Source organism: Mustela nigripes, chromosome 11, assembly GCF_022355385.1.
Source record: "Mustela nigripes isolate SB6536 chromosome 11, MUSNIG.SB6536, whole genome shotgun sequence".
Classification (NCBI taxonomy): domain Eukaryota; kingdom Metazoa; phylum Chordata; class Mammalia; order Carnivora; family Mustelidae; genus Mustela; species Mustela nigripes.
Window position 1 is genome coordinate 6,119,316 of NC_081567.1, and position 136,738 is coordinate 6,256,053.

The window sequence follows — 136,738 nt, forward strand, 5'->3', positions numbered from 1 at the left end:
AGTACTCATTAAATACCTGATGACTTGGGGCACCTTGGTGGCTCAGTGGGTTAAGCCGCTGCTTTCGGCTCAGGTCATGATCTCAGGGTCCTGGGATTGAGTCCCGCATCGGGCTCTCTGCTCAGCAGGGAGCCTGCTTCCCTCTCTCTCTCTCTCTGCCTGCCTCTCCATCTACTTGTGATTTTTCTCTGTCAAAAAAAAACAAAAACAAAAACAAAAAAACCTGATGACTTGAAGTTTGACCAAATTCCAATTCAACCCTGTTCCTATTCCACTGAATCAATAAGGCAAACAAAATCATTTCATGACTGTATACAACCCTTCACTTCCTCCCATATCCCATTTCTAAGTACCACCTTCCCTGGAACTAATTTTTTTTAAAAGAGAATCCTCATTTGAGATACCAGAGGAGTGTCATTAGGCATGTAAAAAAAAACCCAAACACTAAAAATAACTCACCCTCCTTGTAACTCCAGTGGCTCTTATAACCAGGGCATGAGGTAATGGAAATGCTCTGGACCATGTATCAGGAGGCCAGTCCTGGCACCAACTTGTAGCAACACCTTCATCAAGGTCTATAGATCTGTGTGTTATTCTCATCTACCCTAATTATAAACTCCTTCAAAAAAGGAACTGTCTTTTGTGAAGAACTGGGATCTAAATAAAATCGTTGGTATTTTGACTCCAGATAACCAACTCTACATACTTCTGGATTAGTTCATGTAACCTGCAGACACGTGAGGAATCTCTGTTGTGCTGTCCTTCCTGAGCCAAGATACGGTCCCTGGGAGGGAGGTAATTAATTTAAAATGGTCTTTCTGCTCTCTCGATCTGTTCTCCACCTCCCTAGGTCCAAAGACTTGGTGGCCGTGGGACAAAATAAAACCAAGTTTACTTCCAGAGCATTCGTGTTCCTTGGGCAGCTGGGTTAACTAACCCTACAGAACAGAGTGTGGCTCTGAAATGAGGAATGTGACTTCACTTTTGTGATCATCACCTCCTGAGCAAGCACTGGGGTCAAGCTTGAAAGCCACCAGAGCCACTCTGTTGGTGACCTGCAGTGGCCTCAAACGAAAGGCGTGCTGCTCCGGGATTTCTGTGGGTTCAGGGGCGCCAAGTCCAGCAGGAAGCGGGGTTCAGAAGCCTCAACTGTACAGCAAGCACTGTCTCCACGGGTCTGTGGGGCTGGGAGGGGGGGGATGAATTCCCCCAACTCCTTTGCCCTATGGCGCCATTTTGGGAGCAGGGAACAGGCGATTCCGACCGAAGAGAAGTCGAGAAGGTTCCTCGGGGAGGATCTCAGAGGCTTTCCACAGAAGGAAACTGGCTTTGAAGAGGGAAACTTCTCCCTGAAGGGAGAAAAATGTAGTCGTTCGTCGGGTCCCTGTGGCTCGAAAAGGCCTTAGTTCTAATTCGTTTCCTGACAAAAAGCACTTGTGGAAAGCGCCAAGACTCCACACCTCGGTCCGCCAGGCTGAGAAAACTTTCTGAGGAAAAGAAAAAGCCACCCACGCTGCTTCGCCACCACCTTCGAGCCGGTGTGCGACACCCCTTTGCAAGGGGGCGCTCAGAACGTCGGACCCACCCCTCACCGCACCCGTGCGGGACTCCGGCCGCGCGCCCAAGCTAAGCGCGTGCGCAGAGAGCCGCGCGGCCGCTCCGCGCAGGCGCCGTGGCCATTTCCGGGCTCTGTTAGCCGCTCCCTCTGGGCCTCGGTCCTCCGCCCGCGCCCGCCGGAGCCTGTTCGCGTCGACTGACCAGAGTCCGCGAATTCTCCGCTCCGAGCAGGTCCGCACTGCCCCGATCCCAGGTAAGGGACAGCAGGGCGAGCTCCTGGCCCTGTCGGCCGCCACTGGCCCGGCCTCGCAGCGGAGTTGAACCCGCGGGGGCGGTGAGGCGGGGGCTTAGGCCGCTGGGCTCAGGGGCGGGCCGGGTCTCCTGGCCCGGCCTCCGGTGGGGGCGGGGGATCCCCATTCTCCGTGGGGCCAGCTGAGCCCCTGGGGTTCCCACACACACAGATCGCTTCTCTCCAGATTTTCCAGCTCCGAGCCTGCTTCGGTGCCAGAATTAGCGGCTCCTTCACCTGCGCTTCTTAGCCCTCTTTGCTGCTCTATGATGGGCGTTTATCACAATCTGTAAAATTGTAGTAAATGAGATGACCTTCCCCCTCGTCGAGCGTCGCGACGAATGTTCCTTTCTTTAGCATGTAGAGTAGGAACTGCGCGGTGGGCGACCCTGGACGGTCCCGGTCCTGTCTAGGGGAGCCCTCAGTCTTTGAGCTCTTGCTGGGAGCGGGGGCTGGGGCGCGCTCCTGAATTCGAAAGACCCTCCCCAGAGTTCTTTAAGCTTCCTCCGCTCGAGTGCCGCCTTCTCTTAAGTCAGTATCGCACAAACCCGCCCCTGCTCGCTCCGTGGGGCCTTTTATGTACCCCCTTTCACGTTCCAGCCCCTCCAGTAGGACAGCCCCGATTCCAGTCCCGGCACCACCACTTCTTTGGGAATATTGCTTCTTTGAGTCCCTGTTTCCTAGTCTGCAGTAGGAAGATTCTTAGGGCTTTTTTTTTTTTTTTTTTTTTTTAAATCAAGTGAGCTTATTTGCATTAATTGCCTAGAATAGTACCTGGCCCAGAGTAGGTGCTTAATAAATACTAACTATTCCTACTGTTCTGAGGATTCTCTGCATATGTATCTTCTCTTCCTTTCCTAACCTCCCCCCCACCCCACCTCCGCCCAGACAGGAGGACCAGGAAAGTGTCAGATGTATTTATGTGTCTGGCCCTACCCCTTGTACTTAACTACACTGCTGGGAACATGGTAGACACTTAATAAATTGTAGCTTAGAATCTTTGATTAGAAAGCCATCTGTTCTCATACGGCAGCTTTGGAACTTGAAGGAAATGTTAACCTACTTTTATCTACTTCAACTCATTGGCTGAATTACTGAAGTTAAACTAGTTCAGCTCTTTCCGTTTTTAAATCAATTTTTTAAAAGATTTTATTTATTTAATAGAGAGAGATCACAGGTAGGCAGAGAGAGAGAGGGGGAAGCAAGCTCCCTGCTGAACAGAGAGCCCGATGTGGGCCTCAATCCCAGGACTCTGGGATCATGACCTGAGCCACCCAGGCGCCCCTAAATCAATTTTATCTCACCTTTTGGTTTCAGGTAGGTCCTGGGTTTTTCAGGTATCTAAGGAAAAAGGAGAGGGTATCGGTCTGGAGGGTGTTTTTACCCTGTTAGGGAGTGGGTGTAACTGGCTGCTTCCTACCATAGGATTCGGAAACCTTCCAAGGTTAATGCATCTACTTATCACAGTTAAAGGAGGGGATTATCTTGGAAAAATAAAGCACTTGCTTGGAAGAAGAGTGCTGTATTTTGATCTAGTTAACTAATCCTGTGCTGAAACAAATTCTGCGTAAAGAAGTTTAAAGTGATCTGCCAGTGAGGCTGGTGCCTGGCATCGAAACCTTGTCTCAGAATGCTGTGGAGGGTGTGGTGACCTTGTTGGAGTACCTGGGATTGCTGGGTTGGGTAATGAGAGCAATTAGAAACTGGATGAATCACAGTGTTGGAAACTGATCCTAAACAAGGAACTTAAATCTTCACTGTATAAATACTTTCAGGCTTCAGGGCCAAGAATTCAAAATGTATGCATACATTTCCAGGTTCAGAAAATAATAACCAGTGTGTACTTCTAGAGTTGGGTTTAAAAGCCTTGGGTCAAAGGACGAAAGGGAACTAACTCAGCATCACTTCTGAGCTACGCTTTGTACTACACATTTTCACGTGTTATCTCATTTAATCCTCATACCTACAGCCTTGGGATGTCAGTGACATGTCCACTTTGCATATTTTTTTAAAAAATTAGATTCAGAGATGTTGAGTGACCTGCGCTGGGTTTCATAGCCAGTGTGTGATCAATCCAAGATTCAAACTCAGTTCCCCTTAGCTCCAGAGTCCATGGCAACCAAACATCAGAATGACTGTACTCAAAGTGATAGATCAAAAAAGGAGTTGGGTTGTACGGCGAGTGCCTGGAATCATACTATAAATCATTGTAAGTCGTTTTTTCTCTCAGTGCTCTACAGTAAGACCTTAACAATAGAAGCTGGTCAAATTTCATGTCACTGCCTTTATTGTCCCTTTCTCTCTTACCTGCTCTCATTAAGACAGAAGTTTTCAGGTGTCACTTAAATATTAGAGTTTGGAATTAGAATTATCATGCTATAACAGAAAGCATCTTTTTCTTGGGACAGAATTCATGCTATTACTCTCCTGCACTCACTGAGTTTGAGGAATACAGACTCTGTTTACTGGGTGCCTTATTAATTTGACAAACGAGCATTGTCGTACTCTACAGACTTTAAATATCTACATGATTATAAATGAAGTACAGGTCTGAGTGTGTCTGCACATATGGAACTTGAATGATAGAATAAACTTAGAAATGCAATTTTAGAAAGTAATTATGCCATTATGAAAATGTTTATCTCTTTTGAAAGCTTTGCTACTTTGCTTAAACTGAGTTGAGGGATGCTTGGCCGGCTCAGCCAGTGGAGCATGCAATTCTTGATCTCAAGATTGTAAATTCAAGCTTCACTATGGGTGGAGAGATTACTTAAAAATAAGTCTTTAAAGAAAAGCTGGTTAAAGAATGAGAACGTCTTTGCAACTGTTCCTTTTTTAACTATACATGAAATAACGTGCTTTTATTGCGTGTAGTCGCATTGAATTATTTGTAGGTCAGTTTTGTTTTAATTAACAAATGGGCCTTTAAAATACAGCTTTTGAACTAAATTGCTTTTAATTAAGAAGATATTTGTGACATGGTACGTTATTTTGAGTAACTGTGAGTAAAACCTGTTGTGAAGGGTGAGTATCTGATATCAGCTGTAAAGAGAGAATCATGCAGTGAGCATCTGGAAGTTTGTTTTTAAGTAAAAACACGTTAAGCAGCCTCGTTTGAATTTGTTTAAAACTTTTTTTTTTTTTTTTTTTTTTTAATTTCCAGTTAGAGGCTGGTTTTCTTTACTTGTGGGTTGCAGTTTGCTTTCTAGAACATGTAAGAGTAAAAAACCAGTGACCTAAATATCTTCACTTTAGAGTAGACTATGAAACACTGACATTTCTCTGCTAGTTCAAGATATCATATGTTTTATTTAAGGGTGCACTTTATTTCTTTTTGACCTTTGGATTCCTTTACAACAATTAACAGAGACATTTCTTCTGTCTTCCACTAAGATTGATTTCTGTTTTGTCTGCTGAACTTTGTTCACTTCATAACCTTCTGCTGTCCTTTCCATTCATTTCCTATTTACATCCAAATTCCTGTCTTACATTTCACTATCCACTCTAGGTTAAAGACTTATACTGAAATGTATTGAAACTTCAGAGTGTTGTGTATTTAAAGTTGTATTTAAAATATTGTATTTAAAGTATTCTTTTTTTTTTAATATTTTATTTATTTATCAGAAAGAAAGAGAGAAAGCATGCAAGCAGGCAGAGACGGAGAGAGAGGCAGGCTCCCTGCTGAGCAAGGAGCCGGATGTGGGACTCGATCCCAGGACTCTGGGATCATGACCTGAGCTGAAGGCTGCAGCTTCACCCACTGAGCCACCCAGGCGTCCCTGTATTTAAAGTATTCTAAGAGGGGCGCGTGGTTGGCTCAGTAGGTTAAAGCCTCTGCCTTCGGCTCAGGTCATGATCCCAGGGTCCTGGGATCGAGTTAAGACATTGGAAATAACTCCATATTGTTATGTAATATGTAGTACAAATTCATATTTTCCTTATTGTACCAAATATGTCTTCTATGGCTGTTGTTAAAATAGATTACAATCAAGTATCATTTTTCGAATTTGATTTTCATAGCTCTTTTAATCTAGAACAGTCTGTTTCACACCCATTGCCTTTTATGAATAATAGTTCAGGCCAGTTGTTTTCTAGGATAGCATATATATATTCTGGTTTGAACTTTTTACTCCCCCATTGTGTTATTTGACTTGTTCCACTCCCCTTTATTTCCTCAAAACTGGGAAGTAGGTCTGGTCTTGATTGGATTTAAATCAAATATGTGTGGCAGAAATACTTGGTAGGTAGGTTGGCGGTATTACCAGGTTTCTCCAGGATAGTCCTGTGATCTCTTGTCACAACATAATAATGCCCCTTTCTGCTTTCTTAAACATTTTCTGGTCTGGATGATAAATTAAGTAGTCACTCTTTTTAAGTGATGATGTGTGTACTTCGTGTTTCCTCCCATCGGGAAGCCCATCAGATTAGATTGTTCCGTTGGTAAGATGGTGACTGCCAGATTTTTTTGTTGTTGTTGTTAAGGCTCATTTTTCTCTCTTGGAAATTAGTAAATAATCTGTGGGGTGATAATTTGAGACTGTGTGACTTTCCTGTACCCCAGTAGACTTTAACTCATGGTTTTAGAGTCCCTTGATGACCCTTGACAGAATAAACTATATATTGGTACATTGGTGGTTACAGTGCTTGTTGTATTTAAATGATTTAGTATTGACATTGAGGTTGATATTTTTAATGGGACAGTAATGTTTTATTCATCCCCAAACATTGTGGGATCCCCAGATAACTTAAATATGTGTTGCCTGCCTTTTAAATGCTTTTTTCTGTTGCTTATTACAGCTTTCTATCCTTTGAAAACACTAAGAATAATGTCCCTACATCAGTTTTTACTAGAGCCAATCACCTGTCATGCCTGGAACAGGGATCGTACTCGTAAGTATGCTATTACTTTTACTCCTTTATTTTGGTGCCTTTGATATCTTTATGTGTGAGCACTTTTTTAGGGACCACATATTTGTGTCACATGTGAAAAGGGCATGGCCATAGATTCGGTAGGGAACTAGGTTCAGTTGTTTGGTTTATAGATAAGAGAAACCAAGGCCTAGAGTTTCCAGTGGAAAGACTTTCTAATGGTTAATGTCAGAGCCATTGCTAGCATCTAAGCCTTCTGGCTCCGTGTCCATATCTTTGTCTACAGCACAGGTTTATATCAGAGGCATCTTTCATTGGCATAAGAGCCCAGGGTCTGGGGCACCTGGGTGGCTCAGTAGGTTAAGCCTCTGCCTTTGGCTCAGATCATGATCTCAGGGTCCTTGGATTGAGCCCCGCATCGGGCTCTCTGGTCAGCAGGGAGCCTGCTTCCCCCCTTTCTCTCTGACTGCCTCTCTGCCTACTTGTGATCTCTGTCTATCAAATAAGTAAATAAAATCTTTGAAAAAAAGAAGAAAAAAAAAAAAAGAGCCCAGAGTCTGGAATGGTTGTGTAGTAATGTGACAGTCTTCCAGTATTTAGTCAGAATACTAAGACCTAGAACTAAGCCATTACAGAGATGTATAGTTTACCTCTGATGTGTTAAGAGCAGTATTAGCTAATATTTACTGTATTATTTGTAATAAGCTTGAGTTTCTAGTTTTCTAGATCCAACCAACTAGAAAAGAATGGAAAAGACTCTTAAAAGTAGACACAGGAGGTGCCTGGTTGGCTCAGTCATTAAGCAGCTGCCTTCGGCTCAGATCATGATCCCAGGGTCCTGGGATTGATCCCCTCATTGGGCTCCCTGCTCAGTGGGGTGCCTGCTTCTCTCTCTCCCTCTGCCTGCTGCTTCCCCTACTTGTGTGTGTGCACCCGCATGCTCTTTCTCTCGCTCTCTGTGTCAAATAAATGAAATCTTATAAAAAAGAAGTGAGCATAGTACAACAAGCAAAATTGCAGAATATGGAAGAAGGAGGCCAAAAGAAAACCCTTAAAACAGATGCAGAAGCATAGTAGCGTGCCCATGAGGTACTTTGAAAATTAAATTATAGGGGCGCCTGGGTGGCTCAGTGGGTTAAAGCCTCTGCCTTCAGCTCGGGTCATGATCCCAGGGTCCTGGGATCGAGCCCCATATCGGGCTCTCTGCTCAGCGGGGAGCCTGCTTCCTCCTCTCTCTGCCTGCCTCTCTGCCTGCTTGTGATCTCTGTCTGTCAAATAAGTAAATAAAATCTTTAAAAAAAATTTTTTTTAAATTATATTCTCTGTCTTCTTTAAAATAAAGCTTTATCAGGGTACCTGGGTGGCTCAGTCGGTTAAGCATCTACCTTTGGCTCCAGTTATGATCTCAGGGTCCTAGGGATGGAGCCCGGAATCGGTCTTCTAACTCAGCAGAGAGTCTGCTAATCCTTCTTCCTTTGCCACTCTCCCTCCACTTATGCTCTGTCCCTCACTTTTTCTCTCTCAAATAAATAAACTATTCTTGGAAAAAGAAAAATAAACTTTACTGAGATAAAATTCACATAAAATTCACCCTTTTAAAAGATATGTCAGCAGTTTTTAGTAGTATATTCACAGTTATGTAATAATACCACCATCTAGTTTCAGAATATTTTCTGTCACTCCAAAAAGAAACTCTGCACCCATTAGCAGTTATTCCCAGTTTTGCTCAAAACTTCCAGCCTTAAGCAGCTACTCATCCATTCTCTCTGCATTGATTTGCATATTCTGGACATTCTGTGCAGGTGGTGTCATATGATATGTGGCTTTTTGCATCTAACTTCTCTCACTGACCGTTCTGTTTTCAAGGTTTATCCATATTGTACAATGTGTACATTACCTTTTAGGGCTGAATAATACTCTATAGACATATCATATTTTCTTTTCTTTTCTTTTTTTAGATTTGTCTATTCTGGGGGTCCCTGGGTGACTTAGTGGATTAAAACCTTTGCCTTCGACTCAGGTCATGACCCCAGGGTCCTGGGATCGAACCCCATATCGGGCTCATTGCTCAGCAGGGAGTCTGCTTCCTCCTCTCTCTCTCTGCCTGCCTCTCTACCTACTTGTGATCTCTGTCTGTCAAATAAATAAATAAAATATTTTAAAAAATTGTCTATTCTGGAGAGAGCGCATGCACATATGCAAGTTGGGGGAAGCGCAGAGGGAGAGAATCTTCAACCCGACACCCTGCTGAGTTTGGAGCTCGATGCAGGGCTCGATCTCACAACCCCCGAGATCATGACCTGAGCTGAAATCAGGAGCTGGATGTTCAGTGTACTGAGCCACCCAGGCAGCCCCTAGATATACCGTAAGTTTATTCATCAGTTGGTGGATATTTGGGTTGTTACCACTTTTTGGCTATTATGAAGAATGCTGCTGTGAACATTCCATGTACCAGTTGGGTTTTTTGTTTTTTGTTTTAAGATTTTATTTATTCATTTGACAGAGAGATCACAAGTAGGCAGAGAAGCAGGCAGAGAGAGAAGATGAAGCAGGCTTCCCGCTGAGCAGAGAACCTGATGGGGGGCTTGATCCCAGGACCCTGAGATCACGACCAGAGCCGAAGGCAGAGGCTTTAACCCACTGAGCCACCCAGGCGCCCCTGTGTACCAGTTTTTATGTGAACTTATGTTTTCAATTTCCTGAGTTTATACCTAGGAGTTGAATTCCTTGGTCATATAGTAACTCTGGATCATTTTAGGGAGCTGCCAGTCTGCTTTCCCAAAATGGCTGTGCCATTTTACGTTATCAATAGTAGTATATGAAGGTTCCCATTTGTCTGTGTCCTTGTCAATACTTGTTATTGTTGGCCTTTTGTATTACAGCTATGTACCCACTATATTCTAGTGGATATAAAGTAGTATCTCAATGCAGTTTTGATTTGCATTTCCCTGTTGATGACTAATGATGTTGAGCATCTTTTCACATGTTTATTGGCTGTATATCTTCTTTGGAAAAATGTCTGTTTAGATCCTTTGCCTTTTTTAAAAATTGGGTTGTCTGTTCATTGTTGAGTGGTAAGAGTTCTTTTGTATACTTGATACAAGTCCCTTACACAATATATAATTTACAAATTTCCCATTCTGTGGGTTGTCTTTTCACCTTTTTGGGCGGGGGGGGGGGTGTGTTTTCACTTTCTTGATCATGTCCTGTGAAGCAGAAAAGTTTTTAGTTTTGAAAAAGCCCAGTTTATTTTTTCTTTTGTTGCTGTGCATTTGCTGTTGTATCTAAGAAACCATTTAATTCAAGGTCACAAAGATGTATACCTATGTTTTCTTTTAAGAGACTTACAGTTTTAGCCTTGTATATACATTTTGTATCCATTTTGAATTAATTTTTGTCTAAGGTGTGAGATAGGGGACCCAGCTTCATTCTTTTGCATGTGGCTCTCCAGTTGTTCTGACAGCGTTTGTTGAAGACTATTCTCTCCTTAGCGAACTGTCCTGGTACTCTTGTCAGTAATCAGTTGACTATAAATGTGAAGGCTTATTGGACTCTCAGCTCTGTTTCATTGATCTTTATGTCTGTCCTAATGTCAGGACCACACTGTCTTGGTTACTGTAGCTTTATGTAGTAAGTTTTGAAATTGAAAAGTGTGAGTTCCAACTTTGCACTTCTTTCCCAAGATTCTTCCGGCTCTTCTAGGTCCCTTCCATTTCTGTATGAATTTAAGGGTCATTTTACTAATTTCTGCAAGGGAGCCAGCTGAAATTTTGATAGAGATTGCTTTCAATCTAATCTGTAATGTGACAGGATGGTGACTCTAGAGCTTCTATATTGTGATCATCTCAGTTTCATAGCCGAGTTTCATGTGTCCTCTGTCTCTACTTTCCCATGTAAAAATGGGTTTTTGGAGTATTTCCAGTTTTTTTTTTTTTTAAGATTTTATTTATTTATTTGACAGACAGAGATCACAATTAGGCAGAGAGGCAGGCAGAGAGGAGGAAGCAGGCCCCCCGCAGAGCAGAGAGCCCGATGTGGGGCTCAATCCCAGGACCTGAGATCATGCCCTGAGCCGAAGGCAGCGGCTTAACCCACTGAGCCACCCAGGCGCCCCTATTTCCAGTTATTTTTAATAGAAAGTTATCATTGTTTTCATTTAGGCTACTTGATAAACTTAATATATTAAGGCCTATTTTTATTATTATAATTTGAAATTTATAGCATTTTTCAACTTTAGATTTGGATTTGGCTTTTGAAGCATCTTAGAATTTTAGAGAAATATATGTAACTGGTTTTGAGAAAGTACTTAAAGTCTTAGGATTTTAGAGCTCGATATTTATCTGGTTCCACAGTTTCATCGGTAAAACAGATGTAACTTTCCTAAGGGCGGAAAGGGAAAGTAAGATAATAGAAGGGGGAAACTAGTAAATGATCTAAAGTCTGAATCATAGATCCTAATTTTAATTTTAAGAAATCAGTATTTTGGGTGCCTGAGTGCTGAGATGGTTAAGCCTCTGCCTTCAGCTCAGGTCATGATCCCAGGGTCCTGGGATCGGGTCTAGCACAGGGCTCCTTTTTCAGCAGGGAGCCTGCTTCTCCCTCTGTCTGCCATTCCCCCTGCTTGTGTGCATGCTTGCTGGCTCGCTCTTTCTCTGACAAATAAATAAACTCCTTGGGCGCCTGGGTGGCTCAGTGGGGTAAGCCGCTGCCTTCAGCTCAGGTCATGATCTCAGGGTCCTGGGATCGAGTCCCGCATCGGGCTCTCTGCTCAGCAGGGAGCCTGCTTCCTCCTCTCTCTCTCTGCCTGCCTCTCTGCCTACTTGTGATCTCTCTCTGTCAAATAAATAAATAAAATCTTAAAAAAAAAAAAAAAAGAAATGCCTTTAAAAAAAAATAAATAAATAAATAAAAATAAATAAACTCCTTTAAAAAAAAAAAAAAAAGCCAACTGTAACATCTCTCTTTTTTGGTGACAATTTCAAGTTCACGTGATAACTGTTGACTTTTTTCCTCCAGAGATTGCTCTTAGCCCCAACAATCACGAAGTCCACATCTATAAGAAGAATGGGAGCCAGTGGGTGAAAGCTCATGAACTCAAGGAGCACAACGGACACATTACAGGTAAAGTAAGACCCCCGTGAGCTTAGCGTGATCCTGGCAGCTTGAACAGCCGTCCATTAAATAAAGAGCCTGACAAAGTAGGTCTGCCTTAATATTTAAAGTTGTGCATCATTTACTGAGTTTTCTTTGGAAAACTTGAGAAAATAAGCATCATAGTGATCTCAACTTTTAAGTGCTCTTTTCAGCCCCGCTGATCCACAGCACCCCACTAGTGTAGGGAAAACACAGATCCTGCTCTGAGGGGTGAAGAGCTTAGATGAGGTGACGAGATGAGAAAGTGAAAACTAGATATCTAGCGTGTCAGCTGTGGGGAAACATAACGCCAGATTGTGTTCCCAAGTGCTGAGGGGACACGGTGTCTTCCAAAAGCTTCCTGTATGTTGTTGGCGGGACGAGGAAGGCATTGCAAACTATCAAAAAGGACAAAGAGTATCGTAGCAAACACCCACATTGCCACCACCTGGAAGTAACAACTCTGTCAGAATACTGAGGAAACAGAGCTTTGATACATAAGGAGGAATATTCGAGATAACAGTACAGTCCCCTCCCGCCACCAGTCCTGTTCCCATTTCCCAGAAGCAGTCTGCAATTTGGTATGACATTGTCCCAGTTCGTTTTTATTATTTATTTATTTATTTATTTATTTTTAAAAGATTTTATTTATTCATTTGACAGAGAGATCACAAGTAGGCAAAGAGAAGGTGGGGGTGGAAGTAGGCTCCCTGCTGAGCAGAGAGCCTGATGCGGGGCTCGATCCCAGGACCCTGAGATCATGACCTGAGCTGAAGGCAGAGGCTTTAACCCACTGAGCCACCCAGGCGCCCCCAGTTCATTTTTAATACTTGTCCACACACACAGACAGATTCGTCAGCAGTCGTTAGTATTTGGGGCTGGTGTGTGGAAGTGCTACGGAAGTGGCATCGTCGTATGCAGCTCCAACTTGCTTTTACATTTCACATTGTTCCTGAGCCCTGTGTTGATCAAGTTCATTCCTTTTCACCCCTGTTTAACAATTCATACCACCTTTATTTACTCTTCTCTACTGTGGAGGATATTTAGGTCATTTGCAGTTTTTCCTGATAGTGAAGTGCTAAATTGAGCCCCTGTGCACGTCTCTCCTTATGTCCGTGACTTGTTGACGTCAGACTTGTTGTACCTCCGTGATGTGCGCATGTTCATTGCCAGACGTGGTCACACTGCCCTCATGCCGGCTCCCCAGGACAGGAGTGCTCATCCTCCCCCCCTCCCACACCTACTTGATAGATCAGAGGGTCAGGTGACTGAGGGGTTGTGTCTCCAGAAATTGCATTTTCCTGATTAATAAAAAGGTTGAGCATATCTTCTGATGTTTATTAGCCATTCTGGGTTTCTTTCTTGGATTTTTCTGTTCATTACCCCTGACCATTTTTCCATTGAGTTTTTATACTTCTCCTGTTGATTTATAGAAGACAGGATCTTAAAGCATTGACTCTGAAGCACTTTCCTGAGTGTACCTTAGCTTTCATCTTTGGCAGGAACTGTCAATGTATAGTTGGGTAAAGGTGGCGAGCAGACCAAGGCTGAGTTTCATTAAGCCGGTGTCAAATAAGGGAGGAGGAGTAAGATAAAAATGGAGGGGGCACCTGGGTGGCTCAGTGGGTTGAGGCCTCTGCCTTCAGCTCAGGTCATGGTCCCAGGGTCCTGGGATCGAGTCCTCCATCAGGCTCTGCTCAGTGGAGAGCCCGCTTTCCCCTCTCTCTCTCTGCCTGCCTCTGCCTACTTGTGATCTGTCAAATAAATAAATAAAATCTTAAAAACAAAAAGTTAAAAATGGAGAATTTTCCTAATGGTTTTCAGAATTCAGTGAACCAAACCCTGGTACCAAATTTTAACAGGAATGAATTGCTTTTTTGTGAAGTGATAATCTGGCTCTTTTTAAAACAACATACTCACTTACTGCTGTATTCAGGAAGAATTCTCTTTTTTTCTTAAGATTTTATTTACTGGGGCGCCTGGGTGGCTCAGTGGGTGAAGCCTCTGCCTTCGGCTCAGGTCACGATCTCAGGGCCCTGGGATTGAGTCCCGCATCGGGCTCTCTGCTCGGCAGGGAGCATGCTTCCTCCTCTCTCTCTCTGCCTGCCTCTCTGCCTACTTGTGATCTCTGTTGTCAAATAAATAAATAAAATCCTAAAAAAAAAAAAAAGAAAAGAAAAGATTTTATTTATTTATTTGACAGACAGAGATCACAAGTAGGCAGAGTGAAGAAGGGAAGCAGGTTCCCTGCCGAGCAGAGAGCCCGGTGCGGGGCTTGATCCCAGGATCCCGGGATCGTGACCTGAACCGAAGGCAGAGTCTTTAACCCACTGAGCCACCCAGGTGCCCCCAGAAAGAATTCTTGTTTCTTGATTATTACCACTATAATTTTTTCTTTACCCATTTTCTGGCAGAGTTGATTCAACCTCTTGCTTTGAATAGTTTGGTCAAGCGTGTCCGAACTTATTCTCCATCACTTTTCGATTACAAATTTCTCACTGCAGTCTTGCATTTGCCCTCTCTTCACGGTGACATTTGCTTATAAGTGGGCAGCAAAGTGACTGATAACGAATTTTTTTTTAAGATATTATTTATTTATTTGACAGAGATCACAAGTAGGCAGAGAGTCAGGCGGAGAGAGAGAGTCGAGGAAGCAGGCTCCCTGCTGAGCAGAGAGCGTGATGCAGGGCTTGATTCCAGGACCCTGGCATCATGACCCGAGCCGAAGGCAGAGGCTTTAACCCACTGAGCCACCCAGGTGCCCCACAAATTTTTTTTTTTTTAATGGTGACCCTGGAATTCTGCCTCTAGTCCTCCAATGTCCTGATTAGCTTAAAGTTATCCGTCCCCCCAGCCAGAGAAAAACAGCATGTTTTGACCTTCTGCACGCTTTCCATTGTATTCCCCAGCAAAAACTTTGAGCACGCCTTCTTGTTTGGGCCAGTGACTTGTATGTGATTCTCTTGAACACTGGGAGCCAACTGACTCTATTACTGAGCTAGCACGAAGGACAGAATTTATAATTTCTATTTTTGTTGCTATTGCTTTCCCTTAACCTTATTTCTATTAGGTTTGGCCTATTTTCTTTACATTCCTTTGCCAGTGGCCTTGTGTCCTAAAAATAAGAACATTCATACTTTAATTTGGCATTTTAGCATTAGGAAATACTTCTAAGTGAGAAAGGGCTAAGGTGAAAGAGCAAAGACAGCCAGAAAAGTGAAATACTTAGTTATGTTCTTTTTCTCTTCTGCTTCCCTTTTGGAATCCTTTGAACTTGGGCCTGTTTTCATCCAAATGTTCAAGTGACATTTTTTTTTTAGATCTGAAAAACTGTTGTTGGAAAAATCTAAATATAACTCTCTGGCAAGAGACCAAGGATCAAACATATTTCTCAGAAAGATAGTAACTACAGAAAAAAAAGAACCTTCTGAAGTTTTCTAGAAGAAAAGACCAGTCAGTATGACAGAGAAAAAGAGTATGGTTAACATCAAAGAGATATCAGAGTCCTGGTGATTGTTTCTTTGAGTTTCTGCTTTTGTGCTTAAAAGTGATCACTCTTTAAAAAACATTTTACTATGGCCAGTTTTAAACAGAAAACATTAAAAAGGCAGAATAATGTATTGAGCCCCCATATACCCATCATCACCCAGATGCAGCATTTCCCACCTCAAAGACAACCTTGTTCTCAACTCACTCTCCTCCTCCTCGTACAGTTTGGAAGTACATCCTGTGCACTGTATGATTTTGTATTTCATTTTGTATTTCAATTTGTGAAGAGAAGGATTCTTCAATAATAATTGATATGATAGTTTTAATGGGGACCTTATTTTTTTTTTAAGATTTTATTTATTTATTTGACAGGGAACACATGCCGGGGGGAATGAGAGAGGGAGAAGCAGGCCTCTCACAGAGCAGGGAACCCAACGCAGGGCTCGATCCCAGGACCTTGGGATCATGACCCGAGCTAAAAGAAGACATTAAACAACTGGGCCACCCAGGCGCCCCTAATTGGGACCTTAATAAGGCGCACACATGGTTGTGATGAGTTGATACATCTCTTAAGCCTTTTGTCTATAGGTCCCCTTTCTTCTCTTTAACCTTATAATTTATTTGTAAAGAATACTGAGAAATCAGGTTGTTTGTCCTGTAGTCTTTTCTAGAACTTGGATTTTACTGATTGCAAGCCCATGATGTTTTACATATTTTTCTGTCCTCCTATTTCCTGTAAATTGCTAGTTGAAGTTAGGGAGTTAGGAAGTTCTTTTGTCAAGGAGGCGCATGATGTCTGATCACTGTTCAATGAGGTTAGCAACTGTCAAAGATCGGTGACCATATGTATTCATTTAGTAGTGGCCACAGTGTGGTGGTATTCTAAATATGTGATTTCCTCTCTCTTAGCTGGTTACATTTATAAGAGACACTTCCCTTCATCTACTGTTTGGCTACCTGGAGGTGTAGTTAGTATGGAAAAAAAAAACCAGAATAGATGCTTGGTTCTCTTCCTTTGCCTTTAAAGCCTTCTGATGGAATTAAAATTTTAAAACATTTTTGGGGGTGCCTGGGTGGCTCAGTGGGTTAAGCCTCTCCTCTGCTTTCAGCTTAAGTCATGATCTCAGGGTCTCAGGATCGAGTCCCGCATTGGGCTCTCTGTTCAGCAGGGAGCCTGCTTCTCCCGCTCTCTCTGCCGGCCTCTCTATCTACCTGTGATCTCTGTCTGTCAAATAAATAAATAAAATCTTTAAAAATATATATATAAAATACTTTGAAGCTGTGACTGTTTTTATAGCTTCCATGCTTAAATGAAAGATGTAGATACAGGAGTAGACTAGAATGATAAAGCAGAAGATGGTCCCTTCTGTTTTTTTAGATCTGTTGACTTTTAAAAATGCCTCATGCTTAAGCACCTCAGGATTCTTATAAAACATTATGTGTTTAATCAGAATGGTGAGCATATGGAATAAGGGGTGAAATTTTAGATTATCAAAATCATCACAAAATCACTGAACTTTCTCATTCTGAGGCAATATTCTGGGTGTTCGGGGACACGCTTGTTTTCTTTTGCTGTGTAACAAATACTGCAAACTTAGCAGCTCAACCAAAGCACATTTATTATCTCACAGTTTTTGTGGGTCAAGAGTCCAGGCATGACTTATCTAGGATCTCTGCTTAGGGTCTTGAATGTTGTAATCAAGGTGTCAGCCGGGGATGAATTCTCATCAGAGGCTTGACCAGGGAAGGATCCACTTCCAAGCTCCTTCAGGTTGTTGGAAGTAGAATTTCCCAGCAACTGCTAAGATTTATGTAATCTAATCTTGTCCACTAATCATGGACATCTAATCACTTTTCATGCATCCCACTGGTGAGAAGCAAGTTGCAGGTCTTGTCCACACCTATAGGTAGGGGACTTCCCTAGGGTTTGCCCACCACAGTAGTTTCAAAGACTTGCTTCTTATTGTCAAGAAGCTTGTAATCAAGAAAACAAGACATTCATATAAATAACAATATTTTGCATCGCACTTTGGGGAATTTATCATCGAGATCATTTTAACCAGAACAAAAAGGTATGTTCCTGATTGTTTATTCCAGTGATATCTATTTTAATAAATGATTGGAGACTGATGAAACATTCAACAGTGGGATGTTTGGGGAAATTATTATGATAAGATCAATGCTAATTTATAAAAAGGAGAAGAAAATGTTTGCCATAGTATCAGTATCATTTGGGGGGAGAAATGTGTATGGACATAAGAATGGGGGCAGGACTTTATTTACTTCCTGCATGTCCCTTTGTGGCGTTTGTTTTTTGTGGGTTTTGCTTTTGTAGTTAAAAATGAAACCTAAAATCTAATAAAGAGGATTGCGAAAGTATCCTATAATGAGTCGACTTGCAGTCAAAGTACACATCACTCAGAATACACTCCCTGATACCTTTTTCCCCTCAGTGGTACAAATAATTGAGCAGACTATTCCTGTAGGTAAAGAATGAATGAACTCTTCGTACAACTGAAGTCGCTATGAGTTACGACCAGTGGAAACTTTGATTTATATTCCTGTTCTTTCCATATGTTAATAATGATGACTAATTTTTAGGAAGATACCTATAACAAGAATTTATTAGAATTTATTAGTTCGGGGACGCCTGGGTGGCTCAGTTGGTTAAGCAGCTGCCTTCGGCTCAGGTCATGATCCCAGCGTCCTGGGATCGAGTCCCACATCGGGCTCCTTGCTCCGCAGGGAGCCTGCTTCTCCCTCTGACTCTGCCTTCCACTCTGTCTGCCTGTGCTTGCTCTCACTCTCTCTCTCTTACAAATAAATAAATAAAATCTTTAAAAAAAAAAAAAAAAAAAAAAAAAGAATTTATTAGTTCGGACACGGGTGACTTAGTCACTTAAGTGTCCGATTCTTGATCTCAGCTTAGGTCTTGACGTCAGGGTTTGAGTTCAAGCGCCACATTGGGCTCCATGCTGGGCAAACTGATCTTGACTTCACAGAGCCATCAGATAAGTAAAAGTCTGGTCAAATATGAAAAATAACCCGTATAGGGGCACCTGGGTGGCTCAGTTCTTAAGTGTCTGCCTTTAGCTCAGGTCATGATCCTAGGTCCTGGCATCAAGTCCAGAGTCGGGCTCCCTGCTCAGCGGGAAGCCTGCTTCTCCCTCTCCCACTCCCCCGTTTGTGTTCCCTCTCTTTGCTATGTCTTTCTCTGCCAAATAAATAAAAATAAAATCTTAAAAAAAAAAAAAAGAAGAAGAAGAACCCATACATACTCAGATCTCTTCCTAGTGTAGATGCAGAGATACTCAAGGACTCTCTGTAGAACCTATAGCATATAGCAAAGGTATTTAGGTTAGTTTAAAGGACAGTGTGACCTTCAGAAGAATATATAGTGAGTCACAATTCATATTTTTGCCTCCGTTTACTAAAGATAATTTTAAATTACCCTTAGATGTTACGTAACAAATTTTCAGTTAATACCATGGAGGGAGGTCTGTTAATGAATGCATAAAGGTACTGTTAATCTCCCCAAAATCTAATTGAGATAAAAGAAAAAGGTCTTTATACCAGATAACTTTAGAAACCTGTGCATGGAGCTCCTGGGTGGCTCAGTGGGTTAAGCCTCTACCTTCGGCTCAGGTCATGATCTCAAGGTTCTGGGATGGAGCCCTGCATCGGGCTCTGCTCAGCAGGGAGCCAGCTTCCCCCTCTCTCTCTCTGCCTGCCTCTCTGCCTACTTGTGCCCTCTCTCTCTCTCTGTCAAATACATAAATAAAATCTTAAAAAAGAAAGAAACCTGTGAATGGGTAGTAGAATGCCCCCGTTTAGTTTTGTAACCTCCACGATCATAAAACAGCTCTGTTCTGCCTAGCCTCAAGGACGGTCCTGAGTTCCAGGACTTTGCAGAGAAACCTTGCGTTTGCGTGTGAGGAGAAGATCAGGACCAGAGATGGGGGAAGGATGGGGTTGGGAAGGAAGATACAAAGCACATCTAGCCCTGCCATGGTGGTGCCCACGTGGCTGTTCATGTCTCTGGTCAGTGGCCCGGCAAAGCAGATGATACCACATCTCACTTGCAGGTATCGACTGGGCTCCTAAGAGTGACCGCATCGTCACTTGTGGGGCAGACCGCAATGCCTACGTCTGGAGTCAGAAAGATGGTGTCTGGAAGCCAACCCTGGTGATCCTGAGAATTAATCGTGCAGCGACTTTTGTCAAGTGGTCCCCGCTAGAGAACAAATTTGCTGTGGGAAGTGGAGCACGACTCATTTCTGTTTGTTACTTTGAGTCTGAAAATGACTGGTGAGCAGTATCTGAGTATTTTTTATTTCTCTCTGTGGAATTATACATTTGACCACTGCGTTCTGATGACTTCTTGAAGCACTGGGTGAAGGTTTGACTGTAACTTCAATGTTTCCTCATCTGGGGATTCCCCCCACCCCTCCCCGAAGCTCTCTGTTCCCTCTGAGCAGTTTTCCTTCCTGTGTGCACGTTGAGTCAAATCTCACATTTCTCATGTCGATACAGACCTGTGGTCCTATGTCCTAATCTCCTAACTGGCAGGTTCAATAGGATGCTCCCACTCTTCCCATTCGATGTCCAAATTGTCTTCTTACTCCTACAGGTAAATCATAAACTTGAGAGATTCCCATGCATGACCTGAGGGATAATTTTTTTTCCCCACTGTCTCTGTCTACTTAAAATATCTGAGATTCCTGCAGATAACAAAGTGTTTCTTTAAAATTTATTGGCTAACCAAATCTCTGTCTTAGTGTAATATTTTATTCATTTACACTGTTGGAGTAAAAATTGACCAGAATCTTGGAACTACAGTCTGCCTGTTGTACTTTCTGGATAAATCACTTGTAGCCGAGCCACTCAAAATACAGAGACTGATTTGATCGCAAAGTGACTCATTTTACCTGATCCTTCTCATTTACTTTGATAAGAAAATGACTCCGCTCTGTGAGGCACACATTCACAAAGGATGGGAAATAGCCCGCATCTTGGAATCCTCATTCAGTGCGGATCTGGCAGTGTTTGTATTTGGACTAAAAATAGCAGAGCACACATTACTCTTTGTGTCAGTGGTACTGTTTGCTTTCAGCTGAAACAGTGAAAGGAACGGATTAGATTATGTTTTGTGAGATTTAGTGAAATCTCACAAATTTTGATTCTTTGGAAAGAAAGTCTGTGAATTTGCAGTAAGACTAAATTATGAATTTAAGAACTGTGTTTTTCTTTCAAGTGTGTGTAAAAATAAGCCTAACAAAGCACTGCCTGCCAAAAATCATTTTAGGAGAGGACTCACTGAAATGGATAGATAAAAACTTTCCTTCCTAGGTAATGTTCAACCTCAGAGTTTGCTCACATTTTTATTCATTGAAAAATAGTCTCAAATATAGAGAGATTGGGCTGTTCTGTAGTACAAGGTATTGTCACTTGAACAAGCTGTGTGTCCAGGGAAGTTTCTCAGCTGTAGAACAACATTTCACTGGAGTGATGTGAATAAAACAATCTCTAAAAGCCTTTAAAATAACCCCATTATAAGCAAGTCAGAATACTGTCTGTTTTTCAGAAGGAAATTTTTTAGATCGGTTCCTAAGAGATTCTGTGGAAGAGTAATTTGGCATTCAAGGATGGGCATTCAGCTTGATATTAAGTTTCTTGGCTCTTTTTTTTTCTTTTTTTTTTTTAAGATTTATTTATTTATTTGACAGAGATCACATGTAGGTAAAAAGGAAGGCAGAGAGAGAGAGGAGGAAGCAGGCTCTCCGCTGAGAAGAGAGCCTGAAGCGGGGCTCGATCCCAGGATCCTAGGATCATGACCTGAGCCAAAGGCAGAGGCTTTAACCCACTGAGCCACCCAGGCGCCCCAAAGTCTCTCGGTTCTTAAAAAGCACAGCATGATTGGTTTTTAAGCAGCAGTTTAGGGGCAGAAATTGAATTAGCGAAGCCAGAATAATGACTGATCTCAGACATAAATAAACTTTTCGAGCGGAGTTAGAGAATTAGAACCTCTAACAGGAGATTGTGAATTTCTTGGTTGTGATTTTTCTGGAAAAAAAATACATAAATACTAATACTAATAATAATTTGCTGCTTCATAGAGACGTAGAAAGGAAATTGAGCTATTTTGCCAGCCAAACTTAACCCAAGATGAAATAACAGGTCACTGAGTATTTGTAATAAAAATTTAAGTAATTTCAAACCCCAGATTTTATTTTAAAGATTAAAGTTAGGTGTAATCTGAAACTCTGTGGGCAGTATCCAGAGTTCATCCGTAAATATAGTTACTCATGGGGATCCCCTCATTGCCGGAAGGCTCAGAACTGACTACTGTGATAAGAGAACGTCGAGGCCTAAAAGAACAGAAAGGACTATTTATGGCTCTTCTTCCTCTCTTGGCAGAGGACCTGGTCTCCACATGTGTATCACCTGACACACCTTTGAGAGGCCCTGTGGGAACTATTGCTCGATGTGTGAATAAACTGAAATGGATTTTCTCCTTTTGTAGGTGGGTAAGCAAGCACATTAAAAAGCCGATTCGCTCCACGGTCCTCAGCTTGGATTGGCATCCCAACAATGTCTTGCTGGCAGCAGGATCCTGCGATTTCAAATGCAGGTGGGAACCCACGAGAACTGGTAGAATTGATCTGTTCCTTGTTCGTCTTTCAGATATTTTTCAGGTTCCTCTTCTTTGCAAGGTACTGTGCTAAGCACCAGGAGGGTACTGTGCTAAGCACCAGGAGGGACTCAGAGATGGAAGGAGCTTGTGATCTAGGAAAGCGAACACAGAAGTCTCAGGGGGTGGGGAGTGGACTTGGAGGTGCAGGAGGAGTGGGGCGCACAGGTGGGGCCGGGGAGGTTTTCCGTAGGCGGAACATCGTGTTTGGAGCAGAGGTGTAGTGGCCCTTGGACTCCGGTGTTATTTCTCATTTCATAACCCAGGCAGAGACTCATCAAATTCCAGGCTGAAGCTGAGATGAACAAGACAGCTGAAAGTGCTCTGCTGAGCTATTACTATGTTCTTCCTTTTGGGTTCAAGCTTCTTATTTGTTGTTAGCATGAGACTGGAAGAAACACAGCCGCTTTGCTAAGAGCTTTAAGGATCATACAGTGTAATTGCTTTTTACAGTTATTCTTTACCAAGAAGGCTTTTTTTCCCTTATCCAAAAGAAAAGCATATAAGTGTTACTTCACATTGACAGTATGGTGGGTTGGGAAATGGGTTGCATCTTTCTTTAGTAGGCTATTTGGAGAATTTCCAGAAAACCTGGCTAGTGATTTATATCCAAGAATATCCAAGGGTTTGGGTGGTTTTTTTTGTTTTTTTTGTTTTTATTTTTTTTTAAAGATGTGTGTGGGAATTTGCATGTGGAGTGGGGATACAGCAGCATCAAGGCACTCTTTGGGAAAAGATTGGTTCTTCTGCTTAAGAGCCAGTGTAGGGCGCCTGGGTGGCTCAGCAGGTTGAGCCTCTGCCTTTGGCTCAGGTCATGATCTCAGGGTCCTGGAATCGAGCCCCACATCGGGCTGTCTGCTCCATGAGGAGTCTGCTTCCCCCTTTTCTCCGCCTGCCTTTCTGCCTACTTGTGATCTCTGTCAAATAAATAAAAATTTTTAAAAATCTTAAAAAAAAAGAACCAGTGTAACAGCATAGACATTCTTTAGGAGAATTTAGGAGTTTCAGTTTCATTGTCTGATATGTCACCCAGAGTCCTTCTGATTCCCTTGAAGAATGGAACTTAATGATCCGTACCGCTTGAATTATTAGACTGTATCTACAAAATCTGGAAATAGGTTGCTAATTCTTTTGATAGTACTGATTTACAGAAATGAACTTCACTTTGACCTGTGGTCCTGTGTCCTGTTGAATTCACGCTCTTGAGTTCACGAATGAGAACCGCCCGTTCTGTCCCAGCGTCTGAGGACGAGAGCAGTGGCCGTTGTGATGCTGACTTAAGGCCCAGTGGTTCTGAGTCTCATAAACACAGAGGACAGACTGACGGGTGCCAGAGAGACGGAGGGTTAAGGGGATGGGCAAAATGGGTGAAGAGGAGTGGGAGGTACAGGCTTCCAGTGACAGAGTAAGTCACAAGGATGACATGGAACATAGGGACATGGCCAGAGCCTCGTACGATGACAGGTGGCAGCTACACTTGCAGCGAGTGTGGTGTACGGTGTAGAGAAGTTGAATCACTATGCTGTACACCTGAAACTCGGCTAATACTGTGTGTCAGCTGTGTTCAAATGCAAGAAAGTGAAGCCCAGAGATTCCAAGGTCATGTCCTCGAACAGATAACTCACTGTGCCCCTCCACTCCCCAGAGCTGCTGCTGTCATGGTCATTTCAGGGCAAATATCTCAGATCACTTTTAGGAGTCTTTAGGTCCAGAGGCTCTTGAGAGAAGCTCCAGGATGTAGAATTAGTGGTGCATTCCCAGCGGCTCTTTCTCCCTCCTTTTTCCGGATTCTGCATCCAGACCTCCTCATACACAGCTTCTTGGAATTCAGGAGGGAGAGACTACTGACAGCTGGCCGTAAAGGAGACCCTCCTTCACCCCAGACCGGTCACAGAGACTGGACAGTGAGCCCCAACAGCATGATGGCCTGAGTGAGAGCCTGCCCACTCTCACTGGCTTCCCTTGGCTTCCTCTTTGGATGTCCCTTTGTTTAAATGGGTTAATGCCATCGGTTTATTGCAGTGTGGCACATAGTTTCTTCTCCTGTTTGGCCTGTGGGCTTCCTGGAATACTGTGTTGAAAATGATAGTGAAGTAGACAGGAAAGAATGCTGTGCTCACTTAGCAAGGTCAGCCGCATGCAAGGGAGGGGCGGGACAGCAAGATCCTCCCCGAGAACGTGGGCTCAGGGAGAGGACTTTTGTCCTTCTTTTAGAACTTCTAGAACTGCACCCCTAGGGCACCATAGGTCTCCTCGTGTACCCTCCGATTGATTGCATTTGGCCAGACTCAGATGGGCCTGCAGGCGGCCCTTAGAACCAAGTCTTAGTGGAGCGCCTGAGTGGCTCAGTGGGTTAAGCCTCTGCCTTCAGCTCGGGCCATGGTCTCAGGGTCTTGGGATCGAGCCCCGCATCAGGTTCTCTGCTTGGCAGGAAGTCTGCTTCCCCCTCTCTCTCTGCCTGCCTCTCTGCCTACTTGTGATCTCTCTCTCTCTGTGTCAAATAAATAAAACCTTTTAAAAAAAAAAAAAAGAACCAAATCTTAAGAGTTTTGTGGATGTGACTTTGTCATGTTTTACTTTTTAAGGCTCAATCTCTGCATTCTGAGACACCTTAGAGCAGCTGCCCGTGGCCTGTTTCTGTATACATAAATTTTCATTGACCTTTTTCCTTCTTTCCTGCCCCTAAACTGTAGAGTGTTTTCTGCCTACATTAAAGAAGTGGACGAAAAGCCAGCCAGTACGCCCTGGGGCAGCAAGATGCCTTTTGGTCAGCTGATGTCAGAGTTCGGGGGCAGCGGCACCGGCGGCTGGGTGCATGGGGTCAGCTTCTCTGCCAGCGGGAGCCGCCTGGCCTGGGTCAGCCATGACAGCACCGTGTCCGTTGCTGACGCCTCAAAAAGCGTGCAGTGAGTATTTGCCTTTCGCTTGGAGTTAGGGAGTGGTTTGGGGTCTCTCACCAGCTGGGCTAAGGCCGTCCTTCCCTGGAGGTAAACGCAGGATGTGAGCTTAAAAATGTGGCCCAGAACTGCAGGGCCGCCTTGAAAGTCACCGATACACATTCAGATTGTCCGTTTGGGGAAACTTTTTAAAGAGTTAGAGCTCAGGGGCGCCTGGGTGGCTCAGTGGGTTAAAGCCTCTGCCTTTGGCTCAGGTCATGATTCCGGGGGTCCTGGGATCGAGTGCTGCATTGGGCTCTCTGCTCAGCAGGGAGCCTGCTTCCCCCCTCCCTCTGCCTGCCTCTCTGCCTACTTGTGATCTCTGTCTGTCAAACAAATAAATAAATCTTTAAAAAAAAAAAAAAAAGAGTTAGAGCTCACTTCCAGAAACACTTCTTCATGGAGGTGGTGCGGTGTGGTGGTTTCTTTGAGGGACGCTCCTGGTTTGCCGCTAATGAGAGTTCCTTCGGAATGTCACTTTGGTCTGTTAGTGTGACTCCCTCACAGCAGGTCCCTGTCATCCAGCAGTCAAGTAGGAGATAAAGTCCTTACTGTGTGTAGTCCGTGAGCAGTGACTCCATTAATTTGGAATTCCATTCAGTAATACATAAAACCCTGATACCAGTTCCTCTGGAGTGTGCCAGAAGAACTTGAATTGCAATGACTCATTTGTGAGGGAGGCACCCGGATAGCGTTCAAAGAGCACGAGGCATCTTGTCACACGTCAGAATTTTTTTTTTTTAAACACATCAGAATTTATATCTGCTCATCATATGCTGGAGGAAGAGAGACAATGAATGAAATTCTTTCCCTTTAATAGGAATCTTTGTTCTCTCCTGGTGAATCCTTTTCCATTGGCAGCGAAAGGTTATGCACCTTAAAAGGTTCCTAACTTGTCAACCTGTGTGCTGAGAACTGGTCACATCAGGTGTCTCTGCCTCCCTCTGCCTCACAGTGACTACAAAGTGACATGTCAGAGATGATATTTTCCTGATAACTGGATTGAGTTGGGTTTATTTTATTTACTTTTTTTTAACATCATAATAAATGGTGTAATCTTCCAGATTTCTGTACAAGTATAGGCACTTAACATATCTTTTCATTTTGAACACAAATGGGATTATGCTGTACATTTTGTACAGTAATTTTTCTGTCATTCAGTTTTGATGTCATGGTTATTTGATTTGGATATAATTTATTATAATGCATAATAATCTCTTAGCACATGCTTCTTACAGCCCCCGTCTGCCCTCATATTGATTTATGATTTGGCTTTTCTGGTCCTGCAAGTCAGGTCATATCCTCTACGCTTCCCCTTCTCAAGCATAAATATTACGTGTGAAAGGAGCCAAGGCCTTAAAATGAGGTGCTAGGCCTTTAATTAAGTTCCAGTGGTATTGGGGTATGGGTGGGTGGGGGTGGGCTCCCCTGAGATATAGTTTTCAAAACGCATCATCTTCTACATGAAGTTCCGCGATCCTAAGTCATCGACCACTATGTTTGCCTGCCGTGTGTGTGTGGCCTCTTGGCCAGGTGCTGGCAGATAACGTACTAAGTATATGGGTACACACACACCTTCCCCAGCTCTTCTGTCTGGGAGCTCCTGGCCAGCCAAGATGCGTATTCACTGGTGGCCCCAGCTCCTCCCCCAGAGCCCGGCAGAGAAGAGAAGGGAGTCTCCTAGATGTTTGTGCCCAACCTCTGGAGCCCACAGTGAGCACAGGCAAGGCGAGGAAGGGGGGACAAGGCATTCAGTCATGAGTGACCGTGACACCCAGAGTGCTAGGTGGTCGGAGGAGAAGCCACTTCAGGCTGAAGAGGTCCAGGAAAGCTTCATGGAGATGATCAGATGAGCTGAGCGTCAGAGACCGGGGTGGATTTTGGTGGACAGGCAAAAGACAGCATGTTTGTAAAGGGTGTGGGAGCAAAAGCAGAGCCAGGAAAGAAGGAGGACTCCCTGGGGACCAGTTTGTCATGGGGTGAGGGGGCGGGACTCAGAGCAGGGCGTGGGCCAGAGAGGGCCAGAGCACTCTTTCTACAGTGACCCCAGGGCCGTGTCATGCTTGGGATTCCCCAAAGTCCAGGTCATGGGGCTCCTGGTAGGCATACGTGTTCATTTGCACCGCACGAGCCCTTGTGAAAATGGGTCCTTTTCATCTGCTGTGTCTATAAAGAAGCTGCGTGGTCAGTTCCCATCTCAGTTTAACAATTGTTCTTGTGTTCAGGGTCTCAACTCTGAAAACGGAGTTCCTGCCCCTCCTGAGTGTGTCATTCGTCTCCGAGAATAGCGTTGTAGCCGCGGTAAGTAATTCTCCATTCTCCCTTGTAGTACACTGTGTTTAGTTCTCCAGAACAGGAACGGGGCGTGCTCTGTGACTTGGCGCACTGGCGTGAACCAGAACAGCCTTGTAGATGAGCCAGCCTTGCAGAGTGGGAGATGCCCCTGGCGTGCACGTTCTGCCCAGGGGTCGGTGGGTGGGCATCGTACTCCCCGACTCCTGACTGAGACCTCGTTTCAGGGCCATGACTGCTGCCCAATGCTCTTTAACTACGATGACCGTGGCTGCTTGACCTTCGTCTCCAAACTAGACATTCCAAAACAGAGCATTCAGCGCAACATGTCTGCCATGGAACGCTTCCGCAACATGGACAAGAGGGCCACGACCGAGGACCGCAACACAGCCTTGGAGACGCTGCACCAGAATAGCATCACGTACGTGCCGCCCCGCTGCCTGGGGCCCCTGGGAGCCACCTTTAGCCAGGGCCCTGACCACAGGGAGAAGTGTTTGGTGACAAAGATGCCCGTCTTCCTCTGCTTGTTTCCTGACTGGGTCCCTAGGCAAGTTGTGCGTGCTGTGTGCCCACACATTGCTTCGGGAGCAGGAGCAGAGGGAAGTCTGTAGCTCCCCGACTGCGGGCTCTTACTCTCAGCTTGGGACAGAGTGAGCCGCCCCCTCCTAGGCATTCTGTCCTTTGAGGTGCGGCTGGTACTTGGCATCCCCTGTGAGCAGCGCTGAGCCTCCCCGGCGACAGTAAGCTGGCGAGTCTTTCGGTGGAGCCTCGCCTAGGGCTCGCTTTCTCCAACCCTGATTGAGAACAAAACGAAACCTTCCTGAATGTTATGGTCCCCTGGCGGTGAACGGATGACGGAAGGCTCGTTATACACTGCTTAGAAAGCTAATTCCAGCTGTCGTTTCAACCATGGATTTCAGGTGATATATACCAGTAAGAAGATCATTTAATTAAATGGAATTCTTTGATATCATGTGGCCAAACCAAGGAGTTTCTTGACTTCAGTTTTTCATCAGGTGCCTATGAACTGTTTGTCATTCCCCCCCTCCCCAACCCAGGAAGCTTGTTTTTTTCCTAAATCTAGAGGAGAGAGGTAGTCTGTTCTCGATATTTTCACTGACAGTGGTCAGAGTTTAGGTCCCATAAGATTTTCTCTTTTTTAATAGACCTTTTGTCTTGAGAGACTTTCATTGTGGTGATGATGGCGGGAACAAGAATGGAAACCTCTAGACTTTGCCTTTGAGAGAATTTTTGAACGTAGGTCACGCTTGTCATGTTCAGTGGAGTGGGCCACTGGATTTAAAATGGGCCGAAATGTCTGTGCTCTACTGGAAAGTAATAACTTGAAGGCATAGGAAGTCTTTTCATGCTTCAAGTTTCTTTGTCTTGAATGACTTTCAAAGTTATTTATTGTGAATTTCTCTGAAGCTTCTCTGTAGACTGCGTATCAGGAAGGAAGCAGCTCTCATTCCGTCTTCCAGGGTTCCTGGTTAAAAATAAGAAGGCTTGCAGATAGATCGGCAGATTTGCCTTTATTTGCAGTTATTAAGTTCTCTTTGTCCTTAAGCAAAGGGTCAGCAAACTTTTCCTATAAGGAACCAGAGAGTAAATATTTTTGGCTCTGAGCCAGCCTCTGTCACAACTACTGACATCCGTGATGGCGTGTAAGCCCTTGGCAATACGTATGTAAATGCACGTGGGTGTCTCAGTAAAAGCTTACAGACACTGAAATTTGAATTTCCAAATAATTTTCATGTAACCAAATAATAGTCTTAATTTTTTGTGTGACCATCTAAAATCATTAAAGCTGTTCTTAGGTCACAGGCTGTATAGAAACAGGCTACGTGTGCCATAGTTTTGCCATCTCCTTCCCCAGAGGGAATGTTCTAGACATTTCACGGGAGAAAGGAAAATTACTCTCTGAGCTATGGAATTTTCTCGAAAGTTTTTCAGATACTTAGGCTGAGACAACTTGTTTCATTCATCTGTTCCTCTGCGCTTCCTGCTTGGAATCTTCTGGTGCCTGCGTGTTGCTCACATTTACAATGGTTCATTTCAAATGCGGGGTGAGAGCTTGACTTAAAGGCCCTGCTTGTCTCAGAGGGCGATTTGGGGGTTTTTGTTCGGAGCCAGCTGGGTTTCAGTCATGCTTCACCCCGCCTCTGGTTTGTTGTTGTTTTGAATTGTTTCCATTCTCGTCATTGCTGTGGTCCTGCCTACGCTCTGCTCCCAGACGGTATGCGTGCTGCGTGACCTGGCTTGTCCTGCCTCTCCGCGTCCCAACACTCAGTCCACCTTCCTACCTTTTCAGTCTTGGCTTTTCTGGACATCCGGGAGTGAGATGCATTTCAGTATTTTCTGCTTCTGATTGCTGTAGCTAATATCGATGGACAACTTAACACTGAGGAATTGGGGAATTCGTTGCCTTAAAACGCCCATAGGCCATTTAGTCAGGGAGATTGGGGCCTGCTCCCCCCACATACCTGACGGTTTCTCTTTTTGCTTTCTTTCAGTCAAGTGTCTATTTATGAAGTGGACAAGCAAGATTGTCGCAAATTTTGCACTACTGGCATCGATGGAGCCATGACAATTTGGGATTTCAAGGTATTTTCTGCTTTTCAGAAGAAACCATGTTTGCGTTAAAACTTCCTGTGACAAGAATGTTTCTCATTTCTTGGGACAAAATGTCACATCCAGGGCACATCAGAAACAGAGAACATTGGATTGTAGTTGTCTTTAAAACCTGAGAGTCTGGGCGTGTAGCTGGCTGAGTCAGCAGAGCGACTGTTGATCTCGGGGTCATGAGTTCAAGCCCCACATTGGGCGTCCGGCTTCCTTAAAAAAAAGAAACTTAAAACCTGAAAGCCATGAGGAGAAAAGCAGACTTTCCCAGTGAGGTGGGATACATCGTTCTAGATGTCCATTTTGTCCATGGAGGAAAACTCGAGTGTTTTCTCTAGTAGGCCCTGCGTCGAGCCCCCAGTCTGTTATGTTAAGCCACGTAGATATATTTTCACGGTTTACACTAATCAGTCTAACAAACGTTCATGAAATATTTGTTGGGTGCCAGGCCTGTTACTAGTATCACCGAGGATATTAGGGTGAAAGAGCCCTCAGAGGGCTTGTCTGGTGGAAGGGGCAGTGTTCTCTGGAGCTCCGGAAGGGAAGCCAGTGCCTGTTTCTACACTGAGAAGGCGGGGAGGGTGCGTGAGTGCCAGCCCTGCGGAGGAGATGGGCCTGAGCTGCATCTCCGGATGCGCTGGGAGTTCGGGGCCCGCGAGGGTGGGGCCGAGCCGCCCGAGCTGCGAGAGCAGCAGGTGCAGACCAGCTGAGCTCGGAGCACGCGCCGGGTGTGAGGCTGCGCCAGTGCTTTGGGCTGTGGTGTGGGTCCCCCGGAAGCTCAAGCTGGAACTAGGAAACGGGCCATGGCGTGGTCGGAGAGGGGCGGCTGGGCTTTGCCTGCAGACAGCTAGGAGCTGGTCCAGAGCCGCCGAGCGCGCGAGACTGTGAGGTGTGGGTGGTCCCGGCAGCCGTGGGCTCCGGGCAGAGGCCGTCGCGTCCTGCGAGCAGGTGAGGAGGATGTGGCCTCCAGCGGTGGCCCGGGTGTGGCCCCGAGCTTCCGGACGGGAGAGAGAGTTAGGAGGCCAGATGGAAGGGCGTGGTGAGGAGCACATGCGGGGTCTCTGCCCCTCTCGCTTGGGGCCGGGGCGGTGGTGGGTGCGATGCGGAACCGGAGGGGAGCGGCAGGGGGGAGAGAGGAGGGCTGCCGGGCGCGGCGCGGGGAGCTTCGCTTCTGGACGTTAACCTCCGCAACAGGTCCGTGTTTACAGAATGCTGCTCCTGCCTGGGCGTTTCCATGATGTTTGATCCCACCCCGTGGGGTGAAAGACAGAATCCGGAAGAAAGTCTCTGAAATACTTACGAGAGAGAAACTCTCTTCCTCGAGAAGTTCCCCGACTGCCCACGATTTTTACCTTCCCCTCTTTCCGTCCTGGGCACTGCGGCCCCCGGGGAATGCGCTCCCGGGGCAGTCGCACTCTGCACTTGGTTCGGGTGTTCACTACGAGGTCCCGGGCCAGGGTCCGCTAGTCCGGCCACCTTTGAGCATCCGCTGCCGTGTGGCCTGTGCAGACAGCGCAGTGCCCGGCGCGAGGGCGTCTGGGGTGTGGTGAGAGGCACGGAGCAGGCCGCCGGCGCCCTCACCAGCCAGCACCGATGCCCCGAGAGGAAGCGGGCCCTGCGCAGGCGGGAGCACGTCCAGATGCTGTGGCTCGGGGCCAGCACGGGAGCGAAGGGCGTGGAGGGCTGGCAGGGGCCCCGGCCTGGGAGAGGGGCCTCAGAGCTGGGCTCGGCCAGATTTGGGGGTGCGGGGCCTGCACAACAGTCGGGGGAGGAGGGCAGCCGTGTGGTGCACGGGGGCTGGGGGAAGACCCCGAGACGGACCAGCCTCCGTAACCCTGTGTTCTCCCGCCCTTTCCAGACCTTAGAGTCTTCCATCCAGGGCCTCCGGATAATGTGAAGCTGAGTGAGCCTCCCAGATCCAGCATGACAAACTGACAGACTGACAAACTGACACATGCGCTGACACAGCCCCGCCGTGTGCATGGTGGTGAGGAGAGCCAGCCGCAAGGAAACACTGAAGACACGTTCGCGCAAATACCGTGTGTGTGTTTTTGTTTGACTATAATCGGTGACAGTGTTGGTTTTTTAAAAGCAGCAGTGATACGGGGTTATTTTGTTTTTGTTTTTGCTATTTCATTCCATTCTTGACCAAAGCTTCTCTTTAAGTAGTTTATTATGGAAAATTGTCACACTAACTTAAAGGAGAGGGTGGGAGATACGTCAATTGTCGCCTCAACAGTTAAATAAAAGTACTGAATGTGGTTTTCGTTTTGTTTCCTTCCGCTACTTCTGCTAGAAAGATAGGGACTAAAAAAAATTTCTGTTAGCAAAATAGGTTTTAGGGTAAACTCTGGGATTCTGGGTTTCTGAAACCCAGGCACCCTGTACCACCTCTGAGAAAACAGCCTTTCCTGAATGCTGCCTTCCAGCCTCGCAGCGCGGCCTCTGCGCCGGGGTGTGCTCGAGGCAGCAGGAAGGGCCACCCCGGTGCCCGGAGAGGGACGTGTTAGCTTACCGTTTCCGTTAGACATTACTGGGCCCAAACTAAGTTGTTCTCACCAAAGTTTGATGTTCCGAGGCTGAGAATCTTGAGAGGTACAAATGTAAATAATTAGCAAAGGAAATAAACACAGAGTAGCCTTGAGCACAGCCATATTCCTGATCTCTCTGGCCCAGGAGAAGGGGAGCGGTCGAGGCCCACCACCAAGAGTTCTTGCCTTTGCGTGAGAAAGAATTCAAGAAACAAGCCATTTAGAGACCAGATGAAGTGTACGACTAGAAGAGTGCACAGTTAAGTTGACAGAGTAGCAGTCGCTCTTCCCAGACGGAGTGGCCCTGACCCCCGTCCACCACCGCCGTTTTACCTCTAACAAGGGGTTTGATAAGTTTTTAAAAATTAGCTGCTTGTACAGGGAGGGGCTCACTCTTTAACTTTGGATTTATCATTTCCATCGGGCGGTTTTCCCGTTGCCTAGGGTTACAGAATTACCCACAGGGGGCAGTGGTGAGAGGGTCCAAACTCTGTGGCTCTTACTGCTAGAGGGACAGGGATCTTGTGGCTTTTTATGCCCTGCTGACTTTAGGTTAAGACCTAAACCCAAAATGACTTGACTTTAATCAACTTGCCTCCCGAGCCTCCCCTGCCTCCTGCCTCACTGTGATTCGAAGACAGCCCCGGTTTTAGGACACCGGTAACCGTGCTTCTCAGAGCACATCATGATGTATTCTCGAGTGATTTTATCCTTCTGGTGTCTCACGGGGAGCGTTACTTTCCTCCAGGAGAGAATCTCAGCAGCCTGGTGGGCCTGCCTCCCGTTTGCTGGAGCCTCTTCTCGGGATCCCAATGACAGGAACTCCTTTGTGTGTGTGTGTGTTTGCCCCCCGGGCATCTGCGAGGCTGTTCTCACCTAAACAGGATTTAGCTCAAAATTTCTTTTTTGTTTCATTAAGTCACATGGTTTGGCCAGGAAGCCCAGAGGTTTTTAGAGAGAGGCTGTATTCCATGAAAGCAACAATGGCAACAAAGAAAAGTTTCCAACTTTGCCTCCAAGGACTTAGCCAGAATTTTTTTGTGTTTTTTTTTTTTTTTAACTTGGGTCATTTCTCACCCATCCACCTGGAAACCCACCGTGCTTCTGGGCCCGGGTCCACAATAACTATCAATCTGGGGGGGCCTCTGGGTGACTGCCAAAGCCCTTTGATTCAAGGCTTTGGGCTTTGACGTCAGGTTATAGTTCTGCCAAGCTGTATGACCTTGGGCGATCTAGGTAACGGCTGAGCCTCCATATCGTCAGCTGTAAAATGGCAGTAGAGATGGGATCAGTAGAGGCATCTGGGTGGCTCAGTGGGTTAAGCGCCTGCCTTCAGCTCAGGTCATGATCCCAGGGTCCTGGGATTGAGCGGAATTGGGCTCCCTAAAAGGGAGTCTGCTTCTCCCTCTCCCCTACCCCGTCCCTCCCCTCACAGCTTGTGCTTTCTCTCTCTCTCTCTTGCCTTCTCTTTCTCAAATAAAATCTTAAAAAAAACAAACAGGATTAGTAATTTCAGCTAATCAGTAAAGCCGAAATTCACTTTCAGGCTTGGCACTGGCCCTTTTATAGGCCCCGGAGACCCTTAATAACAGTGTGAAGCAGTGTCTAAAGGATCTTGCTAACCGCCCCCCCCCAAAAAAAAAAAACTCCAGTAGTTCTTTCCAGAATATTCTGAGAGAGAAAGGCTGAGTTCAGCTTCTGAATCCAGATTGATTGCTTCGACGACTCTTCAGTTTGGCTCAATGGCCATCAGTCGAGTGGTTTACAGCTCCCACGTGTGCCCTAACTCCGGAGGCAGTGGTGTAGAGGACCAGGGTTTCCCTCGGTGCCTGCAGTGTGCCCAAGCCGTGAGCTACCCCGTGTGGACTCAGGTCCCATGTAGATCAGTTACCTGAATTATAAGGTTATTTCTTTATACATGTATAATTTAAACACTGGGTGCAGTAGGTAGAGTAATGTCCCCCCAAAGATGACCATGTCCTAATCCCAGAACTGTGAACTTGGCCGATGTAATTAAGTTAAAGTTATCCAGGTGGGCCCGATGTGGTCCCAGGGATCTTTATGAGGGAGACAGGCAGGTGAGTCAGATGCGGCCATGGGACCAAAAAAGGCTGGCGGCCTCTGGCCACCGAGAAAGACAAGGAAACAAGCTCTCCCCTGGAGCCTCCGGCAGGAACGCCACACTGCCCACCGAGGCCAGAGACTTTGACCTCCAGAAACGTAAGCGAATACCTTTGTGTTGCTTGCAGCTGTCCTGTTTGTGGCAAGTTGCTAAAGCAGCAATAGGAAGCTAATACCTACACGATCGATTCAGGAAAAGGAAGGAAACACGTTCTAGAACATTTTTCAAGTTGAGGGTCAGAGCCCATTCGTGGTTGCAAAAATCCATTTCGTATGTCATGACTGGCATTCGAAAAACAAAAGAACATTTGGCGTGGCAGTGAACGCGCCACAATACCTCGGTTTCAGATACACGTGGGGGTGTGTCTGGGTTCACGATATCCGGCACTGTGGGTCGTGATCAGAGAAAGTTGGAAAGGGGCGCCTGGGTGGCTCAGTCGGTTAAGTGTCTGCCTTCGGCTCAGGTCATGATCCCAGGGACCTGGGGTCAAGTCCCGCATCAGGAGGAGGTGGGGGGGGATTCAGGTTCTCTCTCTCCCTCCCGCTCCCCCTGCTTGTGCTCTCTCTCACTCTGAAAAAAAAAAAAAAAAAAGAAAAAAGTGGGATAGCCACCACCTTTCCGTCATTCACCGGGGGGCGGGGTGGGAGGGTTGCCCGGGTGCCCAGAAGGGTGCTGTAGCCACACCTTTGATGCACCACCTGAGTATAGCTCCTTGACCAGGCACCGAGGTACACAACTGATAGGTGTCAACTACTCCCAACAACCCTACAGGGTTGTTTGGAACTGTCACTGCCACATTTTAAAGATGACAAAACAAGTCCGTGGGGGGGAGGTGGAAGGGGGGTGCTGGCTGGCTGAGTCAGTGGAGTAAGTGACTTGATCTTGGGATTGCGGAGTTCGAGCCCCACCCAAGGTGGAGAGGGCCCCAGTAGTAACCGCTAAGCACGCCCCCTGCTGGGCGAGGGCGGGGAGTGGAGACCCCTGGTGAGCAAGCCCAGGCGAGTCCTGTGGGGACACTTCCAACTATACCTTGGGGGGTTTGGTTGTAGTGTCCGATCAGACTGGCACAAAACCCTGTGGCTTGGAAGGGGGTGTGCAACAGGGGCACCAGGATAGGAGATGCTAAGTGAGCTCTGGGCCTCCTGGGCTTTGTCCACCGCACAAGCAGGTATGGCCTGGGAGAGGAGACATAGGGGTTTCTCCTCTTCCTCCTCACGGGGATCAGGTGGCAGTCCCTTGCTCTCAGCGACAGAGAATCATGGTCCCCTTGTTGCGGGGTGGGGGGCACAAGCTGAAACAGAAGGGGCTCAGACTGGGTGTTTCCGGAAAGGTTTTCCTCCCCCCTCTCCCCCACTGCAGGGGCCCGCCCACCGCGTCCAGAGTCCAGATGTCTGGAGCGTGGCTGCCCTCTTGTGACCAGGAGGCAGCAAGGCCAGTGCCGCCAGGAGGTAGGAACTGAAAGCCAGAAAGAACCTGGAGGACCTGAGGAGATCGCACCAGCCCCCAGGGACTGCCCTCCTCCAACTCCGCCCACCCCGAAGAAGAGTCAGCCTGGGGGTGTCGCCGCCTTCCTCGGAAACCTGAGAAGGGGGAGGGCAGCATCTTCCCCCCAGGGCCGGGGGTGGGAGCAGTTTCCAGGAAGAAATGAGCTCTTTGAGTTGTTCCAGAACCCGGAGTGAAATCCTTCCAACCCCGGGTTCCCCTCACTCAAGGAGTCGCTTCACTTCAGGCTTGGAGAACTGTGTGCCCCCTCAGGACCCCTGCCAGGGCTTCCCGGTGTGAGGCGGTCTTCCCTCAACCACCAGGCCTGCGAGGGGGGCTGGCGGTGCTTCCCAGGAGTCAGACTCGCTAACGGGGCCCGAGATGGAGCGCGGTCACAGTGCTTTGCCTGAAGCTCATTTCTCCCACACCTGCACTCCCGCAACAGGTGCGCGCGGAGCCTCGTGAACGCAGGTGCGCAGCAGAGCAAATACCAACAGTTTACACGCTCGGTTTTCACGGGGAGGGAGGGAATCCTCAGGTGTTCGGATTTGTCCGGATGCTTTTAGCGATGGGTAGCAAAATCTCCAGCCTCCTGAATAGGTAGCATCCTTGGCTCGTTGGCAGCAGCAGGTTGGGCTGGAGCCCACCAGTCAGACTTTGACTCGGGTGCGGGTCAGTTCTCTGGGCTTTTCTCCACGGCGAGATGGGAGGGCTGGTGACAGCCCCGCAGTGTCTCCTCCAGCCGGGAAGGCTGGTAGTCCCGCAAACCGTAGCTGAGGCTTCTCCCCGGAGACTCGATCGTGGAAGAGCTCCCGTGTTCGCACACATGTCCTCCTCCCCACCCCCCCCCACCCCCCGGAGGCAGAATCCAGTGTGACCGGCGCTAGGACAGGAGCGCAGGTCGGGGCTGGGAGTCCCGCGGACACCTCCAGTGGGGGCAGGGGTTGTGGGCAAAGAGCTAAGAGACACGTCCTGCGTTAGAAACCGAAGTTGGCCAGGAGGGGACAGGGTGTTTGGAAAAGGGTTCCAGGCCGGAAGAACATGTGTCACGGCCCCGAGAGCTGTCAGGGTGGGAGTCTGGCAAGACCCGCACCGCACCTGCCGCCGGCCGCCTGCGGCTGACCCTGGGCGAGGGGACTCCCCGGGAGGGGCCTGGCCGGCTGGGAGGGCACAGCGGGGTCTTCACCAGGGTCTCCCCCATCTCCCCGCCCCCTGGCCACGTCTCCGCTGATGAGGCAGAGGCTAAGGACGGAAAGACTCGCAAATTCACGTGGTTGCCACGCCAGCCGGCAACTTAACGGCGAGAAGCGGACGGCCGCGGAAGCCCAGAGCAAGGAGCCCTCCCTGAGAGAGGGAGCTGGGCCAGCCAGGGTCGCCGCAGGACGCCCGCGGACAGCCCTGCCCCGGGCGCATTTTGCAGTACGGGCGGGGTGGGGGTGGGAGGGGTTGCGGCGGCAGGGGCCGGCGGCCCCGCCTCGCCTTCCTGCCCGCCGCGGGTTCCGGGCCTGCACTTTTTGCGCCCTGTGGGCATCAGCGCCCCGAGGAAGGATGGAGAGGGCGCTCTCTCCGCGGTGGGCACGTGTGCTCTCCGCCCAGCTGCCGCTCCGGCTGTGCGCCTCCCTGAGCCTCAGTTTCCCCACCCGTTAAGTTGCGAGGGGCGGTCGCGGAGGGTTTCTGGGCGCCTGGGCGCCGCGCAGCCCCCACCCCGGATGGGTGGGCGGGGCCTGGGATCCGGCGGCCGCCACCCTGGTCGCCGCCCCCGTCCCCGCGGGGCTGAGGCTGGGAGGCCCCGCCCCCCGCCCACGAGGAAGTGGCTGCGGCGCGGCGCGGGGCCCAGAGCCGGTTCGGCGCGTCGACTGCCCAGAGTCCGCGGCCGGGGCGCCGGGAGGTGAGGGGCTTGGGGACCCCCGGAGGGGAAGGGGCGCCCCCGGGAGAGGGGGCGGGGAGTTGCATGCAGGTGAGGAGGGTGCCGGGCGTCCGCAGACATAGGGGCGCGGGGAGGGGGTGCCCGGGTTGAAGGGGCACAGGGCTGGGGGCTTGCCAGGTGTGTGGGTCCGCCTGGAGGTGAGGGGACCTCGGGATGGCGGGCCGGTTCCGGGGTGCGGGCCCCCTCCAGGCGAGGGAAATTCAGGGCTCCCTGCTCCCCGGCGCCCTCGGGGCGGCCCCGGCCCCCGTGGTGCCGCCCCGGCCTCCTCCTCCCTGCCCTTGCCTCTACCCCGCTGTCCGTCCCCCCGCTGTTTCGGGCCGCGAGGGCCCCACGCCCAGTCACTTCCCCTCCATCCTCCAGCCTTCCGGGTTGCTCGGGCCGGGAAATGAGCTGGCGCCCCCGCCCACCTTGCCCCTCCCGCCTCCCCTCCCCCGCGCCACCTCCCCGGGCCCCCGGCGCACCCCTCCGCCCCTGGGGCCCGGGTTCGCGGTCCTCACCCGGAGGGGTTCCCGAACGCCGAGCGGAGCGGCCCCTCCTTGGCCCGCGGGGAAAGCAGCGGGGCCCGCCCAGGGCGGTGACAGTAACCCTGAAAAGACTAGCGGGAAGCCCCGGAACCAGCCTAGCGTAGGGACCGAGCAGGAGGCGCTCCCGGGGTTCTTCCAGGCTCTCTCCGGACTCCCCACGCCTGACAGGCAGTGCTGCCCAGTGGTTAAGGGCCTCTGGGACCGGGGTTCCAGCTTCCTCACTGGCTCATGACCTTAGCAAGCCATCTAACGTCCCTGGGCCTCAACCTTTCTCATCTGTAAAATGGGGCATCCTGAGGCTTATATGGAATAATGGGTGGAAGGCGCTTGGCAACGTGCCTGGCACAGGGTACAGAGGTGTGCTCCTAACTGTTGCCACTACCATCCACATTAATCAAAGTGTCTGGATGATGTTAACCTCTGAGATTTGGGGTCAGAATCTCAAAACTGGGCCATGTGGGAGCTGTGTGGCTTGGAGCAAATCTTGGCTTTTTGTCTGAGTCTGTTCCCTTATGTACAAAATGAAGGTTAAAACAAACAAACACAAAACTACTTAACTTAGTCTTGCTTTCAGGGGTAAAAGAGAATGTATGTCCAAGCCTTGGCTAAAAATACCCGGCATTTAAAGATGCCAGTAAAGGTAGTTTGTGTGTGTCTTTGTGTGTAATCCACTACCTCCTTTTGGATAGTTAAATGGTATCCCAACATGTTAGTGTCACAGTTTACTCTTGCCATATTTGTAGTCATCTGGATTTTTCCACACTTCCATCATTCTAAAGGAGGTTATTATGAACATGTTTGCTTAAAAAAAAAAAAAAAAAAAAAGTCAGTGGTTATTTTCTTGGCACCAAAATGAATTTATGCCACCAAAGAGTGTTAATTTTTAAGTTCCTGTTCATATTATTCTGTTTGTTCCAACACAGTTGTTGAATTGTTATCGTATTGCTCTCAGAAAGGCTAAACAAATTAGTAACAAATGAGTTTCTCCACAACTCTGCCAACATTGTGTTTTATGTGTTTTTGGATTTTGTTTTGTTTGGATTGCTTTATTAATAAGTTTTATGGTGCCTTTCTAGGACTGTTTTCATTTTTATTTCTTGACTTGATTTTTGCCTCGTTTGTAAGACTTCAGGAGCAGACCTGGGGAGGAGGGATTAGCTGGTTTATGTGGGGTGGCAAGGGCTACTCCATATACATAGGAAGTTGAGTAACTGCTTAGCACGTGTGCAAAATGGCTTGCTGGCAGCTCCCTGGAGCGCCTGAGCTGGGTGTGGACTTCCCTGAGTGCCTGTAGGGCCAAGATCCTGCTCCAGACTGCTCTTTCCTGGCTTAGCCTCAGATACAGCCAAACCTCTGGCTTCAGAGAAGACTGACCAAGCTTCTCTGAAAGCAATGAAAAACCTTACAGCCAGTACCTTGTTCACCGCAGCCTTTCCTGATCCAGATGTGAAGGAAGAATTGGCTGAGGCATCCAGCCAGTATGGAGAGAGGCAGAATTTGCCCCCAGCACTGTAAGGAGGGAGCACTAAGCCAGGCTTTTCCTGGCTTGCTCTGCTTTGGAGGGGAGCTGAGTTCTTCCTAAATGCTCAGAGACAACCTTCTAGAGTTCAGGTTTCCAAGCTTTGCTAATCATTGACCCTAATCAGGAGGAAGAAGAAGAAGAAGAAAAAAAAAAAAAAAACTGAGCACATACTCCCCAGTAAATATTTAAAAACTGCGTACATATGCCACTGAGATAATAAAGCCTATTTCTTATAGCCCATCCCCTAAAGGAAAGGATGGATTCATTCAACCACATTTAAGAAATATCATCGAGCACCTGTTATGTGTGCCAGGCACTCTAGTTGGTGCTGGGGATACATAGGTGGACAGAGCACATACCCTACCCCTGGGGAGCTTACCTCCCTATCCCAGTGTCTGGTCTCTGGCAACCCCTGCAGGGAAACCCACACCCTACTTTGGAGACCCAAACCCCCTCCCAGACTTCAGGCCACCCTTCCCCGCGCTGCCCCAGCTCTGGGTGATGTCCCGCCCATTCATACGGAGCGTTCACTGTGTGCTGGAAGGATGCCAGGGAAGGGCTACTGGGGAACATGGAGATCCTGGCTTGAGGCTGGCAAGGGGAGGCAGGCCGAGGAAACTCAGCATTTGGCCCACACTCCCCCAGCCTCTGTAGGGTAATGAGGCACAGATCCCACCACATGGATTCCTAGTCCCAACACGGTACCCAGAGCGCCTTCCTCCCTTTGTCCCCAGAAGTCCAGTGGGCCCCGGGTGCTGGCTCACAGGGCTGCAGTGTTAAGTGGCCGGGCGGGGCGTGGGGGGGGGGGGGGGGGATCCGGAGGCCATGACTTCAGTCTGCCTTTGTTTCCCTCTTGAGCCATTGCTTAGGTATTGTGTTGTCAACACACTTGGGCAAAGCAACTCTAATTGCATACCCTTTTCGGGGGACTGGCTGGCGGTGGGTGCTAGCCCCCTCCCCCACCCACAGAAGTTTCCTGGGAACGATGGAGTCAGAGTTGTGCGGGAGGGTGGCTGGGCGTGAAGGCTGCCTCCCTGCGTCTGACCACACCGGGAACAATCCAGTGATTCTCCTCTAGGAGGATGTAGCCCTGAGGCAACAGTGGCCAGAGAAGCTACTCCCCTCTCTGGGTTACCACTTCCTCATTGCTGACTTGGGGGTTGGGAGTCATTGCTGAGGCAATGCTTTAGTTTTAGTTGCTTTGCAGACATTATGAAAAAGTTATGAAAAGGGGAAGATGCACCTCTTCTCTCCCACCCCCTTCCCCTGTAAATACCCCAAGTCCCTTTAAGGTGTTAGTTAATGCAGCGTACTAGGAGTATTTCTGTCTGAATTCATGCTAAAGTGTGATTGGCTGATAGATGTGGTCTGAGCCTCCCCTCATCACCCTGCCTGTCCCACTGTGCCTGTGGCCGTCTTTATCAGCCCCTTCCTCTCCCACTTGAGGACCTTTGGGTCCTAAGAAACAATGGTCAGGGCTCCCCAAGTCCTCTTGCCTGTGTTACTAGTATGGGGGCTGCTGTCTTCAGCAGACCCAACCTCTCCATCCAAACAGCCTGGAACTCTGGAACATCACACTAGACAGACTTTTTAGAGCCTGGCCCCCAGGTCTAGTTAGATACTCTTGCCCAAGACCCAACAAGAAGCAGAGACACCCGGCCACACAGTCTGGGCCCAATGGAGCTGGGAAGTTAATTCTGCAGACAAGCTGTGGGCCCAGAGACCCTCAGGGGTGTAGCCACGGGGCTTCTTCCTTCTGGGCCAGTGGGGCTGAAGGGTTGGGGGGATGTGGTTGGCCTTCACAGCACCGGCAGGAGCCCGGCCAGGGTGTGGAAGTGGGCCTCTGGCCTTCTCTCTGCCCCGCTGGTGACCTTGGAAAATAAGGGTGGGCAGATTAGCACGGATAGCCCTGGTCCTCGCACTTCGTAGTCTTGTCGTCTGTGGTGGGGATGGTGACGAAGTGCTCCAGCCAAGCTGGGTACCTGTGCTGCCCTGGCCAGTGGCACCGGAAGTGCTGGGGGAAGTCCCCATCAGGCCTGCTGACCTGAGCTGAGGGACCCGAAGTGCCGCTTCCGGGAACCTTTGTCTTCCACAGAGAGGCCTTATGAGGAGAGGCTGGGGAAGCGGCCGCGGTGGGAGCCGTGTGCTTGTGTGTGCGCGTGCAAGGCTGGACACATGGGAGCGTGCAGGGGCAGTGTGCTTGTGTGCAAGGCTGAACGTGGAGAATGTGGGGGCAGTGTGGTTGTGTGCGTGTGCAAGACGACACGTGGGAACATGCGGGAGCAGTGTGCTTGTGTGCCTGTGCAAAGCTGAACAGGTGGGAGCATGTGGGAGCAGTGTGCTTGTGTGTGTGAGTGCAAGGCTGAACTCGTGAGAGCAGTGTGCGTGTGTGTGCACAGCTGAACACATGGGAGCATGCAGGGCAGTGTGCTTGTGTGCGCTTGCAAGGCTGAACACGAGACCGGTGTGTGCATGAACACAGTAACACAGAGCAGTGTGCTTGTGCACGTGTATGAGGCTGAACACGCGCGTGTGTGTGTGGCCTGAGCCTGGGCTGCAGCTGTGTCCGCTTTCTCTGCCTCAGCAGTATCGATCAAGGACCCACTTGGTGCCCTTGGTGCTCCAGGCACATCCCTGTCCTGTACCTGCACATGTGTCTTTGTACCCCTGAGACCTGGGCTGCCCCAGGAACCTTCCAGAGCTTCCTGCTATAAATAAAAACAGGTTTTGGATCTGGGGTGGGCAGGAGGAGCAGGGCCCACAAGACGGTGAGCTGGGGGTCAGGAAGCCAGGCCCAGCAGGATAGGTGGGGCCGCCTGGGGCAGGCTGGTCCCTGAGCCCTGGATTTCTCGGGGGACAGTGGGCTACATGCAGCCAGTTCTTGGGGCTGGACCCCTAGTCCACGCTGTGCCTCAGCAGAGCCTCATGTAAGCGGCCGTTCTCCTGAGGGGCCAGGGAGGTGCCCAGTAAGTTTCCTGGGGTGTTCGGGGCTCAAGCCCGGGGCTGGGGAGAAGCCATCCGTTAGCCTAGTCCATGAGCTGCAAACCTGCCAACCGGTTCCTGGTGACACCTGCCAGGTGTGAGGGTGGATAGTTTCCCCCTCGCTGAACCTCAGCCTCTCGGTCTGTCCTCTGGGGCTGTGGCATCTGAGCACTAAAGTCAAGAACACTTGTGTGTGGGGGGGGGGGGGATGGGTGAACTAGGGGAAGGCGACTAAGGGCACACTCGTCTTGATGAGCGCGGAGTACCAAGCAGAATTGAGTCACTAGGCTGTGCACCAGAAGCTAATGTAGCACTGTGCTATAATCCTGGAATGAAAAAAAAAAGAGAGAGAGAGAGATGCCTGGACTGCTTAGAGCTGGCAAGGGAGGAGCATTCTGGATCTGTTGGGTGGTTGGGGGAGGGTTGCTTTTTTTTAAGATTTTAAGACCTCTCTACACCCACCACGGGGCTTGAACACACCACCCCAAGTTCAAGAGTCGCATGCTCTACTGACTGAGCCAGCCAGACGCCCCCATAGTTTAACTTTTTAATAAAGAACTTCCTCTCCTGGGCACTAGTGACCGTATACAGTCGTGTTCATCCCGTACTTAGGGAGCTTAGGCCCTGGGGAGAGCACCGTGGACAAGACCAGTGAGCGCTGTGTGCCTCCAGCTCCGCTGTCCCAGCTGGGGGGAGCCGCAGGTGCAGCGAATGAGTGCAGAGTGACAGAGGGTCAGTGGTGATCCTCTGCAGGGGTGGGGGGAGTCTTCCCTCTGGGAAATAGGGAGCCCCGGGGTAGGCTGAGGTGGCGGCCTTGGACACAGACCTGAAGAGCAGCCGTGCAGGCTTGGCAGGCAGGTGCGCAGTCAGGGGAGCTCTGGGGGCCTGGGGAACAGCCAGTGCAAAGGCCTGAGCCCCGTGGGCCCTGGGATCAGCCGCTGAGTCGGGGAGACAGACGCCCACACGGGTGGGTTGTGGCTGGGTGTTCCCCCGCGGGAGGGGCGTCTCGTGAACACCCGAATGTGTGCCAGGCATGGCTTAATGTCTTCTTTTACCTGTCAACCCCTCTGGGGGCAGGATTCCTGTTCCCGCAGGGCAGATGGGGACACTGAGGTTCGGAGGGGTGAGCAGTACGTCAGTCACGGGCGGCAAGTAGGGGAGAGCACGGGTTTGAGGAAGTCAAGTGCACCTGGGGTCTTTCCAGTTGAGTAGGACTTGGCCAAATGGAACAGGGTGGGCAGAGCTGGGCGGGGAGGGGATGGTGGGGGCAAGGAACTGCCCCTCCCCCACTCGTGGGTATCCCACCCCGCTTCAGGCTCAGGGCAATTTCAGCGGCACGGGAGGAAGGAGTCTGTGTGTCTGTGTGTCGGTCCGTGCCCTCACCTGCAGGCCCCTGCAGACCAGCTTCCTGCCCTCCCCCGTGAAATCCAGAGCTCTGGGTGTGGGAGGCGCCTGCTGTGGGCTGGGCACCGCTCTCATTTCATCCTCACTCCCTCCTTTTAAAAACATTTTATTTTAAATTTATTTAATTTGAGAGCAAGACCATGAGTGGGGAGGGGGCGAGTGGTGGAGGGAGAGGGACAAGCAGACCCTTCACTGAGCAGGCAGCCCGATGCGGGCTCGATCCCCAGCCTGAGGTCGTGACCTGAGCAGAAGGCAGATGCTCCATGGACTGAGCCACCCAGGCGCCCCTCGCTCCATCCTTCTGAGGGGGATGCCCTCTGTCCTGGAGGAAACTGAGGCACAGATGATGAGGGACACCTGACCTGAAACAGGGTTAGCACACCCCACTCAAGGGAAGACCAGGCTGGCCCCTGCTGCCCTCCCACTAGGTTGGCTGGGGCCCGTTCTGGGGTCAGAGGCGGGGATTGACGGGGGTCCCTTCCTCTCTCGGGTGCAGGAGCTAAGCAGCCATGGCGTACCACAGCTTCCTGGTGGAGCCCATCAGCTGCCATGCCTGGAACAAGGACCGCACCCGTGAGTGCCGCCGCCACAGGATGACGTGGGGAGGGGGGAGCGGGGGGGCCCCCCAGAGTGCGGATGGGCAGTACAGCAGCTGGGCGCCCTAGACTGTGGTCTCTGAGGGTTGGCTGTGCCCTTCCTTCACCTCTGGTCCCGAGGATGTAAGAGGGGTTGGACGAGTTCTGGCCACACACAGGGGCAGCTGGCGAGGGTGGCCGTGAGGGGGTGGAGGGGAGACTGCGGCCCCATGCTGGGCCAGGCCCTGCTGCAGATGCCACTGGGGCTCCCAGGCTGGGCTGAGAAATGAAGATGGCTTGGAGAGAAACACACAGGACGAGGGAAAGCCCTGGGAGGCAGAGGCGCTGGCTTAGAAAAGGCGTCCAGGGAGGTCTTTGGGGGGAGGTGAAGGAGACCTGGCAGCAGGAGCCTGGCACTGTCCAGAGCAGCAAGGGTCTCAGGGCTGGAGATGGGGAGCAGAGAGCAGTGGCGGGAGGGGAAGTCACGAGATTGCCGTGGGGGTGCCTGTGGGTAGTGGGTGAGGGGAAGGATGGCTAGTCCCAGGGGAGGGGTCGCAAGGTGCTTCAGGGAGCCCTGCACCAAAGCAGAGGGATGAAGGGTGTTCCCGGGAGAGGGTCTTGAGGAAATGGGGAACCTGGGCACTCACACCTCCTCCTCCCTACCCCACCCATCTTTCCTACAGAGATTGCCATCTGCCCCAACAACCACGAGGTGCACATCTATGAGAAGAGCGGGGCCAAGTGGGTCAAGGTGCACGAGCTCAAGGAGCACAATGGGCAGGTGACAGGTACGGCAGGCTGACTCCGAAAAGGAGATGGGATGGGGAGGTCCAGCCAGTCATCCTATCCTGTCAGGTAGCATAGTTTGGGTTGCAAGTAACACAACCCTAATTCAAACTGGCTCAAGTTATAAAGGGATCATGTTGGCTCACATTACTGAAAAACTAAAGAGGTTTCTGGGCTTCAGGAAAGGCTTGATCCAGCATCTCAGTTCAACATAGCCAAGGACCCATTTCTTTTCTGTCTCTTGGCTTTCCAGCCTGTTTGGTAATATTTTGGAGAGCGGTAACACTCTCAGTATTAGTTCTAGTGGCACCCCCTGGAGCAGCTTGTATCCGCATTGTGGCCTCTAAGCCCCTCCTACATGGATGCCAGGGAGCCCTTCTGCTTGGATGACTTTAGCCTGGTTTCTCACCGTCTCACAGGCATCGACTGGGCCCCTGAGAGTAACCGCATCGTGACCTGCGGCACAGACCGCAATGCCTACGTGTGGACGCTGAAGGGCCACACGTGGAAGCCCACACTCGTCATCCTGCGGATCAACCGTGCTGCTCGCTGTGTGCGCTGGGCGCCCCAGGAGAACAAGTTTGCCGTGGGTAGTGGCTCCCGTGTCATCTCTATCTGCTATTTTGAGCAGGAAAATGACTGGTAGGTGCCGGGGCAGGGGCAGGGTGGGGTGGAAGGGACCCTGGGGCTGCAGACCCAATGGTGGCAGGACTAGTGTCCCAGAGAGCGCTGGACAGGCTTCAGGAGCCCTGTTCGCATGACCCTGGGGAAGTATGTCCTCTCTGGACCTTGTAGTTGAGGCGACAGGCACTTGCACAATTCTGTCTCATTACTAAGGGCACAGATCACCCCAGGACCCCTTCTGTGGGCATTGCTTAAAGCCCCGCACACTCGCTTGCATGGACTCCCGGACAGCCCCCTGGACTGGGCTTCTGTTGTCCCCGTTTTTCAGACGAGCGAAGTAAGGTCCTGCGCTCAGGTCACTCGTCTGAGACGTCCAGCCTGTCGTGCTCCAGGGCCACTTCATCTTTTCCCCTGGGTCCCTGAGGGCAGAAGCTAGGCTGGAGTCGGGGAGACCGGAGATCGAAGTCCGCCCTGGCCAGTTAGCCGCTACATGACTGAGCCTGCCCCAGGCTTGCTGTGAGGTTTCAGTTAGGCCGCCAGGGATAGAGTTCCCAGCTGGAGGGGCCCCACACCCCACTGGCCTGATCCGGGCCTCTCCCTTCGGAGAAACTGGGGGTTCTGCAGGTCCCTGGGAATGTGGAGTCCCTGGGGTACTGGGGACTTGGGTGCTGAGACTGCCGGTCCCCCTCCCCTCCCCTCTGCCTGTCCGTGTCTGCAGGTGGGTTTGCAAGCACATCAAGAAGCCCATTCGCTCCACGGTGCTCAGCCTGGACTGGCACCCCAACAACGTGCTGCTGGCCGCGGGCTCCTGTGACTTCAAGTGCAGGCAAGCAGGGGCCTCCCCGATACCAGCACAGGAACCGGGGTGGAGGGAGCCCCGCGCCCTGCCTTCCAGACCCACTCTGCCACCAGCAAGGGGACCTGGGGCCTCGGTCCAGCATCTGTGAGGTTTCGGCGGGGCTGCCGCTGGGTCCTGTCTCCAGCCCTCAGAGAGTGTTGGCAGGTTGCAGCCCTGGCTACCGCTTCACGTTAGCAAGGTCACTTTCCCAGGCCCTCCTCTCCTTCAGTTAGTTTCCTTGTCTTCCATCCCAAGGACAGTGAGTGGGGGGACCTGTCTCACACTGGCATCCATGACCGGGCTTAGACCAATCTGCCTCATCATCGCGGGCCTGGAATGCAGCGTCCCCAGGTTGCCACTGGCTCTTTGTGCTTGTGGGCATAGCACCCGGGAGCCTGCCGAGCCATGGCTCCCAGCTCCAGACAGGTGGCCTGGGTCTCTGCCTGGGAAAGGCTGCGGCAGGCCCCAGGGGCTCCTCTGGAGGCCCTGGCCAGGAGAGGGTGACATCCCACTGAGGCTCTGTTGGTGGGTGGGGAGCTGATCTGCCCAGTGCCCCTGTGCTGGCCCTGGGACAGAGCGAGGACATCAGCACGTGGGAAAGTGGTGTACTGGGTAGAGCTGGTGGGGAAGGCGGCCGGCCTGATTTAAGGTGCAGAGCAGGGGCGCCTGGGTGGCTCAGTGGGTTAAGCCTCTGCTTTCGGCTCAGGTCATGATCTCAGCGTCCTGGGATTGAGCCCCGCATTGGGAATCTCTGCTCAGCAGGGAGCCTAGTCCCCACCCCGCCACCTGCCTGCCTTCCTACTTGTGATCTCTATCAAATAACTAAAATCTTAAAAAAAAAAAAAGTGTGGAGCAGGGAGGAGGGGGGGCATTCTAGGGGCTGGCTGTGGAGTGGAGGCACCTGCATGATGGGGACCCAGACACCCCCCGGGGCCGTGTCAGCTGTGCAGAGTCAGGCCTCAGAGGAGGGCCCAGGAGTGCCCAGGACATTGACTGCACCAGGAGGGCCCTGAAGCCCACACTCGTCCGAGTGAAGATGCAGGTCACAAAAAGCCGGCGCTGGTGCCCACCAGCTCCCAGCTGGGCACTCTGGCCTCCCCAGGCCCCTCCTGGACCCCCTCGGTCACCACGGCCTCTCCTGGTCTCTCCTGGCAGGATCTTCTCGGCCTACATCAAGGAGGTGGAGGAACGGCCAGCACCCACCCCATGGGGCTCCAAGATGCCCTTCGGGGAGCTGATGTTTGAGTCCAGCAGTAGCTGCGGCTGGGTGCACGGCGTCTGCTTTTCCGCCAGCGGCAGCCGCGTGGCCTGGGTCAGCCACGACAGCACCGTGTGCCTGGCTGACGCCGACAAGAAAATGGCGTAAGTACAGGACCCCAGGGTCAGGGGGCAACCAAGACCCAGAGCAGGAGGGGCTGGAGCGACTGACCTCTCTCTCTCTCTCTCTCTCTCTCTCTCAGAGTCGCGACTCTGGCCTCTGAAACGCTGCCGCTGCTGGCCCTGACCTTCATCACAGACAACAGTCTGGTGGCAGCGGTGAGGCAGGGAGGGGGGCAGAGAGGGGGCGGTGCCGGTTAGACCTGCTCCCCACTGGTCTCCCCCACCTTCTCTTCCTCCTGGGGCAGAACGGGCTGCGTCTGCTCCAACAAGGCCCTGGTGGCAGCGCTTGCCGCAGTGCAGGTGTTGGGGGGCCCTGCTCAGTGCCGGGGAGCTGCGTCTCCCTCATGTGCCCCAGCTGCCACGGAGGAGGATGGGGAGGCAGAATCACGCGCGGGAGCCTGCGCTTTCTGCTTACATCGTCCCGGGCCGGGGCGGGGGCGCACAGACGTCCCGCGCATCCAGAGGGCGCCGCTCTCCTCCCCCTGCCCACCCTCCTGACCCCACTTCCCCCGGTAGCAAACACACTCAGAGTCCCAGACGGGGGTCACCCTGCTTTGCCTCCAGAAGCGTGCAGCATGGGGTATCGTCCCAGAGCGGGTGTAACCGGCTGGGCAGGACATAACTTCCCTGAGCTTCCAGGGGAAGGAGGCTGCCCCCAGCTGCTCCCCCCGACACCAGCACCTGGTCCCTTTCCGTATGCCCCGGGTATCGGGCCTGGTCTCCACACTGTTTCCGGGTGCGTAAGATGGGTGCTGTGCCCGCCCCGGCCACACTCCCAGGACATCCCCTCCCTGTCACAGGGCCACGACTGCTTCCCGGTGCTGTTTACCTACGATGGCACCACAGGGACTCTGAGCTTCGGCGGGCGGCTAGACGTGCCCAAGCAGAGCTCGCAGCGTGGCCTGACGGCCCGAGAGCGCTTCCAGAACCTGGACAAGAAGGCGAGCTCAGACGGCAGCGTGGCCTCCGGTGCTGGCCTGGACTCGCTGCACAAGAACAGCGTGAGGTGAGGGCGGGACCAACCTTGACTCCCCCCGCAGCAGTGTGTGTGTGGGGGGGTCCTGACTTGGGCAGCGGGGCGACCTCTGGGTGGCACAAAAACAGCATTAGGTGAGGGCAGCGCAGGCGCTGTGCTCGGCATTTTTAGGACATGGTGGTGTGGGGACTATCCCAGTTCTCGGGGGCAACCAGACCCGTGGGCCAGAGCCGTGGTTGAGCCAGTCCTGCGGCCGCCTCCCTGAGCAGCGAGGCAGGATGACGCAGGAGAAACTGTCCCCAACGCCCCAGTCCTGCCAGCCCCAGGTGTCCCCACCCACGGCCAAGCAAGGACAAGTACAAGGGAACTTCCTAACCAGCCCCCCCGCCAGGTGGACCCCCGTGGCCATCCCCTCCAGTGTCCTTTTCGGACCCAACGCCTGAGCCCGGCTTTCAGGACTCGTTGGAACGACCCTGTGGGTCCTCCCAGCCCCTGGTTTTGCCTTCCCCTGATCCTGCTACAAGCCTGTCACTCTGGACATTCCCCACACAATGTGGGATTCGTGCCCTGCCTGGCCTCTGCACGTCTGGTTCCATGTGCCTGGGCTTCCCTCCCGCTCCTTCAAGCAGACTCGGGAGCCCCGTCCTCTGCAGCTCTCCGCGGGGTGCTCCCCGGGCTCTCCGTGGGGCACGCCCCACCTGCACAGCCCTGCACTTCTCACCCGAGTTGGCAGGCCTGAATGAAGGGTGGGAGCTCCCGGAGGCGGGGGGCTCCCGTCCAGCAGAGGGCTCCGGCTAGGACCCATCAAGCTCTCCTCTATACAGCCAGATCTCGGTGCTCAGCGGGGGGAAGGCCAAGTGCTCCCAGTTCTGCACCACAGGAATGGATGGCGGCATGAGCATCTGGGACGTGAAGGTGAGTCCTAGCCCACCCTGGCCCTTCCTCCTGGATCCCTCCAGGAGGAAGGCACTTGCTTGGACTGAAGGTGGTGGGAGATGAGGGGCACCCCCTGGGGCACCTCCCTTTCGGGCCGAGACTCCAATCCAGGTCTGCCTGACTCCAAAGGCCGGGTTCTCTGTCCTCCGGCAGGTTGGGGCTGGGCTGGCTAGGGCCCAGGTCCCTAGGGGTGGGGGGGGTGTGGGACAGCTGCAAACCAGACTGTCTCTTCTGCTGTCTCCTTCCAGAGCCTGGAATCAGCCTTGAAGGACCTCAAGATCAAATGACCTGTGACGCAGAGCTTGCCCTCATCCCAGCTGCTGGGGGAGGGGTCAGGGAGGCTAAGGGTCGCTTTGCTGAATTTTTCGAGGGTAGCAGTTTGGGTTCCCCTGGGGACTGCTCCAGGCGGAGGGGAGGGAGGGGGGGAAGCTTTTCTTAACTATTGAAGGAACATGTGCCTTTTTCTTATAAAGAGATGCTTTCATTTATTGTTAAAAATGTTCTCAAAGCACTGTGCTGGTCATAAACTGCTTCAACAACATGACGTAATAAAAAAGCAGTCTCAGAGCTGGTCCTGTGTTTGGAAGAAGGGCATGTTCGCACGGGCACAGGTCCCTTCTGCTCTACCGACAGAATTGATCCTGAAGCCCCAGGGCCTTCTCACGCTCCCCCTTCCCCCTCCCCCCAGTCCAGCAAGGGCACGGCCAGACCCCGGCCAGACCCCGGTGGCTTCCTGTCACTGGGGAGTCAGATTCCCAGACCAGACTTGCACATTCCAGGCTGCTTCTGGGTTTTAATGGAAATTGATTTCTCTGCTTGATGTCTGCAGCTGGTTTCTGATAAATGCACATCACTTCCTAAGACAGTTTCCCCCCATTCCTGTTCCGTTCAGAGGGCCTTTTCTGTTTAACACGTGCTCCTCAGGTCCGTTTATTCAGTCACAGCCAGGTACTGAGTTACATCCACAGATCTGGCCTTACGTTTGCAGGACGGAGGGCACCCAAACACGCCTTCTCCTGGACTGCTCTAGGGCCCTTCCCTCAGAACAGCCCCCAGTCAGAAGAGGCCCCCACTGACTCTCAAATCACAAGATAGAAATTCTAAGATCCGGGAGACAAGCCACACAACTCTCACTCTCAATGCTTGCCAAGGCCCCCCCCAGCCCCTACCAGCCCTCTGTTAAGTGACCTTCTGGTCCTGGAGCTGACTGGACTGTTGTCAGGGCCCAGAAGGCCAGGGAGGTGTCCACATACCTTTTTTTTTTTTTTTAATAGCTCACCTCAGGGCTGAGAAGTGGCCCCAGAATATCCACGTTCTTCTGAGACCCTAACGAGCGGGACGAGCAGCAAGCGTGCTCTTGTTCAGCTGCAGAGGCCTCGTGGACGTCAACTGTCTGCCCTGGTTATAGACAGAGTACTTGGCTTAAAACTGACACGTTCAATCTTTTGCTTCTAAGAAGGAAAAGACATTAGAGGACACGATCGGATAGGGCTGGGCTCCTGTGGCAGGTGGGAAGTCCCATCAGGGAAGGAGGCGATCTGGACCCTGTTCTGTGATGGACAGGTCACCAGCGGACACCAGAACCACCGGCCAGGCTTTCTGGGCTTTCCTCTGCACCCCGCCCCACTGGATGTTGAGGACAGTGGAGGGGACAAGCAGCTCATCGCCTCTGGCAGTTGATAATGACAACCCAGTGTTGGGGTCGGGGGAGAAAAGGAGGAATTGTGACGGAGTTAAGACTCCAGGCAAGTGATTACGTGCAAGAAGGGCTGTGAGGGGCGCCTGGGGGCTCCGTGGGTGAAGCCTCTGCCTTCGGCTCAGCTCATGATCTCAGGGTCCTGGGATCGAGGCCCAAATCGGGCTCTCTGCTCAGCAGGGAGCCTGCTCCCCCCACCCCCGCACCTGCCTCTGCCTGCCTGTGACCTCTCTGTGAAATAAATAAAATCTTAAAAAAAAAAAAAAAGGAAGGGCTGGGAGCAAGGGTTTGACCTGTCTAGGAGCTGGAGGACTGATGTGTGCAGGCCAGGGATGAGATGGCTGGTAAGACTGCGAAGGTTCCCAGAGACCAGTTCCTGGAGGTCCTTGCGATCCTGGGGAATAAGGCCACTAAAATGGGAAAAGAGACATGAAGCTGCTGCTACAGCTGTGTGGGTGTGAGGGGACTGGGAATAGCACAGGCCCTGGGGACCAGCAGGATTCAGGGGATGAGGGACAGGGAGGAGCTGGGATGACCTGGGTGAGTGCAGGAGAACACAACACAGAAAATCCTAATACACCAGAGTCACTGTTTCCCCACTGTGAGAAGGCTTTGGGGTGCCCCGGGGGACTCAGGTAAGCATCTTTGATTTTCGACTCAGGTCATGATCTCAAGGTCGTGAGATCGAGCCCTGCGTCAGGCTGTGTGTGGAGCCTGCTTGCGACTCTCTCTCGCTCTCCCTGTGCCCCTGTTCCCATGCGCATTCCCGCTCTCAAATCTCGGGGGGGGGGGCGGCCTTGTTACCCCTTTCTTTTTTTTTTTAATTTATTTGTTTGACAGATAGAGATCACAGGTAGGCAGAGAGAGAGAGAGGAGGAAACAGGCTCCCCGCTGAGCAGAGAGCCTGATGTGGGGCTCGATCCCAGGACCCTGAGACCATGACCTTAGCCGAAGGCAGAGGCTTTAACCCACTGAGCCCCCCAGGCGCCCCTTGTTACCCCTAAGAGAAAACTGAATGCCAGAGAAAGAAGTTACCTCCTCAGAGCCTCGTGGGCAGGACGCAGCAGAGCCAGGATCCAAACTCAGGTCTGACTTCCAGGCCCCACTGGAGGGGCACCTGCTGAGAGATACTCGACGTGGGTCCGGTCGCTAGCTGAGCGGGAAAGGACATGCTTCACGCCAGAAGTCTTGCTGACACCTCACTCGGGTACACCGGTGAGATCTGTATGACCACTCAGAGGCTGGCTTCTGGTCGCAGCAGGGACGTCCTGGCTTCCAGTCTCACACCAAGGTCCAGCCAGACAAGGACAAGTCCTGGGCACACAAGGAGCCCTGCTGGCCCTGCCACTCCTGCAAACTCCTGGCTGCCAGCACGCTGGAGGCCACCTCCTTACCACCCCGTGCGGCTCCAGTTCGGCCGGCCGGCAGCCCCCAGAGCCAACAACAGGGTACTCTGTCCATGAGCTTCCAGACAGCCACCACCTTCTTGTTTGTCTTCTCTGAGAACCGCATTTTCACGGCACCAACCTGGAATAGCTGCCGCACGACCTCCAGGGCAGGGCAGTTTGCCCTCCTGGGCAAACTCAGGGTCAGTCCCACTCCTCAGGTCCGGGGTCAGGGATTTTCTGCAGATGCTGGCAGCTGTGCAACCCCTTCAGGGGCTCCTGGGGCTGCCGAGCTCCAGCATGGTCAAGGCCAGGGGACATGGCAGGAGTTCTTAGAAGTCAGGGGCCCAATTCCATCTCTGCCACTAAATCTTTCTGACCTCAGGCCAGACCCCTTCTTGGCACCGGCTGCTGACCTCTCAGGACCGTACACAAAGGATGCTGGTGTTCACAAGGTGGAGTGCCCCTGAGGAAGGGGTGTGGGAGAAGGGGCAGCCACAGTGGCCAAGTCTGCAGGCGGCTCACATGATGGTGCTAAGCCCGACTCCCTGCCGCCATCCCCTCCGTCCAGGGTAGTAAGGATGGCATGAGGTCATGCCTGGCAATCACGCTTCCTCCCAGCACTGAAATCCTGAGACTGTGAACACCAGGACACCTGGAGGGCAAGGCAGGGAGGCGTGGTGCTACTGTAGTAGACTGTGGACTGGGCCCTGGCCACTCCGGCTTAGGGTCCACCACACTTGGGTTAAAGGGCGGGAGGGACTAACTCTGTACCCCAAGGTGTCTCCCAGTTCAGATGCCCAGGGACCAGGCTCCACACGCAGCTGGGTGCTACCCAGTCCTCGTGGGGCGGACCTGCCCGAAAGCAACACTATGCCCTGCCGGGTGAAAAGGGCCCAGACACAAGGGCCCAAAAATGCATCACAGAACAAATATTACGATAATGTCAAGTTTTAATCTGCCAAATATACAAGTTGGACTTGTGGAGTATGTTTTGCCTGGGTGCTGCACAGTAAACAGAGATTTCTTGAAATGATCAATGGGGAGGGTTAAGAATGGGCCCTAGCACTGGCCAGAAGGGTGGGGATGGGTGGGGAAGGGCAGAGGGGACTTGCTGGGGACGAACCATGACCCTCAGGGACCCAAGGGCATGGGCTCCCAGACGACAGCCCCTCTGAGGGAGCACCCAGGCAACTCAGACCAGGGCTGGTTGTTGCAAACTTGTCGGCGGCTCCCCCCACACAATCAGCCCCTACCGTGCAACCTACAGGACAAATGGAAGCTCTTCTCACCCCACCTCCCAGGCACCCCCAACAAGAGTTCTGAATTCTAAAAACAGCAAAAACATTCGAATGGTTACATATGAAATGCTCTCCCGCATCTTTCTGTCTCAGAGAGCAGCCGCCCCCTCCCCCCAGCCCTCCCCACCATTCCCCCAAACGATTTCTGTGCCAAGATGAAGAGGAGGCCCCAGGCTGCGGGGGCTCCTTGCCGTGAGGGGCTGCGGCGGCGCCAGGACGGGGCAGGCGAGACTCGGCAGAGGGCCTGGCGGTGCGGCCGGATCCCTGATGCCTCCTCCCGCAGGCCGTGCTACTTATTCAGGGACAGCGACTGCATCCGTTTTCCCGACAAAGTCGCATCATCCTTTGCTGAGGGCAGGAAGGGAAGCGCAGGTGTTAAGGCGAAACCACACGGGATCCAAACACGCCCCCCACGCCCCGGGAGCACAGCACCAGGGGGCTCGAAGACCACAGAAAACACTCTGGCCAGTGGGCTCAGCCGGTAGAGGAGGAACAGCCTCAGGGAGCAGAGGGTTCCTGCAGGAGCCACTGCGCCCTGGTGTCCAGACGTTCCCCTCACGTCCGGGTGGCTGCCCCAACACAGGCCCACCACACGACCTGCTGGGCAAAGAGGACTCTAACCCCACCCCCAAGCAGAACCCCGCAATTGCACCCTCTCCGTGTGGGGGCTGCAGCCTCAGCAACAACATGCTGAGGCCTTTCCAGCTTGGGGACTGTGAGGCCAGAGCTACCAGTGGAGAGCTGGGACAGCAGGCCATCGCCAGTGTGGGGACAACCCTGCGGCAGCCAGCTTCCCCCTTCTGGACTTCGGTTTCCTTGTGATTTGGTGAGGGGCAGGATAGCAGATCCCTAAGGGCTCTTGTGGTCCCACACGTACAAAGGATAGGTAAGAACAGGAGGAGGGAAGTCATGAGTCAAACGCTCCTATAAACCAGACCAACTCCCCACAGCTCCCGCCACCAACCTCTGACCCCACTGGAGGGAGAGCATGCGGGAAGAGGGTCAGATTTCATCCAGGTCTGCACGGTAAGGTCCAGCCCACCCTGGCCTACCCTCTCAAGCCCCTCAGGTGGACAGCAGTTACCCGAGGCAGCTCCCCGCACTCAACAAGGCACCAGATAACTTGGCGGGACGGTCCCACTTTCATAAGGTCTGCCCTAGCTGTATCCCCAAGGCTTCCACAGCTGCTGTGCTCCCTCTGTCTGAATCCTGGCTGCTGCTGGACCCTCCCAGCACCCTAGGACGTGGGGGGCAGGAACACCCACTTCCGCTGGCAGTGAAAAAGGCATGTGCATGTACACGCAGGCTGGGTCTCTACTCAACAACACACCCCCATCCCGTCCCACAACGAGGACAATGAAGTGCGGGGTTGGTGGCTTGCTTGGAACTGGTCAGGCAGCCACGCGAGCTCCGGACTTACCTTTCCTCTCTTCTTCTTTCTTTCTGGCGGCCTCTTCCCGCTGTTTCCGGATGATCGCCAGCCGGGCCAGGTCAGCTTTGGCTTGCTCTGTCTTCCCAGCTAAATGCATCTTCATGTAACGTTCTTTTGCTTTCTGCTTCTCGATTTCTTCTCTGTGTGGATAAAATGGTGTCAGACGGGACATCTTCCCCACCACTATCAGCTGAGCTGAATGTGGGAGCCAGAAGAGAAGCCAAGTCCTCAGGCCCGGGGCCCAAGTGAAGGCAGGCACCCTGGCTCCGTGTGCCCCCTCCACGATGGACATTCACCAAACAAGCAGAGGCAGAGGGCTGGACCTCTGACGGACAGACTTGAGGGGCTGGAGGAAGTTCGAGTGGTGCAGCAGCTTTCCCAGACAGACAGCAGAGGCTGGTGTGAGCTCGGCAGAGAGGAAACAATGCCCATGTTGGGGGGAAGGGAGGTGCTGACTAGGATCTGGTGTCCACAGTGAGAAAGGTGGACCAAACACCGAGTGAACAGTGTGTCCAAAGATGAGCAAGAGAAAGAAGGCACTGGAAATCACATTCTGAGGGCAGAGAAGGGAGTGGACCAAGGAGCCACAGATGGGAACCACGCCCACCCAATCACAGGTCAACAGAACACAGCAAGGTCTCAATCAGGGCAGCCCAGATGTGTAAGAGGCTGCCCTCCGGGGTGTGAGCCCCCACTAAGGAGGGTGTGGGAATGAGAGCTAGACTGCCACAGGACAAAGGTGTCAGTCACCAACCCACTAGGCAGAGAGAGAGGTGATGGTCATTAGCTTCCCTCTGAGGATCGTCCTCCAAGGCCCGAGATTCTGAACCGGAGTGGGCACACTTTTCACTGCGCAATTGGATGGTCCCACTAATGCCAGGTTCCTGGAAAAGCCAAATACTAGAGGAGGGAGCCGGGAAGTCCTGCCTTGCAGGAGCCCGAGGGAGGGACTTAGCCTCCCAGGGGCCTTCACAGCACACTGCACTGGCTAATAAGAAACAAAGCCTGGGACCTGGCCCGACAGGAGAGAAGGCCAGCCACCAGAAGTCAGATAAGCAGATGTCTTGCCCAGGAGACTCTGGAAAAACACATGCTACAGAGATGAGACTTGAATATCTCTTGGCTCAGCAGGTCCTACCCTGGGAGGTAGGTGCAGAGCCAGGAGCCTCTAAGCCAAGCAGTAGGAAGCCAACCTGGCGGGGGGCGGGGGGTGAGCAGTATGTCCAGGAGGCATCTGGGATGATGAGCAAGGCTATCCAAAGCTCTGCAAAGCCCCCTCAGTGAAGGCTGAGTGCCAGGAAGGAAGTTGGCCTTTATGGCTTTCACTCTACAACCTCAAAAAGCAGGGGTAACAAAAGCACCCCCTTTTTACTGGTGAGAGGGAACCTACTGGAAGGCTGGAATCCTTAGCAGCTTCTAATCACACCCTAAGCCCATGAGCCTTCCCTGTGGGGTTTTCATAGACCCCTCAGTCATCATGGAGTTAGCACAGGAAGACAGATTTAATCCTAGCAGCCCAGGAAGGAAAGAAAGCTAGGAGAGCTTTCCCTAAAGGACTTCAATCTCTGGTAAGGCCCTGACGTCAGCTGGTGCCCATCCAGAGTTAGGGTACTACTTGTCAAGAACGGCCGTGTGCAGAGCACTCCAGCACTGGACCGAGACCCTCACACAACCCAAGAGGAAGCTGTCTGCAGCTCCATTTCCACCTTGGACTTAAGGAGCAACCAGCAGACCTCTCCGCCCTGTGCTGTCTTCTACCTCACCCTGTGGCAGTGACACCACAGAATGCGGGCCAACAATGGTCAGATCAGGCTGGGGTAAGGGAAGCGTCCATGGAGTAGGGCGCTCTGGAGAAAGGGACCATAGCAGAGCCCTCCGTATTCCTGGGCATTACTTCAAGTGCAACATTCAAGTCTGAATCTGTTGTTCTGTTTTTTCCCTGCTGGGTTCCTAATGGTGAGACAAAATTATTTTTGTGTTTTTGGACAAGTTTCTTTTTTTTTTTTTTTTAAGATTTTATTTATTTATTTGTCAGAGAGAGAGAGGGAGAGAGAGCGAGCACAGGCAGACAGAATGGCAGGCAGAGGGAGAAGCAGGCTCCCTGCCGAGCAAGGGGCCCGATGTGGGACTCGATCCCAGGACGCTGGGACCATGACCTGAGCCGAAGGCAGCTGCTTAACCAACTGAGCCACCCAGGCCTTCCCTTTGGAGAAGTTTCTATAGAGCCTTTAGAGAATGAGATGAAACAAATCTAAAGGCTGAAGTTGGAGCCCCGACCCATCCACTGGGAACCTCAGAGCCCAGGAGGCAAGGGCAGGGGAACTGGGCCTCAAACACCCCCAAACCTCACCCCCCACCCCCAACACACCAGCCCCTGGTCCAAGGGCCCAGGTCCCAAGGCCCAGCAGTAGAAATTACCGTTCTCTCCTTGAAAGCTCCTTGGGCCCATCCAGGTCCAGTTGTGTGACCTTTTTGGTTGTCTGTGCCACCCGGTTAGGGTTCTCGATGTCAATGAGCCCTTCCACGCCTTTGCGCTTTTGCTAAGACAGGACAAGAACGTGGCTGTTGGAGACATCTGGTCTTGCAGAGCCCCTGAGGGCCACTCCCACAATCTCCCAAAAGCTCCCCCAGACAGGGACAAGCTCCTACTCCAGCCCTGTCCCAACACGATGCTCAGCCTGAGCCTCCTAGCAGGAACAGCACTCAGCAGACTTGCCAGCAGCCTGGGAGGTACGAGGACAGCGAGTGCACAGGACCGGAGCCCAACCTGTGCGGGGTCCCAGCAACTGGGGATTACTCTCTCTGTTTCACAGGTTACAGAACAGAGACACAGAACTAACTTGCCTAACGCCAACCAGGGAGTAGACAGCAGATGAGCTGAGAGTCCAAGCCCAACTCACAAGCTCTCAGCACACAGCACTATGTCCCCACTGCAAGCCCAGCAGCCCCCCCCCCCACCCGCAGCCCCCAGCAGCTTTCCATGGAATGCCACGGCTGACGGCCACAAGCGCGGCTGGATCCCTGCTGCAGGCCGGGCCAAGGGCGTCAGGACCCTTTCCAGCTCGCTTTCCAGCTGCTAGCCCTCCCCGCTGACGGGACCTAAGTGACTTGAGAATGAGCCATGAGATCAAAACGTATGGCATCGAGGAACCTGCCCCTTCTACCTCCCCTGGAGGAAGTTCAGCCAAGAGCTCAAGTCCTCAATGTAGCAGGTTGGGTGCAAGTTTCAGGCCCTATCAACCCACACTTTTCTCTTTAAGTGACCAAGGAGACAGTTTCCAAACAGTAACCAATCCGACACAGAGCTCCAGACACCAATGTCCAATCCAGCTACCTGCAAACGCCTCCACCTGCTTTGTGACATCGTGAAGTGAACGTGCCTCACGCACCCCGCTCCTTCCGACCATCCTTAGGCCACAGCCGTATGCCTCCTTCCCTCCGCAAACCCCAATGAACCCAACTCTTTTTTTTTTTTTTTTAAAGATTTTATTTATTTATTTGACAGAGAGAGATCACAAGTAGGCAGAGAGGCAGGCAGAGAGAGAGGAGAAAGCAGGCTCCCTGCTGAGCAGAGAGCCCGACGCGGGACTCGATCCCAGGACCCTGAGATCATGACCTGAGCCGAAGGCAGCGGCTTAACCCACTGAGCCATGCAGGCGCCCTGAACCCAACTCTTAAAACACGGTGTGAATCTGCCCACTTGTCTCCACTGCCACTGCCACCATCCCAACACCAGCCACAGCTTCTTGTCTGGAAACCCACTGCCATTTCCCTTATAACCTCAACACCCTACGATTTACTCTCTGCAGAGAAGACAAAACAACTTTTTTTTTTGGACAGAGAGAGAGATCACAAGGAAGCAGAGAGACAGGAAGGGGCAGTGGGGGAAGCAGGCTCCCTGCTGAGCAGAGAGCCGGATGCAGGGCTCGATTCCAGGACCCTGAGACCATGACCTGAGCTGAAGGCAGAGGCTTGACCCACTGAGCCACCCATGCGACCCCCAAACCACCTTTTAAAAGCAAATCTAGTCATCTTTCCCTCCCACTTCAAGGCCTCCACCAGCTGCCCCCCACCCACAACAGTGAAACCCAAACCCTTTCAAGCGCCACATGGGAGCTGCCCTTGCCAACCGCTCCTCGCTCCTCCCTAGCCACTCCTCTTCATATCCACGAAGGCACACCCCCAGCAGCCTCCTGCTGCTCCTGTTCCCACCCCAGGCCCTCTGAGCTTGCCAATCCAGCCGCCCTGACTGCTCTGCACGATAATTTTCACACGCCTGGCTCTAGCCTGTTTTTCAGATCTCAGTTTAAAAGCTGCGTCCTCACCACACACCACTTTGCTACTACTACTACTTCTTGTTCACAATACCCGCCACTACTTAAAATTGTTGTCTGTTTATTTCCTTTTTGTCTGTAACTCCCTATTAGAACATAAACCCTTAAGAGCAAGGACTCTGTCCACATCTACAACTAGAAATGGTAATCAACAAGCACTTGAGGGACGCCTGGGTGGCTCAGTTGGTTAAGCAGCTGCCTTCAGCTCGGGTCATGATCCCAGCGTCCTGGGATCGAGTCCCACATCAGGCTCCTTGCTCGGCGGGGAGCCTGCTTCTCCCTCTGCCTCTGCCTCCCATTCTGTCTGCCTGAGCTTGCTCTCTCCCCCCCCTCTCTCTCTGATAAATAAATAAAATCTTAAAAAAAAAAAAAAAAAAAAAAAAAACAAGCACTTGATCAACGTCTGCTGACTGAGTGAGTCCAAGTCCCAGGCCCCCGCCAAACGCAGTACCTGGTAATCGTCTTCTTCATCTTCACTCTCATCTGAGTCTAGGGATTTCTTCTCCTTTTTGGGGTCACCTGCAGCCCCATCTCCACCTTCTTCTTGCTCCTCTTCTTCCTGTTTCAGAAATGGACAACCTGCAAAATCAAAAATGCACAAACCCCCTAGACTGTGACCCCTGCTCCCACCACCTCCAGACTGTGGACCCAGAAACATTGAGCCCCCCAGAAGGCTGGGACCAAGTAGGACAAGGTCCTACTCTGCGACCCTGGCCCCTAGAAGGGGACCTGGGTCAGAGGCAGCCTATCTACTCGGCCCCACAGCCTGAAAGCCCTTCTCGGTGAGAAGTTCATCTCCCAGGGTCAGGAAGACCCAGCTGGGGGCTGGAAACCACAGTCCCGCTCAGCGCCCCTCCTCCTTCCCCAGCTGCCACGTGCAGCTGCCAAATGGTACTTGCTTTCCTGGGCAAGTCCATCCCTGCTTTCCACTCCCACAGCCAGTGGCAGGCCAGCCACTCTGACCTGCCCATGCAGAGGCCTTGCTGCGCTGGCTTCCTAACACAACACCCAACATGCTGCTTCCTTCCACCTTTATTGCTTTCCCGCCAAAAATATGCCTAACAAAAACAGTAGGTCCTCCTGCCTTAGCACTGGCCCACACATTCTCCAAGGTCCTGCTTAGCTGCCAGCTCCTCCCTCAAGCCCTCCTCCCCTCTCCCCCAGCCACATGCGGCCCCTCCCTTCTAGGGGCTCCCAGGCACTTCACAGCTGCGTCACTCATCGTGCCTGACTGTGCTCTTTGTGGCCCTTATCCAGGCGGAGATCTAATGGTGTAGTCAGGGATGTGGACATCAACGATGATGAAAACATTCTATTTCCTGACAATAGACTGGAAAAAACACTGCAGGAACAGAGGAGAGTGAACTCCTAAGCTTGGACTAGAGGGGGAAGGGTGAAGACCGTCAGTGAGAGTCACAGAGGAGATGACGCTCAGCAAGGTCTGCAGAAACGAACAGTACTTTGCCTGCCGGGGGTGTAGGAAGATAGGGCATCATATCACGCTGGGTCTGGCAGAGGTCTGGCATGGCTAGAGCAAACCAACGGGGACTGCTGGGAGCCTGAGCCGTGGATGGGCTGAGGCTGGCGGAAGGACAGCTCCCAGAAGGCCGGAACACAGGACTGAGAACAGAGACCCACGAAGGCAATCACTGCTATAAGAACGAAGTTCTAATGGATTCACTCCAGAAGATGGCTCTCCTTTTCACTGGCGGCTGTTCTGGGACACCCGCCTGCTGTCCATGCCCCACCTCCACCCTGAATCTCAGGTGCTGACTTCTCCCTGGGAATAGGTGGTCTTTGCCTGGCCTCTTGGGACGCCACAGAGGCATGGAACCACCGTGGGCCACTCCAGTGGCCTGAACAGGCACGTACTCACCCTGGCCTTCTGCTTCTCAGCCTGGAGCTGTGCGTCGATCTCCTCGGGGCTTGTGTACTGCCTTGCCCGGCCTTTGTGGCCTCCCTTTCTCCCTGTACAATGATTGGCAGTTTAGGAAGTGGGATGGCATCGGCTTCCTGGAAGGCTGCAGGCCCCAGGGCGCTGTGTCCTGCTTGAGGTGCTCTCATCAGAGGCTGCAGAGACCTCCCCCACCCCCAACCCCTCACCAAGCATCACCCAAACCTACACTCTCCTACTTTCACACCTTCAAAAGAGGCAACACGTGACCACCCGAGGCCGCTCCAAACTGTGTGCTGCAGGTAGCTTCCTACAAATAAGACCTGGGGGGAGGCTACGGGGGAGGGCACACTGCACGTAAAAACTGGCCAACTCTCCTGGACCCTTAGAATCCAAACACCGAAATGCAGTCAGAACATGTAACACTCACATCCCTGCTATGACTACAGGGGTTTTTACTTGCAAATGTTCTGTCACAGCCAGGTACTCATCTGATCCTCAGAATAAACCTATGAGGAGTGACAGCTGGTCCCATTCTACAGACAAGACACTTAAGATTCAAATCTCAGCTCTACCACTTGCTCGCTTTGGGCAGGTACTTAACCTCTTGAGTCTCTGTTTCTCCATGTGGGTCCTTATCTCCTAGAGTTGTCACGAGAACAAAACTGTTAACTTAGTAAATCTTCTGGAACAGTGCCCAGCACTGGATAAGCACTACAGAAAGGTATGCTAGGTTTGTTACTTTTCTAACAAAGTATTTTGGCAGGAGGAAAAAAAACAAAGCCACTGACCACATCAGTGATTCACTGTAAACATCACAGAATATAATAAAACTTAGGTGAACTCCAGGTTCACCTAAATGGTATGGTAGAAAGAAAAAACCCAAAACCTATGGGAAACTTTCTTTTGCTTAGAGCAGGACGCACAGCTGGGAAAGTTAAAAGTTGAAAATGAAGCCGACTACCTTCTAACAGTTAAAAATGTAACTGTAAATTAAAGCTCATCTGAGATTATCAGCTTTACAGTCGACCCTCTTGCATCAGGACAAGAGACTGACCCTGCTAAAGCCACCAGCCAGTTTTACAGCAGGATGGCACCTGCTCTGGTGGTCCTGAAGGATGTTGACGTGGTTGTGGCCTCATCCATCCCCTCTTCTAGAAGCTTCGGCCCAGCTGATTTCCAGTGTCTCACCAAGTGCAGAGAATTTGTAATTAGTCAGCCAGAGCTTCTCTGGACTCCAGAGACAGTAGCACAACTACCCACCTCCTACTTCCTAGACAGCAGCTGCAGAGCCATAATTGGGCAGCTAAAGACCACAACCACCCATTTTTAATGACTACCTGGGTTCCCAGGGGTGTCTCAGTCTATGCCCATGAAAAGTCCTATTGTGAAAGAGCAAGCTTGCCGTTAAAAAAACCCAACACCCTTTCTTGCCCTCTTAATATTCCAGGCAGTACTCACAACTCAAAACTGGCTACTGTAGGCTCTCATCCCACACACCTGGTTAGGGGAAACTGACCTTAGTCTGGCCTACCATAACTCTTATTAAAAGCTCTCCCTGCCTTTAAAAAAATGTTTCACGTTTACACAATGCCAACAAGAGTGCATTCTTTTCCCTCAGGGAATTTTACACTTGAAAATTTTAAAAGGCCTTTCCTTTGCTTTTCAAGCAAATCAACACAAGCAAGAAATGTACATCTTATCTGCCATGAAGCTTTTCACAAGCCAAAGATCAAGTCGCTTAACCAAGATATTCAGGATTTTCTAATTGTAATCTCCAACCCTGGCTCAAAGTGTCTATGAAACAGGATCCTTAGAACCAGAATTCTGGACCCCGAAGGGTTCATTCAGCACCCTCCTTTTGCAGAACACAGGAATGAGAAAAATGGAAGAGATGTGGCTCTTCCTACCACAGATGAAATCGGTAGGGAGGGGAGTTTAAATGGATTCAGCTCTGTAAACCCCAATATCTCTGCAAGTAAAAATCAGGAAGTCATTTAGGTTTGAAAAAACTCCAAGTAGATTTCCTGTGGGCAGAAGCATCTTAACCAACATGACACATGAGCTACCACTATTAACCGAACATCTGTTCTGTGCCAGGAGTTAGCCAGGCACTTGGAGTGCTCTATTTTTTTATGACCTCTGTATCTCCAGCTCCAAGAGAAGGGTTATGGGCCAGGTGCTTCAGATGAGAAAAACAGGCTGGAACTACGTGATTTCTTCCAGGCCATGAGGTTAGACAGTGACACAGCCAGACTTCAACTCAAAAACTTCTGACTTTTAGGGAGAAGAGAATGAAGGACTGGTCTACCCTGGATCCTCTATTTTCCTGGCCAAGAAACTGACAAAACCCTACAAATCATGCTTAATGGGCACTTAACGACCGCCCCGCGCTGTAATGCGCACTCCACGTGGATTACCTTGTTCAAGCCTCCCACCAGTACTATGAGGTAGGTACAAACGTAAGCTCGGTTTGCAAAATGAGAAAACCCGGACAGAGAGAGATGAAGCGACTGGCTCAAAAGCACACATGAAGCCACTACCGAATAGGGGCAGTCCAAACCAGCTCTGCCATGCTCGAGAACATCAAGTTAGTTCTCGTTAGTCAGGCCCGGCTCGCCCAGAGCTCGAGAGGGCCCACGTTTTACGCGCAAGGCAGACGGGCCCGGCACAGGCGCGGGACGCGGTGACTCAGTCCCCGGCCAGCCTTGAAACGGGAGGAAACTCCAGATCCCCCAAGCCAAGAGAAGGGCGCCCAAACCCGGCCTTCCGTGTCGCCGAGGACTCGGAGCCTCCGAGTCTCCCCAGACCCACGAAAGAGCGGCTCGTGGCCACTCCGGTCCTCAGTTTCTCCAACCGGACAACTGGGCGTCGAGGCCCAAACCTGGCCCTCAGCCGGCGCGGACGTTCTCCCTCTACGCCACTCTCCGAGACGCCCGCGGGCTGAATGAACAGCGGGAGCGGGACTCCGGCAGCCCCTCGAGGCCCGCGGGCCACGCGCGCTCGCCCCTCACCTCCTTTAGGCATCGCGGCTCCAGCAGCTGCGGCGGCGGCGGCGCCTCGAACTGACACCGGAACCGGAAACACCTCGGCCTCGACTTCTTCCGCCCGGCCCAGTTTTCTCGGCGCTTGGCCGCCGCGGCCGCCGCCGCCGCCGCGAGGGCTGGGGACCTCAGGGATGCCGGCGCACGGAGACTGTCCCGCGCGTCGCCTGAGTCCAGGCTCGCTTGCCCGCTGCCCAGGCAACAGAGCCTCCGGTCCCCCCCGGTCCCGGGAGACGCGTGAGCCTGCCAGTCCCCCCGCGGGATGCAAAGGCAAAAGGGAACAGCGGCTGTAAAATTCTATACAGGCAAAACTGCGGACACCTAAGATGACGCAATCTCCGCGCGAGGTGGGGCGGGGCTCCGCGAGGACCTCACCCTGGAGACATCACCTGGGAAGCGGAAGCCGTCTGTAGAGAGGTGGAGGGTGAGGGTGACGGTGTTTCGGGTGAGCATTTTTCTCTGTTCTCCGGTACCTTGGTAACGGTTAGGGCCAGGAACTGGAGGTCTGCACTGGCCCAGCAGCGATCAGAGCGGCTGGCTGGCGGTGGGTTCGGGCCTCTGGAGCGGAAGGTTAGAGTGAGTTCCCGAGAGGGGGTGGCGCCTCGTTCGTTCTGCCCAGAGAATGGGAGATTTGGGGTTTTCTGGGTTCCCGCTTCTCCTGCTCTTTTCTCTGCTGAGAACGCCTTCTGTCTAAATACTGTTTGTTCTTGTAAGCCCGGTTCAGATGCCGTCGTCCCTAGGAGCCTTCTCCTACGATCCCCACTGTCAACGTTTTCCCTCCCTCGCTCCGAAAACCTTTCTGCTCGTTTCTTCTCCCGAGCGCTGCCACCTCTTACACCACCCGACACCTCTTGATCCGGTTGCTTCCTACCTGTTACCTCCGCTGGGTAACACATGGACCAGGGCTCACGAATTTCCTTGGGTCGTAGCAAAGTGCTCATCCCATATCTTTGTCTTCCCGGCCAGTGCGCGCTGGGGCAGGGTCCAGATTGTGGCCATCTCTAGCTTCAGCATAGGGGAGACCTGTGCAAAGACCACTGATTAGCGAGTCTGGAGCCTCCCCATCAGAATCGTACTCTGCCCGGTCTCAGCTTTTGCGACCCTGGCTTTACCTCTAGAAGTTTCATTCCTCACCTGTAAGGTTGCTAATGGAGATTTCATGAAAGGAACCAGGGGATGTTTGTATGCCTGCGGGGAGGACTTTGTAAACTGTCCAGCACCCCACGGAAGGGAGGGACTGGTTGTTTGGGAGAGAGGAGTCTGCTGTGCTTCAAAATAGGAGATAATTAACCTGTATCTTCTTGGCCAGCTAGGGAATGCTATGTGGTTTGAAAAATGTTTGTATATTTGTGCTGGCCAATTATAAGGGCTTTATCTGCCTTGCTTTTATGAAGGGTTTTGTTTGTTTGTTTGGAGGGGTGTTTCAAAGACTCTGCAATCCAGCTAATTCACTCCTCTCATTTTACAGACAAGACCTGAAAGGGAAGGGATCTCCTCAGAGTCACAGAGTAATTGGTAGAGTTGGTCAGGAACCTAAGCCTGTAACTGAAGAGACCAGAGGTCTTTCTGTTAGACTTCTTGGGAAGAGACGGTAAGGTACTTTCGCTTCATACCATCTTTTTCTTTTTTAAACCCCCGGTCTCTCGGCTCTCCCAGCCATAGGCCTTCTCACTCTGTATTATAATTACTTTCTTACTTTCTGTTTCCTTGCTAGAATGTCATCTTTCCAATGACAGAAGTTGTGTCTTGTTGTTTGTTCTTTATTCCCAAGGCTAGGCTAGGCTCATAGATGATATTAAAGGTAATGGGAAAAATCTACTAAACACATTTAATGCAGGCATGTTCCATGTAATTATAATGAAATCTTCACAATGGACCTCTATGTAATTTCTAGTATTCCCATTTTATGGATGAGGAAACAGATTAGGGAAGGGAATGTGCACCAAAAGGGTGGCTGGTGAAGGCCTTTGGGGATTTCAAGTTCAGAAAGAAATCCATTTAATTTTCCTCCTCCAGTTCTTCGCAAATTATCTTGTAGAAAAAATGCCCAAAGTGAAAAGGAGTCGGAAAGCTCCCCCAGATGGTTGGGAGTTGATCGAACCAACGCTGGATGAATTAGATCAAAAGATGAGAGAAGGTAAGTGCGGAGTTTCTAACTGGGTGAACGGCGTCTAAGAGTCACGGGCTTTGATGTGTCCAGGGGCAGGCAGAAATGCAAGTATCATATTGGAAGAGACAGCCCCACTGTGGCCCCTAGACACTGATCTGTTTTGTTTGCTTATTAACTCAGGAATATTAGGAATTCTAGAAAATAAGATAGCATTAATGAAAAGGTCCTCAAAGACGTTTTAGGGCCAACTTTGATACAGAAATCTTCGAGAATAAAGATCGAGTAGTCTACCTCTAATTATTTACTGTTTTGGTTAGGTACACATTTAGAGTCTTACAGAATATATTTACTTGGAAAATCCTGTTCTTTTTCATGTTCACATTTTCTGTAAGAGTTTTATCCAGATTTTTCTTGCATCTCTCTGACAGGTTTCATCACTTTGTTTTTGCATTATCTGCTGGTTTTCCAGAATGTGCCACCTTCAGCTCCCTCAAAATGCTGTATGATCCTGAACTTAATGAATCAGTATCGTGTGTTTTTAGAAATCTTATCTGAAGCCATGAGCATCTGTTGGCCTTTGTGATCACAGTGTGGCCACTTACTCAATTGCTTTTCCAAAAAAAAAAATTGTTGTTTTTTCTTTAAGGTATTTATTTATTTGTCAGAGAGATAGAGCACAAGCAGGTGGAGTGGCAGGCAGAGGGAGAAGCAGGCTCCCTATCAAACAAGGAGCCCAGCATGGGACTCGATCCCAGGACCTTGGGATTGTGACCTGAGCTGAAGGCAGACGCCCAGCCAACAGAGCCACCCAGGCACCCCTAATAATGTTTTTAAGAGACAGTGAGCACGGGGCCTAGGGGCTCAGAGGGAGAGAGAATCTTAAGCAAGTTCCACATCCAGCGCAGAGTCCGATTGATGGCTCAATCTTCCAACCCTGAGATCATGACCTGAGCTGAAATCAAGAGTCAGACACTCAACTGATTTAGCCACCCAGGCGCCCCTAAATGGTTGCTTTTGTAAGAATTTTAAACTAATTAAAGATCAAGCATAGGGGCGCCTGGGTGGCTCAGTGGGTTAAGCCTCTGTCTTCGGCTCAGGTCATGATCCCAGGGTCCTGGGATCGAGCCCCGCGTTGGGCTTTCTGCTTGGCGGGGAGCCTGCTTCCTCCTCTCTCTCTCTCTCTGCCTGCTTGTGATCTCTCTGTCAATTAAATAAATAAAATCTTAAAAAAAAAAAAATCAAGCATAAACACTTGCATAATGAACATTTAGCTAGATTTTTTTTTTAAAGATTTTATTTATTAATTTGACAGATCACAAGTAGGCAGAGAGGCAGGCAGAGAGAGAGGGAAGCAGGCTCCCTGCTGAGCAGAGCCCAATGTGGGCCTTGATCCCAGGACTCTGGGATCATGACCTGAGCCGAAGGCAGAGGCTTAACCCACTGAGCCACCCAGGCACCCAACATTTAGCTAGATTAATTTTAAAGAATAACACTTTAAAAGAATTGTTGCTGAGGTTTTGAAGTTAATGGGCCATTTCTTTTGAAGTTTTTGGCATTAGCCAAGTGGCAAAAAACTAAATCTAGTCCATGTCAGGACACGTGTACCTCTAGTTTTCCACTTTGTGTTCCACTTTGTGTGCAGACCTGTATAAAACAACATCCAAGAATGTTCACTTGGTCTTGTGAAAATGGGTCCAAAATGGGAGTGCTGCTCTGATTTAAAGATTGAGAAATGACAAAAGCACTGGGAGGGAGGCTCTGTTTCCAGTTGCCCTATAAGCATGTTTGCCCCCTACCTTTTGAATTGAGATCTAGCTGACATAAAACACTGTATGTTTTAGCTGTATGCCATTTGATATGTATTATGAAAAGATTAACAATAATTTAAGATTCATTATCTTACAGTTTTTTTTTTCTTGTGAGAGCTTTTAAGGCTTACTTTCTTAGCAGCTTACAAATATACCATACGGTACTGTAAATTGTTGTCACCATTTCCCAGGACTTATAACTGGAAGCTTGCTCATGTGACCCCCTTCCCCCATTTCGCCCAGCACCCCCTTTGTTTCTTACGGTCTCTGATCAGATGCCCCGTTGTGCCTTCTTTGAGCACCTGTATAAAATGTCAGCCCCCACGTCCCCTTCTGCATGGTCTTTTTTGTGGCCTTTACCACTTACTCCTGGGGGCCAGTCCACCTCCCTGTCCTGGAACACCGCCCCAGAGCTGCTCTGCCTTCAGCCCACACAGGCTGTACTTGCTCAGTCCGCAATACCTGCCTTTTGCCTGGATGACAGAATCCTGTGTGTGGAGCTGAACTCCACACCCCAAGTAGTAGCATGGCTCCAAAGTTGGAGGAATGGAGGTACAGTCTTCTTGACCACTCCTTCCGTTTCTCCCCTGCTGTAAAAACTGAGTGGAGGTAGTGGAGATAGCAGGCAAAGATCAACTTGTAGCTGCTAACAGAAAGAATTGCACTTCAGACAGTCCTGTTCAAATCACGTGGCTTACTTTATCTTTTTTCAAGTCACAGCTCTATTGAGATAGAAGTCCTGTTCTGTAAAATGTGCCCTTACGGTGTTGGGGGGTGTTCAGTGTTTTTGGAGTCAGGCAACCCTTACCTCCTGAAGAAACACTGCACCCTTTGGTAGTCAGCCCCTTCCCCCATCCCCCCAGCTGTCCCACACTGAGGCAACTACTCATCCACATTCTGTCCCCGTAGGCTGTCATCTAGTAGGTGGGCTTTGAGAACTAGTTTCTTTGACTGGGCATCACATTCTCAAGGTTCATCCGTGTTGTAGCGGGTCGTTTCTTTTTCTGGCTGGATGACGCTCCGTTTTTGGCGCGGGGGGGCGGTGTTTATCCATTGTATCAGCTGATGGACACCAGGATTGTTTCTGCTTTCAGGCTGTTGTGAATACTGCTGTTTGCACGTTCATAGGAGAGTTTTTGTGGGCACGTGTGTTTTCAGTTCTCTGGGCTGTATACCCAGCAGGAGATCCGCTAGGGCATATGGCAACATTAACTTCCTGAGGAAGAGCCAGACTGTCTCCCAGAGAGGCTGTACCATGTTACATTTCCACCAGCAGCCTATGGTTCAATTTCCCTGCATCCTCAACCCTTGTGACTGTCTTTTTGATGATAGTCAAGCTAGAGGGTATAAAGTAGGATTGATACTTTATCCCTACTTACAAGAAAACAAAAAGAAAAACAACCTGTGTCCTGTGCAGTGACCACTGCCTGCCACAAGAAAACAAACACACACCTTTTTCTCCGCAGCTGAAACAGAACCTCACGAGGGAAAGAGGAAAGTGGAATCTCTGTGGCCTATCTTCAGGATCCATCACCAAAAAACGCGGTATATTTTTGACCTCTTTTACAAGAGGAAAGCCATAAGCAGAGGTAATGAACTCAATTTCTCGGCTCACCAGCTTGAGTAGCTTTCACATTTACTTAATGGTTCCCGTTCTTGGAACCTCAGCAATTGTCAGTTTTCTTATTGGTAAAAAATGTGGGGAGGGGTCAGCGTTGGCTCAACAGTCTTTTTGGTGAAGAGTAGTGATGGGCTGGGGCAGCTTTGTGATCCCACGGTCTGACGCCCTTTCCCTTCTTGACAGAACTCTACGAATATTGCATTAAAGAAGGCTACGCAGATAAAAATCTGATAGCAAAATGGAAGAAGCAGGGCTATGAGAACTTATGCTGTCTGCGCTGCATTCAGACCCGGGACACCAATTTTGGAACAAACTGCATTTGCCGGGTCCCCAAAAGCAAGCTGGAAGTGGTAACGTCTCTACCCCGTAATGGCTGATGCTCGCGTTTGAGGTCACTTTTTCAGTCCCGAAGTCTGCCCTAAGTGATAGCAAGGGACTGAACATGATTTTGCTGGCTGTCCTGCTGGCCATGCCCCAGGGCGTGAGTCCCTCTCCTGTGTGGTCCATGCCAGGCAGTGTGGCAGCTGCCACGTGTTAGGTCTGGGGGCCAACTCCATTGCACCCTTGGGCAAGTTACTGAATTCCGTCCTCACATAGAAATTGGGGGTGAGGACACCTGCCCCCAAAGTGGTGGGGAGGGCCGAGTCGGGGGAGCTCAGGCCGGTCAGCAGGCACTCCTGCCCTTCCCCTCGCATCCTCTCCCCAGGCACGCTTTTCTCCAGGCCTCCTCCTCAGAGGTATTACATCATATTTCTTCTGTCAGAACTTTGTTCTAAAACTTGACTGGGCAGCTCAGGAACGGTGCTGGTATGCAGCCGCTGAGCTGACAGCGTCAGCCTCTCTGAAGTGGAAGTGCGGGGGGAGGGAGGCGGTTCCTAGGACATTGGCTGTGGTGGCCTTTGAGGGCAGCCCCTTGGCCCATGGTGGGCCAAGCCGGGCGGTCAGGCCGGGCTGCCCACCTCCCCGGTGGCCACCTTTCACACAGGTGCCTCATCACCAGCCCCTTGCAGACCAGTTCTAGTTTGTAGAGCTCTGGGCCAAGGGCTTTACCTGAGCAGGCAGCTCTGTCTCCCAGAATCGTCTGTGAAGTCAGGGAGGAGTGGACATCAAATGAGGGCCCAAGGACATCAGATTCTCCCCTGAAGAATCGGGGTGCTGATTTTCAGGTGGGGGCAGGGGGAGGTGGTAGAGTGGCGGAAGCCACCACACCCCCCTCACCCTGGGATTCTACAGTGGCATTTGATCAGGGGTGTTGCCCCAGCCCTGTGGCCAGAGGAGAGCCCGCTTTTGTCACCATCCTATCTTGTGCATTTAGTTAAGGGTCTTACTCCTCCAAAAAAACAGAACAAAGGAAAATATATATAAACCACTGCTCTAGGCCCTTCTGTTGGGCCGGCCCTCAGCCGGACATCCGGGCACACCCGGCCCAGTGGACAAGACTCTTCTCCTGCCATTCAGATTCCAGTGCACATCCTCTGCCCCTGTGCCTCTACTAGAACATTCCCCAGCCCAGAGACCCTGAGCCCCGTGGGCAGTAGCGGACCCACTTCCAGCTCACTGCAGGGTAGCTCATGCTCACTTCACGGAACAAGAGTCATTCACAGACTTTTCTGGGGGCTTGTACATACAGTGACTGCATAAATTAAATGCACAGAGGTGTAGCTTCAGTGTCGGCATCTGTCACAGAAGGCTTTGTGAGGAGTGTCCTGTAGACAGTGAAGTCTGGTGGCCACCTTGTTGGGGGTGGAGGTGGGGGGTGGCCCATGGCAGGAGTGTAGCATCTCCGCTGTCCTCTGTTTCAGGGCCGAATCATCGAGTGCACACACTGCGGCTGCCGGGGCTGCTCCGGCTGAGGCCCTCAGGCCCTGACCCCTCTTCACCCTGAACTTTGGACTTCATGGGTTTCTGCCTGTCGCGCCACCCCCTTTCCTGGGAGCAGCTCTTCTCGCAGAGCAGTGCTCCTGGTCTGAGTTGGAGCACGGTCTCTACGTGTAAAGGCTTTGGTGTTTCTCAGCTGTGATTTGTAGAAATAAAATTTTTAAACCTTCTGGGTCCAGCATTTATTCTTTCCAAGAGCCAGCAGTCTGTGGACCCCAGTGCACGAGCGCCAGGCCCTAGAAACTGGTCCCCTCGGGCCTCCATCCTGACTCTACCTTGTAGATGCTGTGTGACTGTGAGCAAGTTCACTTTCCTCATCACTGTGGGGATGGCCACCTCCCAGACGAGGATAACCAGAGACAGTCTGTTAAGGTGGGCCAGGCCGCTCTCGGACCTGCCATGTACTCGTCAGGCACCCTGGGCCCAGCGCGTGTCCTCATATACTAACGCCTGCAAAACGCTGCCGCGCTCACTCCGCGCTAGATCCTTCCTCAGGCTTGAGGCCACATGAGGACATGCACAGGCCTGATGCGGAAAGGCTCCTGGGGCTCCCAAGGGGCTCCGTAAACAACACGCCCTTCGTCCCAGCTCTGATGGAGACCCAGCGCCTCGCATCACCTGCCTCCGAGGCCTCCGTCCACATCGGCTTCTGTGATGCGGTCTTGGTCCCCCTGGTGTTTGGTCCGGAACTTCTGCCACGGGTGGGGGGTTTCCTCTGCTGGCATCACTTTCAGCCACTGCTTATAATAAGCTCGGAAGCCATCAATCTTCTCCAAGTAGGTGTTTTTGCCTTTGTACTGTAAATGGAAAAGCATGGGGTTCAGAGGAGCCTGTAGTCACTGCATGCAACCTATGGCTCATCCCAAACCATGGCACCCGGCTCAGGTCTCAGGGAAGCTGTTCTCATTTCTAGGTGGTTAAGGGGGGAGGGCAGGAAAACTATGGATACTCAAGTCACCTACTGTTGAGAAACAGCTGCTGTGGGGCAGACCACATTCCCATCTGCTGTCTCTCGACGTTGGTGCTGCTGCACTACACCCAGGGATGGCCCCCTGACCCCCCAAGCTAGAATCGCTGGGTGCTATCACTGCCTCCACAGCATGAGCGCCTCCCCTGTGTCCTCTCAGCCCTGCTGCAGTGGTCTCGAGACGGGGGAAGAAATGGAGGGAACAAGAGGCTCAGCAGATGCTAAAAGAAAGCTGGTAAAGATGGGGCAGCTGGGTGGCTCAGTGGGTTGAAGCCTCTGCCTTCGGGCTCGGGTCATGATCCCAGGGGCCTGGGATCGAGCCCCACATCAGGTTCTCTGCTCAGTGGGGAGCAGGCTTCCTCTTCTCTCTCTCTGCCTGCCTCTCTGCCTACTTGTGATCTGTTTGTCAAGTAAATAAATAAAAACAATCTTTAAAAAAAAAAAAGCTGGTAAAGAAATGCGTAGGAAAAAAAAAAGCAGCCAAAAATATATTGAAGATAAACACTTAGCACACGTGGACAAACAGCTGGATTCAAAAGGTTTAAGAATTCCAGAAGTTGTATGTACCTAATCCAGCCTGAAAGTACATAAAACAAAAACTCGACAGGGACAGACAGAAATAAGTCCCTGTCCTAAGGGAACAGGAGTGTAGTCTAAATCCAGTAAGCTTTAGGCCTGCGGTAGGCTGGTATCTGGACTGAACCTGAGATGATGCCCTCAGAACACTGCACCATGGAGTGGGGCCAAGTCCACTACCCAGAAGATACTTGCAATGTGGAACAAAACATGAGAATCCAGAACACACGAAGACCCCCGAAGAACCAGTAAGGCAAGACTAACCACTAGCTGCTCAGATGCCCAGTTATGCCCTCTGCCTGGCGTACGCTCTGCTGCTGTCTCCCAGGTTCTGACTGAGCCCCCAAAATGGCCCTCATGCGTTGCACCTGCACAGTTGTCCCTGACGCCATACCTGGTGTGTCCCTGCGCCTCTCCCTCCCCACTATGGGGATGGTGTTCCCACAGGCCACAGCTGCCCTGGGGGCACTCAGCATGGGGCACTCCCATGGGCCCTGCATCCGAACCCCCCCAGCTTGCGATCCTCAGCACAACAGGGAGAGAAGTGGCCGTTACAAAGCAGACTCTATCACAGCCTGGCTGCCTTTCCCATTCACTGGACGAACAACAGTCTATATGGGGCACCAGGCAATGGGCAGGTACCGGGGAGCCAGGTGGGCAAGGCGGTCAGTCTCCAGCTCCAGGGGCTTATGGGTTTTGTGAAGGGGACAGTCACCTGTGCAGGTGTAATTGCTGGCTGTGAGACACAGCGAAAAGGAACAGCGCTGGATGTGAGGGGCAGGAGGGAGCCATCCAAGCTGAGCCATCCAAGCTGAGACCGACAGGGTGAGGTGCCAGTTACAGGAAGCGGGCAGCCTACTCAAGGCAGAGGGAATACAAAAACCCCGAGGCAGAAGAGGCTGTGTCCTACAGAAATGACAGAAGGCCAGTGGGACTGACAGTGAATCCAGAAAGAGTGACCAGAGATGAAGTAGGCCACAGGCACTCATGGGCTGTGGTTTAAGGAACTTGGGATTTCTCCTAAGGGAAGCCATTGACAGCTTAAAGCAAGGGAGTTCCAGCTCCGGGAGGCCAGATCTGGGGGCGTGGGCAGGGGGAAGCAGGGCAGTTAAAGAGAGGACAGGCGAGTGAGAGGCTGGCACACACACCCGATCAAAGGAGGGCGGGTACTGCGCGGCAAACTCCAGCTGGCGGATGACCACCTCATTCACAGGGACCCTGTTCTGCCTCATGTCCTTCAAGATGTCAATGAGATAGGTGTAGTCCAGTTTCTTGAGGGCCGCATTGATGAGGGTGCTATAGATGTGGGTGTTGGGGGTCATCTGGGATTTCTGCAACAGCACAGACATACGATCAGTGGGGTGACGGCAGCCACTGAGACAAAGCAGCCCTCTGGGTGCGTCAGGCCATTCAGGCCTGCTCTGCAGACCAGCCACCAGGCCAAAAGGACACCCCACTCCAAAAGGAAAGCACACGTGCCCTGCACCGTAGGTCCATGCCTCCCAGCCCCAGGGACCCTATCTTCTCCCGCCTGAAGAACTTGCTCAGAGATCAGCAGACCCAGGCAGTAAAGCACATGCAGAAGACCACCTCCTCGGCTCTTGCCTGCAGGTTTACTGCAATCCCTGCTCCCAGAATGCTGGAACACCCCTGCTCTAGTCATGCCTCCCACCCCTCCTGAGTCGGGGCCAAAACCTGTTCCTCCCCACCACCTCACCCCCCTGCAACCTCCTTCAAGACTCTAACACCCCGTTTTCAATGCCAGATCCTGAAGCAACTCACCAGAGTCTACTTTCTCTCCAGTTGGGCCAGTGACTTTTCTACACTTGAAGCTAGAATGACCCCACACTCCCCGGCCCATGCACACTGTTTGGGCTGTCCGGGTGCAGAGGTCTGGGGGTTCAGGAGGGCCCAGCTTTCTCCTCGAGCGCCCCTAGTTAGCACCATGGGTCCCCCCAGGCCTGGAGCCACTCACCTTCATGTCTGCAAGCAGCTGCAGACCATCCCTTGGCCTGTGGCACCCGATGGCCAGGTTGCAGAAGGTCTGCAGGTTGGGGACAATGCCCCTCTTTGCCAGGAGTGGCAGCAGCGCCTGTGGGGACAGAGACGGCATCCCTGGAAGCTGTGACCCACCAAGCCTGGCAGGAGTCTTCTCAGTTGAAGGCCGTGGCTGGCTGGAGACCTCGGGGGCACAGTTCTGCTCGGAAGCCTCACCACTCCCTCCGGGACCACACTGGATGAGGGCTCAGCCTGGCTTGCAAGCACCCAGCTCCCCAGAATTTAGCCGCTCTGCGAGGACACCCTGCCTTCCGAACCATCTCCACCATGCCAGCCCCCTGCCCTGAGGCCCGAGGCAAGGCCAACAACAGCGTGGGACGCAGAGCTGAGCCTGTGGGGGCTTGGGGGTGAGGAAAAAGATGCCCTCGTGGCCTGGCTGGCTCAGGGAGGGGCTCTGTTGTGTTCGGCTAGTCTAGAGGAAGGCGTGCTCTCCACTGAGGCCCTGAAGACAGAGGCGGTGTCCCTGTCACCTCTGATTGCCCACAGGAGCCCAGCTCAGTGCTCTGACCAAAGATCCATTACACAGACACATGGACAAAATCGCATGAGGGCTGTGGTGGCCCATCTGTAGAATGGGGGTAGCCTCGTACTGCCAGAGCCTTGTGGAGTGAGGAACAGGTGGGAAGCTCTTCGAACGGCATCTAACACAGAGGGCTGTATCAGTGTGTGTGTGTGTGTGCGTGTGTGTGTGTGTTGGGGAGTGTGTGTGTGTGTGTGTATTTGTGTTGGGGACTGTGGCCGAAGGGTGGGGACACTCCTGAGCCACCAGGCTCTTAGGCCACAGGTCCCATGGCCCCTGCATGGCTTGTGCTCCTCAGGCGGTGTGAGGACGTCTGGGCTCTGCCTACACTCATCTGTGAGCTCCTCGGTGAGGACAGACAGCGCAGCCAGCCGCTTTGCCCCTCCACTCTCAGCTCTGACCAAGCCCAGGCCCAGAACGGAGGCTTTAGTCTGTCAGCTCACTACCGCAGGGAGGGGTGACGCGCCCTGCAGGGCAGCCAGGTCCTGCAGTCAGAAGGTCTGAGGAGCGAGGAGAAGGAGGCGCCCCAGCCTTGCACCTGGTGCCTACTTCCCAGCCCCTCACCTTTGCCCCCTCCAGATCACCAGACTTGCTCTTCTTCCTCATCAGGGTGTTGAAGAACGTCACGTCGGCTTCCACCTGGTACGTGTCCAGGACGGTCAGCAGTGAGGACTCTGAGGGACTCCCAGGCGCCACCACCTCAGCCAGCAGCGTGAGGGTTTTGATGTTGGGTCGGAGCCCATGCTCTTCCATCTTGCCCAAGAAGCCCTCCAGGCCCCCCATCAAGGCCAGCCTGTCAGCTGGGGTGGTCACAGTCCCAAAGGAGACCACGGCTGGGGAGACTGGTCCCAAGGTCAGGAGGTTAGCCTCCAGCCCGCAGAGAGAAGGTTCTGGGGCCAAGGAAGTGAGGGCCACCTTGTGGTCCGGCTCTGTGTTTGTTTCCACCTCAGGCTGGGCCTTGCTGGGGGCTCTGGCTTCGTGAGGCTCTGGCAGGCTCTCAAGCACCTGAGAAGATTCCAGAAACAGTTGCCTCTCCAAGGCCTCCACATGCAGCCTGACTGACACGCCATCGCCCACCCGGGCCCGGGCTCTCCTCCTTGCCCGAAACCCACGTGCCAGGGGCTGGAGCATGACCGTCTCCTCCCTGGGCCTCAGGAGCAGTGCTGAGGCCACCTCCGGGTCCCCCAAGCCACAGTCTCGAGCTGCCCCCAGGAGTAGGTTGTAGCCATGCTGGCTCGGCTGGAGCCCCAGACTCAGCATCTGCCTCCACACCTGCGGGAGAGAGACAAGCTTGGCTCCGAGAACCTTCTCAGAATAGCCTTCAGCAGAGCAGACACAGGGAGTCAACCACTGCTCGGTAAGTGCAAGGGGCACCGGAAGGAGCTGGACAGCATCAAACCCAACGCCAGGCTCCAGAGAACTAAGAATCCTAAGGATCTGAGGACTCCCTGGGAGATCTCATGGGGGCGCTACTCCTTTCCTCTCTAGCTCACCCCAAACTGTTCTCCACTTTCATCTCTCTGCCCTCTCCCGGGGCCCCTGTACTGGGAACAGACTCTCCCTGGGTCTCTGCCCACCTTCTCTGCACTTCTCTGGGGAGGGATGATCACAGAGTCTAGGTTCGGGAAGAGTCTAGGCTGACTCAAGAACTGGATTCAGCAGCACTTCCTGAGCTCCCACTATGGGCTCTGCTTCATGCAGCCTCTGGGCAGGATGAGAGCACAGGGCAGGCACAGCGGAAGGGAGCTCAACAAAGAAGAGCGCCTCCCAAACTGGACGCCCAAGAAGCCCTGTCTCCTACTGAGATGAAATCATTTTCACCCCATAGCACGGTGCCTAGCACTGTATACGCTCCACAAAGGACTGCTCTGACCCCATCTAGGGCCCTCTGACACCCAGACCACACCATTTCTAAGATGCCGGGAGATGCCACACAGGGCTCACTGGTCACGCTGGATTCTTTGTCTGTGGGCTCCAAGGGCATCCACATTCAGGGGGACAAGACCTCACATCCGACTTCCTGTCCTCGTCAGACAAGGCAGGGGCTGGTCAGGCCCACGTGGGTATAGCCTGCAAAAGGTCCGCTGAGCATCAGACAGAGTCTTAAGGAGGGCAGGGATCTCAGCAGGCACCTTCACGGGAAAACACGGGCGGAACTGAGGCTTAGCGGGGATTCGGGCTCTAGGAGTCAGACGGACCTCGGTTCAAATCCCAGCTCTCCTTAATAACTGCGGACCTTGGGCCAGCTACTTAACCTCTGTGAGCCTCAATTCCCTTGTCTGTGAAACACGGCTGACGCGGCCTAGTTTAAGCAGCTGAGTAAGTGCACGACACAAACCAGCTATCAGCATTACAGACTGTTTCTAACTAGAACAGCTCTAGAACAGAGATCAAGATCTTGGCTGATTTTCACTAGAAAGCTACTGCTTCCAGAAGACAGGCAAGCATCCGTCCAGGGCTGTCCCAGATCACTGGGGCTCAGCCTCCACGTGAGTCAACCACTTGGGGGTCTTGCTGAAATGCCAATCCAGACACAGCAGGACCACGGTGGGGCTGAGACCCTGATTTTCTGACAAGCCCCCATCAGCATCAGTGAGGCTGATGCTGCGAGTCTGTGGGGCCCACTTTAAGATGGTCCTTCCCACCTGTGGTACTGTTGCTAATACCGCCACCCCACAGGACTGGGGGCAGGGGGGGGGATTCTCTCTGGGGATCTGAGGTGGAATCAGAGCTGTGTCTCAACTCTGATGCCCGGGAGAACCTCCCAGGACTACATGCAGACGCCTGGGTCCCACGTGCAGAGATGGTGAGTGGCAGCCCATTGGGAGGAGGGCCCAACAACCACTCTGAGTAAGACGGTAAGCTTTGCTAATCTGAGCTAGCTGCCCAGAAGGCCCCTTGGCGAAGGCCAAGAGCGTGGGCTGTGCCCTCACTTGGAGGCAGCCATGCCGCCTCCGAGGGCCTCCTCCCCCTGCCATCAGGAGAACGGTGGGCAGCAGTGTGCTTTGCAAAGGCCAAAATATTGCCAACGTAAATCCACCCAGCATGGGGCAGCCACAGGTGCCCAAATGCACATGTGATCATCATTTGCGCCTGACACGGGTGCACAGGGGAAGGGGGGCAGCAGGAGAGGCAGGAAGGCAGAGCTGGGAGGGACGGACCTGCAGGGCATATCGGAAACCTGTCTTCTTGTCCTGGATGCAGCCCATGAGCAGGTAACTGAAGGTCTCCTCTGTGACTGCATGTCCTTTCTGGACGATCTCCTGGAGGAGGGAGTGAAGGCTACCATGAGAACCTGTGGCAGAGCCCAGGGTCTGATGGGTCTGAATCAGGGCAGACAGTCCTGGGGCAGGCCCAGGATGTGTACCTGGGGCAGGTGAGACCTGAATCTGGCTCTAGAGTGGCTGGGAACCAGCTCCTGAGCAGACGCGTCCAACTCCGCCTGCATTCCCTGCCCCTCTCCTCTCCTTCCAGGCTGCTCTTCCTGGCTGATGCATCATCTCTGGGTAGCCCCTCTGCGAAGACCATGCCAGCAGCCACTTTTAGGCCCTGTGCCCAAGACACTGGGACCGCAAAGAGCTGGCTTCAAGTCCCAGCTTTGCCCACCTGGGAGTGTGGGCAAGGCAGGAAGCTCCCTGGTCCCAGCCCCATCTGTCACGGGCATGACCTACCTCAGAGGGTGTCCGGAACAGCCCCACAACAGACTGTGGGGTCTGTCCACGGCACGTGCTCGAGGGACTTGTTACCTCTGGCCTCCCTCGGACCTGTCAGGGTTGGCCATGGCCTTCTTGAAACGTTCTTCCGCCTCTCAGCCCCTCGGGGGCTCCTCCTTGAGCCTCTCTTCCTCTGTCTCGTGAGTGTGGCTATTCCCACACTACCCCGCCACTGCCACTCTCCGGTCCCCACCTCTGTCGCCAACCCTGCCACCTCAGTGAGGTGGGTTTTGTTTGTTTGTTTGTTTTTTTAAGATTTTGTTTATTTATTTGACAGAAAGAGAGACAGAGAGAGACAGAATACAAGCAGGGAGAGTGGGAGAGGGAAAAGCAGGCGTCCTGCTGAGCAGGGAACCCTACACAGGGCTCCATCCCAGGACCCCGGGATCTTGACCTGAGCTGAAGGCAGATGCTTAACTGACAGAGCCCCCCAGGCACCCCTCTCAGTGAGGTTTTAGTTCATGCTCCCTCCTCCTGGACCGGCACAGCTGTCTCTTAACTGGTCCCCCTCCCCCACCAGCCAGAGTGACCTGCATAAAATATCAGTGGCATCTCTGGACAGGTCAGAGGCCTATCAACCACACTGCCCTCTTCTGGAAGCTTCAACTGCCTGCCTCTCACACGGCACCCTTTGGAGGGATCTCTCTCAAGGAACTCTCCAGGCTTGAGACCCCATGATCCTGCCTCTCCTGCCAGCTCAAGGCAGCCAACCCAGGGTCTGGTCAAAGGCTGCTATGTACCATGTGGTGCCTGGACAGCTCATCAGGTCCTCTCTCCTGCCGGGAGGAGGGGGGGAACCTCACTACGTGCAGTGAGGAAATGCGTCAGTCAGCAGTGGAAAAAGTGAGACAGAACTTAAGAGCAGACAGCAAGTCTGCCCATGGGCCTGAGGGAAGACAAAGCTGCCAAGGGCGTGCGAGGTTCTCCTGAGGTTTGGTCATGGGGACCTAGAGCCTTCCTGTAGGTGTTACCTCATGTTTGTCTCCCTCCCCACCCTGAGAGGGCAGAACCACCAGCCCGCTCATGCTCCTCCCTGCTTAAACCCCCTCACTGTCTCCGCTGAAACTGGGAATAAAAAACCCTCCTTACAGCTGGACGATAAAAGAAGCCACAGGGGGCACATGGGTGGCTCATCTGGTCCTGATCTCAGCTCAGGTCTTGATCTCAGAGTTAAGAGTTCAAGGCCCAAACGAGCTCCAAGCTCCAACACAGAGCACAATTTTAAAAAAGGAAAAAGAAAAGAGGGGTGCCCGGGTGGCTCAGTCAGTTAAGCGGTTGCCTTCAGCTCAGGGAATGATCCCAGGGTCCTGGGATCGAGCCCCACATCGGGCTCCCGGCTCAGTGGAGAGCCTGCTTCTCCCTCTCCCTCTGCCTGCCATTCTGCCTGCTTGTGGTTTGTCTCTCTCTCTCTGTCAAATAAAACAATAAAATTTAAAAAAAAAAAAAAAAAAAGAAAGAAGAAAAAAGAGGCTTTGGGCCAAAGGGCCCTCAAGGGCCAAAGCCCTGACCCAGCCAGGCCCCTGTTCAGCACTCCCATGTCCCCCTCCCCTGCTTCCCTCAAACCTGGCACCTCCTGGAAACCAAGGAGTTTTGTTCCCACTGCTCTCGCTGAGCAGGAGGCCTTGGCACGCTATGAAGCCCCGCCCCTCACTGCGGCACCAAGAAATCCCACATAACAAGTCACAGCACACACAACCCACTGCCATCCTAGTGGCAGGGCCTCTTTATCTGTCAGACTGAGGCCTCTGAGCATTGCTGAACCTGAGCCGACTCCTTATCAGCCCCTGAAACCTCCCGTGAGGGACACAGAGAGCCACAGCCTCACATTCGCCGCCGTGTGAGACCGGCCCCCCACAGGGTACCCTCACCTTGAACACATCAAGGCACATCCTGAGGTCTGCGCACATGGCAGCCATCTTCAGCAGTGCATGGTACGTTTTCAAGTTGAGCTGGAAGTTTCGGGCCTGCAGCTGCTGCCGGAGCTTCAGGGCACTCTGCAGAGCAGAGTCCTTCCAGGGGGACTCGGCGCAGACGTTGAACAGGGCTGTATAGGTGGCATCTGATGGCTCCAGGTCCCGCTTTTTCATCTGCGGAGATGGGAAGACACATGGAGGCGGCTCTGGGGTCAGCTGCACATACAGGTGACAGCCGAACGGAGGGAAAGCTAGAGAGGACCCCGCTCCTGCATTAAACAGGCCCATTACCAGGGCCAGTGCTAAGGCAGGGCTGAGTGGTGTGTCGGAGCCTCCTTCTCCCAGACCCGGACTTGGCCTGAGGGCCTCTGAAAACGGACACTGTATCCAGACGCACCAAAGAGTCATCCTCAACACGGCCACCAGCCCGCTGTGGGCCCTAGAGGCTTTTAGCAGGGTCCTCCTGATACTCCCAGGTCACCCCGACTCTTAAGACCCAAACAGTGGATCCGGTCCGGGAAAAGGCAGGGAGAGACCATCCAGACCAGCTCTAGACTTTACTAACTGAGGGGTCACGGGCCAATGAGCTCCTTGCTGGGAAAATGCAGATGATACCGACACCTTGAAAGGCTGTTGCAAGGGAGAGCTAGGAGAGTGGCCCCCAGACCAGCAGTGGCCAGGAGCATGTCACTGCAGCACATCTCAGGACACCTCGTGTCCCCCGGCCCTGCAGAGTCACAAACCACAGGGTGAGGCCTCCACTCTGCTTCTCAAACCCTCCGGGTGCCCAAGCGAGCTGGAGTCTGAAAGCTCCTTGTAAAGCCAAGTGCTAATACAGAGATCACCTAAGTGATGGGTATTTGAAAACTTTCTTTACTGACTTTGCAGCTTTGGTATAAATCTGAAATTGTTCCAAAATAAAAAGTTTATTGAAGAAAAAAAAAAGCAACAGATTATCAATAACTTAAGAGGGAATAACTTAAGAGGGAACTGTGCTTCTCTGAGGTGACAGGTAGCATGTCACTTAAGAATCCTCCAAATGTGCAGAAGCACCGAGACCACACCGTGAACTGAGAACCATGGGAAACACCCCCTGGCACCAGCTCCCCCTCACTTAGCACCTGAATGCTTTTCTTCTGGTCAAGGAAGGCCCCTGCTGTTCTCCACAACAGTGTTTCATGAGGTCTGTTAGAGGATATGTCAGTTTATCACTTGTAACCACAATTCCTCCCCCTTGCTTCCAGCCAGAGACCCAGAGATGATCCAGCCTCAAGCAAATGCATTGCAAATGACAAGAAGTCTTGCTGGGATGAAGGAGGAACCCAGTTCCTGGCAGCAAGAGAAGATGGGATCCCTCCTACTAGAGCCTACTATCTTCTTAGACAAAGCTCTTTCCTAACTCACAGTGGAAATAGCTTCCTGGCTCTGAGAACCATAAGCACAAGAAGTGGACAACTATAGAATGAAACCATCTTCCAAGAGGAATAAAAGCTCCTTTTCAGAGGACCAGCTTTGGAAGCCAAGTGCTCCTGTGTGTCCAGTGTGGGGAGCAGGGGTGAGGGGATGTGAACACACCGAGGACAGCGGTGGAGAAGGAAGGGGGCGCGTGGGGCCTGCTGTGGTCAAGGAAGGTCATGTAATCATCCAAGATCGCCTCCACTTTACAGAGGATGAAACAGAGGCCAGGAGGTTAGTCTGGCTGCAGTAATGCACGCACGTGACATCCTACCATGCGAGCCAGCTCTCTCTGCCTCTGAAGCCCAGGCTCTCTGGAGCCTGGCCCTCCCCCTTCTGGCCCTGGGCGCGCGCGCACACACACACACACACACACACACACACCCCGCACTTACATCATTGTAGAGCCGGAAGGCCTTCTTCAGGTATCCTGCCCGCCCGCAGCCACCGATCAGCACCGTGTAGTTGCACTCGAGGGGCTGGAGTCGCTCCTCCTTCAGCATCTGCCGCTCAAACAGGTCCAGGGCCTCGGCCAGCTGGGAGGAAGGGAACATGGGAGGAGGCTCAGGGCAGCCTCTGAGAACCTCAGCAGAGGGAGCAAGACTGAGACTGAGGGACTCTCCTGGGCCTGCCCAGGAGCTACACAGCCGCCCTGGGCTTCTGCCACCAGCCTCTGGGTCCCTGTGCCAGGAAGAAAAGCCCACTGAACTCCCACCACCTGTGAAGGCTCTTGGCCCCACTGCCAGGGCTGCCTTCCCTCCAGCCAGATGATGAACTCCTTGAAGGCAGGGCCATCCATGTCTTTGCCTCTTTGTGGGCCTACAGTAGAGCCAGGGCCTGGCTCTCAGTAAGTCCTGAGAAAATGTGAATTCTGCAAATCCTGGAATCTGTCCTGCCCTTGCTTCCTGGCTGACCCCATCCGTAGTGCCAGCCCTCTGGTTCTAAGCGGGAATGGGAGACCACATTCTGCAAAGGCTGGTGAGCACACTCAGGGCCACTGTGCTGCACAATCGCAGGGGGGCCATTCATAGCAACAGACTCCTGCAGTGGCACAAGACAGCAGCCCCAAGGGACCAGCTTCCACTGGCTGCAAATCCCTTTGGCCCACAGTCATCTCTACCCCATCCCTACTCCTTACACCGTCCCCTTTAAAACCTCGGTTCACCCCTTTACAACTTAATTTTCTTTTTCATCCAGTGGTTTAACCAGTAATGACTGAATCCTGCAAGGTCTATTTGCTAGGGATACAGCTGTGAACAAGAGGGAGCTCCTTTGTGGAACACAACTTCTAGTGTGGAAAGACAGACACCAAGTGAGAAAACTAAGACAAAAAAAAAAATACTGTGTCAAATGGTGTTAGATTTTTTGTTTTTGAAGATTTTATTTATTTGAGAAAGAGAGAGAGAATGAGAGGGGAGAAATTCAGAGGGAGAAACAGACTCCCACAGGGCCAGGAGCCTGATGCAGGACTCAATCCTGGGCCTCAGGGATCATGACCCAAGCCAAAGGCAGTTGCCCAACCAACTGAGCCACCCAGGTGCCCTGGTGTTAGGTTTTAAAACAAAAACAAAGGAAGAAGTGCCAAAAGAAGGGGATGTGAGATTCAGTTTTAGATGTTACAGTCAAGCAGAGCTTCACCCAGAAGGTGACAGAAGAACAACAATCCGAAGGAGGTGAGGGAAGAACAACAGTGTCTATGAAAATAGCCAGTGCAAAGGCCCTGAGGCAGGAGTGTGCCTGGGAGTTGGAGTTGGAGAAGCAGAGAGGAGGCCGGGATGGCTGTAGCACTGTGAGGGAAGAGGACATAAGAGTAGAGAGGTAAGAGGGGTAAAAGGAGACCCTACAGGCTTCAAAAGCTGTTGTGAGGGCTTTGGCTTCTATTTGTTTCTCAACTTTTAACCATGGAATGGTTCACATATACACAAAAGTAAAGAAAGTAGTATAACTACAATGGTTATTAACGTGGCCATGGAGTGCTTGGGTGGCTCAGTTTGTTAAGCATCTGTCTTCAGCTCGGGTCATGATTCTAGGGTCCTGGGATCAAGCCCCATGTCCGGCTCCCTGTGGACAGCCTGCTTCTCCCAGTCCCTCTGCAGCTTCCCCTGCCTGTGTTCTCTTTCTCTATGTCAAATAAATAAATAAATAAATAAATTTATTTTAAAAAAATAAAAATCTGGCCAATCTTGTTCATTTATACCTTGTACTCCTGCTCCAAACTGAATTTTCTTATTTTTAACCAGGCTCCACACCAAAATTAGAGCCCAACATGGGGCTCGAACTCACAACCCTGACATCAAGACCTGAGCTGAAATCAAGAGTCAGACACGTCTCTGACTCAGGCCCCTGAAATGAATTTTTTGAAGCACATTTCCAGACATTATATCATTCATTCCCCAGATTTTCAACACACACCTCTAAGAGATTTTTGAACACAGATGCAATGTCATGATCAACACCTAGGAAAGTGAACAGCAGTGTCATCGAACACATTAAGAGTCCTAGAAAGGGGGCACCTGGGTGGCTCAGCGGGTTAAGCCTCTGCCTTCGGCTCAGGGCATGATCTCAGGGTCTGGGATCGAGCCCCACATTGGGCTCTCTGCTCAGTGGGAAGCCTGCTTCCCCCCTCTCCCTCTGCCTCCCTCTCTGCCTATTTGCTGTCAAATAAATAAATAAAATCTTAAAAGAAAAAAAAAGGAAGAGTCCTGGCAGAGTAACATAATCTGCTTTAACAGCGTGGCTCTGTGCTTTGCACAGACTTGGGAGGAGGGGGTAAGGGCAGCAGGGAGCCCGGTGGCAACTATGAGGGGGTGAGGATAAGGCGAGGCCTGGGCTTCCAGGGGTAGCACTGTGAGAAGTGAGGACTGGCAACATTTTGAAGCTCCCACTGGTGAGAGAAAGAGAAGAGTTAGGGACGGCCTGAAGGCTTCTGGCCTGAGTGGATGGAATGACAGGATGGCCATTCAGTGAGATGAAGACGGTGCAGCGAAAACAAGGCTGGGAACCGAACTTTCAGGCCCGTATGGGTGAGTGTAAGGGAGCTGGTGAGGTAGCTAGAGATACAGACCAGGAAGGCTGGGCTGAAGGTACTAACTTGAAAACTGCAACAAGGAGTGGGGCCCCCAAATGTCAGGTGGCTGGTGGATCGCGCGGCACAGCACCCAGGGTGAGTGAAGACAGAAGAGCCCTGAGCATCCAAATACTTAGAGATCAGGAAGGTAATGCAGCCCCTCCGAAATACTGGGCTACCAGGGAAGTCGAACCAGGAATCCCAAGGTCCCCTCACCTTCCCTTCCCTGATCAGGCGTTTGCACTGGAAGAAGTACCAGTAAGGCGTGTTTCTGCGGCCCCGCCATATCTCTGGCTCCAGCTCCGTTTCCTCGTCTTCAGCACTCTGTTCCCTGAGTCGTAGGTTATACAACTGGGCTGTTGATTTTTGGAATATTTTCCTCGAGGAGTACTTGTTGGAGAGGGTCCCAAAGCTCTCTTCCTCCTCCTCCTGAGAGGCCACGGGGTCAGGCTGGCTCAGGTCAGAGCCGAGGCTGCTTGAGCTCTTCCCGTTCCCCTGGCCAACAGGCAGCTGCGAGGGGGAGCTGCTGCAGGGTCGAGTCAGCCCCGCAGCCCTCAGCCCTGCAGGCCCCTCCCTGCCTCCTGTGCAAGTGGCTCCGAGAGGGTTAAGGTGCTGGAAGGCAGACAGTCCTACGGGGCGGAGTCCAGAGAAGAGCCGGGCCAACCTCACGAGGTCCATCTCTGGCTTTCTCCTCCAGGGCCTGGCACAGGTCAGAAACATAATGAAAACTACTGGGGTCTGTAGTCCCGAAAGGCAGAAAGAAGACAGAGAAGGGACCACAAGCCCGAGTGCTAAGGTTAGAATGCCTAGGTTCAGATTTCATTCTTGCCAAAGAACCGTCCGTGAGTCCCTGGGCGCTCGCCATTCTGGTCAGTCTCCTGCCCTGTGAACTGGGGTTACCTGGACCTAATACCCACACAGCACTTTAGCAATGATCGAATGAGGCCTCCAATACATGGCATGTGGCACGGTGTTGGCAAGTAAACCACTCAACAGACGAAAGCTAGTGGTATTCTTAAGCTATGATCTAGGAGACCAGGCACTGAAGTTAGAGCTGAGTTTGACTCCTGGCCAGAGCCGTGTGACTAGGCCCATTCCTTGACCTTCCCGTGCCTAGATTTCTTCAGCTACAGGATGAGGACGATCCCACCAACCTCACCACAAGGTTATAAAGATCAAATGAGATGTTTTTAGCACCTCTCATTTAACAGGTATTTAAAAAATTGTAGCTATTTTAATATGTTACGAGAAAAAAAAACACAAAAAACATTCTGGGCCTCTGCACAGGGAAGTTAACTCGAGCATGCCTTTTCTGCAAAATTTGTGGATAAACGGGCTAGAGTTGTGCTGTTAATACACTAACCACTGGCCACATGCCACTACTGAACACCTAAAATGTGTCTAGTCAAAATGAAGATATGCTTTTAGTATAAATCACACACCAGAGTTCAAAGATTTCATACCAAAAAAGAAGGTAAATTAAACACAATAATGTTGGGGCACCTGGGTGGCCCAGTGGGTTAAGCCTCTGCCTTCGGCTCAGATCACAATCTCAGGATCCTGGGATCGAGCCCCACATCCCCCTCTCCCTCTGTCTGCCTCTCTGCCTACTTGTGATGTCTCTGTGTCAAATAAATAAATAAAAATCTTTTAATAAACAAAACAAACAAAAAACAAAATAATCTTTCAACACATCGAAATGATAATTTGGGGTATATCAGGCTAAAAAATTTAATTTTAGTTTTCACAATTTGTAAGCTTTGTTTAATGCAGCTACTTGGAAATTTTAAATCATATATGTGCTTGCATTCTATTTCTACTGGTCTGCATACTTGAAACTCTTTAATAAAAAAATATCAGGGGGCACCGGGTAATGGAGAGCTCAGCTTCTCCCTTTCTCTTCTGCTCTCCCTACTTGTGGTCTATCTCTCTATTGAGTAAATAAATAAAATCTTAAAAAAAAATAAAAATAAAAATAAAAATCAGGGAAAACCTGGGTGGCTCAGTCATTTAAGCATCTGTCTTAGGCTCAGACCACGATACCGGGGTCCTGAGATCTGCTTCTCCCTCTCTCTCTGCTGCTTGCTCTCTCTCTCTGTTAAATAAGTTAATAAATCTTAAAAAAAAAAAAAAAAAAGTAAAATTACATATGTGCTCATATTATATTTCTGTTAGAGTGGCAGGCCTCACCAGATGTGCAATGGTAAGGGCCCTCTGTACTAGTGTCAGTGGGGTGCTGGTCAACAGAGGCTGTCTAATATGCTCAGCAAGCTACTCCCCTTCCTGACCCTCAGTTATTAATCAATCTGCAATCACTTCAGAGGTCTAATTTTACATTTTCAAGTAGCCACATTAGATAAAGTGCTTCTTTTTTTAAAAAAAAGATTTCATATTTTTTTGACAGAGATCACAAGTAGGCAGAAAGGCAGGCAAAGAGAGAGGGAGGAACAGACTTCCTGCGGAGCAGAGATCCCAATGCGAGGCTTGATCCCAGGACTCTGGGATCATGATCTAAGCCCAAGGCGGAGAGGCTTAACCCACTGAGCCACCCAGACGCCCCTAGATAAAGTGCTTCAGTGCGTTAAATGAAATGCACGGTATTGCAAGAAAAAACCCCAATGATATTGAAATAAGTGTCAAGACGTTAAAAAAACAACAACAACAACAAAAAACAAAACCTCCTATACAAGTACACATGCTGCTTTTTTGGCGCTTTAATACCAAGATCCTGCCATCCTGTCACCGCAGTGGCTAATATAAACAACAGCTTGTGGCTGCTACAGCTACCATAATTTACACTCATCACCATTAGAAACCCGACTGAGGGACGCCTGGGTGGCTCACTGGGTTAAGCGTCTGCCTTCCACTCGGAGTATGAGTCCAGGGTCCTGCGATCGAGTCCCGCATCCGCTCCTTGCTCAGCGAGGAGCCTGCTTTTCCCTCTGCCTGCGGCTCTCCCTGCTTGTGCTCTAACAAATAAGTAAATAAAATCTTAAAAAGAAAAAAAAAAAATCACGACTTAGTTCAGGGCGCTGTTAACGCTACTCCGTCAGTCACGGAAGGAAATGCTCATTTCACACCGAGAAAACTAAAGGTGCAATTTTCTTCCTACCCAAGTTCCTCAACCTGCCCAAGCTAATAACTCCTGAATTAGAGACGCGCCGCCGCTGTCCCCTCTGGGGCACCCGCCCCTCCCTAGACGCTCCCCCGGGCGCTCTGGCCAGCCCGACCCCCTCCACACTGGCCTCTGGAGCCTTGGTTGTCTCACTAGACGTCCGACCCCAGCTGCGACACTCCCTGTCCGGACTCCCGCTCCCATGTCACCCCCAGTCCCGCTCCGCGTCACCGCGCCGCGTGGCCCCCAGTCCCGCTCCAGCCTCACCTCGCGGCGGACCAGGTTCTCCTTCCCAAGGACCTTCTGGTAGGCGCGCGCCTCAGCCGACTTCACGCAGGCGCACTCGGAGACGCGAACTCCCCGCCCCGTGCGCGCGGAGGCGGGTTACCCTGGGGCCGCGAGGAGAGGCGGGAGTTCGGCTGGCGGCTAGCCTGGCCTAGCGAAGCGTCCCGTCCTCCCGGCTCTGTTGGCCGGGTCTGGACAAGCCAAAGGCCGGCGCGGGCTCCGGGAGCTCCCGGCATCCTTCGGGCGGCGGCGGCGGCGGCGGCGGCGGCGAGGCACGGCGAGGCGGAGGACCGTGTGCGGCGGGGCCGGTGGCGGGTAGAGGTGCGAGGGCGGCGAGGGACCTGAGGAGTAGTCGGGCCGGTGTGGCCGCCGCCGCCGCCATGCAGGAAATCATCGCCAGCGTGGACCACATCAAGTTCGACTTGGAGATCGCAGTGGAGCAGCAGCTCGGGGCACAGCCGCTGCCCTTCCCCGGCATGGACAGTGAGCGCGGGGCCGCGGGCGAGGGGCGCGACCGACTCGGCCCCGGGACCCCTCCCCCTCGGTTCGGGACGCCCTCTCCCTGGGTCCTGGGACCTTCTCCCCATCGGTCCTGGAACTCCTCGCCTATCCTGGGACCCTCCTTCCCCCATTCAGACTCGGGAGTCCCCCTTTCTCCAAGCTCTGAACCCCTGGGACTATTCTAATACAGTCTTCAGGAGGTCTGGCTGTTCATATAAGTCTTGAATGAAAGCTGGTGTCCCGGATCGGAAATTACTTCCCTCCCCTAACTAAAAGAAAATAGTTAGGTATTCCTTCTCTCCACCTCCAGCACCACCGCCCCCCCCCCCCCCCCCCCACACTTTGAGCACCCTCTCCTTGCTTTCATCAAAACTAGGCGCTTGGAAGAGTCTTACTGGAGGAAGGCCCACTGTCCCTCTCTGTGGGAGATTCTAGGTTAGACTCTCAAGCTCCTTTGTAGGATGTGCACTCCTGGGAGCCTAATCCCTCACTTTTCCTCTGGACCCCAGTTCAGGCCATTCATCACACCTGAGCAGCTGCTTAAGCTCCCTTCATTCTCCACCTTCAGATGGTAGCTCCCCCACCCCCAACTTAGGTGCTGTCTAGTGCTTTAAAATAAACTAGCAGTTTTCTTCTCTCCTTTCTGGACATACTTGGAATCTAATGTTGTAACATTAAAGCTTAGAGGCCCTTGGGTTCAGTGCACAGATGGGGCATCTGAGGCCTGGGCGGGGAAGGGACATGCCAAAGACAAATCGGTGGCAACTAGGTACGTGGTGGAGCCAGGTGAGCTCTCCAGTGTTCTTGACTGGTTCAGTCTGCAGTTCCCTGTGCCGTGTCCCATAACTGCCAGAGGCCCTGTTCTCCCACGGCTCCGTGGCCTGGAGGAGCCTCCCTGTAGCCTCATTCCCCTCAAGTGGCCACATTGCTCATGAAAAACACGTGACCTGAGTTGTCCGACTCATGCTGATGCTTCTTTGTAAGATATTGCTTCTACCCCTGAAACATACTTCTGTCAACCTTATTTTATACCCACACAACCTGCATCTCTACAATACACATCTTCCAAGTGGCTGCTGACCAGTGGACACATGTGATCACTTTCTGCCTTTGTGTGCACGACCACCTTTGCCCATGTGGTCTTTCCCTGTGTTGATGGCATTAGCCTGAGGCCATGAAACCATCCAGTAAGGCAACTCCTTCCCACCCACTTCTCTCCAGCCTGGGACCGCACATACTTGAGTTGTGAGGGCAGGTGAGTAGCGAGGGGTCTACATACCTGTTCTGAAGAGGCTGAAGGACATGCCTGGCCACAGGTGCTGCCCTAGTTTGGACCTCAGACTTGATAGTCACCCTCAGCACTCTGCCCACAAGCCACTTCAGTGCGTTAAAGCCCTGGGAGGCCACAATTTTTTCTCCTTTGTCGCAGCACTTCATTGTTATCTTAGATTGGGAGAAGTGTCAGTTCTCCCCTGAAGGCATACTCTTAACCTGTCTGCCTGAGACCCAGGCCCCAGGACTGTGCCCTTCTGGCTTCAAGGAATGAAGCAACTGTTAGCCTCTGAGAAGAGCCCAGAAATATTCTATGATGCTTTTCTTAATGTAAAGCTTTTTCAACTTTTTGAAATGCAAATAAGTGACAACTTTTTGCCTTAAGCTTTTTGAGATGCAAATGGTGATACCCCCTTGACAGCCTTAAGTCTGTCCTAGCCAAATCTGCCTGCTTCCGGGAATCTCGGGAATCTCGCAAATTAGCAAAGCAAGGTATGAAAGTGGCTTTCCAAGACGCTGTTAGTGGATTTTCAGCAACTCTGACATGCCGGCTGGTAGAGAAAACTGAAGCCATGGACGGTTTATTCTAGCAGCCATGGCGAGTGAATTCCTGGGCTCGTTTTGAAGGCTTACCCCCTGGAGTCACTAACAGACACCATGGCTGCCTCTGGGGAAGCAGAGACTGTACCTTTAATAATTGTGTTGGTATTGCACCACTATGAACTAGATCGCGGGCAGCCGGAGTGCCTTTGTGCCTTCCATTATGCTCTTCCCTCCGGAGTAGCATCTCCTCTGAGGCCCACCCCTTCTCTGGAGCTTGTTCCCGCCTCATAGTCCCCATTGGATTGTTTGTGCCTCCTGTGAGCTCATTCCCTCCTTTTGCCTCATGTTAAAGGGCCTGTGAATTAGCCCTCTGGAAAATCCGAGTTCGAACTGGGGGTGCTTAACTTCTGTGAATTTGTGCCCCATCCTTCCCACACCCACTCCTAACTCCTTGAAAGCATCTCGCTTAGAGGAGGATCTCAGAGTGACTGGTCTCAACATTGGTGTCTCACTTTGCAGTGAGTGTCTGAAATGAGCAGCATTGTTTGGTGTTTGCCAGGCCTTGTTTTTTGCTTGTTTTGTTTTGTTTTGTTTTGTTTGCCAGACCCTGAACCCTTCATGGGTCAAAGGCAAGAAGGGTCCCCTCCCCGTGTCTTCAGCTGTCCTCAGGCACACCTCACTTTGTTTGACGCCTCTCCTTTCCTTCTGCAGAGTCAGGGGCTGCTGTCTGTGAATTCTTTTTGAAAGCTGCCTGTGGCAAAGGTAAGAATCCCCTGACTCTCCAACATTCATCCTAAGGTGCTTTCTACCACCCTGTGCCCTAGCAGACTCAGGCCAGCCGGCCTCGGGCTTACATTGCTTTCTAAAGACTAGCTGTGTCCCTAGATGAAATTACTGCACTTCACAGGCAAGGAACATGAGGGGATATTCTGCCTGAAACCTACAACACAGGGCGGAACCTCACTCTGAGTCTGCCTCCTCACCTCACTTAGCCTGTGGCCATAAGCTGACCTGTGACATGGTCAGAAGGGCCGGGCACTGAGGTGTTCAGGAACTTTTCAAGATTGCAAAGTTAGCGAGTGGCTGAGCCAGTAGAAGCCTTTTTGCTTCTACAGTCTGTACAAGCTCATTATCCTTTGTATCATGTCATCGAAAACCCAGCAGTAGTCTGTCCTGGGGAGCCTTGTTCAAACTAACCAGACTCCAACAGGGGCTCCTGGAACCAGACTATCTACTAATTCAGAAAGAGACAGATTGCTTGCTGGGACCTTAAGTGCCAGTATAGGTCTGGGCATTTTTCTTCCTGTAGGCAAATTTATTTGGAAACTAAATTTTTATCAGTGAGTAAGGAACATAGAATTAGAGCAAGGGAATGGTTTTAATGGATGCTTTCGGCAAGTTTGGTTCTATAACTCAGTCACTTACTACAGAACAGTAGACGTGCTGGGTAGATCAGCCAGGTTGATCCGGGCTGTCTAGTGAGACTCTCGTCTCCCACTGGACCCCTGGTCTTCTTCCCATGCCTGGACTTGGTAATTCTGCCTTCTAACCCGCCACCTTCTATCAGACAGCTGTCCTTAACACAGGGCACTGCAGCTCTCTCTGTGTTTACTAACTAGGAGCCACTGGCCACACGTGGCTCCTAGTTAGTTAACACATGTGGCCCAGGACTGCCATATTGGACGGCATAGATATAAGAACATCCCTGCAAAGTTCCGTTAGAAGAGGCTGGTCTAGCTCTTTCCCAGTCACAGCCTCATTCCGGTTGGGCCTTCCCAGTGGTCCTGCCAAGCCACAAGTTAGAAATAGGAGTTTCCAAGGGTATGGCTCTGTCCCAGCTGGCGGCTGATCGCTCAGGTCCTGCTACAGAAGGGAGACCTCCCCCAGTTTGTGTACAATGCGTTTCTTCAGTTCCAAGGTTGATTTTCTTTCTTAATTCTTGGTTGCTAAGTGGGCACTCACAACTAGAGGTGAAACCGGCTTGGAGTCCAGGCTTAACCCACGGAGCCACCCAGGCGCCCCACCTTGTTTCTTATAAAGGGTTGTGTTTCCCAAACCTCAGCCTTTCCTTTACTACCCCTACAATTTTTTGCCATGTCTACGTATATCATTAGAACTATAATTCAGTTAAGAAATAAGCTCATTCCCCCACCACCCTTAGAGATGTCTGTGAAATCATGATTCGATGCTTTAGTTAGGTCTTTTCAAAACACACGGACGTAAACTAAGTACTAAAACTTGAGATGTGTGGCTCGGTGCTGCCTGAAATCACATAGCCTTCCGCCAAGAGGTATCCACTACCTTCCAGGACATGTCGCTCTCAGGTACTGGAGGGATGTGTGGGATGCAGGCCCCGCCCTCCTCATGGTACCCCATCTTCCTCGGCAGGGGGCATGTGTCCCTTCCGCCACATCAGCGGTGAGAAGACCGTTGTGTGCAAACACTGGCTGCGAGGACTGTGCAAGAAGGGGGACCAGTGTGAGTTCCTGCACGAGTATGACATGACCAAGATGCCTGAGTGCTACTTCTACTCCAAGTTTGGTGAGCAGATGCCCGGCTTTGGGAGCCCCGGGGAGGCTTCACGCAGATCTGAGGCCCAGAGGGGAGAAGCAGCTGCTCGGGTACCCGCATTTTCTGCCATCTCCCAGCTTTCTGGCCTCAGAACCTTAGGCCGTGCCCACCAAGTTCAGCTGGCCCGCTAGTTTCCAGTACTTTGGGGAGTTTGGGCGACCGTGCAGGGTCATGTAGCAAGTGAGTGCGCAGTGCAGCTGGCTGGAGGCTGCCTTTCTGCTCCCAGTGGCCTTTTCCTCTAAATCAACTGCCGCTTCCAGCATGGCGACTCCTTGTCCCCGGGGCTTCAGTTGGTTCCTTCTCTCTGGGAAAGTGATCCCAGGTAATAGTTTGTAAGCGGGGGGCTGTCTCCTGGTGGCAAAGAGCTCCACTCCTCACCTTGAGATCGCTTCAATCCCCGTGTAGAGAACATGAGTGCCCTTTCCTGTCCTGAGCGGACTGCGAAGAAAAGCTGGGGTGGGCCAGGGCTCAGCAGAGCTGTTATGCTCCCTGGTGGCACTTGAACCCCTGGCTCTCTGCTGGGGGCCAGGTTACACAGAAAGCAGCCCTGTTGGTCAGGATGAGGGTGGGCTTTGGCTCTGCGATGCTGGCCCTGTGCTGGGGTCTGGCAGGAGGTCGGACGTCTGCTCTGCTCCCCAAGGTGGGCTGGGTGGTGCTGGGCATGCCGCACGGTTGCTAATTCCAGCAGCCCAACAGGGGTGGCCCACCAGGTTATTAAAGACAGTTGTGGCTTTTTTTGTAGAGGTAGCTTAAGCTGTGAAGTTAGAGCACAGAGGGTCAGAAATAGGACCCAGGCTTCCCAACCCTGCCTCACCCATACTGGAATCAGCACGGGAAGGGGGCATCCCCTTCCATGGGAGCCATCTCCCATCTGGACCCAAAGGCAGGAACCAGCCCTCCTGGACAGACATTTCAGGGCACCTCTGCAGCCTGGTCTGGGTTCCTTCATTCCTGCTGGGCACCGCAGCCCCCCGATGCCTCAGGTGCGCCCCCCCGACAGAACCTCGCCAGGTGCGCAGGTACTGTCTGCAGCTCCTCTCACCTGGGACACAAGTGAGAATCCTAGTAAACAGGACAGACCTAGTCCTTGTCCCGTGGTGCTTTTGCCCTAGTGGCCCAGGGAAAGAGGCCACTGACACCAGTGAGACAAAGATGGAGATTATTGCAGGACGTGCTCTCAAGGGGCTAGACGGTGATGGGACCACACGAGGACCATTGTGTCCTTGAGGCTGAATGGTCAGGGAAGGCCTGTATGAGGAGGTGAGAGCAGAGCTAGGATCGGAAGGCTAAGAAGGGGCTGGTCAGGTGGGGGCACGGGTGGGGAGCCAGTATGGCCGGGGAGTGGGGAGCCTGGGGAGGGGTGGGCTGCACCTCACAGCGATTTCTGGTATGTCTGGGAAGGAGTGCGTGCATTTTCTCTGACCAACGGAGATCAGATTGGCCTTTCATGTGTAACATGGGTCGGGGAGGGCAAGCTTGGGGATGGGTCAGTTGCTCCTGAGACGAGCTGTCGCCACAAAGTCTCCATCGCACTCAACCCCAGGGATCCAGCCTCGAGTTCCCAAGTCTTCCCTACTTTTGTCCTGAAAGAAGCAGAATTCTTAGACCTTTCCCCTGTCCCGGCTCGTAGATGCGAAGGGCTGATCAGAATAGACCAGTCATTTCCTGGACTCAGGAATGCCTTTGCGCATTTGGGGCTCCCCCAGTGCCCAGGATACCCCACTGGGGGTAGATAAGGGGTAGAGCCATGAATTATTTGAGGAGTGTGTACCCTGTGCCCGGCTCTGGGTCCCTGACCCTCAAGGCAGTGTGGACACGTGAGAGGGAAGCACCATGTACAAATCATGTACACAGTCCCCGTATAGGTCAGGAGACTAAGGCTCTGTGACACTGCCCTGGGGCTCAGGGCTTGTCAGGCCAGGAGGGGACATGAGAAGCACCTGACCCTCTGCCACACAGCAGGTCACAGCCTTGAGAAAAGCTGAGGGGGGTTTGAGTCCCCTGTTGCCGAGCTGCCCCGCTGGATGTGTACCTGGTTTTCCCTGCAGGGGAGTGCAGCAACAAGGAGTGCCCCTTCCTGCACATCGACCCCGAGTCCAAGATCAAGGACTGCCCTTGGTACGACCGTGGCTTCTGCAAGCATGGTAGGTGGCGGGTGACCGGGCCCCCAACAGGAGGCCAGTCCTCTCTTCCTATGCTCACACGACCCTCTGCCTGTCCCACCTGTTCCGTCTGGGGCTAGTGAGGCTTTTTTACACCCTCAGGTCACCTGAGCCTCCCAGACCTCCTGCGTGGACGGCCTTCTCTCCTGTATTTTCTTTTTCTTTTTTTTTTTTTTTTTTTTAGGTTTTTTTTATTTATTTGAGAGAGAAGCAGTGAGAGAGAGCATGAGTGAGGAGAAGGTCAGAGGGAGAAGCAGACTACCCATGGAGCTGGGAGCCCGATGCAGGACTCGATCCCGGGACTCCGGGACCATGACCTGAGCCGAAAGCAGTCGTCCAACCGAGTCACCCAGGCGTCCCTCTCCCGTATTTTCTATAAGGAAACTAGCATTGAAGAGGTCGTGGGCCCTGCCTGCTACCCCCGTGAATGGATACGCGGCAGAGCCCGCAGCTGGGGCCTTGCTCTCGTTCTCTGCACCCCAGGCAGTGGTGTGGGCAGGGCTCTGACTGGCCCAGGGGCACGAGGGCATCCCCCGAAGCAGGGCGTCTGAATGTCCTGGACACTTGGCTCCGCAGGTCCCCTGTGCAGGCACCGGCACACACGGAGAGTCATCTGTGTGAATTACCTCGTGGGATTCTGCCCGGAGGGGCCCTCGTGTAAATTCATGCAGTGAGTAGCCAGACCCTCTTCTCCCACCCTGCTCCTGCCCCAGGCCCTGCTGCCCTCTAGATCTTTCCTGTGTCCACCTGGCCTTTGATCGCTGCCGGTGTCACAACTGGGCCTGGGATGGGGGCCACTACTGCTCCCTGAGCTCAGAGGTGGCTCTGCCTCGTAGGCCAGCACTTAACCGTTCCTGGGTCCTAGATCTGAAGAAAGCTGGTGTCCGTGGTCCAGGAAAGCTCATGTCTTGCATGTCAGTTAGGGACCTCTGGTTAAGAACCTGGACCCTAAAGGAAGGAGACTTCAGTTTGGGGGCCTCCTCTGTGGAGGCCATAACCTCAAGGTTCCATGTACACTAGTTCAGATAGCTCTTCACAAGTGTGTGTGTGAATCGAATAGAGAATGTCCCCATTTCACACCTGAGAACACCGAGGCTCAGGGCTCAGCCACTGGCCAGGGCCTCATGGCGGTAGGGCTGGCACCTGAAGCTGGGTTCTCCTTGCCCAGCAGGGCTCATAGCTCCTCTCATGGGCCTTCACGCACATCTGTCACTTGGGGTGACTATGGAGTCGGACTAATCCGGGGACTGCAGAACAGTGGCGTCCCCCAGTGTCCGGGCTGCTTCCATCCACCCCACTGAAACCTTGCACAGAAGCACCACACGTGGGCAGGTGGGTGGGTGCCGCACACTTGGTCCCACTCCCGAGGCGAGAGCCAGGGAACATGTCCTGCTAGAGGTGGTCTGGCAGCTGAGCTAGACCCTCGGGAAAGGGGTGCATGTTGTGGGAGGACAGCACTTGCTGCAGGTCCCACGGCTATAGGTATGAGCAGAGCTGGGTCTGAGTCCGGGCAAGTGCATACTTTTCGCCTCTTTCCCAAGGCTTCAGGGACAGAGCAGAGAGCCAGCACCCACCCCACGTCCAGGCTTGCCCGGTGTCTGGGCAGAGAGGCTGCCTGTGATTTCCCAGAGCCAGAGTTTGAGAACAGTGCCTGGCCTGGCGCCTCTCTCATCCCCTCTTCTCCTCCCCTTGTTCTCATACCCTCTGGCTGCGGGGTGACCAGCCCTCGATTTGAACTGCCGATGGGAACCACCGAGCAGCCCCCACTGCCACAGCAGACGCAGCCTCCGACAAAGGTACCGTGCCCCGGCCCCAGCGGTGCCTGCCCTGGCACGCAGTCGGCCACCCACCCGGCCGGCGACATGTGAGAGACAGGGGCGGAGGTGGGACAGGAGGGGAGTCACCCTGAGTTCCAGCAGAAAACTTTGCATCCCCCTCTAGAGGTGGAGGGCTGTCTGCGAGAGCCCAATGCTCCCTGGGCTTCTCTTCCCTTCTGGCCTGGCGAGTGGCCGTGCGGCAGCCCCCCGGGAGCCAGAGTGGAGGGCAGCATGAGCGCTATGGGTCTGCTGCTCTTGCTTCAGGTTCCAGCCCTTCCCTTTATAAACAGGGAAACAAAGTCCTTGAGGGGGGCCTCACTTGAGGTCCCACAGCCGAGCAGGAGCCACCTGCGAGCTGACCTGGGGCCGACCGGTCCTCCCGCCCGTGCCAGTGTCCTTGCTGCCCCGTGTGGAGGTTCCTGGCAGGGAGGGCGGGCTGGGAGCAGGGAAGGAGGACCAGCTGGCTCCACCTTCCTAGACAAGGGGGTCCCACGACCCCACAATGAGGTGATCCTCTCAAGCATAAAAGGAAGAGATGCCAGAGACCAATGGGAATCTGCAGCGCCCACCCCCGACCAAAACGAAGGGCACCCTGGGTTTGGTTATGGGAGTGGAGGGTTGGGGGCCCAGAAGACAGGCTGTTCGGGTACGCTAAGCAGGGTCTCCACAGGCTGAGTAAACCTGTCTACTGATCTTGAATTCTTACCTTTGACTTGGTTGACCTCTGAGCCCACTGCCAGAGCCCTGTCCATCCTTGCGTGCTACAGGCTAAGTCAGGAAGGCGCGGGGCCGGCCAGACTCCTTGCGGTGACTCCTGCCCTCAGGCGGTTGTGGGAGGACTCAAATAGAACCCATCGCAAAGCCAGGAATTCCTGAGTGTGGAAACAGCCGTGACAACCGGGGGTTTCTAGCTCACTGCTCCTGAGTTTACGAGGTCCAGAGCCAGGAACCCTCTTGGTTGGGAGGTGGCCTAGCCATCCAGTCCCCACCCCAGGAGCCCCTGTCCCCTTGCTCACATGACTCCCTAGTGGAGGGCCCTCTCAGCCCCTAGACCGCAGGTCAGCACGTCAGCCTCCAACTGTTTTTCTGTGACTGTTGCTCGCCGTGTAGGCTGCTAAACATCTGGCTGAACCAAGCGTTCATCCTGACCTGAAGCTAGAACCTCAGAAACAAAAGTAAGGCCTGCTCATGCCCTCGCCCTGCTGCCCCAGAGACCTCCTCGTCTCTTTGGTGTTTTGTTTTCTACTTTTATTTTTCGTTCTTGTGTGTCTGCATGGTGTTTTTCGGGCAGCGGCTCCTGCCATCATCACCAGATGTTTCTTTTCTGCCCGCTCTCCTGAGCAGGGCCGCCATGGAAGCCCCTTCTTCCTGCTGGTCACGCGGGCGCAATCCCGCCCTCTTTCTTCCTGTCCCCATTGGTCGTCTGCGTGCACGTGGTTTCCGCAGTAAAACCGTGTTGTGTAACTCTTTCCAGCAAAGTAACAATCCGCCGTTACAAAGGTCGTCCTCCCTGATCCAGTTAACGAGTCAGAACTCTTCTCCCAATCAGCAGAGAGCCCCGCAGGTCATCGGGGTCATGCAGAGTCAGAACAGCAGCGCGGGCAACCGGGGACCCCGGCCGCTGGAGCAGGTCACCTGTTACAAGGTGAGTCCCAGGGCTGGGGGGTGGGGCGAGGCCGTTCCCTCATTTCCCATAGAGTTCATTTTGAAAGAGGATACCGTCGTTGTTTCTGGGCCGTTAGAGTGAAAATGGGCTACTCTGGTGCGCTAGAGACCATCCTGCTCCCTTCCACGACGCACCAAGGCCAAGTGAATGATCACAACCTTCATTTCACACGTTCATTCGCTGCTGATGACAGGACGGAGCTTGTCGGAAAGGGAGGCTGGGAATAAAGTAGAAGCACAAGTGCCTGGGAAGGGAGTGAGCCCTGAAGCCTCTGGATGTCCTCACATCCTGCAAGGCGTCCCCAAGGGAAGGGGACAAAGCTTTAAGCCCACACAGAAAAGCACTCCTCCCACCAATACACACACACACACACACACACACACACACACCCTCAGAATGGGTGAACTTTTTAAAAACCTATTTGAAACCGTCTCATTCTTAGCTCCGGATGGAAAGGTGGAGGTCAGTGCCTTGAGAGTTTACAGTCACCAGGGGAACCTTCATGAGCTCGGGGCCGTATTCACACCCCAGTGAGGACTAGAAAGCCAGAAACTGACTTTTCCAATCTGAAACAGCCCCACATGGGGGCCCCTGGTGCCTGGCTCTGCAAGGAAATTTATTCTCAACGCAATCACATGTAATTCCCACAGCTAAAGTCCTGAAGAATGAGTTCGTAATTAAAAATCACAAAACCTAGAAGGAAACAGCCACCACTGAGGGAAGTCAGCAGAAACAACTGATAACAGAACTAGGCCAGAAGAACTTCAGATGTGGGGATTATTAGACAAAATACAAAGTTACCTTTCGGGTAGAAACGTTTAGATGACACAGGAACGTTGGGAGCAGGGGTGTCCCCGTTCCCCGCTTTCCTGAGCCAGCCGCTTGCTCCCGCGGGCTGTGTCCTCACAGTCTTTGGGTTTCGGTGTTCCTTCACATCCCACGTGGAGAGCTGCTGTGGCAAACTTTTATATTCACACAAGGGCAAGGAAAGTCCATTTTAATATAAATAGGGCCCTGGGATACAGAATGTCCCAAAGTCTTTTTTTTTTTTTTTTCTCGATAATACGTTGTGGATCATTCTGTCGGAAAATGTAAATCTGATCTGTCTCACTGGTGCCTTAACAGAACTGCAATTTGCCAGTCCTCTGCTGGTAGCAGTTTAGTTTCTGCTGCTAAAACCAGTGCTGAATCTGACACATAGAGGTCTGTGAGCTCTTGCCTCATAGCGGCATCCATGCCTACAAGTAGAAGGTCCAAGTCCGGAGACGTATGCTTAGCTTAAATTGGTCCTAGAACTTTCCCTCCAGGAAGGCTGAGCCACTCCCACAGACACGAGACACTCACCGAGCCCCTGCTCTGGACCAGCCCTGCTGAAACAGAGTGTTAGCGCTCTTTCCTGGGTGGGAGGGGGGCTGTGTTCCGTGGGGAGGGGACGGCAGGGGCCCCAAACCACTAAAGGCTGCAGATGTCTGAGTCTGAGTCCCACCAGGTGAGGGGAGTACAAAAAGGGGTTGTGCCTCCGACCAGTCACTACCCAGTACGAGGACGTGCAGGTGTTCGAGGCAGTGTCGCTGGCATCCTGGCCCTCGGCCCCTCTCGTCCCGGGACTCTGCAACAGGTTCTCCTACATCCTGAACTTAGGTGGAGCTAGAACCTACTACCTCTTCTCACCACACGCACTTTACAGGCACCTCGTGGGAATCCTGGGTTCTCCAGGATCAGCTCTGGAGGCCGATGGACACGCCAGGTGCTGTGAGCAGGGGCCTGGTTCGTCCCCTCTGCTTCTCTCACTGGTGGGAAGGGCCAGCTGGCGGCTCCACGGGCCACTCAGCCACAGTGTCACACCTACAGATCAGGCAACCTTGAGAACACGGGGCCTGTGGGGTCAGGAGACAGAGCAGGCAGGAGATCTGCGCTGGGACCGGGTAGAGCCCAGCGTTCCAAGCCGAGGAAGCCAGGACTGCGAGGGCCCTGGGTGGGTTAGTGCAGAGTGGGTGCCCCCACCTGTCTCCTCCCGACCCTCTGTTCAGTGCTTGAGGCTGCCGTCCAACGTTTTAAATCCCTTCCGCTTTCTGAATGAACGAAGAGAGAAGCAAAGGAAGGGCCTGGATAATCCGCCGGGGCGAGTCGGAATCAGTGCTGGATTTTTGAAGTGATGCTCTGGGTCCGTTTGCCCAAGTCTAACCATTGTCCCGTCTCTCTGATCCTGTAACAAACCCGCCTGGGGGTAGCTTGGGCAAGTGTGCAAGAGCCAGGAGGGAAAACTGGGTGCAGCAGCCCTGTGTCCATGACAATGAGTCCCCAAGTTGGGGGGAGGAGCCTGGTGGCTTCTCTCACGTTGTTGTCTCCTGTCTCCAGAACAGTGCCTCAGAAAGGTAAGTGACGGGCCAGCCACACAGAGGGGCTTGGTACCCAGGCAGGTGGGGGAACTCTGGTGCCACGGGATTCTCACCGTCCTGCCGCCCACCGTGAGACCTTCCGTGGACAGGCCTGTGTGGACACGGGCCCGGCCTGCAGGAGCTCCCCCGCTGCGTGCTCTCACGTCAGCCTCTGGCTCGCAGCTGTTCGTCCATCTGCCGAGCTGCTGCAGCTTCTGGGCCACTGTACTCTGGAGCTCCTTCTCCTTCGTGTTTGAATGAAAGTCTGTGCCACTGAGAATTTCAGAGTCCCATCCCTAACCTGGTGTTCGGTGGGTGCAACCTTACTTGAAAATTGCATTTGAAAATGGTGGTTTTTTTCTGTCTCCTCCCTCCCTCCCTGCTGTTCCCAGTGTGGCGAGAAAGGACACTACGCCAACAGATGCACCAAAGGGCACTTGGCCTTTCTCAGTGGACAGTGACAGCAGCTGGAGCCAGCTCAGAGCAGCCCAGAGGGCCCCGCTGCCGGGAACCACTCTGGGCCCTCGCTGGGAGCGTGCGTCGAACTGTTTAACGCCAGTGTTGGTGCAGCGCTGGCTCGGGCTGGCAGACAGGCACGCTGGGGTTCTCGTTCTGAGGGGCTACGTCTGTCACTTTCCTTATCACTTTGCTGTAATCTTTTTTTAAAAGGGGACAAGTGCTCTAGTTTGGTCCTTCCAAGTCGGCATCATGTCTGTCTAGCATCCGTACCTCCTGTCCGATCTCCCTGCACACCGCCCTTGCGGGAAGGGAGGAGGTTGTGGCAAAGGGCTTTGTGCTAAGCAGTCGGTGTGGAAGGTGGCCCTTCCCCTCGAGGCCTCATCATTAAACACCAGTTCTTGGTGACCCCCGGGGCTGGTGGATCATTTAAAGCTTCGACCAGGTCATGCCTGCTTCTTCCATGTCCTGCTGAGTTCAGAAGCTGTGCCTGTCGATGGGATTTGAACCAGGCAGCCCTTCGGGGCAAACTTCAGTGCACTTGTTGCCTCAGCCTGGTCCTGCTCCAAGGTGGCAGTGGTGGAGAGGAAGGGCGCAGGGCTCTCCGGGGTGAGGGTCTTTTTCCTCTGGGCTGATTTTCTTGGAGCACCTACTTGACCATGGGATTATCTCAAAGTGTACCTTCAGCTGGAGCTGCAGAGCACCCATTAAATCGAGGCCGCGGTCCATCTGTGCACCTACCTCCTGGCCCGCCAAGCATCTGCACAGTCACTCAGCTTTGGCCTCCGGAGACCCCCTCCCCCCCACCCCCAAACCTGGAAATGTGAAACTGTCACCTGCAACCCACTGGGCAACTGGGCCCGTTCAAGTTCCATCACAAGAACTTTTTATGAGGTTGATTAAAAGCTTGTTTTTTAAGCTGCGTCTCGTTACTTCAGGGACCCCCACGCCAAGGAGAGGACTCTGCTGCTGGCTGCGTGAAATGCCCGGGCACAAAACTTTGATATCGGTGCTTCCTTGTCCCCTTTGGACACATACATCTCCTAGAGGGAAGGGACTCTGTACTGGCAGCTGGTAAAGTCTGGAAGCTTTGGCCTTGTTTGGAACAGCCAAAGTGAGGTTCTTATGTCCTCTCAGATGCTGGATGATACCTGCTTATTCAAATCAGATCTTGCCACAGCATCAGTTTGTTCTTCCCATACACCCCAGAACTGGTCTCTAACTGTCCCTTTAAGGAAGATCTCTGCTGAAGGGTAAGGATGGGGTTGGGAGGGGTGGATACAGGCAGTCAGGGCCTGTGTTTTCCCTTGCTTCCCTGACTCCTACCCCAGGCAAGGCAGCTTCCTTCCTTAGCAGGAGGGCCCACAAGACTGCAGCCTGGCAGCAAGATGGAGGGGAAGGCATTCTCAAGCAGTTGGGGGGGGCCTCTGTTCTGATGTAAAAGCATCAGCTGACAAAAAGCCAGAAGTGCTTAGAACGCTCCAGGTGCAAAGAGCAGGAAGACCCCTCCAGGCACTTGACAGGCTTAACTAGATGACAGCCCACCTCCTGTGAGCAGGGACAGGTCCCGAAGCCCACTGGTTCGAAGGCCTGAGCTGTGGACATGAATGGCCCTTTGGGAACTATGCAGCAGAAGCTCGGAGTGGGCAGGGAACCGGCTACACCAGGCAAGCAGTCCGAGTACCAGTCATCTTTTATTGGACGTTAATTCTGAATTAGGATATGAAAGGATTCAAGGGTGCCAAGCAAAGGTCATGGTCAGGAATGCGGCGCGTGCGCCTCCACACTGGGCCCTCTTCAGTGGTACTTGCGTAGCCGCTCGTGTTCTGAAGTTAAAAAGGCAAGATGGTAAGTTTCTTTAAAGGTGTAGTGAAAGCGCAAGATGGCAGATAGGGGAGAGAAAGCCATCCTGAGAATTCCTTTCAGAAGATAACCCGGAACCTGCCTGCCAGGGTCTCAGAACGAGCAGACGTGGAGGTAGCACCTCAGGAGCTAATCTGCTGCCTGGCCAGCCTCTTCCCAGAAGGAACACGCACTCAGACCCAGTCCCCGAGAGCCTGGCCTCCAGAGCCAACATCACCCTGGCTTTCTGACCGGTGGGGGCTACTGGTGGGGGCTGCCGCAGGCCCTCTGCCACCATCTCCCACCCATAAGCTCCTCTCGGGCCTCAGACCCAGGACAAGCTGCCCTTTTCCAGAACACAGCACAGACGCCGGACTGTACCATTCCTGTTTCTTTCTTCGCACTGGCTGCTAAGAACATGAAGCCAAAATTTTCCACCAACCCTCAGTGGAGCCTGCAGCACCTTACAGAATGCTTCAGTACTACCTTTATCTGGCTTCGTGTTAGTTTTCCTGTCTTCATCTTTTCTTTGCTACAATTTTCCCGCTTAAAATAGCATCCTCTATACTATATTTTCCTAAGTTCCTCCCAATTTTTCAGCTGCCATAGAACAGACTCGTAAACCTGACAGCGAACCAGTCCCACCCAGCAATGAGAAAACCCAGAGGATGGGGTGACCAGAGAGACACTCACTGAGTTCCTTATAACAACGGAAGTAGTTGAAGACCACATAAGCTGCCAGCACCATAGAAATCCCAGCGACGCCCCCTTTCTTCACATTGACATACTTGTTGTAATACCGGTAGTAACCTGCAAACACGAGAGGAGGCCACGGTTTGCTGTGAATGCTTCACGCGGTGCAAAGTCGAGTCTTGTCTTACATTCAGGGACTCAGTTCCGTTCTGACTCTTGAAGCCACTCACCCTAAATTCACTGCCTGATTACGGGAAAAGCACCAGTCCCCCCATGGGTCTTGCCCTAGGAGCCCAGGACTAGGCCCATGTGGATCCTACCCTGATGCTTTGGCCTTCACCTTAACAGACTTGGCTCAGCCCGCCAGCCTTTGATCTCACCTCACCCTCACATCCAGCCCGAGGGATCCCCTTACCCTAATTCTGACCCAAAATCCAACTCCAAATAAAGGCCACATGGCTGAGGCCGGCGAGGTCTGTCTGTTGGGGAAGAAGGCTTTGTGCCATCATCTCTTTGCTAGGTACCCCCACCAGTGAGGAAACAGTTTCTGCCCTCTTTTGGGCTTGTGGCTTGGCTGAGAAAAAAAGATTGAAATGATTCTAGAAGGCCCGGGTTTACAGCAGTGAGAGTTTATAGTTTATGAAGTCAGGGACTGTTGTCACTAAGTATGGGGGAAAGGCAGAGAATTCTAATCTGAGCTAAGGAAAGGTCTCAGAGGGGCCTGAAGCCAGAGACTACACAGCATCTGTGGGTTCATGTGAGTCTCTGATTCCTAGAATGAGGACAGGGACCCCACGGGACTGATGTGACCATGTACAGACCTGAAGGACAGATCATTTCAAACATCCATCCTGGAAGTTTTGCCTAACAGGGGGATGAGCACTACATTATGGACTAATGTCCACTATGCTTTAAACTCATTCTCCTCTTTAAGACATCTTATGACAAAAATGCTCATAGACACTTCTTTAAGATGATGGCAGTGGTGCTAATTCCAAGCAGCAGAAAACATTTTCTTGGCTAAAATTAATCTTAGAACCAGCCTCTGATAGGGCCAGTCACCAGTCAAACACCGAACTTCAGGGGCTAACAGTCTGACCCTGTCCTCCACATACTGGTCGGAGACAAGGCCTTGACTGCTCGATTAATTCAGGGGAAAGGGAGACCAAAAGACCCAGAAATTTGCTCTTTTTTTACACATGGCTCTGACCTCTTTGAAATGCGCCAGCAATGCCCTTGGGGGTGAAATCCCGCATCAGTATCCAGCTGGTTAGCTCTCCTAGTTTCACATCCAAGAGCTTCTTCTCCTTCAGGGGTACTGAAAAGGAAGAGCAGAAAACACACACTGAAAACCCTCCAGTAAGACAAATAGCATCCTTTTATGTCACTTACTTCAACCATCAATAAAGTCACTACACAGAGGCTGCACACAAGGAATATTACGAATAACTCTATCACACGAAATTCTGTTTTAAGCCAGAGGATATGTAAAGTTTTACTAATGATCAAGATTTGAAATAATACCTTACTGGGAATAACTATGTAAAAACAGAGCCTAAGGGCCATGAGGAATTAAGTAATCCAGTGGAAGACAGAAGAGAAAAATGCCTACAAAACTAATGTTTACATGTATTACCTCATTTAATCTTCATAGTAAGGAGCTAATGCCTTTATTTTATGAGTGGGGGAGACTGACTCAGAGAAGTGAGGCAACTTGGCCAAGTTCACACAGCATGCAGGCAGTAGAGGCAGGGCTCAGTCTTAGGTCTGGCTCCCCTGCTCCTGCAGACAATCTGATACTTCAAGCATCCTACCTGGGTCCATAATGTTAATATGCCATAATAAAATGTTAAATGATAAATGCCATAATAAAAACCACCCCACATGATCCAATGGGCCCCAGATAATACTCCAATGAGACTAGGGACAGAACAGGAAGAGCTCCAGGTTGAGGCCATATCATAATTATCTCAGCTTAAGAGTAGATTAGGAAGGGGACCGGAGGGGGCAGAACTGTGAATGTTCAGATGCTCATAAGGAGAGAATAGTCTCCTTTCTCATCCTTCCCACAGAGATCAATTTAAAAAGCTGCTGGGCAGGGGTGCCTGGTGGCTCAGTGGGTTAAAGCCTCTGCTTTCGGCTCAGGTCATGATCCCAGTGTCCTGGGATCGAGCCCCACATCAGGCTTCTGCTCAGCAGGGAGCCTGCTTCCTCTTCTCTGCCTGCCCCTCTGCCTACTTGTGATCTCTCTCTGTCAAATAAATAAAATCTTTAAAAAAAAAAACAAAACTGCTGGGCAGGTACCCTCTTCAAGGCAAGGAGTCAAAGACTATTGTCCTTTCTTAAAGATTACCAACCACAGAAGGACTCAGACCAAATCAAAGAAAGGTTTCTTCTCCATTTTGGGGAACCAAGGAAAGACTAAGGCTCGGTAAGGACCAGCCTCACTGAAGGGAACCCCACAGATCTTCTGACATCTCCCAACACTTAACAAGGGCAGGGGTGGTCGGGCAATGAACAGAAATACATGGCTTTATGGCAGCTTCTCATCTGCTACGGGTCACCTGGACATTGGCCCAAATGGACCAGATCCAGTGTTCGTCAAGAGGCCACAAGTGACAGGTGGGGGCACAAGCCTAAGACTTGCAGACATGGGTTGAGGGTTACGGTTTAGGCCGTCTGTCCCAAATAAACAGGCCTGAACCTTCTATCTAGTCTCAATCCAACAATACGGAGCACCTACTGTATACCAGGCAGTGGGCTCCACAATGCAGCTACAGCACTGACTGCAGACAGGGGCCTTGTTCTCAGGAGCCAACATTCTATCGCCAGACAACCACCTCACCCACTTACCTTAGCAGGCTCACCTAACTTCCACCAGACCCCTTTCTGCTTCTTTACCTGAGGACCTTTGTATGTGCCGTGCTCTTAGATCACCACACAGCCAGCTCAACTTAAATGCCATTCCCTAAAAAGCCTCCTTCCCTGCCTACCTCACCTCAGGCACTTCCTAAATAACCTCTGAGCTGTGAAATGGCTTACTCCAAGCACTAAATGAGAATCTATGTAAAAGCTTTTGGAACATCACTCGGAACTGTGAACTATTATATTATTCTTGTTGAAATGTCATTACAGTCTATGTGAAACAAACGAAAAAGACAGAAGTAGACAAAGAAATGGCTCACAAACCAAACTTAAGGACATTTTTTTTTTTTTAAAGATTTTATTTATTTATTTGACAGAGAGAGATCACAAGTAGGTAGAGAGGCAGGCAGAGAGAGAGAGGAGGAGGAAACAGGCTCCCTGCCGAGCAGAGAGCCTGATGCGGGACTCGATCCCAGGACCCCGAGATCATGACCTGAGCCGAAGGCAGGGGCTCAACCCACTGAGCCACCCAGGCGCCCAAACTTAAGGACATTTTAAGCAGCAGGACTTTAGGGATTAATTGCACCCTTTAGTTCCTTGACAAACAAAACTGTGATGTGATTAGTGTGGTGCTATTTTTCCATGAGACAGTCTCAAATGAATTTCGGGATATGATCCAAATCTCTGTTGGAGAGGTTAGTGTCAATGATAGCAATACCACACAATCATGTTATTAGAGAATGGCCTATACCTTTCTCTGTCACCCTGTCCATGCTATTCTCAGAAAAGTTTAACAAGTACACATTTTTACAGGCCAGTTTTGTCTTCACTTGGTTCAGAAGGCCGTGGTCCAAGAATAACTATACCATGTGTCTTCTTGAACAAGAACACAGTCAGCACCTTTGCTACAGTCCCGAAGCCTTCTTCCATGCAGTGAGGAGTGTAAACGTTTGATTCTAAAACCAACTGGCTTTATATATGGCCACATGGTGGGGAGTGCAGGACAAAAGTATAGATGGAACTAGAAGGGCCGAATGTTACTAACTGTTGGCGCTGGGTAATGAGTCTAAAGTGTTCATTACATTACTGCTTCCCTTCCCTCTGAAATCGTCCATAATAAAAGGTTTAAAAATGCTTTTAATCATAGGACTATGTTGGGGGAGATATACAAAAGAAACTGTTTTAAGTCAAAGTATTTTTGACTGATAAGGCTGGTAACAAAAAAAAAAAAAATCAGGTCACTTCTGATCCCACAAACTTATGAAAACATACTCAGCATTCTCACAACCACATTCAGAGGCTGGCATGGTGCCTTGGCACATCACTGGAGAAAGCAGCCAACAATTTAAAATTCATTTTTCTGGGGCGCCTGGGTGGCTCAGTGGGTTGGGCCGCTGCCTTCCGCTCGGGTCATGATCTCAGGGTCCTGGGATCGAGCCCCGCATCGGGCTCTCTGTTCGGCGGGGAGCTTGCTTCCTCCTCTCTCTCTCTCTGCCTGCCTCTCTGCCTGCTGGTGATCTCTCTCTGTCAAATAAATAAATAAAATCTTAAAAAAAAAAATAAAAAAAAAATAAAAATAAAATTCATTTTTCTGTATATTTAGACATATAAAGAGGGTTTCCTTAACAAAAACTAAGAAATTTATAAAGACGGGGGGAAAATTCACATTGGGCCTAAGAAGAGCCAAATACAGCACCATCATAAAACCCTGAGAGATCAACAGACTGGTCAGAGGCACATCTACACTTTTTCCAAGACTGTGTCTCTTAATGGAAGACAAAGACTTCAGTCCTGAGCAGCAAAACTGGAACCCTCCCCTCCAACACTTCCCGCAGTGCTGCACACCTCTCCCCCTAGGCAATCACTGGCTCCCACTAGTAGAGGGCAGTGGTAAACAGGGCAGATTTGGGGGAGTCACGCATTCTGAGTTCAGTGCCATTTTGCTGCTGTGTGCCCTAGGACAAGTACCTGCCCTCTGTGCCTCAGTTTCCTTTGTAAAATAAAGTTAAGACAGCAGCCATCGGGGCACATGGGTGGCTCCGTTGGTTAGCATCTGCCTTTGGCTCAGGTCATGATTCTGGGCTTCTGGGATTGAGCCCCTCATTGGGCTCCCTGCTTCTCCCTCTGCTGCTCCCCCTGCCTGTGCTCTCCTGCTCTCTCTCAAATAAATAAATATCTTAAAAGAAAAGAAAAAAAAAACACCAGCCACCTTGGTAATTAGCTGTAGATATTATGTAAATGGAAATTATCTGTCTATGAGCTATGTAAAGACAGGAGCAACCCCACACACAGTTCGTAGTCGTAACAGACTTCCAGTGAAGGCTGAGAAAGGACCGTATGTTCTTGGAAGAGCAGGTGGCTCCCTGGTCTGATTTTATGACTTCAAAAAAAGCACACTGTCCACCTATATGGAGAGGCATGAAAATGCTAAGTGTCTTCTGGGTGCTAAATCCAGCCTAGGGGTCGGCCACAGAGTAAAGAGCCTCTGTGACTTTTTTTTTTTTTTTTTTTTTTAATTTTTAAAAAACCATTCTATTTCACACGCCATACAGAAACAGATCATAGGAAATCTAACCCATTGGCCACAGTTTGCTGACCCAATCTCATCTACTGCTGTTAATTCATATTTCCATCACTTTATTTGCTAATGAACTAGTGGCTTTATGCTCTGGCGAAAGACACCAGCTAAAAGACTGTTGAGTACTTCAGAGACTTGGGAGTTCAACTCCTTCACCTAGGGTGATGGTGAATGGGCCAGCCATGGCATGACCGCACTCCAAGGTCACAAAGTGGAAGCTGAGATGACAAGTACTCTTAACAGCAGGCCAGGCAGTGTTTCAAGAACCTACACGTACTAAGTTGTTTAATGCTTCGTCCACAGTGCTCATCACTTCTCTCTACTGAAGTGATGCTGAGTTGCAATGCCTCCTTTTCACACGGCCTCTTGTTTAAACAATCCAACCACCGCTGATTAATATTCTCATGCTCATTTGTTACAGCTGGGAAAAATAGCACCATTCTCATCTTTTCTGATCCCCTCTTCGTTTCTCCAGGCTGATATTAAGAATATAAGAACCGAGGGGCGCCTGGGTGTCTCAGTGGTTTAAGCCTCTGCCTTTGGCTCAGGCCATGGTCTTGGGGTTCTGGGATCAAGCCTCACATTGGGCTCTCTGCTCTGCGGGGAGCCTACTTCCCAAGCTCTCTCTCTCTGCCTGCCTCTCTGCCTACTTGTGATCTCTCTGTGTCAAATAATTAAATAAAAATCTTAAAGGAATATAAAAATTGAGTGAAACACACAGGTTAATCAAAACTCTGCCTCAGGCAGGCCACACACATTGCTGACCCTTATTTTCATCTTTAATATGGGATCAATGTTCCAGACAGAAGCTTACTGACAAGGCTACTGAGAGAGGCGCTAAGACTAAAACATGGTTTCCGTATTAAAAAAAAAAAAAAAAAAAAATCAGTGTGCACATTCTGGTAAGTGTAGATTTACTCACGCATATCACTGAAAAACCTGCAGATCATAAGGCCATCCTTGCAATTTAAACTCCGTTTACCACGAGGTTTGCATCTCAGCTCAGCCCTCTCACTAGTCGTGACCTTGAGTAAGTCACCTCACCTCTCTAAGCCTATTCAACGCGTATTCCACACATACACGTCCAACCTGACGTGATCTCAGGCACCGTCCTAGGCGTTCGCTCCTCCTGGAGCTTAATCTGAGCTTCAGCTTAGTTCAGAAGGGCAGAAGTTGCGCGTAGGGTTCAAATGCAAAGCGCCTGGGCTACGACGGGATCAATATTCAGCAAGGAGGAAGAGTGGCCGGAGGTGGTGCAGTCCCCAACTCGCAGAAGCATCCTCCGGCGGCTCTCACTCCCATCGCTGCAGCCGAGAGACGCGGGCCCCTTGGGCAGGTGGGCTGCGCAGCTGAGCGAGCGAAGGGTCGAACGGTGAAAGGCTCTAAGCAAAAGGCTCGGTGCACCTCTGGTGAGGCCACAGGGAAGGCCCTGAGCGAAGGGCAGGCGTCTCCGCAGCCCTCTCCCCTCCCACTGTAGCTCTGAGCCCCAAATCCCGGAACACGGGTCCTGCCTTCAACCTTGCAACCTTAACTGGGTACAAGTACTCACCGACTGACGCCATCTTGGAGTCCTGGGTGTCCGCTGCGCCGGGCCGCGCAAGGACTCCTGGGTAGGGAGCTGGCGCCCGCGTCGGCCGGGAAGCAGAGGTTTATGGGAAGCAGGTCGCGGCTGCCGCGAGCCTGGAGCTGCAAATGCACCATAGGGGGAAGGGCAAGTCCCTGGAGGGCAAAGCCCCAGGATTCCGCAGGGGTAGAGGGGGATGGAGACGGAGGGATACGGGGAAGGGGGACCGGGTGGTGATGGTAGGGCTCAGCCTGAGCTTTCCATCCTAGGAGGGAGGAGACTGGAAGGGACCTAAAGATGGGAAGTGAGGAGAAAAGAGCATCCCGGCTTTCTTACTTTGTCGCCTTCAAATTGTTGTGGGAGATGACAGGGTCCTAAGATCTATGTCCCAGCTCTGGGCTGGGCTCTGAAGACAGAAAGAAGCAAGACCCTAGGGGTACACAGCTCCAGCCCTTATTTCTTCCACTTTTCCAAACACAGTGATGCCTCACCATCATTTTATTTTTTTCTGAAAAGGCCACGATAACCATTCCTGGTTAAGGAGTTCTGACTTGGACAGGACTCCCTGAACTTCATTCACTTCCTTTTCTAAAATAGGGGTCCAATGCAGCCGGCACCAGCAGACAGTGGCAGGGGAGCTGCCTGCCTCAGGGAACTCTAGGATTCCACAGTTTTCTGCCCTATTCAAGAAAGAGCCCAAGTGTAAAAAACCAGAAGGATCTGTGGAAATAAATAAATAAATAATAAATAAATAAATAAATAAATAAATAAATAAGGATTTGTGGTTATGTGAAAAACCAGGACTGCCAACACACTCTGGAGTCACCATGCACAGGGTTCCCTAAGACCCATGATTAGGGAAGAAAACAGGGACAAGGATCTTGCTGTCCCTGGAGCATGGTGTAAACACTCTGGGCTAGAGGCTGAGTGCCATGATCCATGCCCTCCGCAAGAGGGCTGCAATTTACTCCCTTCATAGGTCCATCAAGAAACTGGACTCTGCACTGGGGCAGAGATACATTTTGTTGATATTTGTTTCCTCATAAAAGTTTAATTCATTTGAGATACCTTTTCTTGGGACACCTGGGTGGTGAGTCAGTTAAGCATCTGCCTGCTGCTCAGGTCATGGTCCTGGGGTCCTGGGATCAAGTCCCACATTGGGCTCCTTGCTCAGCAGGGAGCCTGCTTTCCCCCGACACCTCTCTCTGCCTGCCTCTCTGCCTACTTGCAATCTGTCTGTCAAATAAATAAATAAAATCTAAAAAATAAAACAAACAAACCCATGCTCTCTAAGATGGCTTTGGATGGCATGTTCATGAGTTGCTGGAAAATTTCTTCTCCAGTCCTGGTAAGTTCAACAACTTGTCACCAGCAATGGATGGGGGTGTGGGGTAGGAGCTCATCATTACCCATTAACACGTGTTCTTTTGTTTTTTCTTTCTGGTTTTGGGGTTTTTTAGAGAGGGAAGGGGAGAGGGAAAGGGAGAGAGAGAATCTTAAGCAGGCTCCGTGCCCAGCATGGAGCCTGATGTGGGGCTGGATCTCACGACCCTGAGATCATGACCTAAGCTGAAATCAAGAGTCAAACACTTAACCAGTGGAACCACCCAGTTGCCCCTCTCTTAAAAGGCACAAAGATTAGAAAGAAAATTTATACCATAAGTCATAAAGATAAAATGAGAGATGAGGGAACATAAAAATAAGTCGTAAAAGGTGGTTGAAAAAATTAAAAATGGGAATCAACAAAAATATAGCACATGATAAAGAGAATTTAAGAGACAGTGTTGTAGACAAGGAATGATGTTGAAAACACAACTGAAAAGCAAGAAAAGTGGTACAAAATATCAAATTTTTAAATGATGAAGGATCAATAAAGGTAATGGGGAAGGAAGGTGTGAATGTATATAAAAATGGAGAAATGTGGGCACCTGGGTGGCTCAGTTGGTTAAGAGACTGCCTTCAGCTCAGGTCATGATCCTGGAATCCCAAGATTGAGTTCCACATCGGGCTCCCTGCTGGGTGGGGAGTCTGCTTCTCCCTCTCTCACTGTCTCAGTCTGTCAAATAAATAAAATCTTTAGAGGCACCTGAGTGCCTCAATGGGTTAAGCCTCTGCCTTCGGCTCAGGTCATGATCTCAGGGTTCTGGGATCCAGCCCCACATGGGGAATCTCTGCTCAGCAGGGAGCCTGCTTCACTCCCCCTCCGCCTACTTGTGATCTCTGTCTGTCAAATAAATAAATAAACTCTTAAAAAAATAAAATCTTTACAGATATACATTTGTGGTATGCCTGGGTGGCTCAGTGGGTTAAAGCCTCTGCCTTGGGCTCAGGTCATGATCCCAGAGTCCTGGGATTGAGCCCCGAATTGGGCTCTCTGCTCAGCAGGGAGCCTGCTTCCCCCTCTCTCTCTGCCTGCTTCTCTGCCTACTTGTGATATCTGTCTGTCAAATAAATAAATAAAATATTTAAATATATATATATATATATATTTGTTTATTTGAGAGAGAGAGAGCATACACAAGAGAGTGGGGGGAGGGGCAGAGGAAGAAGATCTTCAAGCAGACTCTCCCCACCCACCGCCCCCCAACCTGCCCCAGTGCAGAACCCAAAGAGGTTCTCAACCTCTCCACCCTGAGATCATGACCTGAGCTGAAACAAGAGTCGGGTGCTCAACAACTGAGCCACCCAGATGCCCCTCAACACATGAATTTTTAGAAGATACAAACATATAGTCCATCACAGAAACCTAAAGAAATGACGTAAATAGAATTAAATGGTAATTCTCCAGAAGAATCTGTCCCTGTCATTCTCAGCTCATGGGCAGAGGAAACTCACTGAGCTGAGTTTGCTGGCCCCAGGGTGCTGGTGATCAGAATTGGCAGGCTGTGTGTTTAGGAGGGGGAATGACTGGATCTAAGGTTATAGGGACCTGGTGAAGTGATCTCATTTCATACTAGAATGTGATTGTCAAGTCACCCACAAGAGCCCTGACACTTCCCAGTGTGGAAATTTTTGAAAAAAGTTTTCAAAACTACCAAAGACGGGCACCTGGGTGGCTCAGTGGGTTAAGCCGCTGCCTTCGGCTCAGGTCATGATCTCAGGGTCCTGGGATCGCGTCCCGCCTCGGGCTCTCTGCTCAGCAGGAAGCCTGCTTCCTCCTCTCTCTCTTCCTGCCTCTCTGCCTACTTGTGATCTCTCTCTGTCAAATAAATAAATAAAATCTTAAAACAAAACAAAACAAAAAAAAAAACTACCAAAGAGTGTACTTTCTCAGGGAATTAGTGCTGAAAAATCGATTGGACATTTTCCAGATGTGATGTTTGTGTTAACAGAATTCTACATGTGAGAGTTGGAGTTGGATACTATAAAGTTGTGGGTTTTTTTTTTTTAAGATTTTATTTACTTGACAGAGAGAGTGAGAGCACAGGCTGGGAGACAGGGGAGGACGGAGAAGCAGGCTCCCAGGGAGCCCAGCATGGGACTTGATCTCAGGACCCCAAGATCATGATCTGAGCCGAAGGCAGCCGCTTAACCAACTGAGCCATTCAGGTGCTCTGGGTACTATAAATTTAATTCTGTACTGGGGAAGCAACAATTATGTAATAATTGAGATAATTAAGATACTGGCATAGTACCTTCGATGGAACACGATGCAATATTTAAAGTTGTGATTGAAAGGATTAGGCAAAATGGAAGATGTAACACTTAAGTAAAATAGATTCTGAAATGGTATTTATGATATCTATCTATCTGTTTGTTTGTTTGTTTGTTTAACTAATTTATTTATTTTAGAAGTAGGCTCCATACCCAACATGGGGCTTGAACTCACAACCTGGAGGTCAAGAGTCCCATGCTCCAGTGACTGACCCAGCCATGTGCCCCAAAATGGTACTTATTATTTTAAAATAATTATTTAAGACAAAATTTTTACAAGTGGATAATATCTGAAAGGAATGTTAAAATATCCTCGTTAAATGATGGCGCTTTGGTGTTTTCGTCGTTTAAAATTTTCTTTTAGGGGCGCCTGGGTGGCTCAGTGGGTTAAGCCGCTGCCTTCGGCTCAGGTCATGATCTCGGAGTCCTGGGATCGAGTCCCGCATCGGGCTCTCTGCTCAGTGGAGAGCCTGCTTCCCTCTCTCTCTCTGCCTGCCTCTCCATCTACTTGTGATTTCTCTCTGTCAAATAAATAAATAAAATCTTTTAGAAATTTTTTTCTTTTAGTAAGGTTGTATTTTTAGGATCCCCTACAGTTCTGTACAAACTCTGGGCTCCCCACCAATCTGACAGTGTGTTGCTCTGATCCTAAACTGCATATCAAAGGTTTTGAGAACTGAAGTAGAGTGAGCAACTACCCAGGTCCCAGACCAACCTGTGTGTAGTGTACACGCAGGACAGATCCAAAAAAACACAGCAGAGCGTTGGACAAAATTCAACACCCACTCATGATAAAAAAACTCTCAGTAAACTAGGAACAGGGTGAAACTTTCTCAACTTGAATAAGACTATGTATAAAAAATTCTCCAGCCAACATCATATTCAATGAAGGGAAACTAGAACCTTTCCCACTAAGATCAGGAACAAGGCAAGAATGTCCCCTCTCACCACTCCCTTTCAACATGGCACCAGAAGTTCTTGTTAATGCAATAAGGCAAGGTATACGACTTTGGAAGAAAGATGTAAAACTGTCATTATTCGCAGATGACATGATTACCTAGAAATTCAGAAAGAATCAACAACATTCATGGAACTAGTAAGTGATTAATAGGAAGGTCCAGGTACAAGGTTAACAAACAAAGGTCAGCTGCTTTCCTATATAATGAACCAATGGAACTTGAAATTAAAAGCACAGTATGGAGCACCTGGGTGGCTCGTGGGTTAAAGCCTCTGCCTTCGGCTCAGGTCATGATCCTGGGGTCCTGGGATCGAGCCCCGCATTGGGCTCTCTGCTCTGTGGGGACTCTCTCCCTCTGCCTACTTCTGATCTCTGTCAAATTAATAAATAAAATCTTTTTAGAAAACACAGTATCATTTTTACATTAACACCCAAAACTATTAAATACCTAGGTATAAATCTAACAAAATATGTACAAATCTATAGGAGAAAACCTCAAAGCCCTCCCTCATATGGATGGGGATTATCCCTAAAAGGACGCCTTGTCTTAGAGAGCACGTGTTTGTACAAGTAGACCGGTGGAACAGGCTCTCTCTCTCTCTCTTTTTTTCCTGCACATGGATTATTTTTGACAGACCTATAACACTGAATTAGTTTAAGATATACACTATAATGATTTGATATATGTATATATCATGGAAGGATAGTTCACTCTTTTATATATATAAATTTTCATCAATTCCCCACAGAGCTGCTTAGTGCTTAGTGCCAGCTCCGCCCAACGATCTGTGATGAGCTGTGAAGTGTAACTGTCAGGAACAATCCTGACTTCCCACGATGAAAAGCACAAAGCTTTGCGATAAAAACGCAGTTCTTACCTTCATGGCTCGTTTTCCTTGGTCCCTGGGTTTCTGCAAACGTATTAATAGTGTCTGCAGGGGAACGCACTTGAAGCTCTTCCTGTCCTGCGGAGTACAAGTATCTCTGGAATAAGGGGCACCGCCTTCCCCCACGCCGTTCATTAACTGAAACCTTGGCTTTAGTATGTATAAAAGCCTGGCTTCTGGCCCTCAGCCCTCCGCCGGAGGGAGTGGTCATCACGGCGCTCGCCTCCGGACTCTATCTGGAGCCTTCCAGGCTCCGGAGGTCTGCACGGTGGGCTCGGGCGACGCTTGCGTCCCCCACGCGTGCCAGGTGGCGGGGTGGAGCCGGGGAAGAGGAAGGGGGGACGCAGCGGCCACCAGCTGCTCCTTTCCTCGTGCTGGTGAGCCGCGCGCGCAGCGGTCTCCAGCCCCTGCTTTCCAATTCCCTTGAGCCAGCAGCAGCTCCAGAGCCTCCCCAGAAGACAAGCGCGGTTCGCCCCCAGGCTCTCCCCTCCGAGCTGCGACCTTCGATCAGACCCTCGGACCTGGCGTGGCACCCGCTGAGGACAAACCAATCAACTCTGTGAAAGAGACCAGGACTCAGGAGGGAGAGTAGGGGGGACAACACGCCGCGCCCTGCGTTAGGTCGGGAAGCTCTGTCCGGTTCCTGCGCCCCTGGTGGGGGCTCAGATCCCACCTAGGAAGGTCCATTCCCGGAGGGCGGGAGTTAGAGACCTCGGTGCAAGGGCAAGGGTCTCCCCGAGTCCGGTTGCTTGGGATCAGCAGGCCAAAACTGGAGGTCAGCTCCGTCTAAGCCTTAGTTATACCTCCAGACGCCGTCCAGGGTCAACAAGCGCCCGAAACGAAAATTGAACTTTGAAGAGGGTGCAGGACGCACGAAAGCATTTCCATGCAGACGAGGAAAGGATCCAGGAGATTCGCCTGGAGGACTCCAGCCAGCGCTCCTTCTCACGCCCGCAGGAGCTCTGCTGGGGTTGCCGGGGCCGGAGGGAGCCTGGGAGGAGCCGAGGGGAGCCGGACGCGGCTGCTGCTGGGGCTAGCGCCTGGCCGGGGGCGGGCTCCCACCCGAGGACTGCGGGGATCTGCTCCCGGGAGGCTGGCATGGCCCGGCGCTGGGGAGGGGAGGGTGGAAGAGAACTTAGCTGCCGCCCTCCGCCTGGGGAAGAGTGTTAACAGCCCTGAACTTGGGTGTTCACCGCAGCAAGGCGCAGCTGCTTACCTCTCTCCCTTTCCCAGATGCGGGGCGGACAGGGGGAGCAGACAGTCCCCTGTGGGCCCAAATCGCCCCAGTTGAGGATGAGAAGGAGGTTCCGCTGCGAAGGGAGCAATCGCACAGGGGCACAGCGATGTTGCCTCCGCACCTGGCTGGTCTTGAAATCTTTTCCTTTTCCTTTTTAAGTTTATTTATGTGTTTGTGTGTTTGTGACCTCTACACCCAAGTGGGGCTGGAACTCACGATCAGGAGTCGCATGCTTCTCTGACTGAGCGGGCCAGGCGCCCCTGGTCTTGGAGTCTTGAAGGGCGCACCAGGAGGGGCACTGCACGAAAACCAGCGAGGAAGGTGAAGGCCACTGCACCGGCTGTCGGTGGCAGGATCCTGAGGCCCGTTGAGTTCCCTCAGGTCTCCGTGCTGCCCGCATCGTCCTCTGGGCGTGGAAGAGGGAGCAGGAGCGCGGAGTTTAGGGCTGGAAAGAGGCAGAACTCTGATGGAGGTCCAGAGAGTCCTGAACTGCAAATCTGCTGACTAGCCTCTATTTTCCGGCCAAGGATGACTTCTCTGTGAGAGTCAGTTGAGGATGGGGACTAACACTAAGTCCCATTGTGACCTGCCCCGGGCCTCAGCGGAGGACTGGGGGTTGGGGTAGGGGATAAAAACCCAGGTCACCAGAGCCTGTACTGGACACAGTCTTGCCGGCCAGCCAAGCCCTCCAGGTTCTGTCCTGCTGGTCCCTTCTTTTCTGGAGCCCTTTAAAACTGACTCTACAGAGGGGACCACTCTGGCCCGTTGCTCCTCTTCTGAGTCTCAGGCACAGACTTTGGGTTCCATCTTCTCAGCCCTGTGTATTTCCTCTACCCTTGAAGAAGCCAAAGAAAAATCAGGGAAACACCACGCTGAGCCCCACTGGCTTTGGAAGGAAATACCAGCTAGTGGAGTAGTGACCAGGAGAAGGGCATCACCAGCATGAAGACCCGTATGAGCCAATGACCCAGCGTTATGTGACATCTCAGAGAACTTGGCTGACAAGGGAAACTGAAGCCAGGTTATGAAAGTGCTGTCTGCAGTAGTCTGTTTGGAGAACACCAGAGTGAGAAAGATGCAGACCTCTTCCCAATCCAGAGAATAAGAGGGGTCAGGTGGGCAAGGGGCTGGACCGACCTTGAAGAGGTTGAATCATGACAGGTCCTCGCTGCATGTGGCATAAACTGGAGAGGAAAGTGTAGGTAGAATCTTAAAACAACAACAACAACAACAACAAAATCAGAGCCCTAATGAGCACTGTGGTTAGACATTCTGGGTCTGCAAGAGGAGGAGAAAGAAAAAGAAAGGAAATGCTACGTGCTCAGGCTCACGCAGCATCTTTCCTTCTCCATCAAAGCTGATGGATGTGGGGCGCCTAGGTGGCTCAGTCTTTAAGCGGCTGCCTTCGGCTCAGGACCTGCTCCCAGGATCCTGGGATGGAACCCTGAGTTGGGCTCCCTGCTCAGTGGGGAAGCCTGTTTCTCCCTCTCCCACTTCCCCTGCTTCTGTTCCCTCTCTGTCAAATAAATAGATAACATCTTTAAAAAGATAAAGTAAGCTTGTATTGAATTCCCAGAAAACTCCTGAAAATTGATCCCAAAGTCTTCAAGACCCATAGACACTGCCCTTCGCTAAGGGAGAATATCTAGTTTTTCATGTAAACTATGAAAACCTAAAGCCACATCATACATCAAGGTGAAAGACTGGATGCTTTCTCCATAACATCAGGAACAAGGCAAGATGTCTTGTCCTAGCATGTAAGCATCAAGGTCAAGTCTGAGTTCTTGGTGGGGGTGGTGGTGGTGGCAAGGGTTGGGCTATGTGTCTAGAGGTCCCTACTTCAATGACATTTTAGGACAAGGTGTACAATTTAAATCTGAGCGATATTCAAATTGCATCATGTCTGTTCCAAAAACCCTCCCCAAAACTCAACCATAGGAGCAGGCACCAAGCTGCTTGGCACATGGCAGAGCCCAGCCTTCCCAGGCCAGGCCCAGGAAGGTACTGTGGCTTTGTTCCAATAAAAATACAGTTTTTTGGGGCCCCTGGTTGGCTCAGTGGGTTAAAGCCTCAGCCTTCAGCTCGGGCCATGGTCCCAGGGTCCTGGGATGGAGCCCCGCATTGAGCCCACATCGGGCTCTCTGCTCGGCGAGGAGCCTGCTTCCCCCTCTCTCTCTGCCTGCCTCTCTGCCTACTTCTGATCTCTCGCCATCAAATAAATAAATAAATAAATAAAATCTTTATTTAAAAAATGCAGTTTTTTGAGAAACCAATGGTAGCAGTTTTCCATTGTGATTGTTCAGTAAAAGAGAATTTTTTTTTAAACACATTTGCCCTTTTCCCTCTTCTTTTAACATAAGACTACTGGAGAATGAAAGAAAGAGTATTGCGTTTCTGCCACCAATACCCCTGAATCGTCTGAGGCCACAAAGAGCTGTCAAAGTGAGCTGTCAAGGTGCTTGGCAGCTTCATGCCCAGTAGGTGGTCCCTTCCTAAGAGGGCATTTAGTGTTAGGGGTCTCCCTGGGGCAAACAGAAATCCAAACACTTGGGGTAGAGCTTGGAGACAATCCTTCATTTTAGATGGAGAGATGATCCCCAATTTTGTGTCTTGGAGATGTTCACTTTACTGTTGTTAACTTTTAAAAGATTTTATCTTTAAGTAATCTCTTCCCAATGTGGGGCTCGAACTTAACAGCCTTGAGATCAGGAGTTGCGCACTCTATCCGCTGAGCCAGCCAGGTGCCCCTATTGTTCTGTTACTTTAAAATCAATTCCCATTAAAAAGATATAGATCTATATATCTTTTACATCTCATAACTCTATCTCCTCAGTTTAAAATTAGTATCACTTGCTGTATTTGAAAAATACAGTATGTTATTGAAACAATAGAAAGGTACTTTCCTTCTTTTTTAAGATTTTATTTATTTATTTGACAGGGAGATCACAAGTAGGCAGAGAAGCAGGGGAAGCAGGCTCCCCGCTGAAACAGAGAGTCCCGAATTGGGGCTCGATCCCAGGACTCTGAGATTATGACCTGAGTTGAAGGCAATGGTTTAAAACACTGAGCCACCCAGGCACCCTGGCACTTCTCTTCTTGATGCCACCTTTGAGTGGCTGGGTCCAAGCTCTGAGAAATGCCAGCAGAGTAAAGGCTGGTTCTTCTGTCACTATAGCAAATCCACTGCAGCATCTTCAGTAGAAGCTTTGCTGTCGGTGCTCTTTCATAAACGGAATGAGACCTTCTCATTGTCTTCCAGGAGGCCTGGATACATAGGCAAAAAGTAATACCCATGCTGAAAGGCAGTCTTGAACCGGAGACCCCAAATCTTCAATCTAAAGCGTCCCCAAACAGTGCTAGTCCTGACTGGGTATGCCTATGATGGAGGAATGAGGAACTATCCATAAACTATTCTTTGATCCCAACTCAAAATCGACATTGTGTGCCGCAAGTCCTAAAACTCAGAAGTGGAAGGTTTCTCCTTATACCAGCAATGATGAGGCAAGATCAGTCTTGGTATTTCACCCAGGAAGCCTGTATGATGCCCAGGGCGGGGACACCTGGCCGTCACATGGCTCCTGGATCCAGAATCTCCCTGGTGTCAGGTCTTCTCCGTTCACTCAGCGCCATCAGTGAAAAGGGCGCTGCTACCAAAATCCTATTATCCACAGTCACACTGCACATCCCAACCATGAAGCATTACTCTATCCTCCACTACCCGTTGCTCTTTAACCCAAGAGATCACATCAGGTGGCAACATGTACAGAGCCTGGTGTCCGCAGGTGCTCGACACTCCTTACCCTAGTTTTTTGTTTGCTTTCCTGTCTGATGAGGTTTCTACAATGAATGAGTGTGTGTGTGTGTGTGTTTAAGCAAAAAGTAAAAAAAACAAAAACAAAACAAAACAAAACAAAAAAAAACAAAACTTCTAAGTGCTCCTTTTGGAAAGTGGAAGTAGTTTTCCTCCCCAGGCGTTACCGGGGTGCAAATCCCCATGGTGCTTCTCGTGCTGAGATCTTGGATCCCAGACGCCCCCACTCCTGCTTTCCCTGGGAGTTGCAACTGACATTTTCCAGACGCTTCCCATACTTAGCTCCCTAAAAGCCCTGGGGAGGAGGGTTTCCCGAATCCCGAGCGCAAGGACCCTCCCGCGCCCTGAGCTCCCTGCTTGCTTCATTCACATTTATATTTTGCTTTCATTAGCCCCGTTTTAGGAGGGGCAAGGAGCTCAGAGTCGATTCCAAGTCACAATACAGGCGGCGTAAAAAAAACTTAGTAAACGCTGCACCTGACACCTGCTGCGATGGACGTCGTTTAAATGACAACAAACGGGCCAGCTTGCAGGACCTCGTGGCGCAACGGTAGCGCGTCTGACTCCAGATCAGAAGGTTGCGTGTTCGAATCACGTCGGGGTCATCGCTGAGGCTTTTCTGTTTAGACCTTTCAGTTCGTATTCTTATCAGGATGATGCTTCAGATAGGATATTAAAAGAGGGCACGAGGTGACTTTGTTAACAAGTTTTTTGCTTTTTTTTATTGGGTCGCTAGACGGACATGGCACAATATCCCTGGTCGATATTTGTGTGACCTTGAGGGAGATGTCGGTTTCCCAATTCTCCCCCACCCCCACTCCCGGAGTTTTCCTGGTTTGCACTTACTGTCAAAGGCGCCTGAGCAGGGGAGCCTGGGTGGCAGAATCGGTTTCAGCTGAGGTCATGATCTCGGGGTCCTGGCATCGAGTCCCGCGTGGGGCTCCTATCTCAGCGTGGAGTCATTCTCTCCCTCCATCTCTGCCCTCCCACTCATGCTGTCTCTCTCTTTAAAATAAATAAATAAAATCTTAAAAAAAGGGGGGGGGCTGAACATTGTGGTTAAAGAAGATACTGTGAGCTTGATTAGAAATTTGTTATGTCGAAGATGCCATTCTTGAACTTTCTGAAAGCGGAAATTACCCTGGCATTTACCACTTTTTAATTTAGGATTTATTTTTATTTTATTTTATTTTTTTAAAAGTAGGCTCCATGCCCAGTGTTTGAATTCACGACTCAGGTCTTGAATTCAGGACCCCGAGATTAAGGGTCACATGAGCAGGGACTGAGTCAGCCATGCGCCCCAATTTAAGATTCATTTAAACGCATCCCTCCAATAGGGATTTGAAACAATCCAGTTTCAGACACAAACTAGTTACCCTGACCTGAGAGCGAGGGTAAACACAGGCCAGCAGAAATGAAGATGTGGTGGACTGACCAGGATTAAGTTTTCATCGCATCAGCCTCACTTGTTTAAAAGTCAGTGTAAAAGTTTGTCCCTTATTGGGGAGGGTATGTGCTACAGTGAGGGAAAAAAAAAAGTTTGTCCTTCGCTGAGCTTAAAAAAAAAAAAAAATCCTCTACAGATGTATTTTTTAAAAAGATTTTATTTATTTGACAGAGATCACAAGTAGGCAGAGAGACCGAGAGAGAAGGAAGCAGGCCCCCAGCCGAGCAGAGAGCCCGGAGCCCCGCCCCCGGGTTCTCTGCTCGGCGGGGGGCGGGCTCGATCCCAGGACCCTGGATCACAACCCGAGTTGAAGGCAGAGGCTTTAACCCACTGAGCCACCCAGGCACCCCAATACTTTTCTTTCTTTCTTTCTTTCTTTCTTTTTTTTTTTTTAAAGAGCACTGTCTATACCCAACGTGAGGCTTAATCTGAGGATCCAGAGATCAAGAGTCCCAGCCCTATCCACCCCAGCCAGCCAGTCCGCCCTGTAGGCCTGCTTTTTAAAGATCTCAGTGATTGATGAAATCCTGGAATCTACAACAAAGCACCTGCTTTGAGGCCAAAGAGATGCGAAGGTGCAACCTTCTGCACCAGTCAGATGTGTTACTGCGGGGTCACGGTCACAAGCTCCAGATCCTTCTTGTGTATTTAACATAGGGTCATTACTCACTTTTCAGTTTCACAGTTCAACAATTGCTATCCAGGCAGCCAGACGATTTGGGATTCTCTGGGTTTGGGAATTCTCTGGGCTTCTGGTCCTTTCGTTAGGAGATGGACCAAGTAAGGCGAAACAGTCGGTAAACACAGGAGGGGAGGATGCCACAGGGAAGTACTTGCCTTCACCATTCAGAAACATCCCGCCCCTCCCAGAAGATTTTGAGGGGCGGCGGAGTCCTTCCCCGCAGCGCTGCTGGTCCCGCCTCTTCTGCAGGATTTCAGGCTCCAGCACGTCCAAGAACAGATTTTACTCAGAAGGAATGTGAGGTGGGAGAGGGAGCGTTCCTTTGATAGATGAGCGTCCTCTGAACGGGCGGGCGCCGGGGGAAACTACCTACCCAGGGACTGCGTCGGGGAGCAGACACAAGGAAACGCTGCTGAAAGTCAGTCGTTCCCCCAGGAGCGCCTCTGGGAGCCTGCTGGGATCTTAGCTGGAGCCGGAGGCCTACGTGGAGGACATAAACGTGACCTGGGGACCTGATCTGTGGTCTCTCTCTCTCCCTAAATTCACATTCCTAGAAGGGATCTGCAGGATTGACTCCCCAAGTCATCCTCCCGGAGACGGACTGGTCAAGCTTGACCATCCCTCCTTTCCCTAAATTCCCGAGCCTAGCCCAGACGATCCTGGGCCTTCTGTAAAGACAAACTTGAGCTCTGCTATGGAAATCTGGATTCTGGACAGGTTGCTTCACTTCTGAAGTTTTTCTCTTCGCAGTCACTCTGAGAGTACTTTTCTGAATTTATTTTCTAAATATTTGCATAATCGTAATAACATAACTCGCACACAAGACGTTCCAGGATATACAAGCACCATTCTAAGGGCTTGGGACAGGCCAGAGAACAAAACAGACCCACCTTTCAGGGAGATACCAGCCTCTTTATATATGTGAAAAGATTTGGACAGGTGACAGGCAGAACACAAAGGGCCATAGATGAGGAGGTCATGTGATGGGGATGGGGTGTCTCTTTCTTCCAGACCTTAACACAGGGGTGTCTTTGAATTACACCTATGAGCGTGATGGTGTGGTTTGTTTGCTCTATTTTATTTTATTGTTTTTTAAAATATTTTTATTTATTTGACAGGCAGAGAGGCAGGCAGAGAAGCAGGCAGAGAGAGAGAGGGGGGAAGCAGGCTCCCTGCTGAGCAGAGAGCCTGATGTGGAGCTCGATCCCAGGACTCTGGGATCATGACCTGAGCTATAGGCAGAGGCTTTAACCCACTGAGCCACCCAGGTGCCTACTTTTTTTCTCTCTCTTAAAGAGTAAAATATATTATTGATTAACTTTTTAAGTAGGCTCCACACCCAATGCAGGGCTTGAACTCATGACCCTAAGATCAGGAGTCCCATGCTCTACTACTAAGCCAGCCAGACATCCCTAAAATATGTTATAATAACAACCCTGACATGAAGGGTCACCAGCTCTACCCACTGAGCCAGCCAGGTGCCCTTAATGTGTATTTTATTTATTTATTTATTTATTTATTTATTTATTTATTTATTTTAAACGATTCTATTTATTTATTTGATAGAGAGAGAGAGAGATCACAAGTAGGTAGAGAGATAGGCAAAGAGAGGGGGGGAAGCAGGCTTCCCAACGAGCAGAGAGCCTGAACCCAGGACCCTGAGATCAGGACCCAAGCCAAAGGCAGAGGCTTAACCCACTGAGCCACCCACGTGCCCCATTAATGTGTATTTTAAAAACAGCTTTATGGAGGGAAAGGAGGAGAGGAGAAAGGAAGAAACCTCAAGCAAGAAAGAAAAATGTTGCAAAACTTGGCTACCCCAGTAGAGAGCCCAACGTGTTTCTCATTTAAATGTCTGTAGAGCTGGTTTAGAGGGGATCTGCAACCAGTGTTCCCTTGTCAGGTTCTTGGTTTACATTAAATATTATCCATTCATTCCACATTTCCAGGTACGGGACATCCATTTCTTCCTTTTTTTTTTTTTTTAAAGTAGTCTCTATGTCCAGTGTGGGGTTTGAACTCACAACCCTGAGCTCAAGAGTCACATGTTCCACAGCTGAGCCAGCCAGCCTCCCCAATTTCACCTTTGTTTGAATTGGTTTCTTTTCCAGAATATCAAAAGAATTCTTTATTAGTTCTTCCAATATAAGAGAAGTTGAAAAAATATTAAAATTTGCAAAACAATTAAGTCAAACATTTTTTCCCCCAAGAGAGATTTCTGGGTGTAAGGGCATAGAGGTTTCTCTCATTAAAACCTCCAAAAAGAGACATCTGGGCCTTAGCTGGGAGTCCATTTACTGTGGTGGATGTGGTTCCTCCTCTGAGGCCAACCCAGCTGGATTTTTCCCTTTTCCAAAGGCTCTGCACACCAGAGGAGTGGAAGAGGCACAGAAGTGACTTTGTCATTCCCAAGACTCAGAGAAGAACAAATGCATCTTAATTCCAGCCACGAACAATATGAAACTGCTCATTTTTTTCAAGGACTTCCAGAAGTGGCCAACTGGTTTATTGGCTGAGTCTCTGAACCATCAGGCAGGGAGTAGGTTCCAAGGTGTCCTTTAGCCTCTGCTTGTTTCTGCTGTGCATGGTATGGGAGGGCTCTGGTGCATCTTATCCAGCCCAAGGGGGCACAACTGGGGACACGCAGCTGCTTTCTGTTCAGGGTCGCTGGCCGTCTGACCCTCACTCGTCTCTGATCTACTGAGGTACAGGAACGTGTGCTTTCTGGAACTGAGCCCTGGGACTAACATACAGGGACTCCACAAAGCTCCTCCACATTCTTTAGGTACATCAGGGGCTCCTGGCTCCTCTAGGATACTTCAGCCGCTAACAGATAAGAAACAAAACTGGGGATGCAGCTTTCAGGGTTCTGGACCAGTCATCTGTCTGTCTCACTGAGACAGGACTGAGAATGCAAACCCACTAGCGTGAGCCTGGGGAGCAAAATTTAAGAGGATGCCCCGAATCTCAGTAATTAACATCAATAATATTTTAATTGTGGTAAAATACACATAACATACAATTTACCATTGGGACCATTTTTGGGTATGCAGCTCAGTGCGTTAAGTACATTCACATTGTGCAGTCATCACAGCCATATATGCACAGAACTCTGCATCGTGCAAAACTGAATCTCTGTTCCCATTAAACACTAACTCTCCATTCCCCTCTCCCTGGCTCCTGGCAACTATCCATCTACTTTCCGTCTCTATTTGAGTCCTCTAGATCCTACTCTAGATACATGCTCACAAAAGTCCAAGAAGGCCCTAAACTTCCACTTCTGGCTGATGTCTAGGCTCAGGGCAAGCAGAAAGTGAAGGCTAAGGTAGAGTTGTAAATGGTCTGGCTGAGTGTCTCAAATGAGTACAAAGCCAACGTGGAAAAACGGGGGAGAGTTTCTCTCCCTCTCTTTTTAGCTCCTAGCCTTCAAGAAAATCTCTGTCAAAACGCTAGCTGCATGCCCGCTAAGGAAACAAGAGGCTTCAGAAACCATCCGACCCAGAATACAGACTTTACAAAATTAGTTTAGAAATGTCTCTAAACAATCAGCTACAACCTACAGCAAGCAACAACAACAAAACCCCAAAGCTAACACATTCTAATATTCAAAATGTTCATTTTCTTTTTTCTTAAATATTTATTTATTTATTTTTAGAGTGAGAGAGCAGGGCTGGGGAGCGCCAGAGGGAGGGAGAGAATCTCAAGCGGACTCCCCACTGAGCAAGCAGCCTGACGCAGGGCTTGAGCTCATGACCCTGAGATTATGACCTGAGCCGAAATCAAGAGTCAGACGCCCAACTGGCTGAGCCATCCAGGTGCCCCTCTAAATGTTCATTTTCAAGCAAATATTGTGAAGCCTGCAAAGATGTAAGATGTCCTATTCACAGAAGTTAATAGAAATTCTTGGTAATCTCAAGTATAGCAGTTTTATTTTACTTTAGGATTATAGGTATATATATTTTAATAGGTATATATTACTTTAGAATTATAGTATATATATAGTATATATACTTTTTAAATGTAATTCAAGCCTAGAGAAAAGTTGCAAGAATAGTATTTGTTTTTTTGTTTTTTGTTTTTTTTAAAAGATTTTATTTATTTATTTGACAGACAGAGATCACAAGCAGGCAGAGGCAGGCAGAGAGAGAGGAGGAAGCAGGCTCCCCGCTGAGCAGAGAGCCGGATTCGGGGCTCGATCCCAGGCCTCCGAGATCATGACCTGAGCCGAAGGCAGCGGCCCAACCCACTGAGCCACCCAGGCGCCCCAAGAATAGTATTTGGATTCTCATACTCTCCCCACTTAGAGTTACTTTTTTAAAAAAAATTCTGCCACATTTTTTAAATAAAGGTATATAAGTCCAAATACATATATACATATTATTTGTGCTATTATTATCATTTTTGCAAATCATTGGAGAGTAAGTTGCAACATCATGGCCCTTAACTCCTAAACATTTTACTATGCATTACACTAAATTTTAGCATGTATTATGCAAAAGAACAGAAGCATTCTCTTATATAACCTCTGTAAAATGATCAAATCCTGCAAATTAAACATTAATACAATAAAAATATCTATTATATACAACATATTTAGATTTTAAAAATTGTCCCAGTAATGTATTTTATAAAATTTTTTTCTAATTCATCATCTAATCCAAGATTATGCATCACATTTAATTTTCAGGTGTTTTTAGTTTCCTTTGATCTGGTACATTTCTCAGCCTGCCTTTGTGTTTCATGATATTTATTTTTTTAAAGATTTTATTTATTTATTTGACAGACAGAGATCACAAGTGGGCAGAGAGGCAGGCAGGTGTAGGGGGTGGGAAGCAGGCTCCCCGCCGAGCAGAGAGCCCTATAGAGGGCTAGATCCCAGGACCCTGGGATCATGACCTGAGCTGAAGGCAGAGGCTTTAACCCACTGAGCCACCCAGATGCCCCTTGGTTTTCTTTTTTTAAAGACTCCATTCATTTATTTGACATACAGAGGGGGCGCAGCAGAGGGAGAGGAAGTAGGAGGCTCCCTGCTCACAGGGAGCCCAATGAGGGGCTCGATCCCAGGACCCTGAGATCATGGCCTGAGCTGAAGGCAGACACCCAACCAACTAAGACACCCAGGTGCCCCTGTTTTTGTTTTTAATATTTTATTTATTTATTTGAGAGAGAGAACTTGAGTGGGAGGAGGAGCAGAGAGATAGGACAAGCAGGCTCCATGCTGAGCATCTCAATCCCGTGACCTTGAGATCATGACCTGAGCCAAACTGGAGTCAGACACTTAACTGACTGAGCCACCCATGTGCCCCCCCAACATTGATGTGTTTGAAGAATGGAGGTCCATTGTTTTTAGGATGATCCTCGGTTGGGTTTCTCTGATTGTTTTTTCATGATAAAACTTAGCTTGGGGCACCTGGGTGGCTCAGTGGGTTAAAGCCTCTGCCTTCGGCTCGGGTCATGATCCCAGGGTCTTGGGATCGAGCCTCACATCGGGCTCTCTGCTCTGCAGGGAGCCTGCTTCCTGCTCTCTCTCTCTCTCTCTGCCTGCCTCTCTGCCTACTTGTGATCTCTGTCAAATAAATAAATAAAATATTAAAAAAAAACTTATCTTATTTTTTTTTTTTTGGTAAGAATACACAGACATGATATGTTCTAAGGAAATTTAAAAATTCTGGAATTTAGAGAAAAAGATGTTAAGGTGTTTGTACTACAGGGGATAAAATGGAAGCACTTGCTCCTCTCAAGATAATAACAACTAATAACAGCTAATATTTGTTAAATGCTTTTTTAAAAAGTAATTTCTAGGCCCAACGTGGGGTTTGAACTCATGACTTCTTGATCACCTGCTTTACAGACTGAGCCAATCAAGTACCTCTAAATGCTCCCTGTTCTATTTAGTCTTCACAATAATCCATAAATTAGACATAATTATTATGCCCATTTCACAGATAAAACTGTAACTTGAAAAGGCTAAATCATTCATCCAGGGGCACACACCAGTCGGTTTTGGAACTGGGATTTAAACCATGGAATCAGACTTAGCAACTGAGAGCTTAACCATTATTGTACATCTGTCTCTGAAAGACTAACAGCACTTTACTTAGAAGGCAGAGGGGTAGGGTAAATACTCCTACAGAAATCATGGCCTTGGTTGGGACCCAGTTGGAGGAAGAAAATGGTTAGCTGGGGAAAGTTTGAGTATACCAAGCAAAAAGAGTAAATGCGAGAACTGCTGACAAAAATCACCAGCTCAAACTTCACATGGGAGAAGAAAGTCAGGCTCAAATTCAACCCCTAGGATACAGTATATGAACTTGATTTAGCAAAGCTGATCCAAGGGTTTGGCGTTTCAACAAAATTAGAGGTTGAAAGGCAGTGCAGAAAGACTTCTTCAGGCTCAAGGCCATACGTCATTCCCAACCTGCTTGCGTACCTACATGACTCAACAGTTAATATAAACAGATATGATGACCTCAGTTCTCATTAAGGGGAGAATTCTGTCACCATATATATATATATATAGTGCTCATTGGGGTGGCTGGGTGCCTCAGTGGGTTGAGCCTCTGCCTTCGGATCAGGCCGTGATCCCAGGGTCCTGGGATCAAGCACCTTATCGGGCTCTCTGCTTGGCAGGGAGCTTGCGTTCCTCCCAGCCCCACCGGCCAGCCTGCCTCTCTGCCTACTCGTGATCTCTCTCTGTCAAATAAATGAATAAAATCTTTTAAAATAAATAAATAAATAAATAAATAGTGCTCAGATAAACAAGATGAGTCAAACACAATCCATCAAAACAAGTGTTTTATATAAAGAGTGGGCCCTGAAAGATCTGTTGATATTCAAAGATGACTAAACTGAGTTCTATTTATGCTCGACTAGGGGTTTGGACCAGCCCCATGAAGAACAACTAGAGAAACTACATAAAATAAAACACACACACGTTTGAAGGCATCAGAGAGGTACCCAGGCAATGAAAATTTGCAGAGGATCAGGGCGAGGCAAAAGAGGGGAGCTCTACATTTAGTCCACTCTTCTAAGATGATTGCTGATTACAAAACAAGTGGTAGTTAAGAGGTTGAAACACTGAAAAGAGCTACCAGCAACCTCTTGGAGTAGAGGGACAACAGAGTCCAAGGTCCACCGTGGAGGAGGAGCCCTGATGAACACCGCATGTTTCCACTAGGAGCACTGAGGGGCTGGAACATAACTGGGTCAACTGAAAATAGGCCAGACCTCTCCAGGATGGATGTCCAGCTTAAACCCTGATGGCCTATTTCTCATTACCTTATTTTTATTACTTCATTTTATTTTATTTTTTTTTAAAGATTTTGTTTATTTATTTGACAGAAATCACAAGTAGGCAGAGAGGCAGGCAGAGAGAGAGAGAGAGAGAGAAGCATACTCCCTGCTGAGCAGAAAGTCCGACGTGGGGCTTGATCCCAGAACCCCGGGATCATGATCTGAGCCGAAGGCAGAGGCTTTAACCCGCTGAGCCACCCAGGCACCCTATTACTTCATTTTAAATTTCTGATTTATTGACTATCACTGGGTATGGTGTCTTCAGTGATAAATTCATTTTTCCACATAGTTCATTTTTTCCCCCATATATAATTTCACTTACTGCTTCTTAAAACACAGTTTCCAGAATTTATTTAACTTATTTCAAGTATTATTTGCTCTTTTATTTTTGAATTGATTACGTTTCATTACTTTCTTTCTCTTGAGTCCTTAAAATTTTTGTTTTGTTTCCCAAAATGTAAAATATTTAGTCAGTTCATTTTTTTCGCTTTCTTTTCTAATAATGAAAATATTTGGGGTTATTAGGTGGCTCAGTCAGTTAGGTGTCTGCCTTGAGCTCAGGTCATGATCCCAGGGTCTTGGGATTGAACCCAGTCGAGCTCTCTGCTCAGTGGAGAGCCTGCTTCTCCCTCCCCTGCTCCCCCTGCTTGTGCTCTCTGTCAAATACGTAAAATCTTAATAATAATAACAATAATGAAAATATTTAAAGTGATATTACTTTTGCCTGAACATTTCTTTGGCCTTTTCTTCATGCATGTTGATATGGTAGTGTCATATTTTAAAATTATCAATTAGAAATAATACATTTCTATAATCTATTCATTTTATGAGGAAAATGACCAAAAAGAAGTCTGAATCCAGAGTATGTAAACACTGAAACTTATTTTAACAACATAAACAATGCTATACTCTAAATGTTGAGTCAAGTTAATAATAAAAATTTTGAACACTTCCTTTAAAATTATAATTTGCTTGGTCTAATAATGCCAATAAGTGAAAAGAAGGGAAATGTATAGGTCTATTTTATGGTTATAAGTCAATGAAATTTGTAATTAACATGTCAGCTTATACCCAGAGAAATTAAGACCTCAATTACTGAGACATTTAAAGTTACCATTTTAGAGACGCCTGGGTGGCTCAGTTGGTTGAGCGGCTGCCTTCGGCTCAGGTCATGATCCCACCGTCCTGGGATGGAGTCCCACATCGGGCTCCTTGCTCCACGGGGAGCCTGCTTCTCCCTCTGACTCTGCCTGCCACTCTGTCTGCCTGTGCTCACTCTCTCTCTCTCTCTCTCTGACAAAATAATAAAATATTTAAAAACATAATAATAAAGTTACCATTTTAGTAATAATTGAGAAAACATGAATAAAAATAATGACAATTCTTAAGTATGCTCCATTATTGTCTGCGTTCTTTCGTTGAAACTCATTCTGACATACCTGTGTACTGGCACAGACGTGATGACTACAGACTAGAGGCATGTGGCCAACAACAAATATAAGGCACTTCTGGATAACAGATATACGAAAATGTAAAAAAACTGATTCTAAAAAATTAGTATCAGGGGTAACAGCAAAGTCAGCTTTTCGTGATAATACTGTGACAAGCACTCCGGGTTTCTGAGTAGCTGATAAACTCTGTGTTCCCTACCTGGGATTTTCAGATTCAAGCTGAGAAGTGCCTTTAGTCATAGTATTAAGTATCTTTGTAAGCCTTTATGAATAGTAGTATTGTGGGTATCTGCACAGCACAGGACAGAAAGCAGTGTTGTTAATTCAGTCATCCTTACTAGAATTTTGCAGTTTAGCTGGTATGTGTATTTTATTATTTCATTTCTCTAATTAACAAAAAATTCCGTAGGCTTTGTGCTCATCTTGGAGCCCAGTGCTGAGCTTGAACTCAGTACCCTGCGATCAAGACCCGGGCTGAGAACCAGAGGCTCAACCAACTGAGCGACCCCGGTGCCCCCAAGCAGGGTTTTATAAATTGTGCTGAGTTTATGTCTTATTCCAGGGCAGAGGGAAGTCGCTGAAGGGTTCTGAGGAGAGTGACATGAACACTTTAATTTTTAGGGGCGCCTGGGTGGCTCAGTGGGTTAAGCCTTTGCCTTCAGCTCTGGTCATGATCTCAGGGTCCTGGGATCCAGCCCCTCTTTGGGCTCCATGCTCAGTGCGGAGCCTGCTTTCCCCTCTCTCTCAGCCCGCCTCTCTGCCTACTTGTGATCTCTCTCTGTATCAAATATATAGGTAAAATCTTAAAAACAAAAAAAAACCACACAATTTCTAAACGTTCATCTTGGCTGTCTTGAATAGCATGCATTGAGAAAGGCAAGATTAGACGTGGATCGACTATTCAGGTGACTATGGTAATCTGGACTGGCATGACAATTGATTTCTTTTGGTTTCTGAAGTAAAGAACTGGAGTTTCTTTTTCTTTCTTTTTTTAAGGTTTTATTTATTTATTTGACAGACAGAGATCACAAGTAGGCAGAGAGAGAGAGAGAGAGAGAGAGAGAGAAGGAAGTAGGCTTCCTGCAGAGCAGAAAGCCCGATGTGGGGCTCGATCCCAGGACTCTGGGATCATGATCCGAGCCGAAGGCAGAGGCTTTAACGCACTGAGTCACCCAGGTGCCCCGCCACGCCGCTTTTAAACGACACGTTCTCATTTTATTCAGAAAGGAGACCTATCCGATAAGGTATTATCTCCATCTTAACGACGGTACTGAAGGCCTGCAGTTCTCTCCCCTCGCTCTGCAGACGCCCCCACAAAGGACAGGCACCGATGTCCCCGAGCCCTCTGGGAAGTGGAGTCCTTCCGCCGGGACCCCCGACCTGGCGCGGTCGCCTCCAAGTGCGCAGATGCGACTCCAGACGGAGCCTCGGGCTCGAGCCTTTTGTTTCCCCGCAGCTCCGCGAGTCCAGAAAGCGACTCCGTCCGCCCCTCCTGTCTTTTCCAGAGCGCAGCCCGGCGAGGACCCGCCCTGTGGCCGGAGCCGAGTCCGCAGCGCGTCCAGGGGTAAGAGAAAGCTGGGCCCGAGGCGCGGTGCGACCCGCCGGTCCAAGCGCGCGGCTCCCGTGCCTCCCGCAGCAGCCCCGGCCAGGCTCTCAGATTCCGGCCCCCGCAGGGGAAGGGCGGATCCTGCCGGCGCATCCCGGGCCCACTCCCCGGCGCTCTGCGTACTCCTCTCCCTGCCCTGGCTGGG

At 50.8% G+C, this 136,738-nt stretch overlaps 7 protein-coding genes, 1 long non-coding RNA gene and 1 other non-coding gene across 19 annotated transcripts; 5 read left to right on the forward strand and 4 right to left on the reverse strand.

Annotated features, from left to right (window-relative positions):
• The first annotated feature begins 1,679 nt into the window (after positions 1 to 1,679).
• ARPC1A (actin related protein 2/3 complex subunit 1A) lies at positions 1,680 to 32,140 on the forward strand. Its single transcript, XM_059414433.1, has 10 exons — positions 1,680 to 1,810; positions 6,644 to 6,736; positions 11,732 to 11,836; positions 19,423 to 19,645; positions 21,861 to 21,968; positions 24,722 to 24,934; positions 27,190 to 27,265; positions 27,484 to 27,677; positions 29,770 to 29,860; positions 31,737 to 32,140. Exons 2-10 carry the CDS (start codon positions 6,673 to 6,675, stop codon positions 31,773 to 31,775), a joined length of 1,113 nt encoding a protein of 370 aa, XP_059270416.1. The 5' UTR covers positions 1,680 to 1,810; positions 6,644 to 6,672; the 3' UTR covers positions 31,776 to 32,140.
• LOC132027146 (uncharacterized) lies at positions 12,641 to 15,135 on the reverse strand. Its single transcript, XR_009407063.1, has 2 exons — positions 14,188 to 15,135; positions 12,641 to 13,818 (listed from the first exon to the last, which is right to left on the reverse strand). It is a non-coding gene; the product is annotated as an uncharacterized LOC132027146 (long non-coding RNA).
• A 5,652-nt stretch (positions 32,141 to 37,792) lies between the features above and the next one.
• On the forward strand, positions 37,793 to 51,054 carry ARPC1B (actin related protein 2/3 complex subunit 1B). Its single transcript, XM_059414432.1, has 10 exons — positions 37,793 to 37,901; positions 44,869 to 44,945; positions 45,631 to 45,735; positions 46,153 to 46,375; positions 47,076 to 47,183; positions 48,351 to 48,557; positions 48,656 to 48,731; positions 49,376 to 49,581; positions 50,376 to 50,466; positions 50,736 to 51,054. The coding sequence occupies exons 2-10, from the start codon at positions 44,882 to 44,884 to the stop codon at positions 50,772 to 50,774; spliced, it is 1,119 nt and encodes a 372-aa protein (XP_059270415.1). The 5' UTR covers positions 37,793 to 37,901; positions 44,869 to 44,881; the 3' UTR covers positions 50,775 to 51,054.
• A 3,449-nt stretch (positions 51,055 to 54,503) lies between these two features.
• On the reverse strand, positions 54,504 to 65,654 carry PDAP1 (PDGFA associated protein 1). Its single transcript, XM_059414442.1, has 6 exons — positions 65,544 to 65,654; positions 62,512 to 62,603; positions 61,087 to 61,194; positions 58,720 to 58,841; positions 56,290 to 56,441; positions 54,504 to 55,217 (listed from the first exon to the last, which is right to left on the reverse strand). The coding sequence occupies exons 1-6, from the start codon at positions 65,554 to 65,556 to the stop codon at positions 55,159 to 55,161; spliced, it is 546 nt and encodes a 181-aa protein (XP_059270425.1). The 5' UTR covers positions 65,557 to 65,654; the 3' UTR covers positions 54,504 to 55,158.
• Positions 65,655 to 65,909: 255 nt separating this feature from the next.
• BUD31 (BUD31 homolog) lies at positions 65,910 to 73,159 on the forward strand. Of its 5 annotated transcripts, none has more exons than XM_059414446.1 (6): positions 65,910 to 66,018; positions 67,042 to 67,169; positions 67,590 to 67,710; positions 70,958 to 71,080; positions 71,296 to 71,462; positions 72,915 to 73,159. In XM_059414446.1, the coding sequence occupies exons 3-6, from the start codon at positions 67,617 to 67,619 to the stop codon at positions 72,963 to 72,965; spliced, it is 435 nt and encodes a 144-aa protein (XP_059270429.1). In that variant the 5' UTR covers positions 65,910 to 66,018; positions 67,042 to 67,169; positions 67,590 to 67,616; the 3' UTR covers positions 72,966 to 73,159. The 5 variants fall into 5 exon arrangements, with proteins under 5 accessions (XP_059270429.1, XP_059270431.1, XP_059270426.1 ...); XM_059414448.1 differs by having other exon boundaries at positions 67,612 to 67,710; XM_059414443.1 differs by having other exon boundaries at positions 67,042 to 67,164.
• Positions 73,160 to 73,265: 106 nt separating this feature from the next.
• PTCD1 (pentatricopeptide repeat domain 1) lies at positions 73,266 to 90,723 on the reverse strand. 4 transcript variants are annotated; one of them, XM_059414434.1, is made up of 10 exons: positions 90,642 to 90,723; positions 90,104 to 90,250; positions 87,476 to 87,959; positions 84,588 to 84,728; positions 82,693 to 82,911; positions 80,273 to 80,374; positions 77,676 to 78,383; positions 76,509 to 76,625; positions 75,682 to 75,864; positions 73,266 to 73,787 (listed from the first exon to the last, which is right to left on the reverse strand). In XM_059414434.1, exons 3-10 carry the CDS (start codon positions 87,935 to 87,937, stop codon positions 73,605 to 73,607), a joined length of 2,115 nt encoding a protein of 704 aa, XP_059270417.1. In that variant the 5' UTR covers positions 87,938 to 87,959; positions 90,104 to 90,250; positions 90,642 to 90,723; the 3' UTR covers positions 73,266 to 73,604. The 4 variants fall into 4 exon arrangements, with proteins under 4 accessions (XP_059270417.1, XP_059270418.1, XP_059270419.1 ...); XM_059414435.1 differs by having other exon boundaries at positions 90,104 to 90,228; positions 90,642 to 90,689; XM_059414436.1 differs by lacking the exon at positions 90,104 to 90,250.
• A 129-nt stretch (positions 90,724 to 90,852) lies between these two features.
• On the forward strand, positions 90,853 to 104,943 carry CPSF4 (cleavage and polyadenylation specific factor 4). Of its 4 annotated transcripts, none has more exons than XM_059414438.1 (8): positions 90,883 to 91,142; positions 93,687 to 93,737; positions 95,364 to 95,516; positions 97,595 to 97,690; positions 98,285 to 98,378; positions 99,432 to 99,504; positions 101,000 to 101,170; positions 103,962 to 104,121. In XM_059414438.1, the coding sequence occupies exons 1-8, from the start codon at positions 91,040 to 91,042 to the stop codon at positions 104,028 to 104,030; spliced, it is 810 nt and encodes a 269-aa protein (XP_059270421.1). In that variant the 5' UTR covers positions 90,883 to 91,039; the 3' UTR covers positions 104,031 to 104,121. The 4 variants fall into 4 exon arrangements, with proteins under 4 accessions (XP_059270424.1, XP_059270421.1, XP_059270422.1 ...); XM_059414439.1 differs by having other exon boundaries at positions 90,888 to 91,142; positions 101,075 to 101,170; XM_059414440.1 differs by having other exon boundaries at positions 90,888 to 91,142; positions 101,078 to 101,170.
• Positions 104,944 to 105,700: 757 nt separating this feature from the next.
• ATP5MF (ATP synthase membrane subunit f) lies at positions 105,701 to 113,641 on the reverse strand. Its single transcript, XM_059414449.1, has 4 exons — positions 113,553 to 113,641; positions 107,771 to 107,878; positions 106,561 to 106,677; positions 105,701 to 105,851 (listed from the first exon to the last, which is right to left on the reverse strand). The coding sequence occupies exons 1-4, from the start codon at positions 113,563 to 113,565 to the stop codon at positions 105,823 to 105,825; spliced, it is 267 nt and encodes an 88-aa protein (XP_059270432.1). The 5' UTR covers positions 113,566 to 113,641; the 3' UTR covers positions 105,701 to 105,822.
• Positions 113,642 to 124,647: 11,006 nt separating this feature from the next.
• Positions 124,648 to 124,719, forward strand: TRNAW-CCA (transfer RNA tryptophan (anticodon CCA)). Its single transcript has one exon. It is a non-coding gene; the product is annotated as a tRNA-Trp (tRNA).
• The last annotated feature ends 12,019 nt before the right edge of the window (positions 124,720 to 136,738 follow it).

What these genes read in the sequence shown, in the direction of transcription:
- PDAP1 (XM_059414442.1), bottom strand. An exon ending in ATGAAGAAGACGATTACCAG is followed by an intron (nt 58,842 to 61,086) that starts GTACTGCGTTTG and finishes GTCCTGTCTTAG; the next exon opens with CAAAAGCGCAAAGGCGTGGA. An exon ending in GAAAGAAGAAGAGAGGAAAG is followed by an intron (nt 55,218 to 56,289) that starts GTAAGTCCGGAG and finishes TCCTGCCCTCAG; the next exon opens with CAAAGGATGATGCGACTTTG.
- ATP5MF (XM_059414449.1), bottom strand. An exon ending in TGCTGGCGCATTTCAAAGAG is followed by an intron (nt 106,678 to 107,770) that starts GTCAGAGCCATG and finishes TCGTGTTTGCAG; the next exon opens with GTTACTACCGGTATTACAAC. An exon ending in CCGTTGTTATAAGGAACTCA is followed by an intron (nt 105,852 to 106,560) that starts GTGAGTGTCTCT and finishes TTTTAACTTCAG; the next exon opens with AACACGAGCGGCTACGCAAG.
- BUD31 (XM_059414446.1), top strand. Translation starts at nt 67,617, where the DNA reads ATGCCCAAAGTGAAAAGGAGTCGGAAAGCTCCCCCAGATGGTTGGGAG. An exon ending in GAGGAAAGCCATAAGCAGAG is followed by an intron (nt 71,081 to 71,295) that starts GTAATGAACTCA and finishes CCTTCTTGACAG; the next exon opens with AACTCTACGAATATTGCATT. An exon ending in CCAAAAGCAAGCTGGAAGTG is followed by an intron (nt 71,463 to 72,914) that starts GTAACGTCTCTA and finishes CCTCTGTTTCAG; the next exon opens with GGCCGAATCATCGAGTGCAC.
- CPSF4 (XM_059414441.1), top strand. Translation starts at nt 91,040, where the DNA reads ATGCAGGAAATCATCGCCAGCGTGGACCACATCAAGTTCGACTTGGAG. An exon ending in AGACGCAGCCTCCGACAAAG is followed by an intron (nt 99,505 to 101,074) that starts GTACCGTGCCCC and finishes TCTCCCAATCAG; the next exon opens with CAGAGAGCCCCGCAGGTCAT. An exon ending in AGCAGGTCACCTGTTACAAG is followed by an intron (nt 101,171 to 103,961) that starts GTGAGTCCCAGG and finishes TGCTGTTCCCAG; the next exon opens with TGTGGCGAGAAAGGACACTA.
- PTCD1 (XM_059414436.1), bottom strand. Translation starts at nt 87,937, where the DNA reads ATGGACCTCGTGAGGTTGGCCCGGCTCTTCTCTGGACTCCGCCCCGTA. An exon ending in AGCTGCTTGCAGACATGAAG is followed by an intron (nt 75,865 to 76,508) that starts GTGAGTGGCTCC and finishes GTGCTGTTGCAG; the next exon opens with AAATCCCAGATGACCCCCAA. An exon ending in ACCCGCCCTCCTTTGATCGG is followed by an intron (nt 73,788 to 75,681) that starts GTGTGTGTGCCA and finishes TTCCATTTACAG; the next exon opens with TACAAAGGCAAAAACACCTA.
- ARPC1B (XM_059414432.1), top strand. Translation starts at nt 44,882, where the DNA reads ATGGCGTACCACAGCTTCCTGGTGGAGCCCATCAGCTGCCATGCCTGG. An exon ending in CTGGAACAAGGACCGCACCC is followed by an intron (nt 44,946 to 45,630) that starts GTGAGTGCCGCC and finishes TCTTTCCTACAG; the next exon opens with AGATTGCCATCTGCCCCAAC. An exon ending in CTGCACAAGAACAGCGTGAG is followed by an intron (nt 49,582 to 50,375) that starts GTGAGGGCGGGA and finishes TCCTCTATACAG; the next exon opens with CCAGATCTCGGTGCTCAGCG.
- ARPC1A (XM_059414433.1), top strand. Translation starts at nt 6,673, where the DNA reads ATGTCCCTACATCAGTTTTTACTAGAGCCAATCACCTGTCATGCCTGG. An exon ending in GCACAACGGACACATTACAG is followed by an intron (nt 11,837 to 19,422) that starts GTAAAGTAAGAC and finishes TCTCACTTGCAG; the next exon opens with GTATCGACTGGGCTCCTAAG. An exon ending in AGAATAGCGTTGTAGCCGCG is followed by an intron (nt 27,266 to 27,483) that starts GTAAGTAATTCT and finishes ACCTCGTTTCAG; the next exon opens with GGCCATGACTGCTGCCCAAT.